A 144,179-nucleotide genomic window follows, 5' to 3' on the forward strand; every position below is an offset into this window, starting at 1 on the left:
TTGACATTGCCTTTCTTTGGAATTGGAATGAAAACTGACATTTTCCAGTCCTGTGGCCACTGCAGAGTTTTCCAAATTTGCTGGCATGTTGAGTGCAGCACTTTCACAGCATCATGTTTCAGGATTTGAAACAGCTCAACTGGAATTCCATGACCTCCACTAACTTTGTTCATAGTGATGCTTTCTAAGGCCCACTTGACTTCACATTCCAGGATGTCTGGCTCTAGATTAGTGATCACACCATCGTGATTATCTGGGTCGTGAAGATCTTTTTTGTACAATTCTTCTGTGTATTGTTGCCACCTCTTCTTAATATCTTCTGCTTCTGTTAGGTCCAGACCATTTCTGTCCTTTATTGAGCCCATCTTTGCATGAAATGTTCCCTTGGTATCTCTAATTTTCTTGAAGAGATCTCTAGTCTTTCCCTTTCTGTTGTTTTCTTCTATTTCTTTGCATTGAACTCTGAAGAAGGCTTTCTTATCTCTTCTTACTATTCTTTGGAAATCTGCATTCAGATGCTTATATCTTTCCTTTTCTCCTTTGTTTTTTACCTCTCTCCTTTTCACAGCTATTTGTAAGGCCTCCCCAGACAGCCATTTTGCTTTTTTGCATTTCTTTTCCATGGGGATGGTCTTGATCCCTGTCTCCTGTACAATGTCACGAACCTCATTCCATAGTTCATCAGGCACTCTATCTATCAGATCTAGGCCCTTAAATCTATTTCTCACTTCCACTATAAAATCATAAGGGATTTGATTTAGGCCATACCTGAATGGTCTAGCAGTTTTCCCTACTTTCTTCAATTTAAGTCTGAATTTGGTACCTAATAAATTTTAACTTTAAAATTTTATTTAGAAAATGTTCAATATATTCCCAAATGACACAGCAGTAAAAGAATTTGCCTGCTGATGCAGGAGACACAAGAGATGTGGGTTTGATCCCTGGGTGGCAAGATCCCCTGGAGGAGGAAATGTCAACCCACTCCAATATTCTTGCCTAGAAAATCCCATCGACAGAGGAAGTTGGCAGGCTATAGTTTGTGGGGTTGCAAAGAATTGGACATGATTGAGTGACTGAGTAGTTTGACATACATGCTCATGATATCCAATATCATCAGGAAATTTTTATAATTATTAACTATATAAACAAATACCATAGTATGCTACTAAAGATGATTTTTATAAATTAAAAAATTTACATACTAATGGATTAAATGGCTGACATTTGTTCCTCAAACTGGCAACTAAATGTAACCCCAAAATGAAAGTATTAGTTGCTTAGTTATGTCTGACTCTTTGTTGAACCCACAGACTGTAGCCCCAAGCTGCTCTGTCCATGAAATTCTCCAGGCAAGAATACTGGAGTAGGTAGCCATTGCCTTCTCTAGGGGGTCTTCCCAACCCAGGTATCTAACCTGGGTCTCTTGCTTTGCAGGCAGATTCTTTACCATCTGAGTCACCATGGAAGGCCAAATGCAACCCTGAGAATGTTTTTATTTTAAAAAGTAAAGATCTAAATAATGTAGGAAAAAAAGAAAAAGCATGATGATGGCTCACTCCACTAAATATTAGCACATGGTAAGAAGCTACAGAATATAAGTCAATGGTTCAGAACAGAAAAATGAGAGATAACATATGTTTGTATGTCAATCAGTAAAAGATAAATAGTTCATCACAATGTTTGTAAAAAGCAGAATTAGAACACAGTATTTAACATATATAAGCAATTCCTACAAATCAAAGAACAAAAATTTTAAAATGAACAAAAGATATCTACATGCAATACAAGATCTGGACACATATTCAAAGTATAGTTACCTATATTCATGAGAGGAAACATAAATATATTCTCCAGTTCTTTTCTAGTAGTAGAGAATTTGTTGCAAGCTCATATCAACCAGTATGAACACAGATATATTAAACATAAATACAATGTATAAAGAAACAAAATCTTAATGTAGTTATACTTACCTGTGTGTTTTAAAGAAAAATATTTTGAGTGAAACAAGTAACAAAATAAGTAACAAGCACAATAAGAAACAGAAATTGATATATTTTGGCCACTTTACAGTGATAGGCTGGATCCCTGTTCAACATTTTGTTATAGTCTCAAAACTGATGATGCCACACTCCCGAAACTTTCAGAAAAAAACAGGTGACTCTCAAGCTGGTAAAAACATGGCTTAAGAAAGCAGAAAAAGGAGACTGGTTGGAGATTTTATAGTAGTTTGAAAGTGAGCTGGGGTGAGTGTTACCATACATGGGAAGGGGCTTCATGATTTGAACTTCTCATCTGCACCAAAGGAGAGAACACTCATGCTTCCTTATTGGCTTATTCAGCTGTGCGGCAAAGAAAAATGGGGAAGTGGCAGCATCAGAGCTGTCAATAAACATCAAAAAATAGACCCGGAGTCTGTTATAAGATCTAAAGCAGAGTAGCACATGTATACCTGTAAACAGACAGACACACACGTACCATTATGAGTCTCCCAAGAAGAGCTACACATTCAACACCTTCAAGTATGCTAGAACTGAAGTCTGTATAGGTGATGGGGAAAAAAGACTAGCAATCTCAAAGTTGCATGTTAAGCATGGAAGTAGTAATAGATATCGTAATAAAAAGAGCAACCATTGATTAAGCATATGCTGTACTTTAAGAGCATTAAATGTATTTTCTTACTGAATCAACCTTTTGAATAATTCAAAGGAAACTGAGCCATAGGAGAAACTACAGGATGTTATACTCGAATTTAGATTATTATCTTTGCCCATTCCAGGATCTCTGTTTCCAGTGACTCAATTATGACAGACATATTATGTCTTTCCCTTAGAGAATGTTTTACTAAACCTGACACAATTTTATCCATATCTCTTTATTTAAATGTTCACAATCTGTCACTGAAAAATGGTATGATATGTAATAAGACTAAAGATGTGCCTAAGAAGTGCTAGAAGCAATGATTATAATATAGAAAGAAATCTTGTTTAATAAAAATATATATCCAGATGTAGCCATTATTTTTCCCTTGTCTAGAATATCTTTGGTGAAACAGAATAGGAACTTAACTGAACATTTCAATACATAGTGAAAAATTTTGTATGTTATTCCATGCTTCTACAACTAGGTCTTGACTATAAAAAATTAAAGAAAAAGTAAAAATAAGATTTGAAAAGTGAACAATTCTATCATTCTGGCACTTTTTCTTATCTAGAAAATGTCTAATTCTTTTCACTTCTCTCTCTCTGATTTGTAAATTGCCCTGATACCTGTATGAGTCCTTCCCTCACTCTCTATAGTCTCTGATCAAATGTAATTTTCTAAGGGCAGCCTTAACCAATCACCATCTGTAAAATAATAACACCTTATCCTAACCTGGCACTCCATAAGTCCTTCTCCAGGCTTTTCCCCTCTCATTAGTACTTATAGATATTTAATTCATTACATATTTATTTAATGTATATTCATAGTTACTGCTTCTAAATTATCAGCTCTGCTGTTTTGTCAAAATTCAAATGTATTTTCAGTGGTAAAAAGAGCAGGATTAACCTCACAGAACAAGTTCAAACCAAATATTGATCTCTTCAATGTTCTAATTTTCCTGTCTTATGGAAATAAATATTTTTGTTCAGTACTTGGCTTGTGGAGAAGACATATTTAAGCTCTATCTCTGTTTATATTTCGCAACATTAATGTTAATAATCCGTGTGTACATGCATGCTAAGTCACTTCAGTCATGTCTGACTCTTTGCAACACTATGAACTGTAGCCCACCAGGCTCCTCTGTCCATGGGATTCTCCAGGCAAGAATACTGGAGTGGGTTGCCATTCCCTTCTCCAGGGGATCTTCCCAAACCAGGGATCGAACCCTTATCTCTTATATTTGCTGTATTGGCAGGCGGATTCTTTACCACTAGCACTACCTGGATGTGATTTATATATTTTATATATTAGTGGTCAAATAATTTTGTATTTTAAAAACACCCTACTACTCTGTAAATGAAATTTCTGTGTCAGGAAATTCCGTGGATTCTATTCTCAGGTGTGTTTTTAGTTCTCTTTATAAATTGATATTATTGCAATATCATAATATTTTTCTATTTGAATACATTTTGTTTTAATTTGGGATACCTGCAAAAGGGAAAGTTATTTCCTGCATGACAGAATCTCTCATGAGCCTCCCACTCATTTCTCATGGCCATGCACCTCAAGAAAGTCCAGTTGTTTTCCTAGCCAAAGAAGCTGTTTCCTTTTGAGTAGAAATCAACCTTATATAATATAAAGTATTTCCTTTATAGTGACTAGTTTAAGCATTAGAATATTTTCACCAATATTTAGTGAGAAACTGTTGGGGGCAAAGAGTGACTTCTGGAAACTTTTTTTTCTTTTCTTCTTTTTCGCTCTTAACAAGCACATGAGGGATACATGAGCCTTTTAGGCCTCTGGACACTGTTGTATCTGGATGTGGGAACTGAAATGCTGCTGCTGATAAATGAGCAGAATGAGATCTAGCCTGAGGGCAAAGCAAACACGGGAAGTAGAGCAGAACCAAAGGGAATGCAGAGATGTGGAGTAGGAAATGGTCATACCATGTTCCGAGACATCATGTATTTGAAACTTGTCATTATGTGATATATTTCCTGTTATTTAACTGAATAGAGACAATGTTTACTACTTGCACCGAAAGGCATTTTAATCTATATAAAACATAAAATATATAAATTATATATGTATAAATATATATGTATAAGTATATATGTATTATATATATTATATATATGTATAGGCATATAGATATATAGGCAGAACACTCTTCGACATAAATCACAGCAATATTCCTTGGATCTGTCTCCTAAGACAAAACAAATGAAAGCAAAAATAAGCAAATGGGACCTAGTTAAATTTAAAAGTTTTTCACAGCAAAGGAAACCATCGACAAAAATGGAAAGATAATCTGTGGAACAGGAAAAAGTATTTGCAAATGATATGACTAATAATGGGTTAATATATAAACTAAACAAACAACTCATAAAACTCAATATTAAAAAAACACCCAAACTCAATAAAAAAATTGCAATTATATTGTAACAAATTTTAATGGAGTAGAAACTGTTAAAATACTGAATCACTCTGTTGTATACCTAAAACTAAAATGATACTGCAAATTGGCTTTCTTTCAATTAAATAATAAAATTCAAAATGTCTGAGCCTATGAGATACTATTAATATATGTTAATATTAAGCAATAATTATAGGTGTATATAGGAACATTAACATTTTTGTTTGTTTGCTAATGTTAGTTGTTGGTAAATATGTAAGGAAATTGATATCTTTGATGTTGCTCCTTAGACTATAGATTAGTATAGCTGCTTTGGAAGGCAATTTATCCATAGGAGTAAAAATTTTAAATGCACTAAAATCCTGAAATTCCATTACCCATTGTCTGCCTTAAAGAAACTATCACATGTACACAGAAGACATATACAGGGCTTTTCAGTCCAACCTAGGTTTAATAGGAAAAAGTGGAAATAGTCAAGATTTTTCATGATTAAGTGAATGGGTAGATAAAAGTGAATGCTATTTTGAAAAGCTATGTTATTTATTTACTGGCCCTCTTTACTCTAGTTCACCCAAATCTTCTATCCGTTTGAAATGAGTTAAAAAATGATACAAGCAGAAAATATAAATGTAATAATAGTTGCTGTAATGCAAGAAAAAGATTGTCTATGAGGAACAGAGTTTTTGAAAGAAAAATAATCCAAATACCTGTTTGTTTTCTCTTCTTTCTGAGTTAAGGGTTTTGAAACTTAGTTTAGAGTTCTATAGTATGGAAAATAACTCATTTCATATATGTCATCCAGCTCACTCTCAGACACTATCAGTGTTATGTGTTGGGCCAAGTAAAGGAATAATGGCTTCTTTTCTGGATAATAAAGATCTGGGGAAAAGTGAGAGAGATAGAAAAGTAAAATGATGAGGTGAGTATGAACAGAACTTCTCTCAGGATATTTACCTAAGAAGGAAAAGTAAGTGAAAGATGAAGGATTGCTGAGACTTTTCCATCAGTATACCCTTCATTCACCCCTCACTTCGATTACAAAAAGTCTCTCTGGTCTGTGGAGTATAGTCTTTCAGAGAGGGGAACCTTGGGTTTGTTCTATTATGTCACCCTCAGTTTTTCTCTTTGCTTTGTGACATTAAATTGAAAATAAATGGACAGGCCATGGTGCCTGCTTTAGCTGGAAGGTATGAATCTATGAAAAGAGAAACACTGAATCCCTGGCCCAGTGGGCTAGATGGATGATGTGGCTATACTCAAGGGTTGCACTGAGGTGGGAAATAGCAGACAGTGTACCGATGGCCTCTAAGGTGAGAGAAGACAGCTAAAAATTAACTTTTTTTTTCAAGCTTCATTTATGAGTGTTTCCAAGGCTAACAACACCCAGGTAGACAAGTAGCATTGCTTTAGAGACCAAAGAAGGAAGCACAGAAACAAAAGCCCAGGGACCAGTTTTTCCCTAGCTCTTGAGTTTATGAGAATTCACTCTACTTCCGTCTCCTCAATCCCCTGACTTGATCTGTATATCAGGATGGACTGCAAGGAGATCAAACCAGTAAATCCTGAAGGAAATAAATCCTGAATAGCCATTGGAAAAACTGATGCTGAACTTGAAGTTCCAATACTTTGGCCACCTGATGCGAAGAGCTGATTCATTGGAAAAGACCCTGGTGCTGGGAAAGACTGAAGGCAAAAGGAAAACAGAGCATCAGAGGATGATAAGATTGGATAGCATCACCAACTCAGAGGCCATGAATCTGAGCAAACTGCAGGAGAGAGTGGAGGACAGGTATGCCTCGCATCCTGCAGTCCATGGATTGCTAAGAGTTGGATGTAACTTAGTGACTGAACAATAGTCAGGACCCACAAAAGGGATGCTGCTCCAGTGGCCCTGCTCTGTGTCACTAATCTAAACCTGTCAGTTTTCACTTATGGGGAATACCTCACTGTCATGGAAAGCTGCCATACACTTATCACAATCTTCCAGTCCAGTTTTACTTAGTTTACCTTAGAAAATAGAACCTGTAACCTTATGAGAGAAGCTGATCTCCTAGCCAATCATGCTGTTTCCTCATTGCCTCTTCTAATTCTCTATAAAATTTGATTTTTTCCCAAATTTCTCAGAAAGAATGCTCCACTGCTTGTGAGGAACTGTTTTCTCCAACTCCATGGCAGAAATGAAGTACAGATTAATCAGGTGTTCTATTTTATGGGCTTCCCAGGTGTGCCCAGTGTGTGCTCAGATGCTCAGTCATGTCCGACTCTTCGCGACCCATGGACTGTAGTCCACCAGGCTCCTCTGTACATGGAATTTTCCAGGCAAGAATACTGGAGTGGGTTGCCACTTCCTACTCCACTTCCTAGGTGACTCAGTGGTAAAGAATGTGCCTGCCAACACAGGAGACACAAGTTCTATCCCTAGGTCAGGAAGATCCTCTGGAGAAGGCAATGGCAACCCACTCCAGAATTCTTGCCTGGAAATCCTATGGACACAGGAGTCTGGAAGACTGCAGTCCATGGGGCTGCAAAGTCAGACAGGCTTAATGACTAAACAACAACCTATTATATTTTATAGTCTATGTCATTTATTTCCAAGGTAAAGAGCTACCTTGAGTCTATAACTTGATTACTGAAAAGTCTCAGAGGCTGAGTTCATTTTCTTATGCCTTACTTTCTTATGATTGATATTTGTGCTTTATTAGATGACAAGTCTCCAGAAGAGGTGATTTTCCCGAATGGCCCTGCAGTTCTCTTTGCCACCTTCTTCCTTACTTATCTTCTTGCATCTGTCCATCCGTGAAGGGGTTTTAGACAGTCTCTAAACCTTCAGTATTCAAGATAAAGAATTGTACACTCAGTTAGCTAGACATATTATGTAAAATCTCTGAGCATATTTCCTTCTTTGAATGTTAAAATTCGAAAGATCTTACAGGGCTCCTGTGCAGTAGTGTTATACCTAGTTCCTACTCTCCCGTTATGGCCCTGTCATGATCTATTTGCAATTTCTATAAGTCAGTCTATTATAGAAAAAAAAAAACCCTCTTAAAGGAGCTTTTAATATAATTTGAATATATTAATAGCATTTAAACACAAGCTTTGCAAAATGTAATTTCCCTGTCATCAAAGAGTATGCTGTCCCCTTCACTGACTTGCAAATTTTCTTTTTAGACAATATAAACTGCAAAAATACAATGTATTAAATAGTGAAAAGGCCAAGATATCACAAAAAAATAGAGAATCCATTAACATATAGATTAACCCCATCAAAGGGTGATATTTGATGGGATATTCAATGTGATTCATATATCATAAACTAAAAGAGCAGAAGCTTTAGTTTTGAAAAGCCTTTAATTCGGCAGTCAGCCTTACTTTCTGACATGAAAAGTTTAATACGAATGCAATGTGCATAAATGCCAATTACCAGGATAAAAGAGAAGCTCATGGCGATTAAGAGATTATGGTCCTTTGAAAGATGTAATTAAATGGCAGAAGTTTAATTTCAGTAATTCCTAAAGCAAAAATGTATGGTTTTATTTTTATTTTTATTTTTATTATTCCAATAATTTAAAACAAGATAATGAGCCCAGTAAATTTTACAGCTCAATAACTGCATTACAGAAAGTATATATTTTACATCATTTATTGTATCATTGCACCTGATTATCATTGGAAATTTTGCCTTTTATCAACAGATATAGTAATATGCAATTCCACTCCTCATACCATTTTAAAGATCCTTTCCAAGACTGGTTGCAGTGTTGTAGTATGAACAAACTACAAAATACATGTAAAAATGAAACAAATTTTTCTTAACAAATTTTATTCAAACACTTGATATTTAGCCAGTAGGTTAAGAGCTTGTTTAAATAACTCACTTTAAAATTAAATTCATTTCAAATGACTGAATTCTCTTTACCTGGAGTTCCAAAATTTAATATGTATGTGTGTGTGTATATATATATATATTTATATATATATATATATATATAGTCTCAACTATTCTTTCCTACTTCAGATTATGATAGAATTTAACTCGGAGATTTGATACCAAATAGTTAATGATCAATTTTAATATAAAGACTATATTTTGGGTTTGTATTTCTCTCTCACCCATGAGTTATTTATGTTTTAAAATCTGTAAGTAGAATCAGTTCAGTTCAGTCCCTCAGTCACGCCCAACCCTTTGTGATCCATGGACTGTAGCACGCCAGGATTCCCTGTCCATCACCAACTCTTGGAGTTTGCCCAAACTCATGTCCATCTAGTCAATGATGCCATCCAGCCATCTCATCCTCTGTCATCCCCTTCACCTCCTGCCTTCAATTCTTCCCAGCATCAGGTCTTTTTCAGTGAGTCAGTTCTTTGCAACAGGTGGCCAAAGAACTGGTTTCAGCTTCAGCATCAGTCCTTCCAATGAATATTCAGGACTGATTTCCTTCACAACTGACTTGTTTAATCTCCTTTCAATCCAAGGAACTCTCAAGAGTCTTCTCCAACACCACAGTTCAAAATCGTCAATTCTTTGGTGCTCAGTTTTCTTTATATCCCAACTCACACATCCATACATGACTACTGGAAAAACCATAGCTTTGACTAGATGGACCTTTGTTGGTAAAGTAATGTCTCTGATTTTTTTTTTTTTTTTTGAATTTTTTATTTTTTATTTTTTTTTTTTAATTTTAAAATCTTTAATTCTTACATGTGTTCCCAAACATGAACCCCCCTCCCACCTCCCTCCCCATAACATCTCTGTGGGTCATCCCCATGCACCAGCCCCAAGCATGCTGTATCCTGCGTCAGACATAGACTAGCGATTCAATTCTTACATGATAGTATACATGATAGAATGCCATTCTCCCATATCATCCCACCCTCTCCCTCTCCCTCTGAGTCCAAAAGTCCGTTATAGACAGCTGCGTCTTTTTTCCTGTCTTGCATACAGGGTCGTCATTGCCATCTTTCTAAATTCCATATATATGTGTTAGTATACTGTATTGGTGTTTTTCTTTCTGGCTTACTTCACTCTGTATAATCGGCTCCAGTTTCGTCCATCTCATCAGAACTGATTCAAATGAATTCTTTTTAATGGCTGAGTAATACTCCATTGTGTATATGTACCACAGCTTTCTTATCCATTCATCTGCTGATGGACATCTAGGTTGTTTCCATGTCCTGGCTATTATAATCAGTGCTGCGAAGGAAAATATCAGCAAGGTGAAAAGACAGCCTTCTGAATGGGAGAAAATAATAGCAAATGAAGCAACTGACAAACAACTAATCTCAAAAATATACAAGCAACTTATGCAGCTCAATTCCAGAAAAATAAACGACCCAATCAAAAAATGGGCCAAAGAACTAAATAGACATTTCTCCAAAGAAGACATACGGATGGCTAACAAACACATGAAAAGATGCTCAACATCACTCATTATCAGAGAAATGCAAATCAAAACCACAATGAGGTACCACTTCACACCAGTCAGAATGGCTGCGATCCAAAAATCTGCAAGCAATAAATGCTGGAGAGGGTGTGGAGAAAAGGGAACCCTCCTACACTGTTGGTGGGAATGCAAACTAGTACAGCCACTATGGAGAACAGTGTGGAGATTCCTTAAAAAATTGCAAATAGAACTCCCTTATGACCCAGCAATCCCACTGCTGGGCATACACACCGAGGAAACCAGAATTGAAAGAGACACATGTCTCTGATTTTTAATATGCTGTCTAGGTTTGTTATAGCTTTTCTTCCAAGGAGCAAGCATCTTTTATTTTCATGGCTGCAGTCACCATCTGCAGTGATTTTGGAGCCCCAGAAAATAGTCTCTCACTGTTTCCATTGTTTCCCCATCTTGCCATGAATTGATGGGACCAGATGCCATGATCTTACTTTTCTGAATGTTGCATTTTAAGCCATCTTTTTCTCTTTCACCAAGTGAAAATCACTTTCACCTCTTTCACTTTCATCAAGAGGCTCTTTAGTTCTTCGCTTTCTGCCATAAGGATGGTGTCATCTGGATATCTGATGTTATTAATATTTCTCCCAGCAATCTTGATTTCAGCTTGCGCTTCATCCAGCCTGGCATTTCGCATGATGTACTTTGCATATAAGTCAAATTAGTAGGGTTACAGTATACAGCCTTGACGTATATTGGAACCAGTCTGTTGTTCCATGTCCTGTTCTATTGCTTTTTGACCTGCATACAGATTTCTCAGGAGACAGGTAAGGTAGACTGTTATTCCCATCTCTTTAAGTATTTTCAACAGTTTGTTGTGATCCACACAATCAAATACTTTGGCATAGTCATTAGAGCAGAAGTAGATGTTTTTTTCTGGAATTCTCTTGATTTTTCTATGATCCAACAGATGTTGGCAATTTGATCTCTGGTTTCCCTGCCTTCTCTAAATCCAGCTTGAACATCTGGAAGTTCTCGGTTCGTATACTCTTGAAGCCTGGCTTGGACAATTTTGAGCATTTCTTTGCTAACATGTGACATGAATGCAACTGTGTGGTAGTTTGAGCATTCTTTGGCACTGCCTTTCCTTGGGATTGGAATGAAAACTGACCTTTTCCAGTTTTTCTAAGAAGAATATTTGATATTAAATTCTAGTGTTTTATGCTGTGACCAGAATATATTTGTAATACATCTGTATTTTGGAAATTGAAACTTTTTAAATTTTTTCACTTAAGATGTATGTGATCAAGTTTCTAGGATGCTTCACATGATCTTGAGATGTATATTCTCTATTACCACCTTGGAAATTTTGGTATTATATATATATATCCATCTATTTTGAGTTGTAGTAGTTTTACTTATTTTATGCTCACTTAACCTGTCTTTAACTAGTGGTGTGTTAGTCTTCTAACATAAGTGTATTCCTGCTATTCCTTCTTTGATTTTTTGTGTTTTCAGCTTTAATTAGGTGTTGCCTTGATAGTCTATTTGGATAGTAAATGCCTGACTTGCATTTTCTCCTCTGAACTTCTTGAACAATTGTTGCTCAACCTGTCCTTTCTCACATTGCTATAAAGGATTCTGTTTACAGCCAAAATCTTTTCCATGAAAGTGATTTCTCTAATGGAAAGTTCAGAAGACTCTTTCCCTTTACTGCTAAAGTCTATTAATTTAACAGGGTAAATCCTAGAAATTGATGCTTGTGAATCAGTTCACCTAGGTGCATATGGTTACTGTTAACATATAAATAGAGTTAGGCTCTCTTATTTAGGAAAATTTTTCTTGAATTATAGTCTTAAAAATTAGTTCTATTTTATATTTCTTAGGCTTCACAAACTTTTATTTACATGCATGTTGGATCTTCTTTATCTCAGAATTTCTCTGTTAATTATCTTGTCTCTTTTTCATTTTGTTTTCCTTTTTATATTAATTTTGTTTTATCAATGCATATTTGTCAATGTGTACTTTATTGCACTTTATTGTTTTAATAATGTACTTTAAATTTTAATCAAAATTATTCTCCTTTGAAAATTTTGAAATTTAGTAATTTCCTCAATAATTTTATTTGTATTTTTACAGATTCCATAAGCCCTTATTTGATATATTTCTAATTTTATCATTTCTTATTTCTTATGTTTGATTTCAGATATAGTGGATTTATACTCTTTTCTACAGATACTTCTTTAAAGATATGTTTGAGGCATCATATTATACTTTTCCATTCCTTCATGTTTGCTTTCTGTATTGTGGAGGGGGCAAGGGAGTCAGGATTTTAATCATGAAAATTTATTGTTTTCTCTTTTCTTTTAAATTTTTGTAAATATTTTTTTCTCCCTTCTGTTCATTTGGAAACTCTGACTAGCAATCAGAAGCAATTCTACATAGGAAGGAGTAACAGTTCTGGTTGACTGACTTGATTTCTTATCTTAAGAGTGACTTTGTTTCTTAGTACAGCATGGTGCAATTTTATCCATCATTTTCACCTTTTCTAGTGAAGAGGGCTTGTTTTTCTGGTTTTGTGAAATTTTGTTAATTCAATAGACCAGTTTCCATTTCTTTGTTCATTGTTTTTTCACTTCACCACCCATCCACTAATATTTCACCCCACAAGTCACGTCCCTCTCCACTATAAGTGGTCCTCTTGAAGACTCCCTCTTCGGGTTCAGCACCATCTCAAACTCTTTCCGTTCAATTCTCTAGATTCCATTGTTCAAATATAGCCTACCTCAGGACTTACCTAGTATTTATTTAGCCATGGAAGATGGGACTCTTATTCCCAATGTGATTTTACCTGTGCATCAAGACATTTAGTGTCCTGAGAATGTTCTTTCACCTTCAGTTTCTACCTGATTATTCATGGGCTCTAGAAATGAACCCAATATATAGAATGTTTCCATACTTACACAAAAATAGCTTGTAGCACATACTATCACTGAATTTTGCTCTAGAACTATGTTGTGATACAGTTTTCTTTTCTTGATGATCTGATATTTGGACTCTAATTTAGGCAGCAGCCACTATCCTAGAATATCCTGAAAGTCTGCATTTAATTTTTCCAAATCACCATCTACTTAGAAATAGAATTTACCTCTGTAAGCCTAAAGCATATCTGTCACATGACATATAACTATAGATTTACACACATGGTTACATCAGTGGGTAAGAAAATTGCAGTAAATGTGAAGTTTTTAGAGAATCATAAATGCAACATTTAGAAAAAAAAAAATCTTGAAAAATTGTATTTCCAAAGACCAACTCTACCATCTTCCTCAAATTAGTAAGCAAAAATTATTGTCAATATATTAACATGGCTGTACTAATTTTAAACTTTCCCATTTCGTCCCTCAAGTATTAATATTTTGCCTAAAAGAGCTCTCTAGCTAAGTAATATAAACAATTATTATATTTGTGTTTCACTCCTATCATTCTTATAGTTAAATTTTCTATAATTTCTTAAAAATCTATACAGTTCTACATTAAAGAAAAATGGTAAACACATTTACTGTATATGATTCCAATTTAATACAGGAGATTTTACAAGTGAGAATACTACATAACCAAATATAATATTCACAGACAATAAAATATCCTGAATTCAACAGCATATAAAGAGTAAAAATGAATAAATGCATTAACAAATAAAAATGTTCAAGGACAGTCCAAAAATTATTCAGGCAATACATTTCTCCACCAACTCAATAAATTTGTTTTATTTAAAGTCAGCCTGGAACACTCAGCCAACCTCAGAGGATCTCATAAAGACTTGAGGCTAATGGACTATATCATACATTAATGCTGAATGCACGGGCACCTGGCATTCCTACAGACAATGTAGCCAAAGGCCAGTCCTCCAGTGGTTTGTAAGACTAATGCTAGATTTCTAACAATAGAGTACTATCAGCAGGAAGTACAACAACTGGCAGTTCAGGGTAAAAAGCTACAGCTAGCTACAATGAAATGCGTCAGTAAAGGTCAAGCAAATAGAAAATGCTAGTAATGCAAAACCCAAGAAACGTAAAAACAAAAGCCATCTCAAATTACAACCTGTTGTTACTGCTATGCTATAGCGCAAACATCAAAATAAAATGTTGCACTCAAATATACACATTCATAATTAAAATTAGTTGAGAACTTCTACATGTTCAACTTTTTTTTTTGCAGAGTGACCAAGACACTTCTTATGTTCCATAATTAAACCATTATTCAAAATACTTGATGCTGGTTATGAAACAATGGATATTCATGCTCAGAAATATTTTATGTTCTATTTTCTGTTTTAGAAAACCAAATTTAACCCTAGGAAAAAAATAACACTAGAGTAAGAAAGTGTGGTTCAGGAGCTATATAAAAGAAACAAACAGTGATAGAGTCCTAAGGCAACTCTTGGCTATCAGGAACTAGTTTGAGCATTTGTTTGGAAGAGAGAGTCCCAGCAGTGGGAAATGGGTAGAGGTCCATGTTTTAACTCTGTCTCTGTCTCTCCTTCTCATTCTTCCAGGAGAGTCAGTCTCTGTTCATATGATCACTATGATGTAAAAACAGCATCAATATTATAGCCCAAGTGTCCACAGGATGATATCACTGCAGTTATAAATCCTGTTGGGCCAACAAAAATGATGAAAGGAGAAGTAGGTTGAATAGCTGTTCTGGTCATCCTCCCCTCCAAATTCTCTCTTTAAACCCACAGGGCTTAAAGAGAGTGGATTACATTCGAAAAGTCATTTTCTCATTCCATGCTGCTCCTTTTTAAGAGTTTAAAAATCATCTCTAAAGAAAGAATTTGCTAGTGGAGACAACATACCAGGATGCTCAGTAGGTAATTCTGGGAAGCTTGTGTTTCTCCTTGTGAAGATTTATCCTCACCAACAGGACACAAGCAGAGTCTAGAGCTTGGTCCTCATTAGATACGCATTAACAACATGATCAATAAAGCAGAAATAGATGTTTTTCTGGAACTCTCTTGCTTTTCCCATGATCCAGCGGATGTTGGCAATTTGATCTCTGATTCCTCTGCCTTTTCTATAACCAGCTTGAACATCAGGGAGTTCATGGTTCACGTATTACTGAAGCCTGGCTTGGAGAATTTTGAGCATTGCTTTACTAGCATGTGAGATGAGTGCAATTGTGTGGTAGTTTGAGCATTCTTTGGCATTGCCTTTCTTTGGAATAGGAATGAAAACTGACCTTTTCCAGTCCTGTGGCCAATGCTGAGTTTTCCCAATTTGCTGGCATATTGAGTGCAGCACTTTCATAGCATCATGTTTCAGGATTTGAAACAGCTCAACTGGAATTCCATCACCTCCACTAGCTTTGTTCCTAGTGATGCTTTCTAAGGCCCACTTGACTTCACATTCCAGGATGTCTGGCTCTAGATTAATGATCACACCATCATGATTACTATTTCTGCCTTATTGACTATGCCAAAGCCTTTGACTGTGTGGACCACAATAAACCGTGGAAAATTCTAAGAGAGATGGGAATATCAGACCACCTGACCTGCCTCTTGAGAAATCTGTATGCAGGTCAGGAAGCAACAGTTAGAACTGGACATGGAATAACAGACTGGTTCCAAATAGGAAAAGGAGTACACCAAGGCTGTATATTGTCACCCTGCTTATTTAACTTCTATGCAGAGTACATCATGAGAAATGCTGGACTGGAAGAAACAGAAGCTGGAATCAAGATTGCTGGGAGAAATATCAATAACCTCAGATATGCAGATAACACCACCCTTATGGCAGAAAGTGAAGAGGAGCTAAAAAGCCTCTTGATGAAAGTGAAAGAGGAGAGTGAAAAAATTGGCTTAAAGCTCAACATTCAGAAAACAAAGATCATGGCATCTGGTCCCATCACTTCCTGGGAAATAGATGGGGAAACAGTGGAAACAGTGTCAGACTTTATTTTGGGGGGCTCCAAAATCACTGCAGAGGATGATTGTAGCCATGAAATTAAAAGACGCTTACTCCTTGGAAGAAAAGTTATGACCAACCTAGATAGTATATTCAAAAGCAGAGACATTACTTTGCCGACTAAGGTCCTTCTAGTCAAGGCTATGGTTTTTCCTGTGGTCATGTATGGATGTGAGAGTTGCACTGTGAAGAAGGCAGAGCGCCGAAGATTTGATGGTTTTGAACTGTGGTGTTGGAGAAGACTCTTGAGAGTTCCTTGGACTTCAAGGAGATCCAACCAGTCCATTCTGAAGGAGAGCAACCCTGGGATTTCTTTGGAAGGAATGATGATAAAGCTGAAACTCCAGTACTTTGGCCACCTCATGCAAAGAGTTGACTCATTGGAAAAGACTCTGATGCTGGGAGGGATTGGGGGCAGGAGGAGAAGGGGACGACAGAGGATGAGATGGCTGGATGGCATCACTGACTCAACGGCCGTGAGTCTGAGTGAAGTCCGAGAGTTGGTGAGAGACAGGGAGGCCTGGCCTGCTGCAATTCATGGGGTCGCAAGGAGTCGGACACGACTGAGCGACTGAACTGAACTGAACTGAACGGACATGGTAACTCCTTACTCGAGCTGAGTCAATAAACCAATTATCTATAGAGAATACAATCACAGTAAAAGGAAGGTACAGACAACATACACAAGATAAAGCACAACTTGCCTGGTGGCTCAGAGATTAAAGCATCTGCCCGCGATGTGGGAGACCTGGGTTCGATCCCTGGGTCAGGAAGATCCCCTGGATAAGGAAACGGCAACCTACTCCAGTATTCTTGCCTGGAGAATCCTATGGGCGGAGGAGCCTGGTGGGCATCAGTCCACAACTGAGCGACTTCACTCACTCACTCAAAGGGCTTCCCAGGTGGCACTTGGGCTTGCTTGATAAGTTGCTTCAGTCGTGTCCGACTCTGTGTGACTCCATAGACGGCAGCCCACCAGGCTCCTCTGTCGATGGGATTCTCCAGGCAAGAACACTAGAGTGGGTTGCCATTTTCTTCTCCAAGGGGGCACTAGTAGGGTAAAGAACTTGCCTGCCAATGAAGGAGACATGAGATGCGGGTTGGATCCTTGGTTTGGGTAGATCCCCTGGAGAAGGAAAGGACAACCCACTCCAGTATTCTTGCCTGGAGAATCCCATCGACAGAGGAGCCTGGTGGGCTGCAGTCCATAGCGTGGCACAGAGTAGGATATGACTGAAGCAACTTAGCATGGCAGCATGCATAGGAAGAGACAGATTAAACATACAAAATAAATATAATACATAATATCAGAAAGTTTAAGAGAGAGTGTTGATAATAAAAAGTAAAAAAGTCTCTGTACTTTTCTTAAATAATTTTCTTAAAATTATTAAATTGAAAATACACATTGTTCCACATTCATCTATGAATGTGATTATTCATAAGCCAATTTTTATAGGAGAGCAGCATACTTTTTGTTACTTACGTCTTTTGTCTGCTTTCTCTTTCTTCAAAAATACATTTGTATGTATTCCCATATCCACATCTACACTCAGACCCACCCACAACACCCCCCTCATACATTCAGTCATACTCTTTTAAACAGTAGGGCAGGGAGAGAGATTTAGTAACTTTTAAAAAATATAATAGATTATTCAAAAACCTTTGCATATTTTTTTTCCTAATCTACACTAGTTAGTAAATATCCCACCAAGACAATAACGTAGCCCCAGTTTAAACCTCAAAATATCTGGAATTTGTTTTTTTAATATTTGTAAAATGTACATCCAATTCTGTTTTCTTCCCAGTGAATTGTAAAATATGCACATATCTTATATTAAATACTTCCAATGAATTGAAGTAATAACTATCATGTATTATTATGAAAATAATGATGATCTATTTTGCTTCTCTGTTTAATTCCACTATCTGGTATCTGTAAGGGAAGTTTCACCATACATTTTTTTCATAGTTCTGTTAGAATTTTTGTGTGCATGTTTAAATTTTTAGGTTTATTTCAAGAAATTAAACACATTGTATTACATTTATAAACTTATTTTAGTACACTTAATATTTTCCTATGTTGCATTTTTGATCAAGAAAGATAAAAACATATTATGCCTCCTTATTGGCAAAGATTATATTTTAAGATATTCAAAGATACTTTATAAGGATGTATTTCTTTCATATAAGAATTATGCCTTTTTAAAAAGATTATTCTCAGGTAATACACATGCAAAATATTTTCCCTGATTTTCATTGGAACTTTTTCTTTTGTTTGTATTTCTAGGTATTTATTGCTATTAATATATGGAGAGTAGACAATAGATCTACATAGAACACCATTATTATAGTATTTTTAAAGTAGCATTTTTGAAATTTTAAGGTATAAAATCATATGATCAGCAGAGAAAGATAGTTTTATCTTGTCTTATCCAATATTTGCTCCAGTAATATCTTTTTCTACTTGTAACATTTGCTAGAACTTCAAAAATATATACCTATAAACATAATATATATATATATATATATATAACAATATCCTCAGTTCAATTTTGTTTACAAATCTATTACATTTAAACAATTTGGCATCTGTTTTTTACTGTCTAAGAGTTGTTATCAGAATTGATATTAAGTTTTATTACATGTTTTTTTATCCTCAGTTTATATAAACTGATATAACCATGTTATGTTGAATTCAGATAATGGATTGGGAGATTTCCATCTTCTTATGTATATTCAATAATTTATATAGTTAAAATATATTTTGAAAAGAATAGATCAAATTCAACCGTGGACATATTTGCTATGGTTTTACTGTCAATGTTAATCACTTTATCCATATGGTCCATGACATTTCAAATTTTGGTAGTTTATATTTAGGTAAACAATTTATTTAGATTTTTTTCAATTATTTTTGTTTAGAATTGCATTATTTTTCTCTTATAATCCCTGGATTTCCATTTATTTTTAGCTTACCTTTACTTTCAATTTTGTAATTTTACCTACATTTTCTCATTTTACTACTGGTAGCCCATGAGGGCTTTACCTATTATAGTAATTGATTTTAAAGAACATTTACTTTTGCAATAGTTGTGTTTTCTTTCTGTTACTTTTTAATTTTCAATTTCAAGCTGTAGAACCTTCATCAAAATATTCAACAACTGAGCCCTTTCTCTTTATATTGAAATGGAAATAACAATGTTAAAACAAACAAATGTAGAAGCTAGAAAATACCTCTGCAATGTAGGATACAAAATAAGAACTCAACATTCGTTATTCCTTCCAACTCTTCTCATAAATATAAGGGATGTGATACAAATTTGGGAATATGTTATGTCACCAAAATTATCTCTATGTAAATTGAGCGAGAAGGAAGAATCACAGCAGATTAACAAACCATTTCAACAGTGTGATAAGTATAACTCTCCCTAGTTTAGTTGTCTCTTATGTAGCACTCTTTGTCAAAATCTGAAATTGATCATAGAGAATATCATTTCTGTAAATCCTCTACCTGACTATACGCATCTTTTTCTAGACTTTTGTTTTCAAAAAACTCCTTTACACACTATCTTCTGTATTTACATACTATAAAATTTTACCTTGCTTGTGAATTTCCTTGAATACATATTTTATTGAATTTATGTACGTGTCATATTTTCCCATTGCCCTCTTAAATTCTAAACACCCCAGCTACCATAGCCACAACTGTGGCATGACCTCTGTACAATCCTTGTAAATAACACAAATGTTACATGTGAATAGACCCAATCTTTTCTGAAGCAGATTGAGGCTGCAGTTTTGCCTTACCCTGCATAAGTGTAACTATCACTTTCATTACTTGTGTTAAGTAAGAAGTTAGGCACTGGACAAGGGGTGACCTAGCGAAAAAGATTCAAACTGATCTCTAAACTCCACCCCAGACACACCCCAAAGCCACCCAGGAGAGCTCAGGGATATGCTACAAAATAACCAGACATTTTTCCAACTCCAGTACATGTGCTCTTGATGTACAGCCCTGTCCTCAAGTGATATTAGGCAGCCAAGAGCCCATTAAAGGTTCATAAATATTCTATATATATATATATATACATATATCTGATTATAATAGACTGAATTATGGGAAAGACATGTGCAATAGAGCCTGTTGTTATGTAACTTGCAGCTGTCAATCAAAACTGTCAATCCTCGACCACCTAAATGGATATGTAAAAGCTTTGTCTTTAAAAACCCCCATTCCTCATCATTCTGGCGCCACTGCCTCTCTTGGCTCAGTCCACATCTCCCTTGAAGTATTCTTTCTGTTCTTGCCTCAATAAACTTATTTTTGCCACAGGTAAGACCTCAGATTCTTCTTTCTGTCCTTACCAAGAATCGAGGCCCACAAGGGAGGCTCCTCTTCCACCCTCCCCAATTTGGTAGCACTAGGACACAGTCATTTATAATAATTCATATAAGATATTTCAGTTGGTGGGGGAGATATTTATACTCTTTTTTAAAACTATTTCAAAAATCTTCATTTATTCCTTCTTTGACACTCTTTATTCTTTATGTAGATCCAAATTCCTGACCTATATAATTTTCCTTCTCACTGAACTTCAACATTTCTGATAGGGCAATAAATCTCTCTCAGTTTTTGTATGAAAAAGTCATTATTTCTCTTTCACTTTCAAAGGGGAACTTTACTGGATATAGAAGGCTCTACTGATTTTTGAAAATTTACACACTAATATTGATTCTCTTCTTGCTTGCATGGTTTCAAATGAGAAGTCTTTTGTAATTCTTATCCTTTTTCCTATATAATAAGGTTCTAGCCATCATTATGCATTCTTCCCCTTATTTCAGTAATTTCTCTTTTTACTGTTTTTCTACACTTGGACTATTATATGCTTAGGTGTATTTTTGATGGTGTTGTACTTCCTGGTGTTCCTAAATTTTCCTGGATATTTGGTTTGGTGTCTGTTACTTCTTTGGGGAAGTTCTCAGCCCTGGTGGCTCAGGTGGTAAAGAATCCACCTGCAAAGTGAGAGACCAGTGTTCAGTCCTTGGGTGGGGAAGATACTCTGGAGGAGGACATGGCAACCCACTCCAGCATTCTTGCCTAGAGAATCCCATGGACCGAGGAGCTTGGTGGGCTACAGTCTTGGGGTCGCAAAGAGCCGGACACAACAGAGCAACTAAGAACACACAGCCATTACTACATCAATACCTCTTCTTATCCATCCTTTCTTTCTTCTATTATTATATTCCATTAACATATGTGAATACTTTTTAAAATTTCCCTAATTTCTTGGGTGTTCTATTCTGGTTTTCTCTTCATTTTTTTTTTCTCTTTTCATTTCAGAAGTGTCTATTAACCTATGTTTAAGTTCACTGATTCATATTTTGGCTGTGTGCAATCTATTGTCAAACCCATCAAAAGCATTCTTCATTTCTATTACAGGAAAATAATCTCTAGCACTTCCTTTTTAATTTTTAGGGTTTCCCACACTCTGCTTGCATTATTTATCTGATCTTTCATATTGTCTACTATTTCCATTAGAGTCCTTAACATATTAATCAGAGTCATTTTAAGCCTGTGTGAAACTCCAAAATCTCTGCCATATCTGAGTCTAGTTCTCATGTACATTTTGTCTCTGCAGACTGTGTTTTGTTTTGCCTTTTAGCATACTTGGTAACTTTTATTAGAAGTCAGAAGTGTTGAGCAGGTATTAAAATTTTTAGTAAATGGGACTTTAATGTGAAAAGTTAATCTGGCAGAGAGTTAGATTGTTTTTAATATTGCTATAGTTATAGGTACCTGAGGTTTCTATTTCCTCTAATGTCTTTGTGTATGCCTCCCTTGGTGACTCTGAGTTTGCTCAAGTATTCCTCCTTCAGGAGAGTCTGTGTCTTGCAGTTCTCAGTAGTCATCTGCTATCATACTGGAAACCTGCTGGTGTGGTGCTAAAGATTGAGGAGCGAAAGTGTTTTATAGTCTTAAATGTCTCAGACTTGCAGTGGTTCTATCTCTTGGACTGCAAATTCACAAGTTTTTCTTAGCTTTCCTCTTCAGTGCTTCAAGTGAGGCCTGGAAAGGAAAAAATGCCCTTTCCCACATGGGATAGGCTCTAGTAAAGTCTTTACCACTCAAGAGTAAGTTATTGTTAGGGCAAATGTGCAAACATTACTTCTCTCCTCCACTTCTGGATTCAGGACAGGGTCTTTCTTTCATTAGGACTCTACTTGGTAGGGTACCTGGAGGTAAAAATCATAAAACTGTGCTGCTGCTGCTAAGTTGCTTCAGTCATGTCCAACTCTGTGTGACCCCATAGATGGCAGCCCACCAGGCTCCTCTGTCCTGGGATTCTCCAGTCAAGAACACTGGAGTGGGTTGCCATTTCTTCTCCAGTGCATGCATGCATGCTAAGTCGCTTCAACTGTGGGACTTGTATAAAGCAGTGGCCCCAGGAATTTCTCACTCTCACATTACTCTACATTCAGCCCACAGCAATTCTTCTAAATGACAATTTAATTATTCCTTCCTGTTTAATGGTACTGGTGTCCTCCTTACCAGGCTTCCCCAGGTAGTGCCAGTGGTTAAAAAAAAAAAACCAACCCACCTGCCAATGCAGGAGACATGAGAGATGAGGCTGCAATCCCTGAATCAGGAAGATCCCCTGGAGGAAGTCATGGCAATCCATTCCTGTATTCTTGCCTGGAGAATCCCATGGACAGAGGAGCCTGGCGGACTACACAGGCTGTGGGGTCACAAAGAGTTGGACACAGCTGAAGCACCCTAACACTTACTCACACATCTTCTTTACCAAATAAGCAGTTCTCAACAGTGACTCCCTGGATTTTTCTGTCTCCAGGATTCAGAGCCCTGATTTGTTCTGAAATCTTTATTTTTTGATGGATCCAAGACAAATCATCAATTTTCAGTTTGTTCAGATTTCTCTTGTGTGATTAGGAGTGACAATCTCCAAGCTCTTTTATGACAAGTTGAGCCTGGAGAGTCCCTATACACTTTTGAAAATTAGGATTTCTACATAAAAGAAAGGTTTTGAAATTAAATGCCTATGATAGTTTGATATTTTAATTTATAATTAAAGGACAGTACTGCTATTCCCTGGTTGTTCAGAGGTTAAAGCATCTGCCTGCAATGCGGGAGACCTAGGTTCGATCCCTGGGTCAGGAAGATTCCCTGGAGAAGGAAATGGCAACCCACTCCAGCACTCTTGCCTGGAGAATCCCATGGACGGAGGAGCCTGGTGGGCTACAGTCCACGGGATCGCAAAGAGTCGGACACGACTGAGCGACTTCACTTTCAATTTCACTGCTATTCTACAAAAGTAATAATTACTTGAATTTATATCTATAACTGAAATAGTGTTTGATAATTACATTTAAAAAAAACATGCAGTTATTTGTTCTCTTCATGAAACTTTTCAGAAGATTAAGACTTTGGGCTTTGGAATAGTATGTCTATATATGTGAAAAAATACATATTTTATGCAATGTTTGTAAATTAAAGTTATGTTATAATCAAATATCATTATTCACTAATTTATTTAGTCAACATTAATTTATGTGACAGGCAAGATCTCCTCCCTTCTTCCCTAGCTGGTTTCAACTTTACCTCTTCTATGCAGAGGATAAGTGTATGCATGTATACATGCATCTGTGTATGTGTTTGTATGTGTGCATGCTTTAGCATGATGTGGTATCTATTAGGCCATGAGTTGTGCTGTGCTTTGTTAGTCAGTCTGGTCCGATTCTGCAACCCCGTGGATTGTAGCCCACCAGGCTCTGTCCATGGGATTCTCCAGAAGTGGGTTGTTTTGCCCTCCTCCAGGGGATCTTTTCAACCCAAGGACTGAATCCAGGTCTCCTGAACTGCAGGAGGACTCTTTACTGACTGAGCCGGCAGGGAAGCCATGAGTTGTAATCAATATTATCATGAGAATGTCTTCTTTTTTGCCTAGTATAAAGTAAGAACTGTCCCTGACTTCCCAGGATAGAGCTGAGAACAGTTTTGGCACTTAGACACAAGAGGTTATTGGACCTCTTTGGCAAAAGCCAGAAAAGGGGCTATTCAGAGCCAGAACCTACAGGTAAGGCATCAAGGAAAGAGCGAGGGTAATAAGAAGAAACTCATCAGCATTCAAACAAGGAAACTAAAGCAAGGAAAAAAGATACATATTTTGTCCAGCATTGAATGCCCAGTGTACCTGTGATTAGGCAAGAGTCAGACATGACTGAAGTGACTTAGCAATGATGAGATTTTTAAAGAAAATATTTCCACTATAATGCCATTTGAATTTGTAGCATGCAACAGAAAAGTGAAATTTACAGTGTTTAATGGGTCTCAGAACTGGGAATATATGGTATATATTGACCAAGATGATTAAACATTCTCTCAGCTAGACTAAACTTTAGACAGTTTTCTTCATGACTTTAGGCCCCTTGACCTACCTTTTCTTAGTACTTAAAAAAAAAAAAAAAAGTACTTTAGTATTTTTTGGTACTTTTGGTGTTTTAGTGCTTTAGTACTTTTCTTAGTATTTTAGTACTTAGTACTTCAGACAACTTGCAATAGTAAATTCTCTCTCTCTGCTGTTTCAAAATGTAAGTCTTCTTCCAGCTTCTTGCTTGTTTTATAATCCAGAAATATCTTTCTTTATATAGGACCTTGTAGTCATTCCTTTAAATGTAATCACTGAGGAAGATAGCACCCATATCTCTTCCCCATCTCTGTGGAAGGGTAGAAGTCAACTCCTATAAACACCAAAGCAAATTTTAAAATGGCCTAATTACATTGACAAACCACCCCCTTAATGTACTCCAGTACTTTTTGACTAGTTCATCTCATTACTTTAAAATTTAGTCTCCTGTCTTTTCTTGTAGCTGAGCTAATTTCAGTCTTTCTGCAATAGTCTTGAATAAAGGTTTACTTGCCTGTTTAACTTCATCTGGTATAATTTTTCTTTGACACTTTTAACTAGTTTTATATATAACCATCTCTGAAGGAATAACATTTGAAAGAAAAAAAAAAATAGATGGAAATCTCATAATTATAAAACAATGAAATAAGCATAATCATAGTGACATATACTGTGTATTATGGGAACATAGAAGAGAATACCAATAATTGGTATGAATAACGAATGAGAGCTTTCTGGAAGTGAGATTAAAGTCAAGTTTTAAAAGGTAAATATTAGAGTATGACCATTCCAGCAGAGAAAAAAGCATAAGCAAAAACCTATGGGTGTTATGTGTAGTCAAGAAATTAGAAATTCATACTCATTTGAGATTAATATGCTAGCTTAAAATGGATGTTAAAAAGACCATATAGACGTATATAGGTAAGGTGGAGAATAAATTTAAGGAGGAAGCGTTAGAGACAAAAGATTACCCAAAAATTCCCAAGGAATAATGTAAGCCTGAATTAGAAAAATGTCATTTATATGGAAATTTGTGGGTAGATTCAAACAATATAACAGATGTAAATCAGTGTGTAGTGGATAAATTTAATGAATTTGGTCATTAACAAAATAATAGAAAACAACAAAAAAGGATATTTCACTTTCCTTTTCATGTTCTTTTATTACATGACTAGTCATGTTAAAGAATTCTGACATAGCCCATTTCTTTTTTCCTTTGTGCTCTCCCAATATTTCAGCGTTCTTAAATATCATCTATAAGTATTTAAAAGCATGATAGCTGAAATAAATGTGAGAAAAAAATGAGTCACTGACAGTAATTTTTAGATTAATGAGTGCCCAGATGAGGAATAATAAGCATTAGAATTATGACAGTGGAGTCTGGCTTTAACAGGTGCATAAAACTAAAAGCTGCTTTAAGAATAAAAACTGATAGCATTTGATGTTGGAGAAAAGACTAAAACATTTATTAGATAGTAAATTTGAGAGGTAAGTGTTAAGCATATACTGTCATAACCAAAATCAGGGAAGTTATTATCAAGGTGATATTAAAAGTGTGGCAATTGAGGGCCAATGAGTCACACACCGGACTATAAATCCCCAGTCGTCCACATAGTAATTGTGAAACTTTGGGTAGGCCCCTTTGTCTATTTCATGCCAAAGGCTTTTCCTTCGCTCTGTATTATATAATTTTCTTTTTCTGTATCTCCATAACTTCCTTTTCTGTTAATATGAGCTCTGGGCATTAAAAAAAAAAAAAAAGATGTGCACTTAGAAAATTTGACCTGGCAGCTTAAGTAATTTGCCCAAGGTCATTTAGTGAATCAGAATAGATATAAGGGTAAGAAGCTATAATTCCTACTCCAATTTCCTGCCTGAACCAGTAGATAGCTCCATCTGTTTTGATTCCATCATTAATATGAAGTCATATTATTTCTGTCTCTTAATAGAAATGAACTGATCAACTGGCTAAAAGAGGGGTGTGAAAAAGAATTCCCGTAGCACTAAATGTATTTTTATTCTTCATAAGTACAATTTCGAAGGTGGTCCTGTTAAATATTTAAGTAATTTTTAAAAGCCTTTATAAATGATACCTGTCTTTAATTATATCTGTAACAAAAGAAAGAAAAAAAAAACAAACTAAAGTTCTCATTAACATGAGTATCAAATGAACCTTTTTATGCTAGACATTAAGTTAAGCATTTGATATTTTGATAATATGTCATGACAACATTTTAAAATGATGAAATGTTCATTAAAGCCTTCTTCAGATAAAAGTAACACTACATTAATTTGATCCATTTAATGTTAGCACAATGCACACTGATACATTGATAATGACTGGCCACTTTTCTTAAGCGTTAACCACTAAATTATTATATAGTAAATGAATTGGATAGCTCCTGTAATGCCACTGATCATTATTAATTCAGTTAATTAAATGTGTGTTATACAAGCCATTAATAACTTAATAATTCACCTCTCTTGGATATTATAAAATACATACAATACAATAAAAGAGAAATTAAATTCACACATTTAAATGTTTCATGCCTGTGATACCTGTTTTCCATGACTAGGCAAAACAAAATTTCCTACTTTGTTTAGTGTATTGGGATAGGATGTATTTTAGATATTTGCAAAATTTTTAAATATTTTGAGCTTGCATTATTAACATATGATACTTTAATCATATTTACATAGTACTATTGTCAGACTTTTTCTGACAATTCTGATCAAATCTTATCTTTCAATTTTGTGTGATGTATAAAGGTCATCAAAACCAATTTTAATCCTGTTTCTCTAAATTGCTTAAATACACTGATAACATATTCCCCAAATCATTATTTAATCTACCAGTTGCCTGTAAATGTTATAAAAGCACCAGTGATATATGAGTAGAAACTTTCAGAAAACCAAAATATAAAGATTTGCATTGTTTTCCAAAAATGGACTTCAAAATAGGCCATTGGAATAGCATCCATATTCTAGTAAAACTTACTTTAATTTAACAAATATTTATTGAGTTGCCTGCGATGTTTCAGGCACTTTTCTAGTTTTTTGGTGTTAATAAATCAGTAAAGCCCTTATCCTCATCAAACTTAAAAACTGAGGTGAGGTGGGGGGTAAAAAGACTACAAACAACAAAGATTATAATCTCAAATACCCTTTCACTGATACAATGAATAAATAAGTTGTCATATGTTATACAATAAAAATTATACAACAGTGAAAAGTAAAACACTACCACTGCATCCAGAAACAGGGATGAGTTTCCCAAAAATACTACTGAGAAAAAGAGCACAGACACATTCACGTGCATGTGCACACCTGCATGCACACATGGACACACACTTCTGTATATAAAGTTCAAAACCCACAAAATTTAAAGCATGAGAAATCAAGGCAGTAATAACATTTTCAGAGGAAAGAGAGAAGAGCAGTTGGAGAGGGCATGAGAGTACTTCTGGACTGCTTGCAATGCTTATATCTTAACCTCGCTGGCAATTACACAGCTTGGGGTTTGTGACCATTCTTTGAGCTGTTCAGTTCAGTTCAGTTCAGTCGCTCAGTCGTGTCCGACTCTTTGCGACCCCGTGAATCGCAGCACGCCAGGCCTCCCTGTCTCACCACCTCCCGGAGTTCACTCAGACTCATGTCCATCCAGTCCATGATGCCATCCAGCCATCTCATCCTGGGTCGTCCCCTTGTCCTCCTGCCCCCAATCTCTCCCAGCATCAGAGTCTTTTCCAGTGAGTCAACTCTTCTCATGAGGTGGCCAAAGTACTGGAGCTTCAGCTTTAGCATCATTCCTTCCAAAGAAATCCCAGGGTTGATCTTCAGAATGACTGGTTGGATCTCCTTGCAGTCCAAGGGACTCTCAAGAGACTTCTCCAACACCACAGTTCAAAAGCATCAATTCTTTGGCGCTCAGCCTTCTTCACAGTCCAACTCTCACATCCATACATGACCACAGGAAAAACCATAGCCTTGACTAGAAAGACCTTAGTCGACAAAGTAATGTCTCTGCTTTTGAATATGCTATCCAGGTTGGTCATAACTTTTCTTCCAAGGAGTAAGCATCTTTTAATTTCATGGCTGCAGTCACCATCTGCAGTGATTTTTGAGCCAAAAAAAAATGAAGTCTGACACTGTTTTTACTGTTTCCCCATCTATTTCCCATGAAGTGATGGGGCCAGATGCCATGATCTTCATTTTCTGAATGTTGAGCTTTAAGCCAACTTTTTGACTCTCCTCTTTCACTTTCATCAAGAGGCTGTTTAGCTCCTCTTCACTTTCTGCCATAAGGGTGGTGTCATCTGCATATCTGAGGTCATTGATATTTCTCCCAGCAATCTTGATTCCAGCTTGTGTTTCTTCCAGTCCAGCGTTTCTCATGATGTACTCTGCATAGAAGTTAAATAAGCAGGGTGACAATATATAGCCTTGATGTACTCCTTTTCCTATTTGGAACCAGTCTGTTGTTCCGTCTCCAGTTCTAACTGTTGCTTCCAGACCTGCATACAGATTTCTCAAGAGGCAGGTCAGATGGTCTCGTAGTCCCATCTCTTTCAGAATTTTCCACAGTTTACTGTGATCCACATAGTCAAAGGCTTTGGCATAGTCAATAAAGCAGATATTGATGTTTTTCTGGAACTCTCTTGCTTTATCGATGATCCAGCAGATGTTGGCAATTTGATCTCTGGTTCCTCTGCCTTTTCTAAAACCAGCTTAAACATCAGGGAGTTCACGGTCCATGTATTGCTGAAGCCTGGCTTGGAAAATTTTGAGCATTACTTCACTAACATGTGAGATGAGTGCAATTGTGCGGTAGTTTGAGCATTCTTTGACATTGCCTTTCTTTGAGACTGGAATGAAAACTGACCTTTTCCAGTCCTGAGGCCACTGCTGAGTTTTCCCAATTTGCTGGCATATTGAGTGCAGCACTTTCACAGCATCATCTTTCAGGATTTGAAACAGCTCAACTGGAATTCCGTCACCTCCACTAGCTTTGTTTGTAGTGATGCTTTCAAAGGCCCACTTGACTTCACATTTCAAGATGTCTGGCTCTAGATTAGTGATCACATCATCATGATTATCTGGGTCGTGAAGATCTTTTTTTGTACAGTTCTTCTGTGTATTGTTGCCACCTCTTCTTAATATCTTCTGCTTCTGTTAGGTCCAGACCATTTCTGTCCTTTATCGAGCCCATCTTTGCATGAAATGTTCCCTTGGTATCTCTAATTTTCTTGAAGAGACCTCTCGTCTTTCCCATTCTGTTGTTTTCCTCTATTTCTTTGCATTGATCGCTGAAGTAGGCTTTCTTGTCTCTTCTTGATATTCTTTGGAGCTCTGCATTCAGATGCTTATATCTTTCCTTTTCTCCTTTGCTTTTCGCCTCTCTTCTTTTCACAGCGATTTGTAAGGCCTCCCCAGACAGCCATTTTGCTTTTTTGCATTTCTCTTCCATGGGTATGGTCTCGATCCCTGTCTCCTGTACAATGTCACAAACCTCATTCCATAGCTCATCAGGCACTCTGTCTATCAGATCTAGGCCCTTAAATCTATTTCTCACTTCCACTGTACAATCATAAGCAATTTGATTTAGGTCATACCTGAATGGTCTACTGGTTTTTCTTACTTTCTTCAATTTGAGTCTGAATTTGGTAATAAGGAGTTCATGATCTGAGCCACAGTCAGCTCCTGGTCTTGTTTTTGTTGACTGTATAGAGCTTCTCCATCTTTGGCTGCAGAGAATATAATCAATCTTATTTTGGTGTTGACCATCTGGTGATGTCCACGTGTAGAGTCTTCTCTTGTCTTGTTGGAACAGGGTGTTTGCTATGACCAGTGCATTTTCTTGGCAAAACTCTATTAGTCTTTGCCCTGCTTCATTCTGCATTCCAAGGCCAAATTTGCCTGTTACTCCAGGTGTTTCTTGACTTCCTACTTTTGCATTCCAGTCCCCTATAATGAAAAGGACATCTTTTTTGGGTGTTAGTTCTAAAAGGTCTTGTAGGTCTTCATAAAACCATTCAACTTCAGGTTCTTCAGGGTTACTGGTTGGGGCATAGACTTCGATTACTGTGATATTGAATGGTTTTCCTTGGAGACGAACAGAGATCATTCTGTCGTTTTTGAGAATGCATCCAAGTACTGCATTTCAGACTCATTTGTTGACCATAATGGCTACTCCATTTCTTCTGAGGGATTCCTGCCAGCAGTAGTAGATATAACAGTCATCTGAGTTTAATTCACCCATTCCAGTCCATTTTAGTTCACTGATTCCTAGACTGTTGACGTTCACCCTTGCCATCTCTTGTTTGACCACTTCCAATTTGCCTTGATTCATGGACCTGACATTCCAGGTTCCTATGCAATATTGCTCTTTACAGCATCGGATCTTGCTTCTATCACCAGTCACATCCACAACTGGGTATTGTTTTTGCTTTGGCTCCATCCCTTCATTCTTTCTGGAGTTATTTCTCCACTGATCTCCTGTAGCATACTTGTGTATTTATGTACTACTGTTTACAATAGTGCATTTCCATAAGGTGAATAAATAATTTAGACAATTGTATACTTTGTTTGATGGCCATAATGGCTATATAAAAAGAAAATGTAGAGTGCCAATGGAGCTCACAGTGTCTATGGTGGGTGATGATGAGAGTTTCAAAGCAGGTTGCATATAAAATGGGAAAAATGTGTTGTTGTTTGTTGTTTTAGTCGCTGTCATATCCAACTCTTTTGCAACCCCATGGACTGTGGCCTGCCAGGCTCCTCTGTCCCTGGGATTTCCTAGGCAAGAATACAGGTGTGGTGGCCATTTCCTTCTCCCAGGGATCTTCCTGACTCAGGGATGAAACCTGCATCTCCTGCATTGGCAGGCAGATTCCTTACCGCTGAACAACCAAGGAAGCCCTAAATGGGATAAATACAGTAGAACTAATTAAGGAGGTGAGATTTGAACAAAGACTGGGAAGGAGTGAGATGGCTAACCATGTGTACTTTGGAATACAAAACAGAGAAAAACAAGAGGGAATACCTAGAGCAAAGACCTTAAGACTGTGTTTGGCAAGTTCAGAGGAGGAGAGAAAACAACTGATATGGCTGAAGGGAAGTGGAGGAGGGGGATAGATTGCAGGGAAGACTTTGGAGACCTTAGTAGGGTCAGGTCACATATGGTCTTACAGGTCAACTTCAGTATTCTGAAACACCGTAAATGAAATAAGAATTCATTATAGAATTTAAGAAAAGGAATGATGTATTCTGTTATAGCTTCCTCCAGTTTCTGTGTTTAAGAGTAAAATACAATGGAACAGTGGTAGAAAATCATTTTCAGAGGCTATGGAAGCAAACTAGGGAAGTGATGAAGGCCTGGATCAGTTTAGTAGCTGTGAAGTAGTGAAATGAGATTGGAAATAGTATATATTTTGAAAGCAGAGTCAATAGGATTTCTTAGATTGTATGTAAACATGGGAAAGAGAGAAAAGTCCTCAAATACAAAAATATACTTTGGATTCTGGGCTTACGAAAGTGTTGGAAAATTTGTCACTTGATAAAGATAGGCACAATAAAGGACCTAACATTTTTTGGCAAGGACCTAACAGAAGCAGAAGGGATTAAGAAAAGTTGGCAAGAAGGCACAGAGAGAAAAGCTGTTAATGACCCAGATAATGATAATAGTGATAGCTTATGGTGAACAATGTCGGATTTGTGATCTCCAACGAAGAAAATTTAGCTTCAGGAACAGGGACCAGGCTTGATCACTCAAGAGCTTTTGTGTAGCAGAGTTTTATTAAAGTATAAAAAGGGACAGACAAAGCTTCTGACAGAGACATCAGAAGGGGGATGGAGAGTGCCCCACTCTCTAGTCTTAGCATGGCCTTATATACTTTTATTAGACCCACTCCCACAACATGCATCTTAAATTAACATGATTAGAACTAACACTAGAAAGGTCTTACCAGACGCACCCCCATAGTATACAAGTTTTAAGATAACAGTATTATACAGAAGGTTCTTGTTAAGCAGAAACATATCCTTAAGCAAAATACATTGTTATATTGACTAAAACAAAGCAATGTAGAAAACAAAGTTGTCCTTTACTCCTCCTTGAGAAACCCAGGCTCTTGTCTCCTCCTCAGTGACCCTGGACTTCTTATCAACCTGCCTAGGAATTGACTCTTTCAATAGTGTTGTCACTCACCTAGAGCCAGACATCTTGGAGTGTGAAGTCAAGAGTGGGCCTTAGGAAGCATTACTATGAACGAAGCTAGTGTAGGTGATAGAATTATAGCTGAGCTATTGCAAATCCTAAAAGATGATGCTGTGAAAGTGCTGCACTCATCATGCCAATACATTTGGAAAACTCAGCAGTGGCCACAGGACTGGAAAAGTTCTGTTTTTCATTCCAATCCCAAAGAAAGGCAATGCCAAAGAATGTTCAAGTTATCATAAAATTGTACTAATTTCACATGCCAGCAAGATTATGCTCAAAATCCTTCAAGCAAGGCTTCAACAGTATGTGAACCAAGAATTTCTAGTTGTAGAAGCTAGATTTAGAAAAGGCAGAGGAACCAGAAATCAAATTGCCAACATAAGCTGGATCATAGAAAAAGCAAGAGATTTCCAAAGAAAACATCTACTTCTGCTTCATTGACCATACTAAGGCCTTTGACTGTGTGGATCACAACAAACTGTGGAATATTCTTAATGATATGGGAATACCAGACCACATTACCTGCCTCCTGCGAAACCTGAATGCAGGACAAGAAGCAACAGTTAGAGCTGGACATGGAACAATGGACTGGTTAAAAATTGGGAAAGGAGTATGACAAGGCTGTATGTATATTGTCAACCTGCTTATTTAACTTATATGCAGAGTGCATCATGTGAAATGCCAGGCTGAATGAATCACAAGCTGGAATCAAGTTTTCCAGGAGAAATATCAACAACCTCAGATATCACTTTAATGGCAGAAAGTGAAGAGGAACTAAAGAGCCTCTTGATGATGGTGAAAGAGGAGAGAGAAAAAGTTGGTTTAAAACTCAGCATTCAAGAAACTAAGATCATGGATTCCAGGCCTATCACTTCATGGCAAATAAATGGGGAAAATGTGGCAATGGTGTCAGATTTCATTTTCTTGGGCTCCAGAATAGCTGCAGATGGTGATGGCAGCCATGATATGAGAGACACATGTTCCTTGGAATAATAGCTATCACAAGCGTAGACAGTGTATTCAAAAGCAGAGATATCACTTTGCCAACAAAGTCCGTATAGTCAAAGCTATAGTTTTTCCAGTAGCTAGGTATGCACTTAAGAGTTAGACTATAAAGGCGACTGAACGCTGAAGAATTGCTGTTTTCAAACTCTGGTGTTGAGAAGACTCTTGAGAATCCCTTGGACATCAAGGAGATCAAGGAGATCAAACCAGTCAACCCAAAAGGAAATCAACCCTGAATATTCATTGGAAGGACTGGTGCTGAAACTGAAACTCCAATACTTTCGCCACATGATGCGAAGAGCTGACTCATAGGAAAAGACTGTTATGCTGGGAAGGACTGAGGGCAAGAGGAGAATGGTGCAACAGAGGATGCGATGATTGGATGGCATCCCTGATTCAAGGGACATGACTTTGAGCAAACTCTGGGAGATGGTGAAGGACAGGGAAACCTGGCGTGCTGCTGTCCAAGGGATCACAATGTGTCAGACATGACTTAGTGACTGAACAACAGCATGGGGAAATCTGTTGAAAGAATATATTTGGTTGTGGGAAGATCAGGAATTTAGTTTGGTATAAGTTGAACTGAACTTGAGATGCCTAGTTAGACTTTCAAATGGGAAATCTACAGCAGGTGGATATATAAATCAGGAGCATGGTGAAGAAGTAAGTTCGAGCTGGATATTTAGATCTTGCCAGTATATACTTGGTGTGAGTGTGCTGCGTCACTTCAGTTGTGTCCAATTCTTTGAGACCCCTTGGACCCTGCCAGGCTCCTCTGTCCATGGGATTCTCCAGGCAAGAATACTGGAGTGGGTTGTCGTGACCTCTCCAGGGGCTCTTCCCAACCCAGGAATTGAACCCTCCTCTCTTACATCTTCTACGTTGGCAGGTGATTTCTTACCACTAGTGCCACCTGGAAAGCCCATATACTACAGACCATTCATGTTAGAATACACTGCACTCATGTTTCATTAACAATTGCGTCCTTCTCATATTCTTGGAAACTAATGTCAATTAGATGAACTCCAAGAAGGATGTATTGACAGACAGTATCACAATATGTAAGGTGAACTATAATACCTCTAGAGTTCACCACTCATAACTCTGTGTCCTCTTCAGAAGAGATAGCAGAACAAACTTCATGATTCCTCTAATGTATTTTTATCACCGTTGTAATTTTTTCTTTCTTTTTTCTTTTTTGCTAAAAATACATTTTCTTCCAAAATGCAATCCCAGTTTGTTTGCAAATATACCTCTTTGGATTACTAGATCCAAAATACTCACGTTACAGATTACTAAATAAATCATGAACTCACCACTTGAACATGCTTAAAATGTAGGCCCCCATCTTCATGCAATGTCAGTCCAAAGTATGCAACTTTTTAAAAATCAAATGATTTCATGTTTTTCTATGTAGTATGAAATTAGTATATATTTTACTGATGTATAATTAATAAAAACCAGTACTAAATAGAGGGGAGAAAAATAGCAGGTATACAAGACTCACCTTACACAGTAAAATCTGAGTAAAATCTCTGGAGCCTGAATTGAAATGATAATTGACTATACTCCTTAGAGTAATTATTAGATGATTGCTAAGTGATTGGGGGGGATTACTCCAAATCTACTACAGCAGAATTTTTATTGATATGTTTGAGGTTCTACACTTTTAACTATTTCATCAAGCATGATAAAATTTGAGAATGACCATTCTAGAGATATCTATGATAGTGTGATCACAAGCAATATGATTAATTAAATGATACTCACAAAAATTATACTTGAAATTAATCAGTCAGCTTTCTGCTTGTTCTAGTGTCATACTTGATGAGGCTCAACTGCTTCTTCATTAATGAATGGGTTAAACAAATTCTTATTCTATGCTTGTTATGGGCTTCCCTGGTGACTCAGATGTTAAAGAATCCTCTTGCAATTGGGAGGGCACCCTGAAGGAGGGCATGGCAACCCACTCCAGTATTGTTGCCTGGAGAATCCCCATGGACAGAGGAGCCTGGCAAGCTACAGTCCATGAGATTGCAAAGAGTCAGACATAACTGGATGACTAAGCACAGCACGGCACAGAGTATGGATAATAATTATATGCAAATATTACTAGATCTTCATAGACAGTGATGAGTTATTAAAAAATGTGAAAAAAATAGGAAGCCAGATCCTTTACTAGAAATGCTTACTACCAAAAAATAAATAAATAAATAAAATAGAAGGCAAAAAAAATACTCATTAGCTTGATCACATATATTCAGAATCCTACCTTGATCCTCAAAGTTATTCCTGGTCTCAAGGAAAAGAAGATAGCTTTATAAGAGTGTGGGTTAAGGGATAGTTTTACAGGGGGGGATAAAAAGAAAAAAATATTGTAAATATTGCACAGAGAACTAGATGACACAGTTCTTGTCCCAGCAGCAAACCTTACAAGTTTTGAAATTTGGGGTTGGCTTCACTTTCTTCATCTAAAACATGGAATCAATATTTCCTGTTTTGTTTAGTTTATAGATGTGGATAATATAATTTATTTTTAAGCCAAAGCTCAGTTAAGTAAATGTAATAATTGAATAAGAGTAAGTAAGACTACTTTTCTATAACTTAAGTTCTGACTCAAGTCATTATATAACTGTTAGCTAGTTAATATAAACAATATTTACACTGAATAGTTTTCATAGCCTTTTATAATTTTCTAACTCTCTGCTTCCTTGTCTATCTACTAGTATTGATGAAATGAAAATTCACCCTTTAAAGGCATGGAAAAGCTAAACATAAAAATCTTTCTCTACCCTTTGGCCTCCTCCTTTCCCTGTGTGAATGTGTTTATACATACATATATAGATATGTGTGTGGTGTGTGTGTGTGTGTGTGTGTGTGTGTGTGTGTGTGTGTGTGTATGGTAGTCAGTCATGTCCAACTCTTTATGACCACAGGAACTGTAGCCTGCCATGTTCCTTTGTCCATGGAATTCTCCAAGCAAGAATACTGAAGTGGGTTGCCATTCCCTTCTCCAGGGGATCTTCCCGACCCAGGGATCATACTGGAGTCTCCTGCATTGCAGGCAGATTCTTTACAGTCTGAGCCACCAGGCAAGTTTTGTTTTTGTTTAGGGAAAACGCTTTGTTTTGTTTGTTTTTTTTTTTTTTTGCTAAGTCACGTCCAACTCTTGTGCAAGCCCATGGACTATAGCTTGCCAGGCTCCTCTGTCCATGGGATTTCCCACTGGAGTCAGGGAGTGGGTTGCCATTTTCTCTGCAAAATATATGCATTTCCCTGTGCATTTGCATTATTGTTAACCATCCTCCCCAGAGGCAGAAATACCTGCTTAAAAATAAACATCAATGTTTCTTATTTTGATGCTAGCCATATAATTCCTTAGAAGGTAATATTCCTTTCCCAGTTCTCTAAGGGTTTTGGTTCTTGCTTTACCAAATATATGACTGATCCTCTGATAAAATTAATGATGACTTAAGTGACTTGAAACAATTGATCCAAAATATGGTTTTATAAGATGTCTGTTCCCTGTGACTAGCAGCAACCTTACACTGCCATGTGTGCTTGTTTGCATATATCTCCTTCAGCAAAATCACATATACACTGCCCTCCCCCTCAGAACAATTTTCAGAGCTCTCTGAAAGACTTTCCCTTGGGTTATAATACTCAGATTAGCTCAAATAAAATTTTTTGTTTCTTTCTTAGATTGACTATTAATTTTTTGTTGAGAAGATATAGGAACCTTTGGATCTGTGTAGTTATTTTCTGTCCAGTGGTGTTATATTTTAAGATGTCTATGCTCCCTCCATAAGCTTCGATTAAGAGTATCTGTTCCTTCTGACATCTAGTAAGATACTTTTGTGCCATCTGTGATTTCATCCTGCATCCTCTGGTTCTCTCCAGGAATACTTAGGCTCCTCTATAAAATGACTAAATGTTCTGTTTTTCCTGAACTGTATGGTTTACGCTGGCTTAATAATCATGCATGTTTGTTTTTTTTCTCAGATGTTTCCCAGTCTGAATAATAAATGCTATCTTCTCATTTGAGTATTCTCCATAATTTGAGCCATAGGGACTGGGAGTTTTTTCAGGACTTCCCTTAAATCTTTCCGGACACTGAGTCAACAACCCTACTATTAGGGGAAACATACTGACTGACACTGCCCACCATGGTCAGGTACCATAGTAAACATTTGCCTGAGTTATTTTATGACAGGAGGTCCTATTAAGGAAAATGGAGCTAATAAGCCATCACCAATCAGAAGAGTTCAGGAAAGGTTCAAAGGAGACACCACATGTCCTACCACCTCCTAGAATCCTCATCACTGGAATCCATTTTGGCTGAACAATGCCTGCACCACTAGGAAGGACGCTGAGTCAGAATGATTGGCCAGAGACAACCCAGAAACTAATCCCATTACCATAAAACCTGAGACTGCAATCCACATGGCAGAGCAGTTCTCCAGGATTCCCTTACCCTCCTGCCCTCTACCTGGGCACCCTTTCCTAATAAAGTCTCTGGCTTTGTCAGCACGTGTTTATTTAACTTATATGCAGAGTACATCATGAGAAACGCTGGACTAGAAGAAACACAAGCTGGAATCAAGATTGCTGGGAGAAATATCAATAACCTCAGATATGCAGATGACACCACCCTTACGGCAGAAAGTGAAGAGGAGCTAAAAAGCCTCTTGATGAAAGTGAAAGAGGAGAGTGAAAAAGTTGGCTTAAAGCTCAACATTCAGAAAATGAAGATCATGGCATCTGGTCCCATCACTTCATGGGAAATAGATGAGGAAACAGTAGAGACAGTGTCAGACTTCATTTTTTTTTAGCTCCAAAATCACTGCAGATGGTGACTGCAGCCATCAAATTAAAAGAGGCTTACTCCTTGGAAGAAAAGTTATGACCAACCTGGATAGCATATTCAAAAGCAGGGACATTACTTTGCCGACTAAGGTCCGTCTAGTCAAGGCTATAGTTTTTCCTGTGGTCATGTATGGATGTGAGAGTTGGACTGTGAAGAAGGCTGAGCGCCAAAGAATTGATGCTTTTGAACTGTGGTGTTGGAGAAGACTCTTGAGGGTCCCTTGGACTGCAAGGAGATCCAACCAGTCCATTCTGAAGGAGATCAACCCTGGGATTTCTTTGGAAGGACTGATGCTGAAGCTGAAGCTCCAGTACTTTGGACACCTCCTGCGAAGAGTTGACTCATTGGAAAAGACTCTGATGCTGGGAGGGATTGGGGGCAGGAGGAGAAGGGGACGACCCAGGATGAGATGGCTGGATGGCATCACTGACTCGATGGACGTGAGTCTGGGTGAACTCCGGGAGATGGTGATGGACAGGGAGGCCTGGCGCGCTGCGATTCATGGGGTCGCAAAGAGTCGGACATGACTGAGCGACTGAACTGAACTGTGTCTTCTCAGACAATTTATTTCCAAGTGTTAGACAAGAGTGCACTATTGGGCCTGGGAAGGGGTCCCTGTTGCTGCAACACTACCTCCACAGGATGTTGGCATGTGAGATTTTTCTATAAGGCTCCCCATTTCTCAGGCTATCAATGGCAAGTGAGATACAGTGCATTAGCAATTCTTTATTCAAACCAAATCCTATCTGCAGTTTTACTGTTTCCCACTGCCTAAGAAGGGAGTGTCTGATAGGTTTGAATCAATTTCTGAATTCATGTCACCCAATAACTAATTGCTTTCCCCTATCTTTCTAGTTTTGCTTAGTAAGGAAATGGGGAGATTTGCTTTAAAAAAAAAAAAAAGAAATTATAGTGGCAGAAGCCCTAAGCCTTGATTCCTTTAAGGCTTTGCTTTTGATATGCAAAAACAGGCTTTCTAAATTTCAAAACCTTTTCTCTCTCAAAAAGATTTGCCCTTGCAAATCAAAACCCTGCTATTCAAGGCTATTTAGATACTTATAAGTATGTAATTTGACACTATTCTTTGTATCTTGCTACAGAATTCTCCATCTGAGGCAATAAACCCAGACACCTTAGTCCAAAGGAATGTCTTATACGGACCAATGCAACAGATTAAAACACACACACACACACACACACACACACACACACACACACACCACACATCCTATATGTGCATGTACACGTATGTTTTTTCTTTTCTTAACACATCAGATGAAGATAAGTAAAATAATGTATCTGAAAAAGCAGTCTACATAAAACTAGTCATGAAAGGATTCAACAACAGATCCAGAGCCATCATTATTGATGAAGGGTTATTTAATTTATTAGAAAGGACATGCTGTGGAGCTGGGTAAGAACTGGGTAATTATTTTCAGCTCTTAAGCTAAATAAAGACTTGCTTCCAGCACAAAGGATTAAAAATATTGCTCACACATTCATAAAAAGCAGAAGGCAAGTTGTGGATGTAAGAATGCAGCTGGCAGATAAAATTCCATCCATCACTATGATTCAGAATGTGCAGGTTAGAGACAGGCTGAGATACAGCCTCAACATTGAATAGTCAAACAGGAAGCCAGCATTTTGTGGACTCTATTGGGAGGAAGCAAAGTTGTCCACAGAAGACAACTGAAAAAGATGTCTTTAAAGACCTTCCTTTGACCAGTGTGTAAGACAAGGACAGAGGTCCCTGAGGCAAACATTCAGCCTTGATAGCAAAGCACAAGAACTTTATTTGAATTTTCACAAAAGAATCCCCCAAACTTGAAAAAAAAGTTATCAAGAATAAATTAGAAAATAAATTATTCAGATAGTTACACCAGAATATTAGGGAGGAAAATTGGAGTAGGGTACCAGAACATAATGAATATTTTTTTAATAAAAAAAAAAAGATATTTAAAAATGTGTGCTTCACATTTCAAATAGTTCAGTCACTTCAATAAATTATTTTGCAGTTTTTCTGAAAATTAACAACATTCAGCTAATACTATGCATAGGTATTTGGGTGAAGGGATTTTTCCTAGCTCTAATAATAAAGACTTTTTTTTACCTAACATAGGCAGTGCCCACTAATTAGCAATTATCTATCTAAAGCAGATTATATATTTTCCGTGCTTAACTGCTGTAAGTATAAAGTACTAAGTAAAGAAATAATAATGTAAAAACATAAAATGATAATCACATTAAAATATCTCAATATGGCCCCGTTTAATGTATGCAACAAATTTTACTTCCAAATCCTACTTCACAGAGTCCCTTCCAGAACTGTTCAATGGCACAAACCTTATTAGAGCAAAATCCATGAAACTTATGCCAGCGGAGCATTCTTCTTTCTTCCATTCAGTCCCCCTGCATTATGAGTATCCTATGATGAAGCTCTAACTAGACTACCCTTCTTCTTGAACTCTCGACCTCATATCCTTTAAGTGGATACCATATTAGTGCATCAATATTTTATTGAAATCCTATAATAACCAACATACACATTACATTTCTAGGATAAGAAGAAGAAGATCATTTTAGTAACAGGAATTAGCACTCTATTGGATAGGAGATGACATTTGACTCCTTGGGTCATTCTTCATAAGTCAAAATTCATTTAGTAATAGTAAAGGAGAAGAATGTGGGTAAGAGATCAATAAATAATGTACTCTATTCTGGCTATAGGAGACACAAATAGGATTAAATCAATCACAATGAAGTTTATGTTTATAATATATTCTAATTTATTTTTAAAATGCAGTACCTGAAATGTTAATGGTGGTAGGGTGGCAGGAAAGCTCAAGAGGTGATGTGACTTCACTGGGTATAACTTTGCATATCTATGACTGCGGATGGCAGAGGTGATGTTACTTTTTAAAACCAGGGGATTTGCAATGCTTTAATAATTCTGTAGACATCATCCAGGAATACTATCCTCCTTGTGCTTTACAGAAAATATTCAGTTTTCAGGAAAAAGCTCAAGTCCTACTTCCTTCAAGACATTTAATTTGTTTTGTCTCTTCTGACCTCTAGTGATCACATTGTTCTTTAAGCTTCTATGTTTCAGGATCACACCATTTGTTCTTTGTTTCCACGTTTTTAATTTTTGGCCAAAATAGCATAATGTAAATTTTCAGTCTCATGTACATAACCATAGGATTTTGAAGTCAGTAAACAGGTCTTACATGCTCTTTTATCCTACAAAATAATGAATGCTCCAAAGAAGTTGCACAATAAAAATGTAATAGAAATAGCTCAGATGGTAAAGAATCCACGTGAACGAGGGATACCTGGGTTCGACCCCTGGCTTGGGGAGATCCCCTGGAAGAGGGCATGGCAACCCACTCCAGGATGCTTGCCCGGAGAATCCCCATGGACAGAGGGGCCTGGTGGGCTATAGTCCATGGTGTTGCAAAGAGTGGGGCATGACTGAGCAACTAAGCCTAGCACAGAAGTTATTAGACTGTATAGAACAAATTATATATGACTAGAAGTTAGGAGAACATTGAGTTAAAGTTCATAGTTTCACAGATAACCCTGGCAATACTTTTTACCTTTTTGAGAAAGATAATTGTCTCCTTGATTAGCATTAATATAAGAAAGCACTAGATCAACCTTGTCAATAATGTCATTTCTTTGATGACATAACTCAAACAGAGCTAGTGGTAAGATGCCTCCTGAAAGTGAAAGTGAAAGTTACCCAGTCGTGTCTGACTCTTTGCAACCCCATTGACTATACAGTCCATGGAATTCTCCAGGCCAGAATACTGGAATGGGTACCCGTTCCCTTATGCAGGGGACCTTCCCAACCCAGGGATTGAACACAGGTCTCCTGTATTGCAAGCAGATTCTTTACGAGCTGAACCACCAACCAGGGAAGCCCAAGAATACTGGAGTGAGTAGCCTATCCCTTCTCCAGGAGATCTTCCCAGTCCAGCAATTGAACAGGATCTCCTGCATTGCATGCAAAACCCAAGAAGCCTCTTGAAGTCTATTAATTCAAGAGCCCTGCAACTTCATAAATAACTCAAGAGGAACAACCACAAATGGGGAGCCATATTTTGTGTAAGGTTTTCAAAATGGTATCCAAAAAGGGTACATTTATGGCTATCACAGTTTACTGAGGACTAAATATATTAAATAATGGCTATGAGCAAAGTGTATATAATTCAGTGAAAAAATCAGTGGACCTATTTTTTTAATTTTTTGGTCCAAGAATATCTCCAGGAGAAAACAACATTTAAACCACAGCTTGAAGAAATAGATGGAGCTGGACAAAAAGGAGAAATGAAAAGTAATATGCAAAGAAAGGGAAATATTATGTATGTTTCAGAGTAAGTGAAAGGTAGAATGAAGATTAGTGTAAAGGAAGGTATAAGATAAGGTGAATATGTGTCTAGCTATTCCTTTCCCATGTTGTTTTTCGAAAGCCCACCATGTTTCAGGCACTCTGTAGGGTGTTGGGGAAAAAAACAACCAATCATTATATCTTATCTGATAGGGTTTTTGTTCTGAGTTTATACTCTAGTAGTAAAGACAAATATCAACCAAATGATTGACTGGAGAGTAATTGAGTTGGATTCTTTTCAAAATTGAAACTGAGATAAATGGTTTGATTCTTTAAGTATAGGTGAAAGATTATGTCTTATGCAAGGGTACAATAAAGGAGTTGTCTTAAATTGGAAGATCAGTAAAAGTTTCCCTAGGAGAAATTCTTAAACTGAGCTTGAAATTAAGAAGGAGAGCTAGTATGAAAAGGGAGATACAGAGGGAAAAGGGCTTGTAAGTATATGCAAGCGGTCAGGAAGACCCCCTGGTGAAGGGAATGGCTACCCCTTCCGGTATTCTGGCCTAGAGAATTCCATGGACAGAGAAGCCTGGCGGGCTACAGTTCTCGGGGTCACAAAGAGTCAGACATGACTGAGCGACTAATAGCATAACATTTCCAAGGAATCATTAGGTCAGTGTGGCTGAGTGTAGCAAATAAGGGAAAGGACGCCCCAGGAGCCAGACTATGCAAAAGATTTATATATGTGTGACATATATTCATATAATTTATATGTATTACGCGATCCTTGGAATACAGGGAAGTCATAGGAGTATTTTAAGCAGGAGCAATGACATGATCAAATGTGCATTTTGAAAAGAGCATTAGAAATTTCTATGACAAACAGATAGGAAAAAATGCTGAGACAATTGGGGCTTTACCACCAGGGTGGCACAGAAAGACAAGAGGGAAAAAATGTGACCAAAAAAACCATATTTTATGTGAAGTCTGCCTGAGGTAAAGAAGGATATGAGGGAGATTAGTTTTAGAAGTGGGGTTGATATCAGAGAGGAAACTCTGTCATTGGCTTCCTCCATCCCAAGAGTTCAATGAGCAAGGGATTGGTACTGCTTTTAAAATTCAGGACTAGAATGGGAACCCAGTCACCTTCAAAAATGGAAATAATTTTTAAGGTGATGGTACAGGGGTATGTCTTTACTATTGTGTATAGGAAAACAACACTTCAAGTATCAGTGAAATTTAAACAACATTGCCAGTTTAAGGAAATGAAGAGACTCACTTCTATGTGACAAGTTCTGGGGTGGGAGTGGGGGGAGGGGGCAGACAAAATTCACATAGGCTTGCAAGAAAACCAAATAAAGGGTATACATGCTTAGCTTCTTGAAAGATGAGAGAGAAGAGGTGGTCTGAGGGAACCCAAGATTTCAGTGTCCCAAGGTCCCAGGAAGTGTAGGAGGAAATAAAGAATGTGCTTAATTTGCATTCCTTCATGAAAGGAACAAAAGGGCTGAGAAAAAAAACTGATGCCTGAAATAATATGTAAAATGAGGATACTGTATATATGCATCAGTAACTGGATGCCACAGTGGAATCCCAGATAATCCAGTGCCACATGCAAGACATGCAAGAGCTTGTTGATGCCATGGACATCATCCCGGAGAGGACTTTGTCTAGAGAATAATCCCAGACCAGACGCCTTACCCGGACAATATGATGTGGCTGCTCCTAGAATCTAGTAGACATTCTTCAAAAAGGAAATCTGAATAAAGCAAAAGAAATTTGGAGAAAGTTTCTATTTTTTTTCACAATTAAAAACATGATTGAATGATTATAACTATTATCTGTAACAGCCTAAGAGGATGTATAACATTTTTATATGAACAAACATTTTTCCCAGTGACTTTCTATCATCATAACCCTTCACCTTTCAGGCAGCATGAGGACTTTCTTCAAATGGAAAAATGATATCACTCTTTGTTGTTGTCCAGTTGCTCAGTCACATCTGAATCTTTGTGATCCCGTGGAGTGCAGCATGCCAGACTTCCCTAACCTTCGCTTTCTCCCAAAGTTTGCTCAGACTCATTCCATTGAGTCAGTGATGTTCACCAACCCTCAGTCTTTCCAGTATCAGGGTCTTTTCCATAGAGTAGGCTCTGCACATCAGGTGGCCAAAGGGTTGGAGCTGCAGCTTCAGCATCAGTCCTTTCAGTGAATATTCAGGGTTGATTTCATTTAGGATTGACTGGTTTAATCTCCTTGTAGTCCAAGGGAATTTTGAGTCTTCTCCAACACCACAATTCGAAAGCATCAATTCTTCGGAGTTCAGCCTTCTCCATTGTCTGGCTCTCATATCTGTATATGACATTGGAAAAACCATAGCTTTGAATACAAACAGTCTCTCTCGAAGAATAAAAAATACAAGTGTATTTATTTTAAGAACTAAATATCTACAGAGGAGAAGGTATGCAGGTATTACCAAGAAGTAATAAAGTAACATGTAGTTTAGTTGCAGCTTTGCAAGTAAGCAGTTAGCACACTAAGTGAAAAGCAAGGAGGATGGGTGCACTTTCTGGGATCTGGAAGGGAGTTTGTGGAGACAGTTTGTGTCCTTGGGAGAGCAATGTCTTAGATCACAGCTAGCCTGAGACAACCCCACAGGGATAGAGCTAGAGGGAAATATCCTGATCTCTCATACCTGTTCCCTCCACCCTTCTGTTGCAGTTTTCTCTTAGGGAGTTCAACAGGAAACCAGAAGGCGTGGGAAATAGTACATATGTAACCCAGAGGTCATCCTTATGGACAAAGCTGGGTGAGGAAATTGGGGAAATTTTCTACAGGGGCAAACTCACAGGCATATTCCACTGTGTTCATCTCTTGATGGCCAAAGGGAAAGATTCAGCACAAACTGCCTGCAGTTGGTAGTTGACAGAGCATGTATACCAAGCATCTTAACTTTGAGATCTCTAAATAGGAATTTTTGAAGTTTGTGTGGAAACAACAAGTTGAGGGATAACAAAATCTGGCTTTGAATGCCAAAGTGACGTTTAAACCATAACCAATAGATATGGGAAGGATGTTTGACAATATGAAGTAATCTTCACATTCTAGACTTGATAAAGCATCTATGTACTAAGGATGATAAAGAGGATTTGACATCATTATGACAGACCCTGTGCCTTCCACATCTTAACAACCATTAAGCAGGAATATTGGAGTACCTTTTTAATCTTAGGGATCCATGAGTGCCCTTAACACTGCCCTTTAGAACTGGAAGTATCAGAGGGTAGCTACTGCCACAAGCAGCATTGTGTGGGGGCAAGAGAATAGTGAGAGATGCACCTGAAATCAGCCAGGGAGGGAATGATGTTGTTATTGTTCAGTCACTAGGGCTTGTCTGACTGTTTGCAATTCCATGGACTGCAGCACACCAGGCTTCCCTGTCCTTCACTCTCTCTCAGAGTTTTCTCTTATTCATGTCCATTGAATCAGTGATGACTCCTAAACATCTCATCCTCTACCGCCCCTTCTCCTTTTGGCTTCACTCTTTCCCAGCATCAGAGTCTTTTCCAATGAGTCAGCGCTTTGCATCAGGTAACCTAAATATTGGAATTTCATCTTTAATATCAGTCCTTCCAATGAATACTCAGGAGTGATTTCCTTTAGGATTGACTGGTCTGATCTCCCTGAAGTTCAGGGGACTCTCAAGAATCTTCTCCAGCACCACAATTCAAAAGCACCAATTCTTTGGCACTCAGCCTTCTTTATGGTCCTACATCCATACATGACTACAGGAAAAACTATAGTTTTGACTATGCGGACCTTTGTCAGCAAAGGGACGTCTCTCCTTTTTAATATGCTGTCTAAGTTTGCCATAGCTTTCCCTTGAAGCAGCAAGTGTCTTTTACTTTCATGGCTGCAGTCACTGTTTGCAGCAATTTTGGAATCCAAGAAAATGAAATCTGACACTGTTTCCACTTTTTGCCCCATCTATTTGCCATAAAGTGATGGGACCAGATGCCATAATCTTAGTGTTTTGAATGTGGAGTTTTAAGCCAGGTTTTCCACTTTCCTTTTTCACCTTCATCAAGAGGCTCTTTAGTTCTTCTTCATTTTCTGTCATAGAGTGGTATTATCTGCACTTCTGAGGTTGTTGATATTTCTCCCAGCAGTCTTGATTCCAGATTGTGATTCTTCCAGCATGGTATTTCGCATGACGTATTCTTCATATAAATTAAATAAGCAGGGTGACAACATACAACCTTGTTGCACTCCCTTCCCAATTTGGAAACAGTTTATTGTTCAATTTCCGGTTCTAACTATTGCTTCTTGACCTGCATACAGATTTCTCAGAAGACAAGGAAGGTGGTCTAGTAATCCTAAATCTTTAAGAATATTCCACAATTTGTTGTGATCCACACTGCCAAAGGTTTTCACATAGTCAATGAAGAAGTAGATGTTTTTTCTGGGATTCCCTTTTCTCCATGATCCAATGAATGTTGGCAATTTGATCTCTGGTTCTTCTGCCCTTTCTAAATCCAACTTGTACATCTGGAAGTTCTCAGTTCAGGTACTGCTGAAGCCTAGCTTGAAGGATTATGAACTTTACCTTGCTAGCATGTGAAATGAGCCCAACTGTACAGCAGTTTTGGAGAAGGAAATGGCAACCCACTCCAGTGTTCTTGCCTGGAGAATCCCAGCGACAGGGGAGCCTGGTGGGCTGCTGTCTACGGGGTTGCACAGAGTTGGACGTGACTGAAGTGACGCAGCAGCAGCAGCAGCAGTACAGTAGTTTGGACATTCTTTGGCATTGCTCTTCTTTAGGACTGGAGTGAAAACTAACCTTTTCTAGTCTTGTGGCCACTAGTGAGTTTTCCAAATTTATTGGCATAATGAGTGCAGCACTTTATCAGAATCATCTTTTAAGATTTGAAATAGCTCAGCTGGAATCCCAGCACTTCCATTAGCTTTGTTCATAGTAATGCTTCTTAAGGCCCACTTGATTTGACCTAAAAACTTTTGGAAAACTAAGAGTTTTGCCAACATACTAAATTTCAAAGCTGATCTAGAGAATTTTAGAGAAATTATATAGAAATACAAGAAAAGATAATAAAAAGAAAAAGAAACCTACAAATCACACAAAACTAAGAATATTTGATCTAACACACAAAAATTCTATCGAAGTGTAGGTACTCAGTGATTTTTAGGTGAAAAATACTTAAAAGCTGGTCATGAATAATATTAAGTTATATACTACCTTGGGCTTCTCAAGTGGCACTAGTGGTAAAGAACCTGCCTGCAAATGCAGGAGACATAAAAGACATGGGTTCAGTCCCTGGGTTGGGAGGATCTCCTGGAGGAGGGCATGGTAACCTACTCCAGTATTCGGGCCTAGAGAATCCCATGGACAGAGGAGCCTGGAAGTCTGCAGTCCATAGAGTCACAAAGAGTCAGACACAACTTAAGCAACTTAGCATGCACACAAGCATATACTGCCTTAGAACATAATGACTACAAATGTAAATTTGAAATCAATTTCAATGTAAAAAGGTAAATAAAATTTAGGAGAAAGCATTAAGATTAGAAGACTTGAATTTTCTCTTGAGAAGAAAGCAAAAGAATTATGTGGTTTCTTTAAGAAACAAACACCCTTGTCAATAAGAAAACAGGATTGTTGAAATGCCTGACATTAAGTATATGATAAAGGCAATCATCCACTATATAATACAGATGTATGGTGAAAATTAAAAGGACGAGATAAATGGAATTGGAGAGATACTTCTGGGTTCGTTTCTTTTCTCAACTTCTATGACTCAGTAGCTAAGCTTTTTTGTTGTAGCAAAACATTATTTGCCCTATTAATCATGGTCACCTCTTAAAATGAAGTAGTTCTGTTCATGTTGTTATTGTTAAAAATCTTAATTCTAACACTATTGGTGATGTGGAGGCAAAATAACTTTGAGAGAAACAAAAATATTTCTACATAAGTAAAAAATATTTGATGAGGTAGTAACTTAGGCATAGTCAAGCATGATCTTACACACCTTTACTTTAAACTTTTGACTGACTAGCAAGACAAAAGAAAAATTGAAATATCCTCACTGATGAGAAATTAGAAACTTTATAGCCACAAAATTCACAGATAATTGTAATTTAATACATTTTATACAATAAAATATGGATTTTATGTATTTACTTTATTCATTTAAGTATATTCATATACTTCTCACATTTTAAAGATTTTTTGCATATTCAGCATTATACTGAATATTAACACACTGTTGATAAGTATTGTTGAGACTACAGGTTGCTTTCTGATTAAGGAATTACAAAAACATAAGAATGGCAATGCCTCATTTTGTAAGAATTCCTTAAAAGATAAATTTTGAGAAAGGACTATTTTACATTAAAGAATTTAAGTATTTTTCTAATTATAATAATTTAATTACTTTTTAAATTTATAATTTAATTATAAAGTAGATAATCAAATAATTTCAGGGTATTTGAGTTCAATATGCATACATCAAAAAGATTTAACTGGCATTCAAGCAATTCATTTGCTTTGTTCTACATATTGTTGTGAGCCTGATAGTCCCTTCTTCCTTGAAGCTAGCACTCTAGTAAGAGAAGGTGAACAATAAACAAGCAAATGAAGATAATATGTAGGGAGTGATGAAACTATGGAAACATAATGAAAGAAGGCAACAGAGTAACAGGATATGAGTCATGGGTGGCATCTCTATGAAGGCATTTTGAGCACAGACCATCATAAAGAGGGAAAAATCTTGCACATATATGTGGTGGAAAATTCTAGGGATAAGGAAGAGTAAAACAAAAGATGTAGGTGCAGTCACATTCAGGGACTTACGCCAGAAAGTGTGAAGGTCATTATGGTGGGAGTGAGCTTTGAAATGAATAATAAAAATGATTCAAAAATATATACTCATATTCCATATGAATATTATATATATGAGCTGGAGAGGGGCATGGAAGGGTGTTGGTTTCAGGATTGAGGGGACACATGTATAGCTGTGGTCAATTCATGATGGTGTATGGCAAAAGCCATTAGAATACTGTAAAGCAACTATCCCCCAATTAAAATAAATAAATAGAATTTTAAAAAGATTACCTATAAATGCAATCTATATGTTTAATATCCAAATTTAGTTTGGCAACTAATCATATGACAAAGACAAAATTGTAATATGTGAACTTAAAAATCCAGAGAAATAAATGCTCTCAGTCTTAAGAAAAGAGAAAAAAAAAAAAAAAAGGAGAACCATTGCTTTGATGCCAAGAATTCAGCCCAACAGCAAAAAAGGAACTGAGCCACAATGACCAGTATTAAAATGTTCTTTACTATTACAGCCTTGGTGTGTCTCACATGGACTGTTCTTCTTACAGAGGGATTTGAAATATTTTCTTTTCCTTTTGGAAAGAGCAACTCATGATATATGAATTTCAGAAAATATTTCAGAGTCATTCAATTCCATTTATTTCAAATACTGCTGCCTCGAGAGTAATAAATATGCAACTGTCCATAGACACAATGAAGTATTTAATCTTGAGCAGAAGGTTGTTGAGTTGTTAAACATGAAAGCCACAGAATGTGTTTCTCTGCTCTGAGGAAAATAAAATTTTATTCTGGATATCTGTGTCCAAAAGTGAACAAGGAGATTAAGGCCGAATGTGGACATAGGAAGATTAAATGGATTTATTGTGTCCTGTAATTTTTTTTTTAGGCTGACCTTATAAAAAGAAATTCAATATTTTTCAGAAAGGAAATTGGTTATAGATACAGGGCAGTATAACTTTACAAATGCTCATATTCACATGAATCTTAAGATGAGAGGTTAAAAGTAGGATAAAATATGAATAATACAAATGTTAGGGGAACCGATAGTATTTTTCACTTCATTCCCTTGTGTCCTGCCCAAATGAAGACTGACAAATTCAATAAAGTCTAGAAGAAAAATTACCTACATTGAGTTTCATATATGAAACGCTCACAAAAATCAGCACATTTCTTAAAAAGCCTGCTTTCAAACTTTACTCTCAAGTGAATACTACATCTTTAAAACTACTTACAGGAAATATATTTTGTTTCTTTTGTTTAATTAGTGTTAAGTTGCTCAGTGTTAGTTGCTCAGTCATGTCTGACTCTTTGCAACCTCATGGACTATAGCCTGCCAGTCTCCTCTGTCCACGGGATTCTCCAAGCAAGAATGCTGGAGTGGATTGCCATTTCCTTCTCCAGGGGATCTTCCCAACCCAGGGAGTGAACCCTAGTCTCCTGCATTGCAGGCAAATGCATTACCATTTGAGCTATAGGGAAGACCTTTTCTTTTACTTGATTGACCTAAAAAAATTCAGTACAATGATGATGAACAATTAAGGTAAATTTCCTTCCCTCATTTTATTTTGCTTTGTAATCTCTAAGTCCCCAACTCTAGTCAATGACAAAGTCCACCTGACAAAAACAAGTACAAGACACCTATTAGAGAACGTTTACCTGGACAATGACAAATGAATATCATAAGAGAAACTTGTTCTGAGGAATAGCGTACGTTTTTTAATCATTCACTGTGAAAAATAAGACATTATTAGATTCCTTATATTCATTGGTAATGTGCATTTAAACATACAATATTGAAATATCATCAAATAGGGATGTGATGAAACTAAAGGCACATAAGACTAATGAAAAAAGAGCCTTTCCTATGCTAATGTAGGCTAGCTCCATACCATAAATATATTTTCTTTCAAATTATATTTTGAATATGCTGCTGCTGCTGCTAAGTCACTTCAGTCGTGTCCAACACTGTGCTACCCCATAGATGGCAGCCCACCAGGCTCCCCCGTCCCTGGGATTCTCCAGGCAAGAACACTGTAGTGGGTTGCCATTTCCTTCTCCAATGCATGAAAGTGAAAGGTGAAACTGAACTCATTCAGTCGTGTCCAACTCTTAGCCACCCCATGGACTGCACCCCACCAGGCTCCTCTGTCCATGGGATTTTCCAGGCAAGAGTGCTGGAGTGGGGTGCTATTGCCTTCTCCGCTGAATATGCTAATATACACATAATATTATGATAGTTGCAGGTATTAATAATTCTATTTTCTAAAAACTGGACATCACTATAGTAAAATCAAATAATGTGTGTGTATGTGAAGTTGCTTCAGTCGCGTCTGATTCTGTGTGATCATATAGACTGTAGCCCGCCAGGTTCTTCTGTCCAAGGGGCTCTCCAGACAAGAATACTGGAGTGGTTTGCCATGCCCTCCTTCAAGGGGATCTTCCTGACCCAGGGATCAAACCAGCATCTCTTTATGTCTCCTGCCCACTAGCTGACAGATTCTTTATCACTAGCACCACTCAGAAAGCCCAAATCGAATAATAATGATGATTAAATAAAACAATCTTATGATTTACAATTCAGTGGCTTAAGGAGGGACTAGTAAAGCTCAATAAGGTCTAACAGGATTGTTTTCTAACTAGAGAGAAGCCTTATCTGTTACCTGTATTCAAGCTGCACAGTTTGTACATGCTTGACTCCAAGCAAAAAATCATCCTGAGATGTTTATATCATGTTATAAATTTTGTTTAGTGAAACTTTCTATAAAGTTTGTAGAAAGAGTACTTTTTTGGCTACTTATAAATAGTAAGTATTTTACATTTTGCACTTCTATGGTCTCTGTCTTAGCTTCTCAACTCTGCTAATGCAAAGAGAAGGCACTCCTAGACAATATATAAATGAATGTGTTCAATAAGTAAATGAATAAATGCATTAAATTAACCTTTATTTACAAAAATAGGCAGTGAGCCAGATTTAATCTGAGAGCTGTTGGCCAATTCCTGTTCTGAATAAATCCATACAACACAGCCCAAAAAATTAATATAAGATACATAAATGGCAACTACCAACTGAATTGTATATAAAATAACTAGTCAGATAATAAAATTTATTTCTGTTTTGAAACTTGGTTGATTGTCAAACAATAAGTTTACAATGTGTATTCTGTCTCACTCAAAATACAACTAAACTTGCATAAACAATTAGACTATTGGTATAATGAGTCTTTTTGAAATAGTAAAAGTGGCAGGGGATCCACTAATGTTATGTTTAAGCTTTTACTAGACTTATTCTGGAGTGTGAAGAAATAAAACTGATTAAGGAGAGGAGTCAAGTATCAAAAGCAGAAAGGAAGTGACTTGGACTAGCTTAACTGTTGTTTACTGAGTTTTAAGCTTTAAGGAAGATCTCCCATGTTGATTTAAACCATGATCTAAAGTGCAGTATAGTACTATATATAAAATGGATAAACAACAAGAACTGCTGTATAGCACAGGGAACTATATTAAATATCTAGTAATAACCTATAATGGAAAAATAATTTGAAAAAGAATACACGTACATAGGGCTTCTCTGATGGTTCAGATGGTAAAGAATCTGCCTGCAACGTGGAAGACCTGTGTTTGATTCCTGGGTTGGGAAGATCTCTTTGAGAAGGGAACAGCTACCCACTCCAGTATTCTGGCCTGGAGAATTTAATGGACAGAGGAACCTGGCAGGCCACAGTCCATGGAGTTGCAAAGAGTCAAACAAGACTGAGCAACTTTCACTTTGCTTCTCTTATGGCTCAGCTGGTAAAGAATCTGCCTGCAATGCAGGAAACCTGGGTTCGATCCCTCTGTTGGGAAGATCCCCTGGAGAAGGGAAAGGCTACCCACTTCACTATTCTGGATTGGAGAAGTCCATAGACTCTGTAGTCCATGGGATCACAAAGAGTCAGACACAAATGAGCGACTTTCACTTTCAAACATATATATGTACATATAAATGAATCACTTTGCTATACACCTGAAATATTGTAAATTAACTGTAATTTCTTTTTAAATGCAGTACTTGCAGTCACAAAAAGAAAAGACAGAATTTGGGCTAATGACAGTGGTTATAAAATAAAATATGAATCTGAGAGGAGAGAAAACCAAAGGGAAGAAGCCCCAAATTCTATATATAAACACTTCTGAATCTCTGACTTACCTATGAACTGTGCATGCTGGAGACAGACTTCAGATAGAGAGTAAAGAACTAACCTAGGATTCATTAATTTCCTAAGAGAGAGTTTTCATTTGAATATGACAAAGTTAAATGCCTACTAAAACATACAAACCAAAATGTCAACAATATTTGGATGAATGTCACTTTCACAATGTTTGGGATGTAACCCAATTACTGTACATACAAAGAACTAAGAAGGCATGACATATCCCATAAAAATAATGATTGATTTATGAAACAAATAAACAAAAAATTGGTAAGATATAGAGATTTGAACAGCACCACTAATCACCTATTTGGTTTTTATACAAATCTACACTGACAACAACAAAAAAGTAAATCCCAAGACCATCAAGAAATGAAGTGCAGACATCAATAAAATAGAAAACAGATAACTACTAGAATATCTCTACAGAGAAAATTTCTTTTGTTAAAAGTTGCAAAGATTAACACATTTTATGAACTTCTAAGTTGATTGATCTAGAAAAGGGACACTAAGAACACAAATTACCACTATTAATAATTAAAGGTTGGTTATCAGTACAAGTAGTACAGTTTGGTTAAATTCCGTCTCTCATTCATGTCTGACTCTTTGCGACCCCATTGACTGCAGCATGTCAGACTTCCCTATCTATCACCAACACCTGGAGCTTGCAGAATCTCATGCCCATTGAGTCAGTGATGCCATCCAATCATCTGTTTTCCCTTTCTTATCCTGCCTTCAATCTTTCCCAGCATAAGAGTCTTTTCAAATGAGTCAGTTTTTCACATCAGGTGGCCAAAGTATTGGAGCTTAAGCATCAGTCCTTCCAATGAATATTCAGCAGTGATTTCTTTTATGATTGAGTAGTTTGATCTCCTTGCAGTCCAAGGGACTCTCAGGAGTCTTCTCCAACACCAAAGTTCGAAAGCATCAATCCTTCAGTGCTCAGCTTTCTTTGCAGTCCAACTCTCACATCCATACATGACTACTGGAAAAACCATACCTTTGACTAGATTGACCTTTGTTGGTAAAGTAATGTGTCTGCTTTTTAAAATGCTGTCTACGTTGGTCATAGTTTTTCTTCCAAAGAGCAAGCATCTTTTAAATTCCATGGTTGCAGTAACCATCTGCAGTGATTTGGGAGTCCAAGAAAATAAAGTCTGTCACTGTTTCCATTATTTACCCATCTATGTGTCATGAATTGATGGAACCAGATGCCATGATCTTAGTTTTTTCAATGTTGAGGTTTTAAGCCAGCTTTTTCACTCTCCTCTTTTACCTTCATCAAGAGGCTCCTTAGTTTCTCTCCGCTTTCTGCTGTAAGGGTAGGATCATATGTATATACGAGGTTATTGATATTTCTCCTGGCAATCTTGATTCCAGCTTGTGCTTCATCTAGCCTGGCATTTCTCATGATGTACTCTGCGTTTAAGTTAAATAAACAAGGTGACAACGTACAGCCTTGAAGTACTCCTTTCCCAATGTGGAACCAGTCCCTTGTTCTATGTTGTGTTCTAACTGTTGATTCTTGACCTGCATACATATTTCTCAAGAAGCAGGTAAGGTGATCTGGTATTCCCATCTCTTGAAATATTTTCCACAGTTTGTTGTCATCCACACAGTCAAAGACTTTAGCATAATCAACGAAGCAGAAGCAGTTATTTATTTTTATTTTTTTGAATTCTCTTGCACTTTCTATGATCCAACAGATGTTTTCAATTTGATCTCTGGTTCCTCTGCTTTTTCTAAGTCCAGCTTGAACATCTGGAAGTTCTCAGTTCATGTACTGTTAAAGCCTCGCTTGGAATTTTGAGTTTTATTTTGCTTGCATGTAAGATGAGTGCAATTCTCCAGTAGGGTGAACATTCTTTGGCATTGCCTTTCTTTGGGATTGGAATGAAAACTGACCTTTTCCAGTCCTATGGCCACTGCTGAGCTTCCCAAATTTGCTGGCATATTGAGTGCATCATCTTTTAGGATTTGAACTAGCTCAGCTGGAATTCCATCACCTCCACTAACTTTGTTCATAGTGATGCTTCCTAAGGACCACTTGACTTCACACTCCAGGTATCTAGCTCTAGGTGAGTGACTGCACCATCATGATTATCTGGTTCATTAAGATCTTTTATGTATAGTTCTTCATGTATTCTTGCCACTTCTTAGTATCTTCTGCCTCCATTAGGTCTATACAAGTAGTACAGGTACATACAAGTAACACTGGTACATACAAAATAAGAGAATATTATGAACAGTTTTCTGTCAACAACTACAATTTAAACCAAATAGACAATTTTCTTGTAAAACATAACTTACTGAAATGTACAGGAAAAAAAGGGCAAAATTTGAACAGCTATGTGTCTAGTATATAAATTGAACCCATTCTCATAAACTTGCCAACAAGAAAACTCTAGGACCAGATGATATTGGTCAATTCTCTTAAGCATTTAAGGAAGAAATAACACAGTCTTACACAAACTCTTTCACAATATAGAGGAGAAAGAGGGTAATTTCAAAATAAAAATATATATTAGAACAAAATAATAACTGGAGGCTGATACATGTCTATAAACCTACATCCAAACTTGACTAATAGTATTTTAGAAAATCAGATCCAGCAATATGTAAAATGGTAATGTGTTGCAGCCAATAAATTTTGTCACAGGAATGTAAGATTGATTGAAATTTACAAAATCAACTGATGTAGCCCATTTTGCAAAAAAGAAAAAGTACAAATTAAGTTTTAATAAATGATAAAAAGCATTTGATAAAATTTGACATTCCTTCAAAATTAAAACTTGCAGCAATTTAGTAATAAAAAGAAATTCCCTCTACCTGAAAAAGGACATTCATGAAAAACCTAAGGCTAACTTCATATTTAACACTGCAGATTTGAATGCCTTCTTTGTAGTAGGGAACAAGAAAAAAATATCCATTCTCACCACATCTACAGGGGTCTTGGCCACTGCAGAAAGTTAGAAATCAAGACATAAAGATAAGAGAGTACAAGAATACCTATTTGCAGAAGGCATGTTGTTTACATATAATATCATCAGAAATCTACAGTATAATTAACAGAGCTAATCAGTGAATTCAGTAAAAAATTAAAATTCATAATTATGAAATAGAAAGTAATGATCTTTTTTAGAGTATCAACAGTTTTTTTAAAAAAATTGTTGAGTGTTAAGAAACATAAAGAATTTAGAAATAAACTTAACAAAATACATGCCAAGACCTCTACACTTCATGAAGATTTGAATAAATAGTAAGAAAAGTCATTGTCATGGACTGAGAGACTCCATATTGCTAAGATGTCAGTTCCTCTCAAATTGATATACAGATTCCACACAAAATCAAATCAAATCTCAGCAAGTTTTCTGTAGTAACTGATAATTTGATTCTAAAATGTGTGGAAAAGCAAAGAACCTAGAATACTGAAAGCCATTTTGAAAAACAAAATTGGAGTATTTAGACTACCAGTTTTCAAATCTTATTTTAAAGATACAGTAATCAAGAGAATGCAGGTTTGACATAAGAATCAAACTACACTTTAATAAAACAAAATAGCCCAGAAATAAACCAACATTTATATTGTTTAATTGTCAACGTATGTTTCAGAGAAAAGTGGTGGAGCAAAAAAAGACTTTCAACAAATATTACTAGAATTTCTGGATATGTATATGAGCATTATAATAGTTACCCTGATGCCTACCTTGCATTCTATAAAACTTTTAAATTGAGATGGAACATAAACATGTATATAAAACTTAAAACTATAGAGGAAACATGAATATATTTCCTTGACTTGGATGGTCTGGTAAATATTTCCTTGATAACTCACAGAAATATTAATAAATGACATTAAAATGATAAATTATATTTAATTAAAATTTATAACCTATAGAATAAAATATTAAGAAAATAAATAGTCCAAATGAAAGTATTTACAAAAAACATTTTTTGACAAAATACTGGTATCTAAGTATCATGTTATCATTTAGTTGCTAATTCATGTCCAAATCCTTTGTGACTCCATGGACTGTAAACTGCCGGGCTCCTCTGTACATGGGAGTTCCCAGGCAAGAACATTGGAGTGGGTTGTCATTTCCTTTTCCAGGGGATCTTCATGACTCAGGGATTGAACCTGTTTCTCCTGCATCTCCTGCAGTGGCAGACAGATTCTTTACCATTGAGCCATCTGGGGAGCATAAAACTCAGTAGTAAAAATAACAAACAGTCCAGTAATAAAAATGGGCAAAATCTTTGAATGAACATTTTGCAAAAGAAGATATGAAAACAACCAATAACAAAAAGGAAAGGTGTCAACAGGTCAGTATCATGAGATATCAATAAAATGCAAATAAAAATCACAACAAGCTACTGCTACACACCCACTCAAAGTGACCAAAACAAAATAGACACACAACATCAAACAATGACAAATATGTAGAATAACCAGGAGTTCCATACATTCTTGGTGGAATTTCAAAATCCTGTACCATGAAATGGCAACCTACTCCAGTATTCTTGCCATGGACAGAGGAGCTTGGCACGCTACTGTCTATGAGGTCACAAGAGTCAGACACTACTGAGCAACTAAAACACCACAACCATGCTGCTACTCATAAATTCTAATCCTAGACATTTATCCAAAAGAAATGGAAGTGTCATAAAAATTCATATGAGAATTTTCATATTGGCTTTTTCATAATAATAAGGAACTGGAAACAGCTGCCACATCCACTAATAAGAAAACTAATAAACTATATTATATTCACAAATGATACATTTTTATTCAGCAATGAAAAGAGAATAAACTGCCTGTACACTCAACAATATGAATAAACTTTGAAAGTTTTATAATAAATGAAAAATGTCCAGTAACAATGTACATACTGCATGATCACTCTATTAACTTCTAGAAGAGGTTAACTGAATATACAGTGAAATACAACCATAGCAGTTTTTATCTGAGGATGTGACAGTGATTGATCAGGAAAGGACAAGAGGCAACTTCTGGGGGGTGGTGATGATGATATCCTATATTACTAGAGAGTTACGTTACCTAGAGGAATGGCAAGATTCAGAGAATGTGCAGTAAAAATGAGTGGATTCCATTTTATATATATTTTACATCATAACAAAAGTTAAACCAAGATTAAAGTCTAGTTAATAATACATAAGCTGACATCTTAAGGGGAAAGTATCTACAATTTATTTTCAAATGCACCAGGAAAAAATATAAATTTGGCCAATTGAGAGATACAGACATGAATAGGTGGATAAATATATGACAAATCAAATATAGTATAATGATAATGACAGAATTAAATGATGTATATATATACAGCATCTCTATAAAATTTTATGAATGAAAAATTTTATAATGAAATTATAAAATACAACAAAATGTTGAATTACTGAAACTTTATTTTATGATTTCAGTTTGTTTTAACAACCTAAGATTTTGTCCTGCTTCAAAAATTGTTAGACTGAGCATGTTGGGAGAAGGAGATGAATTAATAACAGAGTAGTAGAACCTGCTGTGCAATGGCTCCAGCAAGACATTTTGTAGATGTAACTTTTTTTTTGTTTTTATGGCAAGAAACACAGCATGAAGTCTCATTTGTACACATGCAAAGTCAGTAGATATTTACTGTCCGGTGTAACTGAATCATTCATGATTTGATGAAAGTTATATCACTCCTATCACCTATTGGTATGTATTGGTATATGGAAGATAGGATGCATTTGAATATGCGTTAGGAATTTCACTGAGACACACTGCAACTGTTCTCCTTTGACAACTCATTTTATCAGAACATTTGGAAAGGTAGAGATGACTTCCACCTGAAGTTTACCTCTGGCTTGAAGACACATGAAGGGTTCTAAAGGAAAAGGTTCCCTAAATGAAGGTGCAATCTGGGCTAGTAATATCACACCAAGAGCTTACAGTTTTGTGAGTATCCTAGTCTCATGCACAATACAGGGACAGGTCTAGAAATATCTCCAGATAAAATGCCCTACTTTAATGATAAAGTATATGAAGGTGAACTAAAATTGTTCAAACTTTAACTTTGACACGGTATCAACTTGCAAATTATGAAATGAAGTGGACATGTGAAGTTCATGTACGGATTCTTTAGGAAGGCTGTTCCATGGTGATCTACTAAGGCAGCAATGAAATGATAAGTACTAGAAGACAAAGTTTTTTTTGTTCTTTTAGTTTCTTTATTTTTTAATTGAAGGATAATTGCTTTACAGAATTTTGTTGTTTTCTGTCAAACTTCAACATGAATCAGCCATGCTGCTGCTGCTAAATCACTTCAGTCATGTCCGACTCTGTGCTACCCCATAGATGGCAGCCCACCAGGCTCTGCCGTTTTTGGGATTCTCCAGGCAAGGACACTGGAGTGGGTTGCCATTTCCTTCTCCAATGCATGAAATCAGCCATAGGTATACATATATCCCTTCCATTATGAACCTCCCTCCCATCTCCCTCCCCATCCCACCCCTCTAGGTTGATACAGCGTCCCTGTTTGAGTTTCCTGAGCCATACAGCAAATTCCCGTTGGCTAACTTTCGGAGAAGGCAATGGCACCCCACTCCAGGACTCTTGCCTGGAAAATCCCATGGGCGGAGGAGCCTGGTGGGCTGCAGTCCATGGGGTCGCTGAGGATCGGACACCACTGAGTGACTTCACTTTCACTTTTCACTTTCATGCATCGGAGAAGGAAATGGCAACCACTCCAGTGTTCTTGCCTGGAGAATCCCAGGGACCGGGGAGCCTGGTGGGCTGCCGTGTCTGCGGTCGCACAGAGTTGGACACGACTGAAGCGACTTAGCAGTAGCAGCAGCAACTATGTTTTACATATGGTAATAAGTTTCCATGTTTCTCTTTCTATACATCTCACTCTCTCCTTCTCTCTCCTCATGTCTGTAAGTCTATTCTCTATGGAAGTCAGATATTTTTAAAATAATTTACCTGCTTTATATCTGTTGTCAGAAAGATGCATCAATCGCTTTGATTTGACATCCAAATTGTTGATTCTCTGCTCCTTTAGAGTTGAGGTGGGAGGGCCAGGCACTTCACAAGAGAGATTATATCCCATGATCTATAAATAAGTTATGAAAAAATTCAGATCTTGTCATAGACAAACATTAAGTAATTCTGGGAACATTTCAGGGTCCTAGGAAATTTTTCCTCATAATCACAGGACTTCAAGCTATTTTCCAACCCAGAAATTTTGAAGCTTGAAGTTCTATCTGAGAAAGTGGGTGACACTTTTTCTTCCATATTCATAACGTTCATTTCAAGGAAATTGTAAGGGTACAAATAAGAGGTAACCACAGAAACTTCATGAATGACAGTAATTTTATTCCTCCTTATTTGTTGGCTAACCATATCTGCCTGGCTAATGAAGAGCTAAGAGCGTTATCTGGTTTAAGTTTGGGGGTATCATCCCATCTCTCTCCTACTTCTCCTGTTTTCTCCATATACAAGTCCACATTTGTTTCAAGTAATGATAGCCTCTTACTAAAATAAATATGAGTAATGTAATTTCCAAACTCAACTAATAATTATAAATCAATACTGTATTATACATCTAGAGAGTTCCCTACTTCTGTTGGTTACCTATTTTGCCATATAAATATTTACTTTCATTTTCTTTTCTAACACAGAGAATTTGAATTAAATAACATGAGTTAAAAATCACAGTTTGAGTATTGAAATGGAAAAGGATAAAAGAGACTTTTTTTTTAATACATTTTTCTTCTCTAAGAGAAGTCCCTCCTGAGGTTTCAGAAGCTCCATATTGTCTAGCATTTGTAAACAAATGGGAATTAAATGCCAGATCCATGCCACATTATATTAGCTAAAACTAAAGTCAGTTTAATTTTTTTCCAATTGAGTTCAGTCTTCGTGACCCTTTGTCCTTCAGTTTTAACAAGGAGACTAGAGTTCATTTAGAGCAAAGAAACTTCAGAGAAACTTAAGAGCATCAGAAAAATAACAGACCCCTGTATCCATTCAGCCAATATACTAAGTCAGACTGATCTAAGCCGATAGCTTTTAAATAGCTTGTTTGCTGAATTTCAATTGAATTAAAAAATCTATGCATAATATATCTTCACAGCTGAGATAGCTAATTTATGTGAAATAGAGTTGTAATGTGGCTTTCTTGGAGATTGTGAAAAAAAATTGTTAGATCAAGACCAAGTTCCAAGTCCAAAAATAGTAAATAGTGTTTCTATAATCACAATTAAGAGTACAAGACATAAAACATATCATGTTCCATTAAAAAGTTATACATTAACCATAAGAATATGGCAGTTTCATGACCTAGTTATCCTATGCTTACTTGCTAGGATTTTGATTGTTAAAATGAGTGATATTTAGTATATTAATATCCCAACTTGTATTATCATGAAGTTAGACCATATATATGTATGTGTGTGTATGTGTGTGCGTGTGTGCAACATATATTACCAATGTTAAATAAGCTCATTATTTAATTAACTGAGTTTAAGGAGTGGCTATATTGAAAGCCTGAGAGGTTAAGTGGAGATAAAGGAAGCTATAGTAGTAAGACTTACTAGAAATTCAAAAGTGATGAAATTGTTGAACACAAATCAAATAACTATTAAGATTAAGGAGCCTCTGAATCATGTATCTTGAAATGTTATCAACAACAGAATGAAGATAATTATTTTAGCCAAACCTCAACATAAAATATTTTTTTCCAGTAGACTGTAGGGAATAGTACCTTTTTTTCTAACATGCTTGACTGAAATTGGTGCTCTTTTGTAGAGGATTGTAGTTTTATGACCTTGATTTATGTGATTTTATGTTAAAAACAAGTTCAAGTCTTGTGTTACTACTATGATAAGTAGAACTCTGTTTAGTTGCTAAGTTGTGTCTGACTCTTTGTGACCCCATGGACTGTAGCCCACCAGGTTCTTCTGTCCATGGGATTCTCCAGGCAAGAATAATGGAGTGGGCTGCTATTTCCTTCTCCAAAGTAGAACTTTATATATGATAATTTATAAGATACTTGATTGCTCCAAGTCTTAGTATTTTCTGACCAGGTTGAATATGGACCAATTCTGCTAGCAGTGAATTGCTCTCTGGTAACATTCTGGATCCGCACACCCATCCCACTACCTGCTTCCCTTAATGTCTTTAAATTATATGAAATTTGTGCTAGATAATCTCACTTTTTCTGATACCCAGTTGCACACTCTTTCTTTGTAATGTAACCCTTCTACCCAGATGAAGGTAGTCATGTGACCATATTCTAGGTAGAGATATATAATCAGAACTGTTGACTATGAAATTTAGAAAGTGTTTTTAAAGGGAGGCACTTTTTTCTTCTTCTCCTTCTTATTTAATCTTTCTTTCATGTTTCTTTTTACTAAAGAGATGTGAAGACAAAAGTTCAAGAAGCTGTGTTGGATAGATCATAGAAGCCATCTACAATCTCACAGTTTCTGAGTCCAGAATTTGGGCATGGTTTATGTTCGCCCTCTGCTCAGGGTCTCAGAAGACTGTAATCAAGGTGTCAGCTGGGACTGTAGGCTCCTCTGATTCTTGAGATCCCCTCTGAAGCTTTTGTGGTTGTTGGCAGAATTCCGTTCCTGGCAGGTGCAGGACTGAGGCGCTCAGTCCCTAAAGGCTGCTGCCATTCCCTACTGTGTGAGCCCTTCTCTACAATATGCCAGCTTGCTCCTTTAAGGATAACAGGAGAATGTCTCTGCTCTTTAAGTGTATAACTTAGGGAAAGTTTGGGATCTCTTTTAAAGGGCTCACCTAATTGTCAGACCCAAAAAAGACGTTTCCTTTTGTTAATTCAAAGTCAACTGATAAAAACTTCAATTGCAAAATTCCCTTACCTTTCCCATATTCTAATGGTTAGAATAATGCCACGGTTTCTTGCCTATACAAAAAATTATATAGGATGTGTACTCTAATGGGCAAGATTCGAGGGATCATGATAGAATTCAGTCTACCATATTGACAATTTTGGAAAGCCACAAAGTAAATTATTAGAATAGTTCATTGCTGCTGAAACATGGCTTTCTCCTGCGCATGAAATTTTATATCATACTTATACTGCTGATCTTCATGTTTTGAACATTTACAGTCAAATCTAATTCTAGAAAATACAGTGATCGTTCTCCCTGTTCGTTACAGAGAGTAAACAGTAACCCCCACACAGCTGTTCACCTGTGGCTCTGTTTTCTCCTGGTCCCTCTTATTCTGTTCATCTTGAATTCTCCTCCCTATGACTCTGTTAGCTGTTTGTTGGATAACTCATCTAAGTTGGATAATTCATATCTTTTTCCTCTCTTAGCTGTGGAACTAATTGCTAGCTTGAATTGGCTTTACGAAAATATTCTATAATTTGTTTTGTCTTGGCTTTAAGTCATGGAAAATTGGCATTTGCCATAGATACTTAGGAAAAATAATACTTATATTATGCTTCCCCTATCCCACTTCAGTTTGCTTTTTCTCACTTTATCTCCTATTGGTAAAGAATAAGATTATTGGCCACAAAATATGTAAGACATGGATTTAGAATATCATTTGGGGAGAGAGAGTTCTGGCTTATCTTTCCTTTAGTACTTCTAGAACAACACACTATTTAATTCACAAAAAGTAAAGTAAAAATTAAGCATTATAGAAGATAAGATTAAGCTGAGAATTTAATTTCCTAGAAGATTGTTGCACACCTTTCTAAAAAGATGGAAAAAGATGGGCAGTCTCCCTATTTATACTTCCTCCATTGCCTCTGCTGGGGCCTTCTGATTATTCTTTTTTGAGTCCTTCAGTTTATCAGGGACCTTAACTGTGAACTCAATTTCCAGATATTTCAGAATGTATCATTATGAACACTGTCTCTAAGAAATTCTCATTCATGAGCTTGAATTTCTCTAAAAGTCATAGTACATAAGTGGACACCAGCTTTGAGTTTGAAAAGTATAAGTAAATATATGGTTAAAGCAGTCTCACAAACTGATATCATATCATTCAACTGTTTCTATTAGCTCCACAAGTCCCCAGACTTTGATAGTCAGCAATATTCTCAGGAAATTATGTATCACATTTCCTTATAAATGAATGATACATATACATTTGGCTGGTAAGAAGCAGGAAGTAAGATTTGGGAAAATTTGAATGATATCTCCTAACTTTTCCCCTCCCCCAAAAAATCATGAAACAATACTTTTGGGAAATGATATTAAAAATACTCAGTTTGTGCTTAGAAACCAAGAGAAATTTGAATTCCTCAGTGAATTCATGTCAGATGAGTTCTGATACTCTTTGAAGTACAGACACTGAGATACTAGTAAGTTTTCCTTAAATTTACTTTCATTCAAAATTTGTTTTTTCTTCAGTTAGCTTACATGAATATCAATTGCAAAGTTTCTTTTTATATATCTGATACTTAAATTTAAGTAAAATTTCAAAGATAAGGCAAAGTCCAGAAATTTATAATAATGCAAAATAAAGAATACATGAATCTAACACTACTTTCAAGATATAAAGATATTTGGGGATTCTGGATTATATCTAATAATTTTATGGGATCAATAAAATTGAAGATATATGGCCATTTTCTTTATTTTTAACTATTACATATGTATTATCCATGAAGCTTTTAAAATATGCTAGCGCTGATGTACAGCTTCACCAGTTATGTCTGTTAGGATTTCAACAAGAAAGCATGATCATTTAGAAAATGATATTAGATATTAGAAACTCAAGAAGTTGCTACTACAAAAGTTAGTTGCTACACAATTGTTGGAGGAACTGAAGAATTAAAAGGACTAGAAAGGAGAAGGAAAAAGTCACCAAATAGCCCTGATGTAGAAGAAATAGTCAGAGCTGGCAGGAGGCTGCTAGGGTAGAATCACAAAGCGGGCAAGGTAGATGACCATGGGAAGTTGTTGGCTCTGCATTGCGCTAGCTCAGCATCTAGTTCTTCAGTAGGGTCAGAATTTGATGATGAGAGCTGGTCCAGTAGCAAACTGAGAACAAGCTAGAATTCTGCATCTATCCCTTACTGCTTCAACCGATGACAACTTTCAAAGTACAATGGCTTTTATTTCACCTTCTTCCCCCAACTTCAAACAAATACCTCTTGTGACCAGTCTTTACCTGAGACCATTCAAGGAAGAAAATTCTGGAAAGTATCATGTATTTCCAGCTTAAATTGACACAATACAAGATTATCAACTGACCCCGTTTCATTTTTTTAGGGTGAAAACCTCCTTGATTTCATTTGCATGGTGAACATTTGGAAATCAACTTCTTTGACTCTGGTTGCACAAATGAGGAAATAAAGTGACTGAGAGGGTAAGTCAATTTCCCAAGGACACACAGAGAGTTAATGTGTTTTTAAAAAGTTCATTATTTTAACTCCCAGGGCAAGCTACTTCCTTTTCTAACATGACAATGATAGCTTTCTTCACTTAGGAAAGGGATTTTACATTGTGTCATTGCAAAAATGGTAGAGAAAAAAAAATAGTAGTAAATAAGGTAATTTGCAGACATATGGAGATAAATTCTATATAAATTTTCTTATTAACTACTCTGTCTTCTAGAAGAAAAAGTTAAATATCCTTTTTTCTTCCATCAAGTTTCCACTTATAACAGACCATTACTAAAACTTTCTTTTAAGTCATTTTAAGGTATCTCATCATTTTATATTATCCTTGTCCATATTGTACTCCATGAATTATTAAAGATTAATGCATCTATATTTTGAATGACCAACCATGCATGATGGTTTTTAAATATCAAGCCGTTCTTTTCTTCTGGTGTAATGATAAATTTACATTATAATTAACAGCCAAAGAATTCCTTTTTATGCCATATAATGATGCCTTTCTTCAGCTTTGCTTTTCAGACAGTACATCATAAATCACAGGGGAAATATCTTTATTTTTAATATTCACATTTATGCATTTAATGAACATTATTGAATTTTTCAAGTACTTATTGGGAATGGAGTTGAAATATTTGTGCACTATTATTTTATTTCAGTCTTAGAGAATGCAGCCTTTGGCTGATACTGGAATGTTAATAATTAGCACCTCTATTAGAAGTCAGCTCCTGGTTTTCAAGCAGCATTATGCTAGGAAGCTATGTTTCCCAAGTGAACGAAGAATTATACAGTTTTATTAAAGAGGAGCCTTTCCTTCGAATACAATTTTAAGAAAATCTTCAAAGGAACAAATTTAAAGCCTCAAATCAGAGCATAGCACTAATTAGTGTGTAACAATGATTTAGGCAGAGAGCACCAGGCCTTGTTAATTTTCCAGGCCCATTCTGTAGTCTCTTTGCTGTATATTTCTTTTGATGAGTCAATTTCATCTAGGTGCAGCTTTTTATAGTTTAACTACTGTCATAACACTTCTAAAGTTTTAGAAAATGGTACATACTGATGCTGAAATCTGGCAATTATCTTCTAATTCTGCATTCCAACAACTGATTTTATGGCTCAGCTTAAAATGCTTAATTCAAGTATTTTGCATTTATAATATTGCTTTAAGTGGCATGTCTCTGAATAAAACAATGTAACTACCTATTTATTTATGTAACTTTCACACTTAGAAATAAAAATGTGCATCAATCATCAATTATAAATCAAGTTATAGAAGATTCAAGGATGTCAGGTACATAAGTTCCCTTGATCACATATTATCTTGCAATGCCTATTAGGAGTTAGAAAGGCTAAAATATCAGCTTTGTAATTTTAAAATGTTATGTACTACAAATGTGTTCTCAGAATAAATTGTTTTCTTCATTTAGTAAATAGTGAGGTATTGATCTGAGAATGTCGTGGGAAATTAGAAAGCAGTAACACCAGAATGGCATATAACTGTGATTTATGACTTCAGGAATATGAAGTAGGAATTGATTACTATTAAGGTCAATATCAAGATTCATCGACTCAGATATTCATTGTGACTAAGGCCAAATTGAGAATCAATATTTGCATTAAAAAAACATATATCTTCCTATGGATAAAAATATGCCAATATATCCTGCCATCCTGTTATCAGCTATTATGAGAATTCAATCTCTGGAGCATGATAAACATTTTGCAATTTTAAAACCATCTACTGTTGCCTCTAACTCTTGGTGTCGGCACCATTAATGATGGAATATTAGATTATTTCAATCAAAAATTGGTATTTATATCAAATAAAAATGAATCATAACTACAGTCCACTTCAGAATTTTTGAGCGATCCAAACACCTTGCACAGTACCCCAAGGAAGACATTATCACAAAACCCATAGCACCAGTGCAAACAACTGTACATCTATTCCATTACAGCTTAGGAAATGGGTCCACATGAATGAATAAATTACTAAATAAATTTAAAAACTCTTATCTGAGTTAAACATTAAAGACATAAGGCAGACATGGTAGAAAACAAATATAATGTGTACCAATTTGAAGAACTGATTTAATTTATAGCCCAACTTACCTAACATGTTCAAGTAAAATTCTGAATAATTCCAGCCCTCTTCACAACTTGTCCCAACTTCTTTTTTGTCCCAAAGTCTTTTCCCACATTTCTTTGCTAGTTTTTTTTTTTTTTTTTTTTTCTGTTTGTGATTGTTTTCGTTTAAATTTACTCAGTATACTAGTCTTTTAAGGACTGGTCACATGACTTGCAGATAAAGCATATTATTTGAAACTCTAGCTAGACTTGAATAATTTATAAAATATTTATTGGGGCAGCTGTTATTAAGACACTTAAAACAGAGCATATGACGACATTGTATCTGGCATACTAAGAAAAACAAGCAGCAGCAGCTACAACATAGAAGGAAAAGAGGAACAGATAGAAATATTACTTAATGAATTATTTTTAAACTGTAGCAGTAGAATCAACAAGGATACCTGAGGATCTACCAGGGTTAGGAGCTAGGCAGTAAGGGTACAGCTCAGTGATAAGCGTTCACGGCACTCCCCTCTTGTATCAGCTGTGTACTGCATCAAACAGAAATGTGAAAACAAGTGACTGCAATAAATAGTGAAGTGAAGTGAAGTCACTCAGTCGTGTCCGACTCTTTGCGACCCCGTGGACTATAGCTCACTCAGGCTCCTCTGGCCATGAGATTCTCCAGGCAAGAATACTAGATTGGGTTGCCACTTCCTTCTCCAGGGGATCTTCCCAACTCAGGGATCGAACCTGGGTCTCCTGCATTGCAGCCAGACACTTTATCCTCTGAGCCACTAGTACCCTACTGTTTTACTCCTAAATACAGATCAGTAAGTTGTCACATGTAACTGATTTTTTAGTTTATATATTTAGTGTCTTCAAAAACCAACTTGGATTATTGCATTGACAACAAACTCAGTAAGACTGTGTGTGTGTGTGTGTGTGTGTGTTTTTCTGGTTCATATCAAAATACAAAGGAGGAAAAGAAGGAACAGGAAAAAAACAGAATAGACTCTAGTGCCTAACATAATATTGAACTATTGAACTGCCAGATAAGTCTGCTTAAAGGATAATATGAGTAAAACATGTTGTTATATCAACAAAATGTGTGTTTATACATACATACATACAGATGTACATACATATATATGGAGAGAGATAGAAAGATTTAGAGATTTTAAGGGATGGGATCAAGCAATTATGGAGGTGTGGGAAGAGAGCAAATTAGCCAAGAAGGTGTGTTCAGGCTCTCTCACCCCATGTTTTGTAAATAATGACTATGTAACAGCTGAGATCATTTATACCACTGAGCATGCATGTCACGAGGTACCTGCTTGGTCACAGGTTACTGTGCATGGGTACACTTGTGTGAGCTTCACCATGAAAGTCCTGGCTGCTGCTGTACTGGGGCTACATTGGAGTGACATCATGGTTATGTTATATGAAGTTATGTTATGGCTCTATTATAGCTATGTTATGGTTATGTTGTGGCTGTTTCTACAGCTGCTGCATGAGCTGGGAGAGAGGCTGTGTTATGGCTGCCTTACCAGCCAGGAGAGAATAAAGGTGTCTGCAGTTCCTATGGCTCCCAACATCTCCTTCCAGCCTTTTAGTTCACTTCTTGGCTACCTTGGGTTCAGCCAACAGTGTGCATAGTGAGATACAGCAAAACAATTGGTGTCATGAACAGGATCAGGGGATACAGAAGGCTTGGTTGGTTTTGATTTTAGACGTAAAGTTGTGTCTGACTTTTTTGTGACCCCATGGACCGTAGCCTGCCAGGCTCCTCTGTCCATTGGATTTCCCAGGCCAGAATACTGGAGTGGGTTGCCATTTCCTTCTCCAGGGGATCTTCCTGACCCACGGATTGAACCCACCTCTCCTTCATTGGCAGGGGGAGTTTTTTTTTTTAACCACTGAGCCACCTGTGAAGCCCTTATGCATTACAGGGCACACTATAATTCTTCTTAACAGTTCAACATAAGACTTGCAAAAACACTCATAATGATTTCATTGTTAAGCACTAAGAGAAATATATGGTATATATCAAAGGGAAAGAATGGAAGATAAAGAAAAACACGTGAAAGTGTTAGTCATGTCAACTCTTCATGGCCCCATGGATCCACCAGGCTCCTCTGTCTATGGAATTCTCCAGGCAAGAATACTGGAGTGGGTAGCCATTCTCTTCTCCAGGGGATATTCTAGACCAATAGATCAAACTTGGGTCTCCTGCATTGCAGGTGGATTATTTTCATTCTGGGCCAAAATCCCATATCTGTGAACATAGTGTTAAGTATAAAACTTATAAATTTCTTTCAAAATTAAAGTGTTTATCATGAAAATTATGGAATATTCTTAGACTATTATCTAAAACTCATATTTGGACATATAAATTTCAAAATATCTATCGAATTGGACTGTAGGTTGAAACAAGTTACCTATTTTAAAAATGGTAAATGAAACCTAAGAAACAATAATAATATAAAAGTATTTTTTCTTCAATTCAGTCTCTCAGTTGGGTCAGACTCTTTGCAACCCCATCAACTGCAGGATGCCAGGCTTCCCTGTCTATCACCAACTCCCCACAGCTTGCTCAAACTCATGTCCATTCACTCGGTGATGCCATCTGACCATCTCAACTTCTGTTGTACCTTTCTTATCCTGCCTTCAATCTTTCCCAGTACCAGGGTTTTTCCAATGAATCAGCTCTCCACATCAGGTGGCCAAAGTATTGGAGTTTCAGCTTCAACTGTCCTTCCAATGAACACCCAGGACTGATCTTCTTTAAGATGGACTGGTTGGATCTCCTTGCACTCCAAGGGACTCTCAAGAGTCTTCTCCAACACCACAGTTCAAAAGCATTCATTCAGTAAATTCTTTTATATATCAATTTTTTCATATGGCTAAATTATAATTTAAGTTAATTAGAATTAGCTTAATAGTAGGAAATATAGAGGTCTTCCCAAGGGTTCAGTGGTTAAAAAAATCCATCTGCTAAGGTAGGAGATGTGGGTTTGATCCTTGAGTTGAGAAGACCCCTCCTGAAGTAAGAAATGGCAACCCACTCCAGTATTCCTGCCTGAAAAATCCCATGGAACAGAGGAGCCTAGTGGGCTACAGTTCGCCAGAGTCATATAGGACTGAAAAACTAAGCCCATGCAGCATAAGACTCTATAGAAAGAAACATAAACTCTTGAAAACTTCTCAAATACATACAACTAATTCATTTTTTTGTACAGCAGAAACTATCACAACATTATAAAGCAATTATACTCCAGGAAAAAGAGAAAAGAAAAAAATTCACTATTACCAATCAATATAATACAAGACAATTTCCAAAGTATTTAGAAAGTAAAATAAACAAAGTATAGCAACACAAAACAATATAGTACAAAGACAGCTACTGCTAAGGATAAGTGGACAACTGGATAAGCAAGTGTATGTGAGTAGTTGAAAATGCTAATAATTTTCATTCCTTAGCAGTGACAGGTTGACATATCCTTTTCCCTTACATTTTACCTGACAGTCCCTAAAACTATTTCTATTGTTATTTCATAGCAAACTTATTGTCTTCCCTATTAGTCCCCAAAGCCCTGGTGCCTTCCTTCTCTCCTATCCTAATAGTGAATGGGGTCCCATTCATGTTCTTTTCTACTCTTAATAAAGGGCAATGGGAAATAGCAATAAAGTTATGCACTTGAGAAAATCATATTAGAATGGTCATGGCACAGAAGGTTGGAGAGGCTAATGTGAGCTCCTATTTGGAACTTTTCCGAGTATTCACTTATTTTTAACTCATTCTTACCCAGTCTTTGATGTAAAAAGTGCACCAATTACGTCCAAAGCTGCAATTTGCTTTTACAGTGGGCATACTACTGTGTCTTTGTTTTGTGCCCAAGTTTAGTGGCTCTTAGCCAAGGAACTCCATAAACACTTAAAGGGAATGTTGGTTAAAAAAAATCACAAAATAGGAAAGTATTATCATCTCATCCAGTGATTTTGCACTCAATGGAAATGTTCATAATTTCTATTTCAGTACCAGTATTCCAAAATAATACAATTTAATTTTGAGTGATTATTGCTAAATAAAACTTCTGGTAAAATAAATGTTATTACCCAGGGTGAAAAAAAAAGAACATTTTGTGTCTGAAATGTGAGAACAAATTAAGAAAAATTGGAACAAGTGCACTTACAATTACATTTCTAAAACTATACTGAACTTCATTACAAATACTATTAGCACCTCCTCAGAAGTGTGCAGCTTTGCTAATAAATGTGCTCTTGTTTTGGTTTGGATTGACAGTGTTTGAGAAATAGGAATAACGGATGGTGAATTTACACTAAAGAATGTCACAAAGATTTGTAGGACAATGATGTATCGATTGAACATTCAAATGTGGAAGCTATCAGCAGGTAACCTCAGTTCATTTCTTGGAGAATGCTTGACATGGCAGAGAAAAATTTCAATATCCTTTGACCACGGAGGCACAGGAATTGCATGCAGCAAGTGTCCCTCCCACTCAAGTTTTAGAGTTGCCAGAATCACCAGAGAACAACTCTCCAAAATCCAATACAAATTTAGACTTTAAACTGTACCACAAAATGTCATTGTAAATTATTTAAAACTTCCAGTGAATTCACTGCAGTGTGCATTCACATCTGTCTTTATAAATAACGTGCTTTTTCTTCATATACTGAATTATAAAAGCCATAACCAGTTCATCTTGTACAACCCCGTCCTTCTTTCTGACATATTATTCAGCCACATTATTTTGGAGAGATCAACTTACGTATCACCCAGAAATATTCAGGCCCTGGAGATAGTATTAGCAAGAAAACATTCCATTAGCAAATCCTGCCCACTCAGATACAGATATTCTACCTTCAACGTGTTAAAACTTGTTTACATCAGAATATAGTCTCACCTCTCAGAAAACAATACTTCTTCCACAGTTTTTCAAGGCATTTAGATTGTTGACCTGGAAATGCCTTTCAACGTAATAGTCACAGAAAATAATTTTATATTTATAACCTGGCCATCCTTAAAGGGCTTTAGATAATTAGTTTAGAAAATTAGTTTAGTTATAGCTTATGGGAGAAAAAAAGCTAAAATATTGTTTTGCTTTTGAGCTTTTCTCATTGGGCTCTATTTCTGAAAATTTTTGTTCTTATAGAGAAATACTTCAACTCACTGTCTGATGTGTGAACTTTGAATGTTAGCCAAGCACAAAGAAATATAATGAAACAGGTGACCTTTTCATTCTTCAGTGATAGCTGTATGTGATCCCAGGCCTCCGGGACACATGTTTAGTACACAGAGTTACAGCTAATCTTGCTTAGCATGTCTAGGCATGTGACTGGCTTAAGAAAAGCAGCAACTGTTTTTATTTACTTAACTAATCAGTGAAATACTGATTATGTTGAAAAGTAATACCGTATTGCTAATAAAGTAGAAATAAATTCAACAAAATGGAAAAACTATACTGATCTCAATTATATTGGTGCCTCACTTACATTGCTGCATATATATGAATCACCTATGTGACATAAATAATGCATATGACATGTGCATTTTCAGGCTTCATAATTATTTCCAGAAAATATCAACAGCATTAATGATCATACAATTGTCAGAGTTTTATACTTTAAGCAACTGAGAATATTTCCCAAAGCAGAATTACTAACCAGTAATTTGCTGTCACTTTTTAAGTCTTTATTTATTAAACTTTTAGTTGGTCCCTTCTCGAGGGGATCTTTCCAACCCAGGGTTCGAAAACAGGTCTCCCATATTGCAAGCAGATTATTTACCAGCTGAGTCACCGGGGAAGCCCTTAAACATTTAAAGCATGACATAAAATAAAATTTCACCTTTAAAAAACATTTTTATTTTAAAAAAATGTTTATGTTGATATATGTATAACTGAATCACTTTGCTATATAGCAGAAATTAACACATCATAAACCAACTATACTTCAATTAAAAAATCAAAATAATAAAAAACTTTTATAGTTCCCATCCACCAATTTTAAAACATAATAGTAATATATATTTAAGGTAATAATAAAATGTTATTGTGTATATACCATATATGGCTGGTTATGATTAGGTTTGATTGAATGATTCATTTTGATTGCTTTTCTGAGTTAAAAAATAAGATATGTAATCTAAGGTCAATAAATATAATTCAAATTTAATTTTCCTGTCACTGAATTACATTCAAACTTTGCCAATAGTGTAAAACAATGAAGTTATATAATTAAGTCTTCCAAATAGACATTAGTCCTATGAAAAATACATTGCATGTTTGGATCAGTTCTTTAGTAATGAAAATCCCAGTGTAAGTAGATAACTCTTATTATTGCTAAGAAATGAAAAGTTATATCACAACATGGCAAATGATTACTCAGGCTGTTTACTCCATGGGCTATTTACTAGTGACACATATTCCATATTTTCTTATGAAAATATGCTTATTTGTATGGTGTGTTGGAATCAATTGTTAACAATTATGTATTTGCTATAAAGTAAGCTTGCCCTGAAACATTATTATGAATTTATAGTGAATTTATAGGATCTAGAAAGAATTCTACTATAGAAAACTATAACCAAAGGAAAACCTCCTATGTATTATATAAAATCAAAAAATGATATACTAATATGCATATGTACAATATGTTCTCCCACACTTCGAGGCTGATTCTTTATATTTCTGTGGTACTAAGATGTCTGTACATGTTTTTAGAGTATAATATGCATTAGTACTCAGAGTAGCAGTAGGTGGCAACTAGGAGATATTTTTGTCCTTCCTTCCTGATTGGAGATAGTGAATTAAGATAATAAGGGGACATACATGCTCAAGGTCACAGAACTAAGAAGCTGTGAAGCTGGGGTAGAACATAGGCCATGAAACTCACATAGGAAAACTTTTCCAACCAAAATCTGCTGCCATCACAATATTCCTACAAAGAAAACTGCTAGAATTGATAAAATAGAATATTCCTTTACTTTGGCATTAACCATTGACAAACCACCCAATGATTCACCCATCTGAGGAGGTTATTTCCGGTTAAAGCTAACATTTACTGTGGGGATACATAGAGTATTTAAGACATTATGTCTCTACTGGAGACTCCACAAACCTCCAAATGCCAATTTGATGCTAATGACAGCCACACAAACCCAAGTACATGCACATCATTCTCTTAAACAAAATGTTTAAAATATGAGAGATGTATTTTCCTCTTTGATGAAATGAATTCACTAAGGGAGTTTATTCCGTGCACAAAGAAATTGCCAGAAATACACCCTAAGTGGAAGAAAAAAGAAACCAGGGTAGAAATGATCAGCTAGATAAAGACATTAAGTGTATGCAGAAATAGATTCAACTCTTATATTTTATATCCAGTGTTTCAAAGACCTCTGTTCCTCTTACATTTTGCGCTTTGCCTTTCTTTTAAGAAGGATTATACTAGCTCTCCTTTTATATTCTTTTCTTTTTTGTTTTCTCTTCTTACTAATCAGATTTTGTTTGCATTATTTCACTAGCATCTTAAATCTAAGACTCTCTTTGTGGTCTTGAATCTTGCACTAATGTACTTCTACTAACCACCCTCCTTAAACTATGAAGAAGAGAATGAGGACAGCCTGAGAGAAATGACCCAAGTTGTATCATGTACAACTAGGAAATTCTAATACCATCATATGCAGACTCATACTGTACGAAAAGCATGAGTAATAAATGAAGAGACAAGGTGGTTCTATCCCCAACAGGAAAATTCTGAAGTTAGAAAAATAGTAATAAAACTGAGCAGCCTCATAGACAGTAGATTTATGCTTTATAGCTATTAAAGCCCCACTCTTAACCAGCCAGTGGGGCAGAAGCATTCCCATGGATCATAAATCACAGGTTTTTCTACAGTACTCAGTGTTCACCTTCATCTTACTACTAAGACAAATACTACCTTGTCGTTCAACAAAATTTGCATTATGTGGTAGAATTATATGAATTGCCAATCCAGTTCTCTGGAGTGCCTGCAGATTGTCATAAAATAACAAAAGCAACACTATATTATGGAATTGCTGCTCACAGCACTATTCTTGATGGTAAGCCAAAGTACTGGAGAACTTTAGAGTTTAGTTAGAGCTTTAGAGTTCAGTCATAAAAACACATTTGAGCAAGATATGGCTATTTGAAAAGCTTGTGTTCATTTTTCTACAACCCAAATGTGGAAATAACATCAAACACAAAATCCCAGCAATTCCTAGTAGCCAGTCTCACAGAAAATCTCCAAAATTATAAGAAACAATGGACTTTAGAAAGTAAGCTACTACCAGATTTTTATCAATAGATAAAAGGCATAGAATTAGCCCCTTTATAGATATCAGCAACCAAAAATATACACGGTTAAAAAATTAAAGTGAACAATATAAGATTCAGTTTTCCACCTACATTTGTTCAAGGACCTGCCTTATAATAACCAATTACTACCCTCATGTCCCCATGAGAATCCATTGTATAATTAATATGGTTCCATAATCAATGAATGGGAATATTACACATGTTAAATAAATCATTTTACCTAGTATGAAACAGATTTTATGGTATGACATAAGGATTGCTTATAAAAATTGGCAATTAATGGGGCTATATCTTCACTGGAGTTAGAAATACTGAGTTCCTGTTTAAAATATTGAGAAATTGAAAAGAATATTGCTGCTGCTGCTGCTGCTAAGTCAAGTCAGTCGTGTCAGACTCTGTGCAACCCCATAGATGGCAGCCCACCAGGCTACCGTTCCTGGGATTCTCCAAGCAAGAATACTGGAGTGGGTTGCCATTTCCTTCTCCAGTGCATGAAACTGAAAAGTGAAAGTGAAGTCGCTCAGTTTTGTCCGACTCTTTGTGACCCCATGGACTGCAGCCTATCAGGCTCCTTCGTCCATGGGATTTTCCAGGCAAGAGTGCTGGAGTGGGTTGCCATTGCCGTCTCCAAAAGAATATTGACTGCTAAGTTAAGCATAAAATCTCATAAAATTTTTATATTCAAGAGAAACTAAATGGAAACAATATGTAGAGCATCTCTAAGGTTGAAGGAAAAATCTCACTTGTCATATATTCTTTGAGTAATATTTACATGATTGATACTTTGAAAATATACATTATTGATTTGAAGTGTTACTTGTTGGATGGAGCATATATTAAGATGAAATATTTGAAAGAGCTTCCCTGTTTTTTATTAAAGGTGATGCCTAGACACACATATCTTCATGTCTTCCTGCCAAATTTAATTGGAATTGGAGCAGCATGTTCAAAACTGAGTAGATATAACCCTGTTATAGCCAAAATAACCATGAGGTATAAGCATCTAAAGGAGCTGAGAATGGTTTGACAAAGAAGCAGGAGAGAGTAGGAGAGGAGAATATGACATTCATACTACTACTAAAGTTGCTGCAGTCTTGTTCGACTCTGTGCGACCCCATAGACGGCAGCCCACCTGGATCCCCCGTCCCTGGGATTCACCAGCCAAGAACACTGGAGTGGGTTGCCATTTCCTTCTCCAATACATGAAAGTGAAAAGCGAAAGTGAAGTCGCTCCATCATGTCTGATTCAGCGACCCCATGGACTGCAGCCTACCGGCACCTCCGTCCATGGGATTTTCCAGGCAAGAGTACTGGAGTGGGGTGCCATTGCCTTCTCCGTCATAATACTGAGAAGGACTGAACTGATTCGGAAAACTTTCTTCCCCATGAAGCTTCCAGAAAGTTCCAAACTTGGAGGGTCTTTTTGTAATGGCAATGAGATATAGGAAAATACTCACAGTAATTGCATTTGGAACAACTGGGCCAGCTTACTACCATGACCATCATCACCATAGAGAACAGCAAAAAAAAAAACAAAAAAAAAACAGATTTCGCATTTTAAAGAGTTGCCAGAATTTAACAGAGTCCTAGTGGGAATGTTAGGGTAAGAGAGAAAACCTTTCTGAGCACAGTGCATGTGTAGTGTAACAGGAGTTTGTGTGGTGAATCCTGCCTGCTAACACTGCTCACATAGGTACTGAGTGCTCAGCCCCATTCAGAGAAGGTGACAAAAATAAATCTACCCAAAAAGAGATTAACCAATCTTCTCATTCATTCACAAATATAAACCAATAACCAAGTATGGCCAAATTGAAGACGGGAAATAAAAGTACAAAGAAAATAAAAATTAGCTATGGAGAAAATGATGATCATTCAGGGAGTAAGTGAAGAAGATTCTACTCAGTACTTTCAGATTGATTAGAGAAAATATTTGCATCTAAAACTTAAGAAAATAGAGCTACCTAAAAATGAATACTCAAAAGACATACAAAAAAATTCTTGGTAATGAAAATGTAATGATAGAAAATGTAAGATGAATGTAACACCGAGGAAACTTTCCAGAACATAAAGCTGAAAGACAAAGATATAAAAAGAGGATGCAGTATAAATTCAGAAGGCTAAATTTTGCTCTGTGCTGTGCTGTGCTGTTGCTCAGTCATGTCCAACTGTTTGTGACTCCATGAACCATAGCACACCAGGCTCCTCTGTCCATGGGATTTTCCAGGCAAGAATACTGGAGTGGGTGCTATTTCCTTCTCCAAGGAATCTTCCCAACCCAGAGATCAAACCTGTGTCTTCTGCACTGGCAGGCAGATTCTTTACCACTGTGCCACCTGGGAAGCCCAAATTTTGCTCTACTGGGAAGTAAATAAATAGAAATAAAAGGAAATACAGAATGGGAAGGAGTAGTCATAGATATAGTGAAAGAAAAAGCCCCATGTCTCAAAAGGATTTCAAAGTGATACAACCTCTAACTGCCAGGCCAAAAAAAAAAAAGATGAAGGAAGCAAACATATCTAAACAAAACCTTTTCTTTTTAGAACAGGTAGCCACAGAACTCTGAAAAAAATTTTTAGAAATTTATAATGGTACATGATCTGATAGCTTAGCTGGTAAAGAATCTGCCTTCAATTCAGGAGACTCCAGTTCAATTCCTGGATTGGGAAGATCCACTAGAGAAGGGATCAGCTACCCACTCCAGTATTTTTGGGCTACCCTGATGGCTCAGCTGGTAAAGAATCCACCTGCAATGTGGGAGACCTAGGTTTCATCTCTGGGTTGGCAAGAGCCCCTGATGAAGGGAACAGCTACCCACTCCAGTATTCTGGCCTGGAGAATTCCATGAACTGTATAGTCCATAGGGTCACAAAGAGTACGACACGACTGAATGACTTTCACATGATAAAACAGGGTATGATGATATTTGTGACAGATGGAAGGCAAATGTTTCCTACATGAGCAGAAAAGGCCAAAAAAGCAACAAATATTTGAGTGTCTGCTATGAGTTAGGCATCATTTTAAGTGCTAGAGCTATACATAGGCATAGAAAGACAGACACTAGAATTTGCCAGATTTATCCTTGGAGCTGTAAGGAAGCCATGTAACTAGAGACCAATTGTGGGTAAAAGAGTTTAGTATCATTTGTTCATGGGATGCCACAAGTACAAGCCTTGAACCTGGCTCTTCAGACCAGAGTTCCTAGTGTGAAATCACTGCAGCAGCACCTCAGCTTGAGGACAATGTGCAGAAGAATTGAGCACAGCATTGAGCGTCCAATTGAGCATCCAATTCACGATGGCAGCACTGGGCTGCACACAGTGAAGGAGGAGGTGCAGACACAGCATCTGGCTGTGAGCAGCACAGTTGTGCCCCACCCCTCTCCCAGAACAGCGTCCCTTTCCCACTGAAAAGATCCCTATAAAACAACCTTAGTCACTGCCTCTCAGGGACAGCATCTGCTCTAGATCCCAGGTTCAAACATCTTCATTTTCTGAACAGAAAATGAAAGTTTCCTTTGATTCTGACTTGGGAAAAAAAAAAAAAAAAGACAAACATCGTCATGATGTTTATATTCTAAGTAAAGGAAAATAAATACTTAAACAAAAAATAACTTAAGGTGATAAATGCTATAAAGAAAATCTATGTGAGAGCATAAAAATTGATCAGGGTACACTATAGACGAGTTAGTAATTTCAGAACTGGGAAGCTTAGGGAAAAAATCTGCAGAAATAAATATGTTCCAAGTAGGAAGCAAGCTGAAACTTGGCATGGTGTTGAATCTTCACAGGCTGTAGTTTATATCCCACCAATAAATGTTCATTGTTCTGCATATGAAGCAAAAAGACATAGAAGTGATTCTAAGAATTTAAAAAATGCTTTTAATGGTGGTAGTAAAACTACTGTGATATCAGAAAACCAGAGTTCCTTTATCTATTAAGGAAGGTTTGGATTTTCCTATCTTAAATGTTGTCTGTGCAAAAATTCTGTGATATTGCAAAACACTCAAAAGTTTAAAAGGCACTTAAGCTAAACCATGCAAGATACATTTAAATATGGTTCAGTTCAGTTCAGTTCAGTCACTCAGTCGTGCCCAATTCTTTGCAGCCCCATGAATCGCAGCACACCAGGCCTCCTTGTCCATCACCAACTCCCAGAGTTTACCCAAACTCATGTCCATCGAGTCAGTGATGCCATCCAGCCATCTCATCCTCTGTTGTCCCCTTCTTCTCCTGCCCCCAATCCCTAACAATATCAGGGTCTTTTCCAATGAGTCAACTCTTCGCATCAGGTGGCCAAAGTATTGGATTCAGCTTCAACAACAGTCCTTCCAATGAATACCCAGGATTTATCTCCTTTATGATGGACTGGTTGGATCTCCTTGCAGTCCAAAGGACTCTCAAGAGTCTTCTCCAACACCACAGTTCAAAAGCATCAATTTTTCGGCACTCAGCCTTCTTCACAGTCCAACTCTCACATCCATATATGACCACTGGAAAAACCACAGCTTTGACTAGATGGACCTTTGTTGGCAAAGTAAAGTCTCTGCTTTTTAATATGCTATCTACGTTGGTCATAATTTTCCTTCCAAGGAATAAGCATCTTTTAATTTGATGGGTGCAATCACCATCAAGGTTGGTTATAGGTTCCTTCCAAGGATTAAGTGTCTTTTAATTTCATGGCTGCAATCACTATCTGCAGTGATTTTGGAACCCTTCTAAATAAAGTCTGACACTGTTTCCACTCTTTCCCCATCTATTTCCGATGAAGCAATGGGACCAGATGCCATGATCTTAGTTTTCTGAATGGAGCTTTAAGCCAACTTTTTCTCTCTCCTCTTTCACTTTCATCAAGAGGCTTTTTAGTTCCTCTTCACTTTCTGCCTTAAGGGTGGTGTCATCTGCACATCTGAGGTTATTGATTTTCTCCTGGCAATCTTGATTCCAGCTTGTGCTTCTTCCAGCCCAGCATTTCTCATGATGTACTCAGCATATAAGTTAAATAAGGTTCAGTTCAGTTCAGTTCAGTCGCTCAGTCATGTCCGACTCTTTCAGTTCAGTTCAGTCGCTCAGTCGTGTCCGACACTTTGTAACCCCATGAATCACAGCACGCCAGGCCTCCCTGTCCATCACCAACTCCCGGAGTTCACTCAGATTCCCATCCATCGAGTCAGTGATGACAGGTCTATATAAATTGGTCATTAAAATAGCACTGAATCACAGAAAATTTGAAACAATATATCCATCCATGGATAGTGGATTGTTTAAGAACTATGTTATTTCCTGTTAATGACATATGTAAGCAGTCTTTAAAGAAAATGAGAAGCATTCCACAGTATGCTGCTGCTGCTGTTAGTCGCTTCAGTCTTGTCCAACTCTGTGCGACCCCATAGACGGCAGCCCACCAGTCTCCCTCGTTCCTGGGATTCTCCAGGCAAGAACACTGGAGTGGGTTGCCATTTCCTTCTCCAATCCATGAAAGTGAAAGGTGAAAATGAAGTCGCTCAGTCGTGTCCAACTCTTAGTGACCACATAGACTGCAGCCTACCAGGTTCCTCCATCCATGAGATTTTCCAAACAAGAGTACTGGAGTGTGGTGCCATTTTTATCTGATATCAACTTAAAATGTAATATAATGTCATCTTATACTAGTAATACACAAAACAGTAGTGGTAAAAGAGAAGGTTGTTATATAATATCGGAGGAGGCAGTGGCACCCCACTCTAGTACTCTTGCCTGGAAAATCCCATGAACAGAGGAGCCTGGTAGGCTGCATTGTATAGGTCTTAACATAGCTTTCTTGTTTTTCTTTACCATATACAATTGCTATTTTTAAAATAATTTAAGCAACTAATTAAATGAAATTATCTGTACTAAAATAAAAGGTATCCTAGGAAGGCAGCTTCAAGTTTTAAAGGCCTTCATACAAGTATGAGTGTAATTTCAATTGTAAGAAATCATGAAAGAACACAAGAGCCATGTAGCTTATAAATATACAAACAAAAACATTTCTTTAAAGATAATAAATATAAAATACAAGTAGCATACACAAAACTGTTATTTGCAAAGATCTCTGAGAGAACTTTAGAAGCAAGGTTGAGGGAAGGAGAAAAAAAATGAAAAATAACTAGTCATTCAATCATTTCTGTATCTTTAATTATTTTAAAAGAACATATTACTTCTATAAGGGTAAATGGATAATATATATGTTTGTTTATACATGTATAAAGAACTAGAATACATATACAATTTTTTCAAAGCATTTAACTCTGCTTTAAGAAGTTAAGCAAATTGGAATTTTACTGATTAATTATAATAAGTCTGTGTTTGGTTGTTTATAAGGGAGATTTATTATAACATTTTAATGGAGATACCTATCTATGGGTAATATAAATATAGTCATTTACAAATACATTGCGTAGAAATTTTCAGATACAAATTTGATTTAAAAAAACTAACAGTAATTATTTGGGAAATTTTCACTTATTTATGTAGGTGAATGTTCTTCACTGTAATTTATAGCACAATAGATTATTTAGCTGAAGAATGCTAAATTTTTAATTTATCTTGGTACTGTTCTGTCCAGCCTACAATATTGTCTTTAAAATATATGGACAGATGGTGGAAATCAATTTAAATTTTTTAAAAAATGAAACGGATATGCAAACATATGCAAGACAGAAACAGGTACTGATTTCATTATTTCCCAAAACTAAAACCACATATTAAGAAAGGCTGTTGACTGCCTTCTGAACACTGAAAGATGATGAAATACATTATTGTGATACTTGGATTTACTGTATTTTGGACCACTTTCTTAGACTAGATCAGCCTGCACTTTAACCAATTAATCCAAGAACAAAGCTTAGTTGTCAGTTATCTGAAAAAAGAAAAGGAATTGCATATCCCCTAAATTTAGTCCTATACTTGGATAATTTAGAAATAAAGGGCATTTTATACTAAAATTTTAAGACACACTCTTAAGAGCACTGTCCATACCAATAGATTCATTGAATTTCTCCTTGTTCTTTGGTCTTCAGTAAAAACTTTTACCCCAATTTCATGCAATTCAGCAAGCATTTAATTCAATCTAATTGCTTTTGAAATCCAGAAAGCACAACTCTGACAAAATAAACTTGAAAAATTAGTTACTGGTCATGCATGGCCTCCAAAAAAAATGTGTATTTTCTGTTTCTTTAGTAATGATATTTTTAAATAATGTAATTTATTCATCTTTTATATAAAACTCAGTGAATTCTCCTGTTCACTTTAATGACAAATATGACATTAGCCCAAATTGTAAAATTTTATTAATCTAAAGTTCTTCATGATGTAGACTTATCCAAAGAAATCTCTTCATGATACGAACAGAAATCTCTTTAAATTGGTTGGATAATAGTAGTAAAATGTTTTATTTTAACGTATTTTATGCTGATTAATGTGCCATGCCATACACTGCTCCCTTTTATATTTTCTAACTTGTGTTTCTGAACAAAAATTGAATGAGAAAACTATCTAACTTTAAATTTTTCACTGCAATATTTTTTACTGTGTAAAATTCAGCCCAAATGTCTACAGGAATAGCCTATAAAAATTGGTAATATGCAAATGCAAACAAAAATAGAGTCTGTATAATCAAAATCATTAGTGTCACCTGATAATCAATTAAATTAGACTATCCAAAGAGTGGTGTATCTTCACAGACCTGCCCTCGAGCTGATAGGTGTTAGGGACAAAGGTGAGAATACCTAGACTTCAGGAAGTCATCTGCAAATGGCTCACAGGCACAGTTGTCTCCAGCCTTGTATATGCCAGCCACCGTTGACTTTTACCCAGACTCATTCAGCAGCCATCCTGCTGATTTCCTCTTCAGTTTGCTTCCTTAGAGTTTTTACAGCATCTCAACTCACCAGTGGAAGTGGTTCTTATGAAACAGAATGCAATCTTTTAAAAACATAAAACAAAAATCTTTCTAAGACTTCTCGTTACAACCCCAATAATTTTTTTTTTAGTTTCTTATTGAATTCTTCCATTTATTTAAGGAAGAAATGATAGAAATATTATATAAATTATTTCTGAGAATAGAGAGGGAAGAAACTTCCTAACTCATCTATAAGAAAAAACATTATACACAATTATTTCTCAAACACATATATGAAAAATCCTCTACAATTATTAACAAATCAAATCCAGACATATATGAGGGGTATAATAAGTACATCCAGAACAAGCCTGATTTATCCATAATTGCAAAGTTTGTTCAACATTTGACAACCCCAATAAAATTCTTCCTCTGTAGGACTGGACAAAGGTCCCACTTGATAAGGCCCTGCTTATCATTTCTGATTTCTTCCCATTCTGCAACACTCTGCCTTTCCCTGCCAACTATTTTTTATTCTCTTAAGTATGCCACCCTCATTCATTTTCCAGAGCTTCTTATACTTGCTGATCTAATATGCTCTGTTAGAGATTCCACAGGGCAACCCTCTTCCCATATTTATTTTTTGAAGCCAAGTGTCATTCATAATATTGACCATCTTAAATAACTCAGCAAATACTCATCTAAACCCCATGGTTCTCTATCACATTATGGTTTTTATCTTCTAATTTAGTATCTGAACATCCTTGAATTGTCTAATTTATTTTTTCAATGATGATTCACTGTCTGCTCCTTCTATGGAAGGGGTCTCCCTTGTCATCATTTTGTCACTAGTGTATAAATCACTGACTAGAAAAATGTAGGTGCTTAAATACCTGTGAGCTGGCAGATGAAATGCCATCTCTGGTTTCACTACATCTCCATCTAGAACTCCTATCTTAGCAATAAATATTTAAACTCCTAGATATTCCTACTATTCCTCTTAACTTGTTATTTTTGCTTCTTCATCTGTTCTTTAACTCTTTGTGCTAGGAAACATCCCTTATTTGACTTCAATTAGGGTCTATTTTCCTATTTTACATATTTTTTTTAAAGGGGAAGATTATATTTTAGGTTTAAAAGAACAGATACAATTTCTTTTTCAGAGCATTTATTTCTGTTTAATAGATGGATGCCATTTCCACTAGTTATAGTCATATTTTTCACATGAATATTAAAATTTTGCCTATTTGTTTTATTACTCCTATTTCTTTGAATACCAGATTCTGCTATTGCATTTAGTATCTCTGTAAACTTTGCTGATATTTTTGAACTCTATTGATTTGCTCAAATTTTTATTATAACTGTTATTAATATTATAAAGTTGTGTTAAGTGTATCAGCAACAGTTTAGAAATTGAAAATTCAGGCATATTTTGAGGAAGAATTTTATATTTTTAGTGAGATATTGAATAAATAACCTCTCTATCACATGGAGAGATGAGATATAAAAGAGTTGCAATAAATACTCAGTTTAAAATAATTTGCAGCTGTCCTAATTATGTCATATAATTGAGTCAAATGTTTTCTATATGAAGGTTATACAGTCTGATGTTCCATTATAAAAAAAAAGTTCAGTAAAGCAGATTAACTGATCTATCCATTATGTTTCTGTCCATGAAATTAGCATATATGAAAGTGAAAACTTTGTTTGTGATGTTCTCTATTCCAAGAACATTGTACAGTAAAAAAAAAAAATTAACTGTCATGTTCTTCTATTATTTTGCTTTACACTTCATTTGTTTCATTTGTTTCTGTTACATAGCTTTGTACTTCATTATTACTCATTGTTACTAACAGGCACATTTGATTTGGTTCCAATAGAAGCTTCTGTCATCTATTGAACTATGAAACTAATGAATGTAACATGTAACAGGTTTAATTACATATATTGATTCTAAAATGTTTATCTCCTTGTTTGTTTCCTAAAAATAATGTGGTTAGCTCAATTTATAATTTATTGATGAGTTAAGTTAATCTTGCAAAAGGAAATCTTTTAATGTCTACAGGTGATGTGTTTAACATAATTCATGTTATTTTGTACCTGGAAAGCACGTAACATTATTTCACAATCAAAACAAAATTCAACCTTTTCTTCTCCTGACATTCAGAGTTCTTTTGGCCTTCTGAGTCCTTTTAATAGTAACTAATAAAATACAAGTTAGATAACTTATTAAACCTTTTTAGCATTTATGTGACTATTTCTATGATAACTGATGAAAGGATTTTATCAATGACTGTGTCTCTCTCACACACACACACAAAACTCTAGGTATGAAGCTATAATTTTTGTTACTTTTCTGTTCTGCAGTTTATTTACTCTAACCATCTAGATATTCCAGCTGAGATGCCTATTCAGTTCTGTTAGATCTTTGGTCATACACCTGAAGAGGCAGTTTGTTCTTACTTTTATCTGTCTATCTATCTGTTTGTCTATCTATCTACCTATTCACCTATTAGTAAATTTTATAACTAGTAAGTTTTTACTTAAGAAATTGACAGCTTGAGAGCTCATAACCATATCTGTGACCCATCTAAAGCAAGTAAGCATCTTAGTATCATTCTCAAATCTACTTTAAAACCACAGTTGGTTTGTCTTTCTTTTACTTCTTTTTACCCTACACAGTTATGTCCTGCATTGGTAAGGAATATTGGCAAATGAATTAAATTATATGCACACATGCATAAACACACACACAGTCCTTTATCTACTGATTCCCTCTATGTTCAGTACCAATACTCTAATCCCATTCTCATCATATCTCTTAGGATTTTGCCATAGCCTCAAACTTCCTGAGTGGTCACTTCATTTGTATTTACTTATTTCTAATACCAGTGAAATTGCATCCCTACTTAAATTAACTTTACTGGATACTCCAACAATGGAGCATTTGCAGCTGCCAAATTTTGCATCCTTATGGCAGAAAACGAAGAAGAGCTGAAGAGGCTCTTGATGAAAGTGAAAGAAGAGAGTGAAAAAGTTGGTTTAAAGCTCAACATTCAGAAAACTAAGATCGTGGCATCTGTTCCCATCACTTCATGACACATAGATGGGGAAACAGTGGAAACAGTGACAGACTTTATTTTGGGGGGCTCCAAAATCACTGCAGATAGTGACTGCAGCCATGAAAGTAAAAGATGCTTACTCCTTGGAAGAAAAGTTATGACCAACCTAGATAGCATATTCAAAAGCAGAGACATTACTTTGCCAACAAAGGTTTGTCTAGTCAAGGCTATGGTTTTTCCAGTGGTCATGTATGGATGTGAGAGTTGGACTAGAAAGAAAGCTGAGCGCTAAAGAGTTGATGCTTTTGAAGTGTGGTGTTGGAGAAGACTCTTGAGAGTCCCTTGGACTTCAAGGAGATCCAACCAGTTCATCCTAAAGGAAATTAGTCTTGAATATTCATTGGAAGGACTGATGCTGAAGCTGAAACTCTAATACTTTGGCCACTTGATGCGGAGAGATGACTCATTTGAAAAGACCCTAATGCTGGGAAAGATTTAAGGCAGGAGGAGAAGGGGACGACAGAGGATGAGATGGTTGGATGGCATCACTGACTCAATGGACATGAATTTGAGTAAACTCCAGGAGTTGGTGATGGACAAGGAGGCGGGGCGTGCTGCAGTCAATGGGGCTGCAAAGAGTCGGAGAAGACTGAGCGACTGAACTGAACTGAAATTTTGCATCATTTGGCCTTTTTAACTTCTTCAGCTTCATTGATGTCATTCTTCCTGTTTATCTCAATGCTTAACTGCAGTCTCACTGACCTTCCTATCTTTTACCAAGACCTTTCTCTGTCTCAGCCTCCCCACCTTTGCCGCACTCAAAACTTTCATATATGCTTATCCCTACTAACCTCTCTGGTCCCCCATCCTGCCAAATTTTTAAATTAAATATTACTCCCTGGAAAATGGCTTTCCTGAATTGAGTAAAATTAGGTCTGCAATTGTAATGTCCTATAACAACCTTGGTTTATTTCATAGCAGACAATTCATAATCTTTGTGATCATGCATTGTTAAAGGTCATTTGTCTTTTCTTTTCCCCATTAATTCACAAGCTTCCTGCTTCAAAGGGCTTGCATGTTTGATTGAATCATTGACTATAGTGGCTCACCCTGATTTTATGTCATATAGACACAATAATCATGTGATTATAAATGAAAAAATTTTTCTCAAAGTTCTAAATGAAAAAAGGATAATATATAAATATTCTAAGGAGTAAAGTCTATAAGAATTTGGGCATATTTATAGATATAATATTTTGAATATGTATCATATTCTTATAACCCTTTCCATTTACTCTGAGTAAATAATCCAACAATGTGAATATTGACCCTATGTTTCTCTTGATGCTTCACACAATTCAAAATTTGAAACATACATTCCTTTTAGGAACAAGGCCGTATTGTGCTTTAATATGTTAACTCTAAATGCAATTAGGCAATTGACCCTGAACTGAATAGAATACAACTAGCGTGCACTCACATAGTTTAACAGTGTTTGTTAGTTTCAGGTGTACAGTAAAGTGATTCAGTTACACATCTACATATATTCACTCATTTTTTACATTCTTTTCTCATACAAGTAGAATACTGAGTAGAATTCTCTGTGCTATACAGTAGATCCTTGTTGTTTATATATCATATGTATAGTAGTGTGGTTATGTTCATTCCAAGTTCTTGATTTATCCTTCTGCCTCATTTTTAAACAACACTTTAAATGGTATCCACTGAATACACTGGTTAAACTGAAAATAGGAAGCATTTCCCTTTTATAAGAAAAAAGGAGTATTAGTTTTTTCCCACAAATTTTCTAATAAAAATAAAAACCCCTGGAAAATAATGCATTTTTAATTCTTGACGAGTCCCACAATTACTTCATGCAAGTGGCTGTAATATACATGTTAATCTTTATTATTCATGTGAATCTATTAAAATTGAGTGTGATGGTGAGATTTTTTGCAGTCAAAAGGCAAAGTCCCCTTATGTATGTTGCTTTATTGTCTAACTTGAAAAATCCAAATCTGTATAATCTGTAAAATTAGCATTGTACTATAATTCAGTAATTAGTAACTGGCAATGAATCAAATTTATCAAAAGGCCCTGATTCCATAGCTGGCAAATCATTAAGTAATCTCAAATAAATCTCTCCATCCTGGGACCTGTAGGAAATGGCTTCTTCAAACATGGTGGTGGAAAAGCGAAAGGCTAGGGAGCCTCCCAATCTGTCACTCTCATTAGCACAGTTATTTGAATAACTGATCTCAGATTCTGATTTAAAATAATTGCTATTTAGTCCCAGCACTGCCCACTTCAAACTTTAGAAGCAATGTATGTGATCACTAGGTTTGATACACTTTATATATGAAAATAAAATTCAATTAAAATTTTAAAATATAATCTAGATAAGATTTTTAAATTTATATCTATATTCTGAAGAGAAAGTAGAAAATATATAAAGAAAATATTAAATTGCCTTGAGAGTAGCTAACTTCTTCCTTTGATAACTCCCAATAATGTTTTGGAGAAGGAAATGGCAACCCACTCCAATACTCTTGCTTGGAAAATTTCACAGATGGAAGAACCTGGTAGGCTACAGTCATGGGGTCACAAAGAATTAGACATGACTGAATGACTTAACTTTCACTTTCAATAATGTTTAGAGTTCAGTAAGCATTCCATAAATGTAGTTGATGGCAATCAATTATTTATTTCTTGATTTTTAGTGTATAAGGTGTTCACAATGTTTGTAATATGTCAGAACTGTTGATCTTTTAAACCTGATGTTCAGAATAGATATGTCTTTGGGATCATTTTTGAACCAGCCAGTTACAGAGTATCAGTCAGTTCAGTTCAGTTCAGTTCAGTCGCTCAGTCGTGTCCGACTCTTTGCCACCCCATGAACTGCAGCACTCCAGGCCTCACTGTCCATCATTAACTCTCGGAGTTTACACAAACTCATGTCCATCAAGTCGGTGATGCCATCCAGCCATCTCATCCTCTGTCGTCCCCTTCTGCTCTTGCCCCCAATCCCTCCCAGCATCAGGGTCTTTTCCAATGAGTCAACTCTTCTCATGAGGTGGCCAAAGTACTGGAGTTTCAGCTTCAGCATCAGTCCTTCCAATGAACGCCCAGGACTGATCTCCTTTAGGATGGATTGGTTGGATCTCCTTGCTGTCCAAGGGACTCTCAAGAGTCTTCTCCAACACCACAGTTCAAAAGCATCAATTCTTCAGCGCCTAGCTTTCTTCACAGTCCAACTCTCACATCCATACATGACCACAGGAAAAATCATAGCCTTAGCTAGTTGGACCTTTGTTGGCAAAGTAATATCTCTGCTTTTGAATATGCTATCTAGGTTGGTCATAACTTTTCTTCCAAGGAGTAAGCGTCTTTTAATTTCATGGCTGCAGTCACCATCTGCAGTGATTTTGGTGACCAGAAAAATAAAGTCTGACACTGTTTCCCCATCTATTTCCCATGAAGTGATGAGACCAGATGCCATGATCTTCATTTTCTCAATGTTGAGCTTTAAGCCAACTGTTTCACTATCCTTTCACTTTCATCAAGAGGCTTTTTAGTTCCTCTTCACTTTTTGCCACAAGGGTGGTGTCATCTGCATATCTGAGGTTATTGATATTTCTCCTGGCAATCTTGATTCCAGCTTGTGCTTCTTCCAGGCCAGCATTTCTCTTGATGTACTCTGCATAGAAGTTAAATAAGCAAGGTGACAATATACAGCCTTGACGTACTCCTTTTCCTATTTGGAACCCCTCTGTTGTTTCATGTCCAGTTCTAACTGTTGCTTCCTGACCTGCATACAGGTTTCTCAAGAGGCAGGTCACGTAGTATGGTATTCCCATCTCTTTCAGAATTTTCCAGTTTATTGTGATCCACATAGTCACAGAGTGTAAAGCTATATAAAGCTACAGTTTCAATATTTGTTTAGTTGTGCATGCTAATTGGAGATTACAAATCACTCTCATCCCCAATTAAAAGAATAAGATCTGTGTTTGAAGTACTAAAGGAACATAAGTATTTAGATTTTTACAAAATTGTTTGGAAATTGTAGCTATATGCATAAAGTAAATATTCAAGCATTATCTTAAGTGTATCACTTAAAACAATGGAATACTAATTCTTTTTCAATGTAAAAAATGTTTTATGTATATTGAAAATGGTGTATAGCTATAAATTGAGTTTTCTTCTTCAAGTTTTTCAGGATATGTTGAATTTTTTATAAAAATGTAGAGAATTTTGAGGGTACTTTTGTCCAAAATATTTAATTCATAGTTGATAAGCATTTACTTTTATTTTTAATATTTAAATGAGTAGATTATTTAACAAAATCAACTAACAATTATATATGATAATATTATTTTGCACTTCTGCTTAATTTGCACTTTTAGTCACATTTTTAAGATAATTTTTTATTAAAATATTTATTTATACATTTAAAAATAAACCACACCGAATTCTGTCATTTATAAGACACTGGTGAGTAAATTTACTCTCTCATTGAATACCTACAAGAAACAACAAATAATTCTGAACAATGGATTTTAAGAATTAAACTAGTAAAATGCTAATGCTTCAAGTATAACAGAATAATGTTGAGTTCACCATGTTTACAAAATGTTGTAATCCATAGTCTTGTGAAAACACCTTTTTAATTTTGAATTTACACTGGCAATACAATACTGTGTTCAAATTTTGCATGAATAACAAGATTTTACCAAAATTGAAATTCTTATGCTTGATTATTACTGACATATTCTAAAACATCTCATCCTGAAATAATTCATAATATCAGTTGATATTTTTCCTTTATCAAGAGTCCTTGAACTCTTGATCATTCACACTGATTCAGTCCTCAACTTTTCATTTGTTTGCAGTGTGTGCCAGATAACGTTTGGGTGCTGGGGAAAGAGAAGAAAATAAAAATATTCCCATTGTCAAGGATGAGACAGACGATGTGTAGATAAATAAATACACATATAGAGGGATGTCATAAGCAGCTTTGAAAAAAACTAAACAAGTTAAAGGAATCAAAAGTAACAAGGATTGGTATCTTAGACAATAGGTTCAGGAACGACTTTAAAGAAAAATGTTTGAGTTGAAATCAGTATGAAGAAGGAAGCAGGCAAACGGGACAGGAGGTTTGAAGGTCTGGATGTAGGAATATACTTGATGTGTTTGTGAAACACAGAGGGAGCAGGTGTGTCCAGAAATCAAGAGAGTGAATAGGAAAATTGGTAAGAAGGAGGGTCTAAGATGAACCAGGATTCAGGTTACAGAATTTGTAGGGCATATTAAGCCTCTGAATCCTATTCTAAAAGTGCCCTTGGGCTTCCCTGGTGGCTCAGTGCTCAAGAATCTGCCTGCCAATGCAGTAGACACAGGTTTCATCCCTGACTGGGAAGATCCCACATGCCATGCCACAGAGCAGCTAAGCTGTGCACCACATCTAGAGTCAGAGAGCCCAAACTACTGAAGCCCATGCACCCTAGAGCTTGAAATTCACAACCAGAGAAGCCACCATAGTGAGAAGCCCTCACGCCGCAGCTACAGAGTCGTCCCTGTTAGCCACAACTACAGGAAACCCCAAGCAGCAACGAAGACCTAGCACTGCCAAAAATAAACATAAATAAATAAAATTATTGTTAAAAGTGCCCTTGTAGGAGGACATAATTCTGTTTCCATTTAAAGGGTGAGGATGGAAATAGAAAACCAGACCAGTTGGTGAGCACTGAGGTGGCTGTCCTGGCAAGAGCCTTTGACTTTTTGCTAACGGTAAAAGTGGCACTAAAATTTTGTCTAAGATATATTTGAAAAGTAAAACAGAATTAGCTGATGGATCAGCCATAAATAGCTTGAGAGAAAAAGAGGCATGAGGATTTTTTACATTCTGCTCATTCAAAATATTTATATTAAAAATACCCTATTGCTCCCTTCATATAAAAAACTGGAATTTTGGAGGGTACACAGAGAAATCACTTTGCCTGAAAGAAAACACCAGGATAAAGTCAGCCAGTAGCATGTCAATGCCAAGGCAGAGACTGAAATCATTAGCTCCCGTTTTTGTGATACATAAACAGGCATTTTTTTAGTTTGTGAAAATTTTCAGTCTCCTGCATGAAAAAAAAATATAAAAGATGGAACAAGGCTTGAGTAATTTCAATGGAAATTTCCAGCATCATTAAAATGTAAGTATTTTTTCTTATGTCAACATTTTTCTTTGAATGCTCACATAGGTTTACTCATTATTATAAACTGACAAAAATTTATGAGAATTCTCAGTTGATCTGGTCAAATCTAATTGCCTCCTGTCACTAATTCGACTGTCCTTATGCATAATTGGTCTTAATACTGCCAACTTCAATCATGGCAAGGAAAAAGGAATATATTAAAGTTGCAGAAAGGGTGAGCTATTTTAATAGTAAAATGCTATCTCAGCCTTTTCACTTTTTAATACCACTGCATGACAGAATTTCTATCATGATTATTAAAAGTGATATTTATTTTTTCTAGACAGCTTTTTTCAAAAGTTAAAATTATAGAAATAAGAAGGGTGCTGGCTGGATGGCATCACTGACTCGATGGACGTGAGGCTGAGTGAACTCCGGGAGTTGGTGATGGACAAGGAGGCCTGGCAAACTGCAAAGCCTTCATGGGGTCACAAAGAGTCGGACATGACTGAGCGACTGAACTGAACTGAACTGAATTAGTTCATGATTATGAAAGATACATTTTCAACTAAAGAAGCTCTCTAAAACTAACAAAGATTCAAATAAACTTGTACCAGGAGACTAAGCAAGCAGGCACTCCTACAAACAATTTATTTGATTTATTTTGTCATGAGAATGGAAAGGTAATCTTTGAGAAACTTAATTGAACAACATAGAACAGAATATTATATCCTTAATACATTTACAATTTTTGTAGAGCCAACTGATTTTACATATAACTCCTTTACATTAAATATGATATGAGAAGCATTTCAGTGACTGTTTCAGGTCACAAATTTGAAATGTCTTTCTATTATACAATTTCTAAGTCATTTCTCTACATGTCTGTGTTTGATTGGGTCCCATCATAATGTTTGGCCATAAAACTAAACCTAACTCCACTAGTGTCTTTCAGAGTAGCGTCATCAATCTTTTAAAAGGGTGACTATAACCTTATGATAATGTATCATGCAAAAGATAAGCATTTAAGCCTTACATGGTCAACTTTAATGAGAGATGACTTATTAACTGACACTGCAATTAAGATTATTCACCAGCATCTTTAATTCAAACAGTAGCTAGTTTTTCTCAAAGTTGAGTTGTTGGAAAAATTAGCCATAGACCATAGTTGACAAAATAAAACTAATTTAGGATTTTTTTTTTTTTTTTTTTTTTACAGAAAGTAACTTTTCCAAAGTTTCCAGTACTGGAAGTTAAATTTACTTCTAAACTTAATTTCTAAAACTAATAATTTTAGTAATCTAATAATTTATAAAATTATTTCAACTTTAGTATCTTTATACTACTAACCAAAAGAACAATAATTCTATGTCTTACAATGTAGAATGTTTTGTTGCTCAATTTGGTTATGAAGGAAATAAACTATTAGAAGATACATATATACTATTAGCATATTTTAATAGAAACATCTACTACTCTTATACGTAGAAAAATCATGAATTGAGCAAATTATACTATTTTAAGCAAAATTATTTTCCTACCAGATTATCTGCCAAGAATTTAAGATTATTTTGAGCTCAGATAGAAGTCTCAACCACTTCATTCATGGAATGAATCATTCTCTTCATCTTGATACTTCACCTTTATTCCAAAGGAAGCATGCATGCTGCTCTAGTATATTTCTGATGACAAAAATACTAATGTTCATATATTAAGATATAATGATATTTCCTATACTACTATTGGTGATATTGTGGGCCTTAGCTTCTATTATAATACAATGATAAGTCAAGTTGGCTACTATTTATGTTCAGTAAGAGTCATAATGCTTTTTTTAACAAACTGGAATTTAAGTGTTTCAGAGAGAGGTGGGGTCAATGCTACATGAGGAATTTCATTTCAGCTTATCTAAAATATATCTCCAATATAGTCAAATATCATTTGTCCTTTATCTTTTATTTGGAATTGTGCTATAATAAAATACCCAAATATCTATGACTTTTCAGATGGGGAAAAACTCAGATAAACATTTAAAGCGAATAAATGAAACTTTTTTTTGGCACCAAAAATTTGAAGTTTTAATTACTTTTATTGTCATCATTAGAAAATTGTTTATACTTATAATATCAAAATATGTTTAGGAATACAAAAAAATAGCAAAGATTTTATTTCTTTCTTTGATATTTATTTCTTCAATTATTTTAATATTAATCTTTTTCTTTCTGTGAAACTGGTGATGAGAAAGTAGACATAATTTTCTGAACAGTGCTCCTCTGCCAAATTGCAATGTAGAATATTAGCTTTAATACCTGCTTGATGTACTGACTTACTTCAAGAAAGTGAATATTCTGAAATATTACCTTATTGTTTTATTTCACAAAACAGAAGTTAATGTGGTTACTGAAAGATTGACTTCCCTCATTTAAAATCTGAGTGCACATTAAATAAAATCAAGCATTCTGAAGAGTTAATATTTACTGATATTCATCAGTTATCTATATTTATTCATGTGGTAATAATTCACAGGTTAACCCTGAAAAAAATAGCAGAACTAAAGTAAATATATTCAAATTTATAAACTTGATCAATTTTTATAATATTTTTCCTAATTTTGTTTTTTTTCTGCCCTCAAAAAATCATTTTAACATTTAATTTACCAACTAATGTATCAGTTCAGTTCAGTTGCTCAGTCGTGTCCGACTCTTCGCGACCCCATGAATCACAGCACGCCAGGCCTCCCTGTCCATCACCAACTCCCGGAGTTCACTCAGATTCATGTCCATCGAGTCAGTGATGCCATCCAGCCATCTCATCCTTGGTCGTCCCCTTCTCCTCCTGCCCCCAATCCCTTCCAGCATCAGAGTCTTTTCCAATGAGTCAACTCTTCGCATGAGGTGGACAAAGTACTGGAGCTTCAGCTTTAGCATCATTCCTTCCAAAGAAATCCCAGGGCTGATCTCCTTCAGAATGGACTGTTTGGATCTCCTTGCAGTCCAAGGGACTCTCAAGAGTCTTCTCCAAAACCACACTTCAAAAGCATCCATTCTTCAGAGCTCAGCTTTCTTCACAGTCCAACTCTCACATCCATACATGACCACAGGAAAAACCATAGCCTTGACTAGACGGACCTTAGTTGGCAAAGTAATGTCTCTGCTTTTGAATATGCTATCTAGGTTGGTTATAACTTTTCTTCCAAGGAGTAAGCATCTTTTAATTTCATGGCTGCAGTCACCATCTGCAGGGATTTTGGAGCCCCCCCAAAATAAAGTCTGACACTGTTTCCACTGTTTCCCCATCCATTTCCCGTGAAGTGATGGGACCTGATGCCATGATCGTTTTTCTGAATGTTGAGCTTTAGGCCAACTTTTTCTCTCTCCTCTTTCACTTTCATCAAGAGGCTTTTTAGTTCCTCTTCACTTTCTGCCATAAGGGTGGTGTCATCTGCATATCTGAGGTTATTGATATTTCTCCCGGCAATCTTGATTCCAGCTTGTGTTTCTTCCAGCCCAGCATTTCTCATGATGTACTCTGCATATAAGTTAAATAAGCAGGGTGACAATATACAGCTTTGATGTACTCCTTTTCCTATTTGGAACCAGTCTGTTGTTCCATGTCCACTTCTAACTGTTGCTTCCTGACCTGCATAAATCCACACTTTACATTTATTCTGCAGACTCCTAGACAAAATCTAGACTGGCTTACAAGGTCAAAAATATAAGATTCATAAATGTTACAATAGTAAATCTGATAGTTCACAGGAACGATATCAGACATCACACAGTGTGCTCTAGACAGGAAATGCCCCCTCCCTGAAAATAACGTCAGTGTTTTACTGCTTTGAAAATGGGATATAAACTAAATATTTGTTGGTATATCGAAGAAGTTATGAATTCAATCCTTATCTTTCCCTTAAAATTATTCTTAGTTTCTTTTTGATAGTGCCTGTTAGAGGTAATTATCATTCCAATTCCTTTCCATGAGAATATTTGTGTATTCTTTAAATAATTTTAAATAAGACACTCTTTTCAAAAATGGCAGTTTGCAATACATTAACAAGAAAGATGTTTTTTCATATAGAAATATAGATCCAAACCAATATTAAACTTTCTATATTCTATAATTATAAGATTTAGATTTTTAGCTTAGTTTTAGGTATTTTTCACTTCTTGTCCCAAAATTTAGGGGCATGGAAATTTTAGTCAGCAAAGGGGCACACTCTTTCCAAAGAAACTACAAGATTTTATCACACTAAAAATAATCCCTGCTGCAGAAACATTTGGATTTCTCATTTTCAGGGAAAAACAGGTAAGGAAAGAGTTATCTTTTCGGAAGGAGTAATTGGCCCTTATCAACAGGTTGGCCACACAGGTTTTGCACAATAAGAACTAGGAGAAATACAAAACATGAGTTATCTGTGTGGGTTCCTCTTGGTTTTCCATTTCCTGTTTATAATTGTGAATGGACATGTGGTCTGAGAAGGCAGTATGATGACCAAAGGCTTAGGTCACTTACGAGTGGGGATCAGGTCATGCCATCATGGAAGTCACAAAGATCTGCCAATGTGATAGATGAGGATGAGAAGAGATACAATATAGTGGGAAGAAGAAAATGAAATACCAGTATACCAGTTATGCTCCAAAACCAACTGCTGCAGGAGTCACAATGCATCCTACCAAGTTCACTCTGGTCCGTTTATCCTTAGGAAGGAGACTCACAGGATCCATGGAAAAGCTGCTTCCAGAATCTGCCTGGACAAACGTATATCTTTTGTGTAAGATATAGAATGTGGCATCCGTGGAAGTGTTCTGCTCAGATCCCCTTGGAGTGAAACAAATGTACAGAGTATAACTGACTGGTGGCCTTACTTCTATTGGCACTGACTTGGGAATCACTCTCAGTTAAAGATAAGGCAAGCCCAGGTACCAGTCCTGGCCCATTGTTACCTAACACAGGACTGCTCTAATTCAGAAACCCACTGTTATGGTCAAAACTTTCTCTAACTGTGCTTTGTCAGAAGATCTCACCTACTCCTTCCTTTCCTTTTTCTTTTCACATGTGTCAGAAATTATTGTTGTCTGGAGGTTTTCATAACTGACTTCTGCTCTCTCCTCATCTTTTATCCTTCATGGCCATTTCCACAGTACTTCTTTTACACAACAATTCCCATCTTGACATTTGTTTTTAGAAGTAACCAAATTGATACAATCGGTATAATTGATAAGTCTCTGGCCAAACTGCTCAAGAAAATACAAGGCACAAAAAACAAATATCAGGAATGAGAGTGGACATGGTCACAGATTTTAAAGACTTCAAAAGATAATAATGGAATATTATATGTATTTTTTCAAGAAAAGGGAAATTTAACAGTTTTTAAAAATCTGTTCTGACTTTTGAGTCAAGCAGTCCTACAGTGTTATGGCCTACATACAGTAATAATTCTGATGACCAAGGGACTAAATAATTGGATCTTAAGTAAAAATAACAAAACTTTTCTGTTTCCACATAAACAGATTTGAAATGATTTGTTTTTCTAAAGTAAAAAGTATGACAATATTCTACATCAAAAATGATTTTTGGAGAAAGAGCTATATTATCTTAATAACTTTACCTCTTCATTTCTAATGAAAATAGGAATCACTCACTAATGTGGTAAATAATGATCTATTAACCCTATATAATTGATAATGTTTCAAATTGCACTTGATTATCTCAAAACGCTCTACTCTGGCACCAGGTATGTTAAAAAAAAAAAAAAAGCAAACAATGCATAATATTGGAGATATCCATCCAACTAAGACCACCTCTTCATATTATGTTTGAAAATAAAATCTGAAAATATTCTTTAGTGATCTTTCTAAAAGTAGGGTAGATAGGTTTGGCCAAGTTTCTACCAACCAGACAATTTTTTTCCTTAATGTATAAAAGTCACCTAGACAGATGATTTAATGAAAAAAGGCATCTCTTCATGTGTGCTAGAAAAGTGATATGGACAGGAGGATGTCAATATCTTTAAGAAAGTTCATATATTTCCATAGTTACATAGAGAAAAATTGAGGAAAAATTTCTTCAGGGAACAATGAAAGTGATTATTATGGCCAAACAGAGACTTGAGTGTAGAGAAACATATCTAAAACATTTATAAAAGTTTAATTTTTGCAAATTTTAGTCCTCCAAATTTCCTGCCTAAATTTATCTTTAAGAAAAAAGGATAGTCCTTTAAATGTTAGATTAAGAAATGCATATTAAATTCCTGTGCTTTTAAAACACTACTATTCCTTCTCTAGTAGGTTCTTGCCCGAAGCAAAAACCAATGCCTAACGAAAATATTGAAGAGGAAGAAGAAAAAAGAAACCTCAAGAGGCACACCAAGATATATTAGGATTTTGAACAGTCAAAAAGGCAAAGGTCATATGGGTCTTTGAAAACTCCTTGGAGGGAAAAATTGATCCATTCCTTTAATGTTCTTCACAACAAGGATTAATTCTGTTTGAATACTTTAAATATTATAAGAAAAAAACCATTAAGGAGAGGAGACTCAATTCACTACTTTTTCTGCCTGATCCATATGAGAACTTTCAAAACCAATCTTAGACTGATATATTCCCTGTTGATTTTGATTTTTGTATTATCTTAAACCAGAGAGGATTTATTTCCTTCTAAAAATATAGTTTAAAATAATCAAATAATGCAATATCACCAAAGTTCCTATCAAGAAACTCTGCAAACACTTGCAAAAATTGTGAGTACAGGGAAAGACCAACAGTAAGAGCTATGAGGTATAAATTGGAATTTTATATCAATTTGCATGTTGTAATTGATTCTCTTTATCATTCCAAAATGATGTATATTAAACAAGTTAGACTTCACATTAATAAATAATAGTAAAATACTGTCATTTTGTTACATTATATATAACATCATTTGTAACATTATATTACTATTTATAATATAATGACATAACACTTTATAGATTGCAAATGTCCTTACAAAATTTAATCTACACAAAAATGATGTGAGATGGCTTTGCTATTAAACTGCTTTTAATAGTTTGCTCTAAAGTTACTTAATTCCTCTGGACCTTTGCTTCCTTATTATATAAGGAAGGAATTACAGTAAACAATTTTCAAGACCCTTTCTAGCTGAAAAAGTTCACTTAAGGACAAATGCTAAAGAAAAATACTCTCTCTGAATTTTCCTTTCTTGTCACAAATCTCCAAAGTGGTATGATATATTATAGCTTATTTTAAACATCTTTAAATGTCTATAAAGCTCATACAATAAAAATTCACAAATAAAAAGTATACAGTTCAAGGATTTTATTATATTCACAGTATTGTGTAACCACACCATTTAAGTTTAGAATGTTTTATCAGCCTCCAAAACCCCGTTGCTATTAGCAATCCCCTCCCACACTCTTATCTCAGCTATTAAGGTGAAAGCGTTCGTCACACAGTCGTGTCCAACTCTTTGCGACCCCATGGACTGTACCCACCAGGCTCCTCTGCCCATGATATTCTGCAGTCAAGAATACTTTGGTTTTACGGTTAGATCTGTAATTCATTTTGAGTTTATTTTTGTGTATGGTGTTAGAAAGTGTTCTAGTTTCATTCTTTTACAAGTGGTTGACAAGTTTTCCCAGCATCACTTGTTAAAGAGATTGTCTTTTCTGCATTGCATATTCTTGCCTCCTTTGTCAAAGATAAGGTGTCCATAGGTGTGTGGGTTTATCTCTGGGCTTTCTATTTTGTTCCATTGATATATATTTCTGTCTTTGTGCCAGTTCCGTACTGTCTTGATGACTGTGGCTTTGTAGCAGAGCCTGAAGTCAGACAGGTTGATTCCTCCAGTTCCATTCTTCTTTCTCAAGATTGCTTTGGCTATTTGAGGTTTTCTGTATTTCCATATAAATTGTGAAATTATTTGTTCTAGGTCTGTGAAAAATACTGTTGGTAGCTTGTTAGGGATTCCACTGAATCTATAGATTGCTTTGGGTAGTATCCTCATCTTCACTCTATTGACTCTTCCGATCCATGAACACGGTATATTTCTCCATCTATTAGTGTCCTCTTTGATTTCTTTCACCAGTGTTTTATAGTTTTCTATATATAGGTCTTTAGTTTCTTTAGGTAGATATATTCCTAAGTATTTTATTCTTTTCCTTGCAATGGTGAATGGAATTGTTTCCTTAATTTCTCTTTCTGTTTTCTCATTATTAGTGTATAGGAATGCAAGGGATTTCTGTGTGTTGATTATATATCCTGCAACTTTACCATATTGATTGATTAGCTCTAGTAATTTTCTGATGGAGTCTTTGGGGTTTTCTATGTAGAGGATCATGTCATCTGCAAACAGTGAGAATTTTACTTCTTCTTTTCCAATTTGGATTCCTTTTATTTCTTTTTCTGCTCTGATTGCTGTGGCCAAAACTTCCAAAACTATGTTAAATAGTAGTGGTGAAAGTGGGCACCTTTGTCTTGTTCCTGACTTTAGGGGAAATGCTTTCAATTTTTCACCATTGAGAATAATGTTTGCTGTGAGTTTGTCATATATAGATTTTATTATGTTGAGGTATGTTCCTTTTATTCCTGCTTTCTGGAGAGTTTTTATCATAAATGGATGTTGAATTTTGTCAAAGGCTTTCTCTGCATCTATTGAGATAAACATATGACTTTTATTTTTCAAATTGTTAATGTGGTGTATTACATTGACCTATTTGCGGATATTGAAGAATCCTTGCATCCCTGGGATAAAGCCCACTTGGTCATGGTGTATGATCTTTTTAATATGTTGTTGGATTCTGATTGCTAGAATTTTGTTGAGGATTTTTGCATCTATGTTCATCAGCGATATTGGCCTGTAGTTTTCTTTTTTTGTGGCATCATTGTCAGGTTTTGGTATTAGGGTGATGGTGGCCTCATAGAATGAGTTTGGAAGTTTACCTTCCTCTTCAATTTTCTGGAAGAGTTTGAGTAGGATAGGTGTTAGCTCATCTCTGAATTTTTAGTAGAATTCAGCTGTGAAGCCGTCTGGACCTCGGATTTTGTTTGCTGGAAGACTTCTGATTACAGTTTCAATTTCCGTGCTTGTGATGGGTCTGTTAAGATTTCTATTTCTTCCTGGTTCAGTTTTGGAAAGTTGTACTTTTCTAAGAATTTTTCCATTTCTTCCAAGTTGTCCATTTTATTGGCATATAATTGCTGATAGAAGTCTCTTATGATCTTTTGTATTTCTGTGTTGTCTGTTGTGATCTCTCCATTTTCATTTCTAATTTTATTGATTTGATTTTTCTCCCTTTGTTTCTTGATGAGTCTAGCTAATGGTTTTTCAATTTTACTTATCCTCCAAAAACCAGCTTTTGGCTTTGTTGATTTTTGCTATGGTCTCTTTTGTTTCTTTTGCATTTATTTCTGCCCTAATTTTTAAGATTTCTTTCCTTCTACTAACCCCGGGGTTCTTCATTTCTTCCTTTCCTAGTTGCTTTAGGTGTAGAGTTAGGTTATGTATTTGACTTTTTTCTTGTTTCTTGAGGTATGCCTGTATTGCTATGAACCTTCCCCTTAGCACTGCTTTTACATGTCCCACAGGTTTTGGGTTGTTGTGTTTTCATTTTCATTCATTTCTATGCATATTTTGATTTCTTTTTTGATTTCTTCTGTGATTTGTTGGTTATTCAGCCGCGTGTTATTCAGCCTCCATATGTTGGAATTTTTTATAGTTTTCTCCAGTAATTGACATCTAATCTTACTGCATTGTGGTCAGAAAAGATGCTTGGAATGATTTCAATTTTTTTTGAATTTATCAAGGTTAGATTTATGGCCCAGCATGTGATCTATCCTGGAGAAAGTTCTGTGTGCACTTGAGAAATAGGTGAAATGCATTATTTGGGGGTGAAATGTCCTATAGATATCAATTAGGTCTAACTTGTCTATTGTATCACTTAAAGTTTGTGTTTCCTTGTTAATTTTCTGTTTAGTTGATCTATCCACAGGTGTGAGTGGGGTATTGAAGTCTCCCACTATTATTGTGTTATTGTTAATTTCCCCTTTCATACTTGTTAGCATTTGTCTTACATACTGTGGTGCTCCTATGTTGGGAGCATATATGTTTATAATTGTTATATCTTCTTCTTGGATTGATCCTTTGATCATTATGTAGTGTCCTTCTTTGTCTCTTTTCACAGCCTTTGTTTTAAAGTCTATTTTATCGGATATGAGTATTGCCACTCCTGCTTTCCTTTGGTCTCTATTTTCATGGAATATCTTTTTCTAGCCCTTCACTTTCAGTCTGTATGTGTCCCCTGTTTTGAGGTGGGTCTCTTGTAGACAACATATATAGGGGTCTTGTTTTTGTATCCATTCAGCCAGTCTTTGTCTTTTGATTGGGACATTTGACCCATTTACATTTAAGGTAATTATTGATAAGTATGATCCTATTGCCATTTACTTTATTGTTTTAGGTTCAGGTTTATACACCCTTTTTGTGTTTCTTGTCTGGAGAAGATCCTTTAGCATTTGTTGGAGAGCTGGTTTGGTGGTGTTAAAGTCTCTCAGCTTTTGCTTGTCTGTAAAGCTTTTGATTTCTCCTTCATATTTGAATGAGATCCTTGCTCAGTACAGTAATCTGGGCTGTAGGTTATTTTATTTCATCACTTTAAGTATGTCCTGTCATTCCCTTCGGGCCTGAAAAGTTTCTTGAAAGATCAGCTGTTATCCTTATGGGAATCCCCTTGTGTGTTATTTGTTGTTTTTCCCTTGCTGCTTTTAATATTTGTTGTTTTGTTTGATCTTTGTTAGTTTGATTAATATGTGTCTTGGGGTGTTTCACCTTGGGTTTATCTTATTTGGGACTCTCTGGGTTTCTTGGACTTGGGTGATTATTTCCCTCCCCATTTTAGGGAAGTTTTCAACTATTATCTCCTCAAGGATTTTCTCATGGTCTTTCTTTTTGTCTTCTTCTTCTGGGACTCCTATGATTCGAATGTTGGGGCATTTAACATTGTCCCAGAGGTCTCTGAGATTGTCCTCATTTCTTTTAATTCGTTTCTCTTTTTTCCTCTCTGATTCATTTATTCCTACCATTTTATCTTATACCTCACTAATCTTATCTTCTGCCTCCATTATTCTATTTGTTCCTCCAGAGTGTTTTTGATCTCATTTATTTCATTACTCATTATATATTGACTCTTTTTTATTTCTTCTAGGTTCTTATTAAACCTTTCTTGCATCTTCTCAAACCTTGTCTCCAGGCTATTTATCTGTGATTCCATTTTGTTTTCAAGATTTTGGATCATTTTCACTATCATTATTTGGAATTCTTTATCAGGTAGATTCCCTATCTCTTCCTCTTTTGTTTGGTTTGGTGGGCATTTATCCTGTTCCTTTACCTGTTGGGTATTCCTCTGTCTCTTCATCTTGTTTATATTGCCATGTTTCGGGTGGCCTTTCTGTATTCTGGCAGTTTGTGGAGTTCTCTTTATTGTGGAGTTTCCTCACTGTGGGTGGGGTTGTAAGGATGGCTTATCAAGGTTTCCTAGTTAGGGAAGCTTGTGTTGGTGTTCTGGTGGGTGGAGCTGGATTTCTTCTGTCCTGAGTGCAGTGAAGTGTCCAGTAATGAGTTATGAGATGTCAATGGGTTTGGAGTGACTTTGGGCAGCCTGCATATTGAAACTCAGGGCTATGTTCCTGTGTTGCTGGAGAATTTTTATGGTATGTCTTTCTCTGGAATTTGTTGGCCCTTGGGTTGTGCTTGGTTTCAGTGTAGGTATGGAGGCATTTGATGAGCTCCTGTTGATTAATGTTCCCTGGAGTCCGGAGTTCTCTGGTGTTCTCAGGATTTGGATTTAAGCCTTCTGCTTCTGATTTTCAGTCTTATTTTTACAGTAGCCTCAAAATGACACCCCACTCCAGTACTCTTGCCTGGAAAATCCCATGGACGGAGGAGCCTGGTAGGCTGCAGTCCATGGGGTTGCTATGAGTCGGACACGATTGAGCGACTTCACTTTGACTTTTCACTTTCATCCACTGGAGAAGGAAATGGCAACCCACTCCAGTGTTCTTGCCTGCAGAATCCCAGGGACGGTGGGGCCTGGTGGGCTGCCGTCTATGGGGTCACACAGAGTCAGACACGACTGAAGCAACTTAGCAGCAGCAGCAGCCACAAGACTTCTCCATCTATACAGCACTGTTGATAAAACATCTAGGTTAAAGATGAAAATTTTCTCCACAGTGAGGGACACCCAGAGAGGTTCACAGAGTTACATGGAGAAGAGCAGAGGGAGGAGGGAGATAGAGGTGACCAGGATGAGATGAGGTGGAATCAAAACAGGAGAGAGCAAGCTAGCCAGTAATCACTTCCTTATGTGATTATGGTCCACAGTCTGGACTGCTCAGAAATGTTCACGGAGTTATACAGAGAAGAGAAGAGGGAGGAAGGAGACAGAAGTGGCCAGGAGGATAAAGGGGGGAAACAAAAGGAGAGAGACAGATCCAGCCAGCAATCAGTTCCCTGCGTTCTCCACTCTCCGGAACACACAAAGAGATTCACAGAGTTGAGTGGAGAAGAGAAGGGGGAGGGGAGAGATAGAGGTGACCTGGTGGAGAAAAAGGAGAGTCCAAAGGAGGAGAGAGCAGTCAAGCCAGTAATCTCACTCCCAAGTACTGAAGATTGGGTTCTTAAAGGTACAAAATTGATAATAAATACCAAAAAGCAAAGATGAAAAATCTAAAGTAGAGGTTGGATTTTCAAAAATACAATATTGAAGAAAAATAAAAAAAAAAAAGTCACAAAACTATAATATATATATATATATGAAGTTTGCTTTAAAAAATAGGGTCTCCCTCTTTTTTTTGCAAAGTAATAGTAGGTTATAAAAATGAAAATTAAAGGAGTAATAGAGGACTTAAAAATTAAAAAAAAGAATGATAGTAAAAATATATCTAGGACTTTCTCTGGTGGTGTTGTGGACAGTGTGGGGTCAGTTCATTGTCGGATAGTTCCTTGATCTGGCTTATATTTTTCAAGATCTATAGGCCCCTTCCTATGTAGTCGGTACTAACTACAGGGTTTTAATCTATTGCACCTGTCACTTCCAAGGAGGTTCCCTCTGTTTTAGCTTCTTCTGTTTGCTGATCTCTTCATTGTCTAATTTCCACCCTGACACAAGGGGGCAGTGGTGGACACTTTTTAGGCTCACTTCTTCAGTCGTGCCGAGGGGAGGGAGGGACGCTGCAAACAATTAACACTTGTGTGTGTTCGAAGTGTCTTGGCCACATTGAGTTTTCCCCCACCGACGGCGTGTGTGCTTTCCCTGTCTACACTGCTTAGGCTCTAGGTTGGTCTGCCGGGAACTGTCTGAGGCTGGCCCTGGGTTGTATGCACTCCTAGGTGTAAACTGCTCAGGTTCAAGTACTTGGGTAGTCCTCAGAGGAACAGACTCCGTTGGGCCTGCGTTTTGTGCCCTTCCCAGGTCCAAGCAGCTCAGGTGACCAGGTGTTTGGTTAGCATGGTCACTGTGATTTATCGCCTCCCCCATCCCTGCCACTCGGTTTTCTGGGTATACAACTGGCGCATCTTCTCAGGTGGATGTTGACCGTCCAGAAACCCAAGAAGTCTTGGTTAGCAACAAAGCCTGCTTGCAGTTTGGTAGATAATGCCTCTCTGGGGCTGTGATTACCTCTTCTGGCTCTGGCTGCCCTCATCTGCCTTTCACTGGAGAGGAATGGGCCGGCCTGCAGCCGGCTAGCTCTGCTCAGTCCTTTGTTCTGTGAGTGGGCCTGGAGGTGTCTTAGGTTAGGGCATTTTGCCTGGTAGTTATCCCACAGTCTGGTTTGCTATCCCTAGTTCCCTCAGATTGCCCTCGAGGCATTCAGGCCCATTCCTTACTTGAAGCAATGCAGCCCATGCCTCCTTGCCCAGCCCCCGCCTGCTAGTGGTGGGTGCAGTCGCCTGCGCTGCTTCTCCACTGCGAGAGTTATTGCTGGGGATGTAATCTGTGGGTTTAATTATTTATTTTTCCTTCTGGTTATATTGCCCTCTGTGGTTCCAAGGCCCACCACAGACTCAGCAGTGAGAGTGTTTCCTGGTGTTTGGAAATTTGTCTCTTTTTCAAGACTCCCTACCCAGGACAGAGCTCCGTCCCTACCTCTTTTCTCTCTTTTTATCTTTTATATTTTTCCTACCTCCTTTCAAAGACAATGGGCTGCTTTTCTGCGTGGCTGATGTCCTCTGCCAGCATTCAGAAGTTGTTTTGTGGAATTTTGTCAGTGTTCAAATGTTCTTTTGATGAATTTGTGGGGGAAAAAGTGGTCTCCCCGTCCTATTCCTCTGCCATCTTAGGACCGCCTCCTGTTTATGTAATTTTAAATTCTATATAGTCCAAATTATCTATTTGGCTTCTTTGAAAATTTTCTCTTTGTATAATTTTTCTGCAGTCTGAATATCATATGCATATATAGGATATGATAGATCTTTGTATTTATCTCATGATCTCTAAGCTTCCTATATCTCAGGTTTGATTTCTGTTACCGAATTTGGCAAATTCTAAGCTATGTTACCTCAAATATTTTGTTTATTTTTTCTCTTTCTGGTATTCCTATTATGCATATGTTACACTTTTTAAAATTGTTTAACCCTTCCTGGATATTCTGTTCCTTATTTTCTTTGCTTTGCATTTAGTTTGGAATGTTTCTATTGACATAACTTCAGGCTCACTCATTTCTTTTTACACTATTTCCAGACTCTTGATTTTCCTTCCAAGGCATTCTGTATTTCTTTCACAGTGTTTTTTTATTTTTCATTCTTTACAGCTGCTTATACTACCTTTCTTTTCTTGCATGCTATCCACTTTTTACATTGGAGTCCTTAGAATATTAACCATAGTTATTTCAAATTTCTGGTATGATAATCCCAAAATGTTTGCCATATTCTATTATGGTTCTGTTACTTGCTTTGTCTCTTTACACTGTGCTTTTTAATTTTAGCATGTATCGAAAATTTTTTTGAAAGCTGGACATGCTTTATCAGGTAATAGGAATGAGGTAAATGTCTTATCAATGAACTGTGGGGAGGAGGAGGGCACATTCTATAATTTTATGAGTGGGTCTCAATCTTTAAATGGGTCTGTAATCCTGGGCTGTGACCTTCATAAGTGCTTTTCAGGTTTTTTTTTTTTTTTCCTTTTAATTAAGAAAAAAAGCCTAGTTGTGGTGGGTTGGATGTTTCCCGTACTCTAGGTTGGTTAGGTTCTGCTCTGGCAGATAATTTCTCATTTGTTAGAAAGTTAAATTCTAGTGAGAAAGAGGTAATGTATACTTCATTCTTATATGCTCTCAAGTTAATACCTTCATATAGTTATATTGATTCACACTCATTTCAGTATTGTATTGGAACTAATTAGATATTTATAATGGTTTATTGGTTATATATTTTTCTAATAATTTAGAAATGCATATAAATTAGGCAACATATCTTCTTCTCTCACAAATACATGAAGTCCTTATGAATAGCATCTGGTTTCCAAATATTTTTTAATTGTTTTTAACCATACTACTTCCTTATCCTATAAATTATCTTTATTGAATAGACTCTCATTTAATTGAATTAAAATGTGCTTTGTTCTTTATTTTGAAAGTCTGCCCAAGTACAGCTTCCTGGTACGTGCTTAAGATTTCTTTTTGAATATTCAAAAGACTCATCTTGTTCCTACTGAGAAAAGGTTTGCTAAAATAAATATAATTCAAAAGAGGCATACTAACAGTCATTGATATTAATATAGCCTAGGCTCCAGCAATACTGCATAGAAATGAAGTTAAAATCATAAAAGCAGAAAAAGATACGCAGATGTATTAGAGAAGACATCATACAGGAAGCAGGGGAATTGACAATCAACTTTCATTACCTTCTCACTTTTCTCTTTATGCACAGTTAACATTGCTTTCCATTTCTTTTGTTTATTCTGCCATTTATGCCAGTTTTAACCAAAATCTCACCTTAGTACTTTTATTTATCTTTTATTAATATTTCAGATTCTCAATTTTTCTGAAGTTATTTGTAACTATGAAAGTGTAAAAAGCAGTCCTTCAGCAATCTAATTGTTTGTTTGAACTGTATAAAGGAAGAAAATAATTTATTAAAATAGCCTTTAATGTGGTTGTTTTTCTGTATATATGTGTTTTTACTTAAATGCATACCTTGAATCAGGCAACCAAATTAAAACTTTATGCAACTATTATCTTAATGGATATGAAGAGTTAGAACAGAGAGTTAATATATAAAAGAAAAATAAACTTGACTATGTATCCACAGCAGTGTCTGACAGGAAGAAGGTGATTTATTAATATTTGCATGAAGATAAGTTATAAATTGGTTCTTAAATAATTTTAATAAATAAAAATTAATAAATTTTAATAAATTTTTTAATTTTCTTTTTTTATTGTAGAGTTGATTTACAATGTTGCATTAGTTTAAGTGTACATCAAAGTGATTCAGTTATAAATATATATATACACATATAGTTTTAAAATTTAATAAATTTAATGAAATGTTAATATGTATTTAAATAAAATACTTAATAAAAAGTATATTTTAATTAATAGATATAAAATAATTATTACTATCCCTCTATTCCATTACCTTTTTTGAATTCTCCATGTGCATTTGGAAAGAAGTAGTTCAGTTTATCTAGATGCACAGTTCATTATATATTTATAGAATATACATTATGATGTGTTTATGTGCTTTAAGATTATAAATTCTTACATGTAGTTGAACCATTTATCTTAATCCAGAAGTGATATATTGAAGTCACCAAGTTTTATTGCCCTTCTATCAACAGAAGATGCCTTCTGCCAAAAAAGTTTTTTTTAAATGTGGATGGACCTACAATTTATCATATTAAGGGAAATAAATCAGAGACAGAGAAAAACAAATATCATATAACATCACTTACATGTGGAATCTAAAAAAATAATACCAATGAGCTTACTTATTATATAAAATAGAAATAGACTTGCAGACATAGAAAACTAATTTATGATTACCAAAGGGGAAAGGAGGAGGAGGAATAAATTAGGAGTTTGAAATTAACGTATACACACTACTATACATAAAATAAGATAAAAAAGGACCTACTGTATGGCACAGAGAACTGTATTCAATATCTTATAATAACCTGTAATGGAAAAGAATCTGAAAAGACTATATATATATATGTGTATATACACATATATATATATATATATATATATATACTGAATCACGTTAATGTACACTTAAAACTAATACAACATTGTAAATCAACAAATAAAAAATAAAATTAAAAAAAGTTTAAAACATGGCTATCTTATTTGGTTCATGGATTTTTATGAATGTTAAGCCAATGGCAACCCACTCCAGTACTCTTGCCTGGAAAATCCCATGGACAGAGGAGTCTGGTGGGCTGCAGTCCATGGGGTTGCTAGGAGTTGGACACGACTGAGCGACTTCACTTTCACTTTTCACTTTCATACATTGGAGAAGGAAATGGCAACCCACTCCAGTGTTCTTGCCTGGAGGATCCCAGGGATGCGGGAGCCTGGTGGGCTGCCATTTCTGCGGTTGCACAGAGTCGGACACGACTGAAGTGACTTAGCAGCATATCTTCATTATTGAAACTATATTAATATAACGTGCCTTTTTTCTTGTGATTTTTTTTTTTTTGCTGTAAAATTTACCTTTCCAACATTAATCTCAATTTTTCTCTGACTTGTCTTTGCCTAGTATACTTTTGTCTCTCTTTTATTTCACTATCTTTTTGATTTTAGGTATATATCTTCTACACACATATAGGAAGATTTTATTTGCAAGCCATTCTGAAAGTATTTGTCTTTTAAAAGAGGAATAAACCCAATTTACAGTTAGAGGTTAACACCTATACATTCAGTCTCATGTCTGCCATCATTTTATTTCCTATTACTTGTGTTATGTGTTATGCTTATGTAGTATTTTTCACATAACTGTTCCCTTTTATTGATATTTTATTTGTATTTTTTGTTGTTGTTGTTGTTATTTGCTTAGGCATTACGGAAACTTTATTGTTCTTTTCTAGTGGTTACCATTCCTGTAATTTTTGGAAGACTTTTCCATGATGATACAAAATACATGCCTGGAAAAGGCAGTCAAAGGGCTGTCTTTTGAGAACATTTTATTGAAAACACTTCTGCACTCTTGGAAGATGGGGAGTGGCTTTCTTCACAGAAAAGGGTGCATTTGTTTCCTGATCCAGATAATAAAGATAATGGCTCCCTCTGCGGTAAGGTTTGGGCAGGTCTTCTATGACCTGCTTTAAAAGATTGAAGTTGCCTAACCTTTGGGTTCTTCAGCTGTGACATGAACTGACTGCATATGTAGTATGCACCTGTGCTCTTTTCACCCCCTGGGTCTAGGGAGGAAGGAAGCTAAGGGAATGAGAAGCTCCTTCTTGCCAGATGCCATAGTCCTGTCTTTATCTCGCTCAGGAGTGCCTTGTCTTTTGTCAGCTTTTAGGAACTTGTGGGAGGCTAACCTGTGGCAGGCTAATTTGTTAGACTGCAAGTGGGATATCACTTCTTGTCTTTCACACTCCTTGATACTAACACGATCATTTCCTTTTATCCACCTTAATACTACTTCCATTTGGTTTCTCATTTCATAAATAACTTTTGCCTCCTGCCTGTTACCTATAGGCAATTGTTTAGCTTATTCTGTGCTCCCCATTCTTTTTTTCTTCTCCAATTTGTGTCATTGTTTTTATTTGTCAGGATATGTAACATTTTATAACAGTCTTCCATCTTTGTCCTCTCTTTGTATTAGTCTTAGATTTATGGTTCAGAATGTTCAGTCTCACCAACTGTAATATTTTTGTCCAAATAAGACAAAGTAAGCCCAAGTATGTGGGTGAGGAACAAATGAGGGCCATATAGAGAGAATGGCTTGTAGCCTGAGGGTAATTTGGGAGACTTTCTAAATGTGGATCCTGTGACTTCTTTAAATTTATGAGACCAAAGAAGTGAGTGAAGAGTAGGTTACAATAAACAGTAAATTTGGAATACAATAAATTAATATTTTTCTACTTAGACCAGTATCTTTCTCCCCCAAAACTTGCATTCTTTATTGTCTTTAGATCCAAAATCAGTTCAAGAAGCTGGCACAACAAATAATTGATTCAGATCCTTCATGCTATTGACTCTATTCTTTCTAAGCACCTACATTTTCACCTGAGTTATATTTGATGGAGTACTCATAATTTTAAACACAAACTAAAGCATTATTCGGAGAAGGCAATGGCACCCCACTCCAGTACTCTTGCCTGGAAAATCCCATGGATGGAGAAGCCTGGTAGGTTGCAGTCCATGGGGTCGCTGAGGGTCGGACACGACTGAGCGACTTCACTTTGACTTTTCACTTTCGTGCTTTGGAGAAGGAAATGGCAACCCACTCCAGTGTTCCAGGCTGGAGAATCCCAGGGACAAGGGAGCCTGGTGGGTTGCTGTCTATGGGGTCGCACAGAGTCAGACACGACTGAAGTGACTTAGCAAAGCATTATTATAAGAAATACCATCTAAAACTCTAAATAAATACTTAAATGATAAAATTTTCCAAGAAAAGAAAATTTATCCCATTTTTTGAAAAACTGTAAAAATTTTCAATTACTATCGCAACAATGCTTACTCAGTTCCCTTTACTCTTCTTTCCAACTACTCTGTACCCTTTCTGGATCGATTCAGTTCAGTACAGTTACTCACTCGTGTCCAACTCTTTGCGACCCCATGAATCACAGCACGCCAGGCCTCCCTGTCCATCACCATCTCCTGGAGTTCACTCAGACTCACGTCCATCGAGTCAGTGATGCCATCCAGCCATCTCATTCTCTGTCGTCCCCTTTTGCTCCTGCCTCCAATCCCTCCAAGCATCAGAGTCTTTTCCAATGAGTCAACTCTTTGCATGAGCTGGCCAAAGTACTGGAGCTTCAGCTTTAGTGTCATTCCTTCCAAAGAATTCCCAGGGCTGATCTTCTTCAGAATGGACTGATTGGATCTCCTTGTAGTCCAAGGGACTCTCAGGAGTCTTATCCAACACCACAGTTCAAAACGATCAATTCTTCATCACTTAGCTTTCTTCACAGTCCAACTCACATCCATACATGACTACTGGAAAAACCATAGCCTTGACTAAATGGACCTTAGTTGGCAAAGTAATGTCTCTGCTTTTCAATATGCTATCTAGGTTAGTCAAAACTTTTCTTCCAAGGAGTAAGAGTCTTTTAATTTCATGGCTGCAGTCACCATCTGCAGGGATTTTGGAGCCCCCAAAAATAAAGTCTGACACTGTTTCCACTGTTTCCCCATCTATTTCCCATGAAGCGATGGGACCAGATGCCATGATCTTCGTTTTCTGAATGTTGAGTTTTAAGCCAATTTTTCCACTCTCCTCTTTCACTTTCAGCAAGAGGCTTTTTAGTTCCTCCTCACTTTCTGCCATAAGGGTGGTGTCATCTGCATATCTGAGGTTATTGATATTTCTCTCAGCAATCTTGATTCCAGCTTGTGCTTCTTCCAACCCAGCGTTTCTCATGATGTACTCTGCATAGAAGTTAAATAAGTGGGGTGACAATATACAGCCTTGGTGTACTCCTTTTCCTATTTGGAACCAGTCTGTTGTTTCATGTCCAGTTCTAACTGTTGCTTCCTGACCTGCATTGAGGTTTCTCAAGAGGCAGGTCAGGTGGTCTGGTATTCCCATCTCTTGAAGAATTTCCCACAGTTGATTGTGATCCACACAGTCAAAGGCTTTCACATAATCAATAAAGCAGAAATAGATGTTTTTCTGGAACTCTCTTGCTTTTTCCATGATCCAGCGGATGTTGGCAATTTGATCTCTGGTTCCTCTGCCTTTTCTAAAACCAGCTTGAACATCTGGAAGTTCACGGTTCACGTATTGCTGAAGCCTGGTTTGGAGAATTTCGAGCATTGCTTTACTAGCATATGAGATGAATGTAATTGTGCAGTAGTTTGAGCATTCTTTGGCATTGCCTTTCTTTGGAATTGGAATGAAAACTGACCTTTTCCAGTCCTTTGGCCACTGCTGAGATTTCCAAATTTGCCTGCATAGTGAGTGCAGCACTTTCACAGCATCATCTTTCAGGATTTGAAATAGCTCCACTGGAATTCCATCACCTCCACTAGCTTTGTTCGTAGTGATGCTTTCTAAGGCCCACTTGACTTCAAATTCCAGGATGTCTGGCTCTAAGTGAGTGATCACACCATCGTGATTATCTGGGTCATGAAGCTCTCTTTTGTACAGTTCCTCTATATATTGCCACCTCTTCTTAATATCTTCTGCTTCTGTTAGGTCCATACCATATCTGTCCTTTATCAAGCCCATCTTTGAATGAAATGTTCCTTTAGTATCTCTCATTTTCTTGAAGAGATCTCTAGTCTTTCCCATTCTGTTGTTTTCCTCTATTTCTTTGCATTGGTCACTGAGGAAGGCTTTCTTATCTCTTCTTGCTATTCTTTGGAACTCTGCATTCAGATGCTTATATCTTTCCTTCTCTCCTCTTGTTTTCACCTCTCTTCTTTTCACAGCTATTTGTAAGTCCTCCCCAGACAGCCATTTTGCTTTTTTGCATTTCTTTTCCATTTCTTTTCTGGATATATTAGAAGAAATCAAAATAGAATAAAGAGGATTTTGTTCCTTGAAGGGATAGATATGGTTATCAAGAAAATTAACTGCAGTAAAATTTCATCCTTAATAATAGGACCATGAAGATGAACAAGGAATGTGCACATTTGTCCATGCTACACTTTAGCAAAAAGAAGAAAATATAAACTATGCCTCACAGAAATCAGAAACTCTATTTTCTTTCAACAGTCCATAATAAGCACCTCTAGAATTAGAATGTTTGAAATTCAACCATATCTGCTTCCATTTGATTAGCTATTTTAAGCTAAATTAAAGGGAATAAATTAATATATTTTATATACCCCCATTTGTTAATTTCAGTAACAAAAAAGTAAGTGAGAAACCTTATTACTCTGTCTGTTTTTGTTATTTCCACTGAATGAAACACTGTGACTTATAGTCACATCTCAGAGTGCCTGCTTTAGGCCCAAGCTTGCGGTTTCCCTCTATTAGAGAGATGTCGTTCATCATTATGTGAAGTGGAGTTGGAGTCAAAAGATTTCCAGATAAATCTGGAATGGCAGTCAATTAGTCATCACTTTCACAGCTTGTCCATACATCTCTTGTTAAGTGAATGTTTATACACTTACCCTCCCTAAAGGCCCACCAGTAACTTTGTGAAACACATTGACGTAGAGCCATGACATAGCCCTGTTGCAAAATCTGTCTCCAATGGCAGTTAATCAAAGGATGCCATGAGCTCAATAAAACCTGTACTAATAATACAATACAGTGAATATCTGCTGTGACTATTTCTGCTATAAATCTTGTGAGTGACTTACTTTAACAAAGAAGCTATTAATTAATTCAACTTGCAGTAAGGAAAACATACACAGAGTATCCTACTGCATGATGGTTTTCAGACCAGAGTTTGAAGCAACAACTATTATTTTTTAAATATTGTATTTGCCACTAAGATATCATGTTTACTCAATATTTGATGAGAAGCAGAGCATTACATAAAAGCAGCCATTTGATACTAGGAACAATGTTTATTTGAAGCCCCAAGGCATCAGTTCAAGAAATAAGCATATAACTTTCTTTAGCTTAAATAGCAATCACTAAACTTCTCCAAAATAGAGCAAAAATGCACTGCTGGCCTTGGCTAACAAAATGCAACCACATGTATTATTTAATTTCATTTTTTGTAATTCTATATGTTTTATTATACAGAAACATATATGTGTATTGTGTACATTGGAGAAGTTACTTCAAGGCATTTTATGATAAAGTTTTAAAAAGTACTTAGTCACTTTTTTAAAGTTATGCCTTATTTTAGAGTTAAGAAAACACAATAAAATTGATCCGTTTCTAAGAATTCTATAAGAGAACAACAATGCTAGTAGTTCTAATGCCAAATTCAAGAAAATCTCACTTTAAAATATCAATAAAATGTTGTTATAGCTCCCATAATAATGTATGCAGCACATCCTAAGATTAATAGTTTGTGGTTGGCAGCAAAAACATGATTGAACAATCAGATAATACTCATAAGAGACATGACCTAAAGAGCAAAAATTTCAAACAAATTGATTTGTTACTCTCTCTTTCTATTTTTCAGAAATATTTAGAAAAATATTCATTTTTATCTAGAAATATGAACCATTTGGATTTCCCATATCTGTGCTGAGTTTGAAACCTTCTTAATACACAAGCAGTTCATAAGTACATTCAAACCTAATGCATAATTCACGAAATAAATCTAATTAATAATTTAATGTCTTATGTTATTTCAGACTGGTAAGCTTTAGCTTTGCTTGTATAGAACATTAAGTATTCATATCATATTCTGACATTCTTCTCTGTCCTGAATGCCTTAATTATTTTTCATTATGAGCAGAATCACTGTTTATTAATCTGGTCTTTAAATAAAAGAACTTGCAGCAAGAAAAAAATGGCCACTGCATAGGTTAACTTCCTATGCACTTAAAATAAGTGCATAACTACATATAATAGTAAGCATGCCATACGTAATGTAATGGAAAGCATTGAAATGTAAGTTTGAAAAATACTTAACAACTCCTGGCATATGACAAGACCTGTGTCTGTATATTATAAATGAATTCCTACATTATTTAAAATGATATTAAAATAATCACATTAATGACTGCCAAACAGATGAGTCTATATAAATCTATATATAGATTGTTCATGGATACATTTTGCACTTAGATAAATTTGACTTTTTGCTAATAAATGAAAGGTCATTTTATGTAATTATTTCAAATAAATTGAAATTAAACCCAGGACAGCAGAGTAGATTAATAAATATCTAGTAATAGCAGAAAAATTATGTCTATATTAATTGTGCTTGTGTTGTTCAGGAAGGAAATATTTAAATAGTATAACTGGAAAAAGTCACTGTAGAAATTCTTCATTTAATTTAGTGTAATAAACATTGTTTTTATCATGCAGTGACTCCAGGACAATTTCCATCTGTGTATAAGCTTGTAAAAACATCATACTTATTTTTAAAGTTAAGTTTCTTTTGGAAGGAATTAAATCATGTAGAGAGAGAGTGGCACTCCCATGATGGGATTAGTGTTCCTGTAAGAAGAGACTCTCTGCTAAGAGAAGATACAGCAAGAAGGCAAGTGAGAAAGAAGCATCTCACCACAATCTGGCCATGCTGACACCCTGATCAGAGTTCTAAGCCCCCAGAACTGTGAAAAATGTCTGTTGTTCATAGGCTTCTGAGTTTAAATAAGAAAAAATTGTCAGGAACTGGTAGATATCCCTTAATCTCTGATATTTAACTAATAATAGTAACCTGCATGGAGAAGGCAATTGCAACCCACTCCAGTACACATGCCTGGAAAATCCCATGGATAGAGGAACCTGGTAGGCTGCAGTCCATGGGGTCACGAAGAGTCAGACACAACTGAGCAACTTCACTTTCACTTTTTACTTTCATGCATTAGAGAAGGAAATGGCAACCCACTCCAGTGTTCTTGCCTGGAGAATCCCAGGGACAGGCGGAGCCTGGCAGGCTATGGTCCATTGGGTCACAAAGAGTTGGACACAACTGAAGTGACTGAGCACAGCACAAGATCAAGGTATTTACAGGGTTGTTTCCTTCTGGAAACTCCAGGAAAGAACCCATGTCCTTATCTTTTTCTGCTTCTAGCTGCCATTCAGACTCCTTGACCTGTAATCCTTTCTCCATCTGCAAAGAACATGACTCCAATCTGTTTCTGCCATCACTCTGCATTTTCCATTGAAGTCAAATCTTCTGTCTTCCTCTCCCACCCTCACACCTCAACATTATCACTTTTCCCCTGACATAGAAATTGCAAATAAGTTGCAATAACTAAATATTAGTATCTGATTAAATATAAATCAGATTAAATTAAATCAGTCTGATTAAATGATTCTCAAAAAGACACTATAGAAATTAATGTAATCATATGCAATTGAAATCAATGATTCAGTAGTATTTTCATCTTTGTGCAGAAAATAAGAAGGAAAAGATAACTAAACTTTTATATCCAGTGCCTGGATCTTGAATTGGTACCCAAACTGAGTTTTTCAAATAAACTTGGTTAGATGTTTCAAGGATTAAAACAGACTTTTGTATTTTGTTTTGCGTTATTGGTTGGCATTTACTAACACAAAATGTTTTCCTCTATTTCTTTGCTTTGATTGCTGAAGAAGGCTTTCTTATCTTTTCTGGCTATTTTTTGGAACTCTGCATTCAGATACTTATATCTTTCCTTTTCTCCTTTGCATTTCACTTCTCTTCTTTTCACAGCCATTTGTAATGCCTCCCCAGACAGCCATTTTGCTTTTTTGCATTTCTTTTCCATGGGGATGGTCTTGATCCCTGTCTCCTGTACAAAGTCACTAACCTCTGTCCATAGTTCATCAGGCACTCTATCAGATCTAGTCGCTTAAAACTATTTCTCACTTCTTCTGTATAATCAAAAGGGATTTGATTTAGGTCATACCTGAATGGTCTAGTGGTTTTCCATACTTTCTTCAATTTAAGTCTGAATTTGGTAATAAGGAGTTCATGATCTGAGCCACAGTCAGCTCCTGGTCTTGTTTTTGTTGACTGTATAGAGCTTCTCCATCTTTGGCTGCAAAGAATATAATCAATCTGATTTCAGGTTTGACCATCTAGTGATGCCCATGTGTAGAGTCTTCTCTTATGTTGTTGGAAGAGGGTGTTTGCTATGACCAGTGCATTCTCTTTGCAAAACTTTATTAGCCTTTGCCCTGCTTCATGCTGTAATCCAAGGCCAATTTGCCTGTTACTCCAGGTGTTTCTTGACTCCCTAGTTGTGCATTCCAGTCCCCTATAATGAAAAGGACAACTTTTGGGGGTGTTAGTTCTAAAAGGTCTTGTAGGTCTTCACAGGACCGTTCAACTTCAGCTTCTTCAGCGTTACTGGTTGGGGCATAGGCTTGGATTACTGTGATATTGAATGGTTTGCCTTGGAAACGAACAGAGATCATTCTGTCATTTTTGAGACTGCATCAAGTGAAGACTCTTGAGAGTCCCTTGGACTGCAAGGAGATCCAACCAGTCCATTCTGAAGGAGATCAACCCTGGGATTTCTTTGGAGGGAATGATGCTAAAGCTAAAGCTCCAGTACTTTGGCCACCTCATGCAAAGAGTTGACTCATTGGAAAAGACTCTGATGCTGGGAGGGATTAGGGGCAGGAGGAGAAGGGGACGACAGAGGATGAGATGGCTGGATGGCATCACTGACTCGATGGACATGAGTCTGAGTGAACTCCGGGAGATGGTGATGGACAGGGAGGCCTGGCGTGCTGCAGTTCATGGGGTCACAAGGAGTCAGACACGACTGAGTAACTGAACTGAACTAAACTGAACTGAACTGCATTTTGAACTCTTTTGTAGACCATGATGGCTACTCCATTCCTTCTAAGGGATTCCTGCCCGCAGTAGTAGATATCATAGTCATCTGAGGTAAATTCACCCATTCCAGTCCATTTTAGTTCGCTGATTCCTAGAATGTCGACATTCACTCTTGCCATTTCCTGTTTGACCACTTCCAATTTGCCTTGATTTATGGACCTGACATTCCAGGTTCCTATGCAATATTGCTCTTTACAGCATCGGACCTTGCTTCTATCACCAGTCACATCCACAACTGGGTATTGTTTTTGCTTTGGCTCCATCCCTTCATTCTTTCTGGAGTTATTTGTCCACTGATCTCCAATAGCATATTGGGCACCTACCAACCCGGGCAGTTCCCCTTTCAGTTTCCTATCATTTTGCCTTTCATACTGTTCATGGGGTTCTCAAGGCAAGAATGCTGAAGTGGTTTGCCATTCCTTTCTCCAGTGGACCACATTCTGTCAGACTTCTCCACCATGACCCTCCCATCTTGGGTGGCCCCACAGGGTATGGCTTAGTTTCACTGAGTTAGACAATGCTGTGGTCCATGTGATCAGATTGACTAGTTTTCTGTGATTTTGGTTTCAGTGTGTCTGCCTTCTGATGCCCTCTCGCAACACCTACCATCTCACCTGGGATTTTCTTACCTTGGATGTGGGGTATCTCTTCATGGCTTCTCCAGCAAAGCACAGCTGCTGCTCCTTACCTTGGATGAAGAAATAGAGGGAAACAACAGAATGGGAAAGACAAGAGGTCTCTTCAAGAAAATTAGAGATACCAAGGGAACATTTCATGCAAAGATGGGCTCGATAAAGGACAGAAATGGTATGGACCTAACAAAAGCAGAAGATATTAAGAAGAGGTGGCAAGAATACACAGAAGAACTGTACAAAAAAGATTTTCATGACCAAGATAATCACGATGGTGTGATCACTCACCTAGAGCCAGACATCCTGCAATGTGAAGTCAAGTGGGCTTTAGAAAGCATCACTACGAAAAAAGCTAGTGGAGGTGATGGAATTCCAGTGGAGCTATTTCAAATCCTGAAAGATGATGCTGTGAAAGTGCTGCACTCAACATCCCAGCAAATTTGGAAAACTCAGCAGTGGCCACAGGACTGGAAAATATCAATTTTCATTCCAATCCCAAAGAAAGGCAATGCGAAAGAATGCTCAAATTACCACACAATTGCACTCATCTCACACGCTAGTAAAGTAATGCTCAAAATTCTCCAAGCCAGGCTTCAGCAATACGTGAACCATGAACTTCTTGATGTTCAAGCTGGCTTTAGAAAAGGCAGAGGAACCAGAGATCAAATTGCCAACATCTGCTGGATCATCAAAAAAGCAAGAAAGTTCCAGAAAAACATCCATTTCTGTTTTATTGACTATGCCAAAGCCTTTGACTGTGTGGATCACAATAAACTGTGGAAAATTCTGAGAGAGATGGGAATACCAGACCACCTGACCTGCCTCTTGAGAAATCTGTATGCAGGTCAGGAAGCAACAGTTAGAACTGGACATGGAACAACAGACTGATTCCAAATAGGAAAAGGACTACGTCAAGGCTTTATATTGTCACCCTGCTTATTTAACTTCTATGCAGAGTACATCATGAGAAATGCTGGGCTTGAAGAAGCACAAGCTGGAATCAAGATTGCTGAGAGAAATATCAGTAACCTCAGATATGCAAATGACACCACCCTTATGGCAGAAAGTGAAGAGGAACTAAAAAGCCTCTTGATGAAAGTGAAAGAGGAGAGTGGAAAAGTTGGCTTAAAGCTCAACATTCAGAAAACGAAGATCATGGCATCTGGTCCCATCACTTCATGTCAAATAGATGGGGAAACAGTGGACCAGTGTCAGACTTTGTTTTTCTCGGCTCCAAAATCACTGCAGATGGTGACTGCAGCCATGAAATTAAAAGACACTTACTCCTTGGAAGGAAAGTTTTGATCAACCTAGATAGCATATTCAAAAGCAGAGACATTAGTTTTGAACAAAGGTCCATCTAGTCAAGGCTGTGGTTTTTCCAGTGGTCATGTATGGATGTGAGAGTTGGACTGTGAAGAAAGCTGAGCACCAAAGAATTGATGCTTCTGAACTGTGGTGTTGGAGAAGACTCTTGAGAGTCCCTTGGATGTCAAGGAGATCTAACCAGTCCATTCTAAAGGAGATCAGTCCTGGGTTTTCATTGGAAGGACTGATGCTAAAGCTGAAACTCCAATACTTTGACCACCTCATGCAAAGAGTTGAGTCATTGGAAAAGACTCTGATACTGGGAGGTTTTGAGGGCAGGAGGAGAAGGGGACGACAGAGGATGAGATGGCTGAATGGCATCACCGACTCAATGGACATGAGTTGAGTGAACTCTGGGAGCTGGTGATGGACAAGGAGCCCTGGCGTGCTGCAGTTCATGGGGTCACAAAGAGTTGGACATGCCTGAGCGACTGAACTGAACACAAAATGAGTATTGAGTTAAAAGGTATGTGAATATTGCCTGAAGCCATGAAATCTGCTTGTTCTTTCACAGACTAATCCTTTTTCTCTTGTGCTCAGTAACATAATAGGCCATAGTCAGAGGTATGCAATGCTATCCAGCATTGTATAGATGGAATCAATAGTACAATCCTATTAAATTCTGCAAAACAGTTTACTTTATGATATAAAGTGGAATTGTGATTGATTTTAAAGTAAAGAATATTTCTACATTCAACTCAAACAAGAATAACTTTGAAAGCAGTTACTTTCTGTTTGTTCAAACCCTGTTTTTTCTTTCTTTTTTATTTTTTTATCTTAAAAAATAAAATTTGCCTATGTGGCCTAATTAAATGACATTGAATTCTGGCTTGTCGTTTCACTTAAAATCCCTTGGCTTTGTACCAGCTTCTGAATAAAGGACTAAATGTCTGCTTTTAAGGTAGCCACTGACTCTAGAATACTTCTGGTTAGAAACAGTAGCTCTTACTCAATGGCAGTGTTTCATAACATGTGCAACACTTGAGACCAGAATTATTGTAAATGCTTATAAATAGTCAAAATTAATGCATACCAATATTTGTGTTCAGGGTTTTGTTTTTCTTTTTTCTGATTAGTGTATCTCCCTCATTGAATAGTTAATTCCAACACCATAATGAATGCCAAATATTTTTATTATCCCTCCTACAAGCACATTTATAATGATTGCCAAGTTTTCAACATTTATAGTGCTTCCCCATATGATTAAAATCTCAAGCTGATTTTAAGACATCAGTCTTAAGGAAATGATAGTATTTATTTAAACATATTTTAAATAACATGAAACTCTTTGGAAACATAAAATATGAGTTTCTCTCAGGAGAATTACATGGGGAGAACAAAGTTCATTCACTCTGAGAAAGAATGCAATGGTGTCTGCTGCAAAAAAAAAAAGTTAAAATCTTGATAAACAAATGAAATATCTATACCATGAAAATTGTTTTAACTTAATAAAATCAGAAATATTAAAACTAATGAAAATTTATTTTGCTATATACTTTTGTTTCAAAAAGACACAGAATTGTATGTATAGAATGTTAGCTTTTTAATATATGAATAAAATGAAGAGAAAAATATATATATAATTCTTTTCTTATACTTTATTTTTATGTATATATATTTATATATACACACAGATATAAATATACAGAGCAATATATGTAAAATATTTTATATATATATATATAAATTGTGTGTACTGTCTTGTATATTCTTTAAAATGACTTGTAAATTCTCTGAATGTAATATTATATATTGTCTGGTATATTCTTAAAATAATTACAATTATTAAAGGGCAACAATGGGAAGACTTGAGTAGGTGAAGGAAAAAATGGAAGAAATTTCTTCTACAAAATATCACTTTTGCCAGGTATATGTATAAAAATAAATGAAATATTTAAAACAAATTATTTCCCTTTTATATCTATATCTGTTTTGCATAGAAATAGAATGACATAATATTATAGATAAAAATATAGATACATCACAATAATAATTACTCTTGTATCAAACTGCTAAAATATTACCTACATACAAGCAAGAGGAAAATGCTCCTTGCTGTCTACTGAAAGTGAAGTTTCTCAGTCATGTCCAACTCTGCGACACCATGGACTGTAGCCTATTAGCCTTCTCCATTCATGGGATTTTCCAGGCAAGAGTACTGGAGTGGGTTGCCATTTCCTTCTCCTGCTGTCTAATGAGCCCAGGTTAAAAAAAAAAAAAAAAAGTGAGTCAATACTAATGGATGAAATATATAAATAATAAATGTGATGGATTTTCCAGAATGAATATCCCATTACATATGAAATAAATACTAAGCAATTTTTATACAATCAAGTATATTTGGTTTTGTTTAGTATTTTGCATAATTAAGGGTATTTTTCAGAGTCAAATCTTAATATATGGTTATTTAAAAGGTTTCACTGCTGAAGAGGAGACCAAGTTTTAATTTTTATAAATAAAACAAGAGAAATGAGAGCAGACTACTATTTTAGATTCCTTATCATGTGTGGACTTAAGGTTAATATAGCAGCTTCTAAGGTGGCTCAGTGGTAAAGAATCCACCTGCCAAGCAGGAGATGCAGGTTCAATCCCTGGGTTGGGAAGATCCTCTGGGGAAGGAAAGGGCAACCCATCCCAGTATTCTTGCCTGGGAAACCCCATGAACAGAGGAGCCTGGTGGGCTATAGTCCGTTGGGTCACAAAAGAGTTGGACACTTAACACCTTGTTCAGTCAGTCTTGTCTGACTCTTTGCAACCCCGTGGACTGCAGCACACCAGGCTTCCCTGTCCCATTTCCCAGAGTTTTCTCAAATCTATGTCCATTGAGTCAGCTATCCAACCATCTCATCCTCTGTCACCCCCTTCTCCTCCTTCCCTCAATTTTTCCCAGCATGAGGGTTTTTCCAGTGAGTCAGCTCTTCGCATAGGTGACCAAAGCATTGGAGCTTCAGCTTCAGCATCAGTCCTTCCAATGAATATTCAGGGTTGATTTCTTTTAGGAATGACTGGTTGGATCTCCTTTCAGTCCACGGGACTCTCAATAGTCTTCTCTAGCAGCATAGATCAAAAGCATCAATCCTTTGTCACTAAGCCGTCTTTACGGTCCACCTCTCAGATCTGTACATGACTACTGGAAAAGTCATAGCTTTAACAATATGGACCTTTCTGGGCAAAGTGATGTCTCTCCTTATTAATACACTGTCTAGGTTTGTCATAGCTGTTCTTCCAAGGAACAAGTGTCTTTTAATATCATGGATACAGTCACTATCAGCAATGATTTTGGAGCCCAAGAAAATAAAACCTTCCACTATTTTCATTTTTTCTCCATCTATTTGCCATGAAGTTATGTGACTGTACACCAAGATCTTAGCTTGTTGATGTTGAGTTTGTTCACTCTACTCGTTCATCCTCATCAAGAGACTCTTTAGTTCCTCTTCAGTTTCTAACATTAGAATGATATCATCTGCATATTTGAGATTGTCGATATTTCTCCTGGAAATCTTGATTCCAGCTAATGATTCATCTAGCCCAGCATTTCACATGATGTACTCTGCATATAAGTTAAATTAGGGGGTGACAATATACTAAACAACAATATGTATTATAGATGATATATTTACCTTGTTTTTGTATTCTTCAGGCAAGGATACTGTTGTGCGTATCCATTCCCTCTCCAGGGGATCTTCCAGACCTCGAGATTGAACCTACATCTCCTGCATTGTCATGCAGTTTCTTTACCATCTGAGCCTCTAAGGAAGCCTCGTTTCACTTTCACTTTCCATAGTATTATATAGAATTAATGGATACGTAACCATTATTCTTCGTACCTCAAGTACACGACCCCATATGACTTCAAGATTATCCTGGTGTAGGGGAATATCTGAAATAGATTCATTATTTTTTACTTAATCTTTATCTCTAATGACACAATTTGAAGTATACTTTCCTCCATATCCAGTGTTGGATTATCACTAAAATAGTAATATTATCACATAAACACTGTTATCAAAATGTGATTATAGTTTCAGATGTAGATTTATTTTACTCATAGTTACTTATTTGCTTGTATTATATGTAGTTTTCCACTTTGTTTTTTGTTGTTGCTGTTTCTTTGTTTCCGTTTTTTTCCCCTAGAAAAAGAAAAATGGCGGTTTAGTCGCTAAGTTGTGTCCAACTCTTGCGACCCCATGGACTGTAGTCCACCAGATCCTCTGTCCATGGAATTCTCCAGGCAAAAATACTAAAATGAGTTTCCATTTCCTCCTCCAGGGCATCCTCCCGACCCAGGGAATTTATCATCTCTGTGTTTACCCTGATCTTATTTTTCTCAAGTTTCATATAACAATCAAAAAAAAATTACATTGACAGCTTCCCTGGTGACTCAGTGATAAAGTAAGAGACATGGATTCAATCTATGATCCAGAAGATCCCACACGCCTCAGAGCAACTAAGCCTGTGCACCGCAACCATTGAGCCTGTGCTCTAAAGTTGGAGAGTTGCAATTATTCAGCCCATGTGCTGCAACTTCTGAAGCCTGAATGCTCTAGATCCTATGTTCTGCAATAAGAGAAGCTACTGCAATGAGAAATCTTCACATTGCAAGGAAGAGTAGCTCCTGCTTGCTGTAACTAGAGAAAAGCCCACACAGCAATGAAGACCCAGCACAGCCTAAAATAAATAAACAATCTTTTTTTAATCAACTACACTCCAATATAAAAAAATTTTCTCACTGAAGGGTCCATTATATATTATGTGTTGTATCTCAATAGAGTGCTCAAATAAGTAGATAAATGTATTAAGAGTTTTTAAAATTGCACTTTAAAAAATGTACATGTCTCTATGTTATTAATTATAATATCTGAAAATATTTTAGCATTTCTTTTTACTATCCTATAAAAATAAGCTGTTTTTCTCTTGATTTCCTTTTTTTTTTTTTTTTCCACCTGATTTTCATTCTTAAATTCGGCTTGTACCTATTTCCAGGCTCTATCCTTAAATTTTGGAAGTTCCAGAAATCAGTGCCCTCTTCTCTGCTCTGTCTATGCCCCTCCCTATAGACCCTTATCCAGTCACATGGATTTATATAACCTCTATTTGCTGCAGCTTTAATTTATATATTTATAAATGTAGGAGATGTAAGAGACATGGGTTCGATTCCTGGGTTGGGAAGATCCCATGGAGGAGGGAATGACAACCCACTACAGTATTCTTGCCTAAAAAATTCCATGGATAGAGGAGCCTGGTGGGTGTATGTAGTCCACAGGATCACAGATTTGGACACACTGAAGTGATTTAGCACGCATATACACAATATGTCTTCACTCCCACTTGCACATATTTCTGAATGGCTTTCTCTAAAATTTCAGGTTCTTCCTAATGGGCTTCACCATTAAATACAAATCATCAGTATCCACACTGCCTCTCAAGCCAAATATCTAAGTTGTGGTCTTAGTCATTAAAAAAGAAAAACTGCACTAGGCCAATGTGACAAGCAGGGAAGATTTTATTCAATAATATTGTAAAAGGGAAAAGAGACTGAATTCAACACTTTTTCTTTTATCTTGAAGTATAGTTGATTACCAGTGTTGTGGTAGTTTCAGGTATACAGCAAGGTGTTTCAGTGATACATATACATGTATATCAACTCTATTGAAACAAATGGCCAGAAAGTTTTCAAGCCCTGAGATCAGCTAGTAAAGAAGTATTCAAAGTGGACCGGAAGTTGGTCAATATGATTAAGCCATCTGAGTTTGCTAATTAGTGCTTTTCTGAGTTAGACTCCTATGTTCCCACAAATACTAGGAGATTAGGGACACAGTTCTTGATGTTTACATTTCAAAGGCATGACTCCTAGATCCTTGGAAAAGACATTCCTAGATAACAGAAAACATGCATATCAAAGATGGAGAAAGAGAGAATTTACAATTGCATGTTTTCTAAACTAAATTCTCTAAGGAAAGGGATGTTAGAAATCCTTAGTTAGGAAGAAACCACTTTAAGGACTAGACAAGCCGAGAGGAACGCTAAGGCCTTCTTGGTCATTATCTTCTTTCACTTCCGCCTTTAATCCATTATTATATTCTGTTTACTCTATTTCAAAAGGTCACAGATTGTTAAAATTTCTAAATCTCTCCTTAAAATGTTTAGTCCAAACTATTATAATTCTACATTGAGGCAATAACCTCCAACTCTTCTTGTCCCCATTGCCCTGTGTGTGTGTGTGTGTTAGTCATTCAGTTGCATCCAACTTTTTGTGACCCCATGGACTATAGCCCACCAGGTTCCTCTGTCCATGGGGTTTTCCAGGCAAGAATATTGGAGTAGGTATCCATTCCTTTCTCCAGGAGATCCCAACCCAGGGATCAAACCCAGGTCTCCTGCATTGCAGACAGATTCCTTATTGTCTGAGCCACCAGGGAAACCTCTTACAATTTGTATTCAGTTCAGCATCATTAAACAGCATAAAGGGGATTCCCTGGTGGCTCAGCTGGCAAAGAATCTTCCTGCAATAAAGGATACCTGGGTTCAATCCCTGGGTCGGGAAGATCCCGTGGAGAAGGAAATGGCAACCCACTCTGATATCTTTGCCTGAAGAATCCCATGGACAGAGGAGTCTGGCGGCTATAGTCTGTGGGGTCACAAGAGTTGGACACAACTTAGCGGCTAAACCACAACAATGATCAAGTTGTGGGAATTTCCTTCTGGTCCAGTGGCTCCCAATGAAAGGGGACTGAGTTCCATCCATGGTCAAGGAACTAGATCCCACCTGCCATAACTAAAGATCTCCCATGTGACAATGATGACCTTGCATGGGGCAATTAAGACCCATAGCAACTAAATAAAAACAAATAATAATGATGATGATCATGTTATTCCCCTAAGTAAAAATGTATACTTCAGTCCCATTGATCACAAAATAGAAACCATTCACTTTGCTGTAGTCTACAAAGTTTTAACACACCGACTTTATCTCTTTCCTCACCCTTCTATAGGACATTCAAGCTTTCCAAGTCTTAAACACAAAAATTCACAGTCTTAAGATCTTGGCTCTAGATGTTTCTACTTCCTAGAATGTTCTTTCCACTGATCTTGGTGTGCATGGATCTTACTATTCAAAATTTAATAGTCAATTAGTAGCTTGGATTGTTTATATTATATCAATTCATCTCAGTTTAGTAGCTCAGTTGTGTCCAACTCTTTGCGACCTTATGGACTGCTGCACACCAGGCCTCCCTGTCCATCGATAACTCCCGGGAGTTTACTCAAGCACATGTCCATTGAGTCAGTGATGCCATCCAACCATTTCATCCTCTGTTGTCCCCTTCACCTCCTGCCTTCAGTCTTTCCCAGCATCAGGGTCTTTTCAAATGAATCTGTTCTTCACATCAATTGGCCAAAGTATTAAGAGTTTCAGCTTCAGCATCAGTCCTTCCAATGAACACCCAGGACTGATTTTCTTTAGGATGGACTGGTCGGATTTCCTTGCAGTCCAAGGGACTCTCAAGAGTCTTCTCCAGCACCACAGTTCAAAAGCATCAATTCTTCCATGCTCAGCTTTCTTTATAGTCCAACTCTCACATCTATACATGACTACTGGAAAAACCATTGCTTGACTAGACGGACCCTTGTCGGCAAAGTAATGTCTCTGCTTTTTAATATGCTGTCTAGGTTGGTCATAACTTTTCTCCCAAGCAGCAAGCGTCTTTTAATTTCATGGCTGCAGTCACCATCTGCAGTGATTTTTGGAGCCCCCCAAAATAAAGTCTGTCACTATTTCCACTATTTCCTGATCTATTTGCCATGAAGTGATGGGACCAGATTCCATGATTTTAAGTTTTCTGAATGTTGAGTTTTAGGCCAACTTTTTCACTATGATCTTCTCAGCATTGTTTTCTTTTAAGCCGATGTTGTTTTTTTAAAAAATAACATTTTAAATCATATATAATTTTCTTTTAAAGAAATATTCTGTTTTTCATCACAAGAATGGATTCTGAACAAGAGGAGGGATCTTATCTATTTTGTTCATCGCCGAATCTGCATCACAAAAGAAGGAAGGAAACAAACGTACCCTGCCATGGTAGCTACTGTTAAACACTTTTTAATATAAATAAAAGACAAATATGTAAACTATTTTAGCAATATAATTACTCAAATTTAACTTTTAACAGAAAAGAAATTGGAAGGGGAGAGATTAAGTATTATATTCAAGGTCAACTACATGGCAGAGGCTGTATAGAGGAGGGTTTTTTGATTCCCAGACCAGAATTATCGGTTTATAGACAGTATTATTATGTAACCTATTTTGATGATTTAAACCCACTGAATTAAAATGGTTTGTCTTCTTAGAACATCCTCAAAACTAAAACTCTCCTTTTGGGAATGACTTCTTCCATTATCAGATATTCTTTTCTCAGTAGGGACAATATTAGTGTAAGGATAATGACTTACATCCTTAACACATTAGCAGGAACCGATTTATCTGGTTAACACACAGCAAGGATCCTCAAGGAAAAAGTGCCAGAGAATTTTTATTGATGTAACATTTCCTAGGAGGTAAAATGCTGCAGTGGGGGTCACAAGCCTCTCAGGAAATCTGAGTTTTTAAACCTAAAAAGGAACATCTCCATGTAAATATTGACAGAAAGACTAAAAGCAAATTTCTCCCTCCTTATTTTTAACCCACTCTTGGATACTGTTGTGGTATTTGATAGTTAAATGTTCAATATAATAATAAATAGTAGTACTTTTAATAACTGCCATTTTCAAGAATCTATTAGCTAGTCATTATTTAATTAGTGTAGTTTCTTAAATGTGTGCCTTCAACCACATAGGAATAAATCTAATGTTATTTTAAGTATAAGAAATATGAGAATGAGTTCAAAGAGAGTAAACAACTGTGCAAAATAATGCCATTACTGAGTGGTGGATTTAGGTTTGAATCTAAATCTTTCTTACCTCATACAGCTTTATATAAACATACATATTAGTTTGATGTTTAAAAATAGTATTTCCCATAATTTTAATAGAATATCTGCTTTAATTTTTGGTGTCTGGATGATCTAAGGAGTGAAACTTAGTGTCAAGATACCTATGTGCAACAGGCAACAAGGTAAGCTTCAAAATAACACATTCCTAGAGTCATATGGAGGAGATCAGCCCTTGGATTTCTTTGGAAGGAATGATGCTAAAGATGAAACTCCAGTACTTTGGCCACCTCATATGAAGAGTTGACTCATTGGAAAAGACTCTGATGCTGGGAGGGATTGGGGGCAGGAGGAGAAGGGGACGACAGAGGATGAGATGGCTGGATGGCATCACTGACTCATAGACGTGAGCCTGAGTGAACTCTGGGAGTTGGTGATGGACATGGAGGCCTGGCGTGCTGCAATTCACGGGGTTGCAGAGAGTCGGACATGACTGAGTGACTGAACTGAACTGAACTGAGAGTCATATGGATATCTAAAATATGCTTAACAGCTATAGGTTGAATTTATTTAAATTCCCTTTACTTCATTTACAATACTAACACTATAAAATTTGGCTATTATTCTGTACACAAAAGGATGTTTTCAAACACTGGATGAAAATTACTTAGCTAGAGTCAACATGTGTTTGATAATTGGTAGTGTGATTGCAACTATTGCTTATAATAGAAAGAAAAACCCTGATGATGTGATATAATATATCAGAAAGTTATAAAACATACCAGGCATTGCTGCTGCTAAGTTGCTTCAGTCGTGTCTGACTCTGTGCGACCCCATAGACGGCAGCCCACCAGGCTCCTCTGTCCATGGGATTCTCCAGGTAAGAGTACTGGAGTGGGTTGCCATTTCCTTCTCCGATACCAGGCATTACTGGACTTTAAAACATAGTACATCATTTCTTTCACAAACTCTTTTAATAGTTTATACAAATACTGAAAACTTTATGAAATAATGAACCTTGGAAGTCAGAAGGCTTTTCAAGGGTTTCAAGCTAAGGAATCCACTTGCCAATGTGGGAGACACAGACGACATGGGTTCGCTCCCTCCCTGGATTGGGAAGATCCCTAGAAGAGGAAAAGGCAACCCACTCCAGTATTCTTGCCTGAAAAAATATCCCATGGACAGAGGATCCTGGTGGGCTACAGTCCATGGGGTCGCAAAGAGTTGTACACAACTGAGCACACATGCAGATAAGTCAGAAAAGTATAAAGAAAGACTCCTTTGTTCAACCACAATTTCTTATGTTTTGACTCAATAAATAATTATTAATTGGTGCTATTCAGTTTTCATGCAACCATAGGATCTTATTTGTTCTATGTAGGGAAAGGCTATCTTTTAGGGACAATACAAAACTTTTAATATCATTCCTCTTAAAATTACAAGCTTCATTTTTTATAAGGCACTTATTTTTCACTTGCCTATACAAAGGGTGAAATAAACTGGAAGCAGTAAAATGTAGTAGTCAGTTAATTAAAATCAAAGTGTTTAGTTTCCAACCCTAGTTTTTCCAGGTTTCAAAACCTAACTTTAACCATGCTAACCGTCAAATTTGGGAATATTACTAAACTACTCATTTCCTTCAACTGTGTATTCACAGAAAGTGCAAGTGAAGCGTTGGTCACTCAGTTGTGTTCCACTCTTTGCAACCCCATGGACTGTTCCTCTGTCCATGAAATTCTCCAGGCAAGAATACTGGAATGGGTTGCCGCTTCTTTCTCCAGGGTATCTTTGTGACCCAAGGGTTGAACTCAAGTCTCCCACATTGTGGGCAGATTTTTTACCATCTGAGCCGCCAGGCAATCCCATTCACATAAAAGGTTCTAGGAATTAAATGAGAAAAGGGATGTAAAAATCCTTGCATATTGACTGGCAGTAAGCTAAGTACAATAACTATGAATTATTACTAAATAACTATTAAATGGCTATTAAGTATTACATTCTCAAAATTCTGTTTCCTTAGCTGCCTTTTTTGAGAACAAGTTGCATTGATTTCTTTCAAACTTCATCTTCCAAGTAAAATGTAAGTAATTAGTGCTTATGCTCACAAAAATACTCATTTTATTGGACAATAAATATAAATTAGATCTTATTCACTTTTAATATAACAATTTCTATTAGTTTTCCTAATCATACCAAAGATATTGGATATCAAAAGAAAGATAACTAATTTCAAAACCACTTAACTTCTATGAAATTTAATCATAACTGATTTTTGAAATCTTAGAATTATATTTTCATATAAATCAACTGAGGTTATAGGACTATTTTAAATATATGATCTTATAGAAGCATGAAATTTTATCATACTTATATGTCTAAATATATATACTTATGTATATGTACATACATACATATATATCAACATATATACATGCTTATATCTATCTTCTGCAGATTTGGACATGACAATTTAAAATGAATAAATGATGTTGACATCAAAATAGTTGTACCTTCCTATCAAAGCAGCAGGTACTGAGTCAATTACAATTTCTTCATAAATATAACATTAACAAAAAATAAGCTTCTAAATATAACACATTTGTCATAGAAGAAAGATTGAAAAATCATGTTAATATAAGCAAAAGAGCATGAAAAAACATATCATATTAAAAATAATTTACTTGACTCACGTATTTTGAGTGTGAGAAAAAATTTTAGTGTACACTAAAAGGTACGAAACTTTCCACCAAAATTTGTGCAAAAGTAACTGCAGCAAATCAGACTTTAATGTTTATGAACAAAGAAACATTCTGTTTGATAAATCAACTAATTCTATTTTCAAATAAACTTTCTTCATAAGTTTGAAATACCTACGTCCATTTATGTGTACTTAGTATCATCACAAGTATGTACTGACACTATCAGATGCACCTGGATTCTTATCTCTTAGTTTTAGAAGATTTAATTACAACAATGGCTGACTGTTATCCTCTTCTAATCACAATTTCACACAATTGAATGAAGGTACCAAACCACGTCAGGTTGTCTGTTAATATAAAGAAGTGGAGATCCCATGGACAACTAAGTCAAAGGAATTCACTAGCTTATTAATCAAAATCTGGATTATTTTCTTACTAACAAAGAACAAAGCTACATTTGGGGTTGTTTTTTGTCCCATAAAAATATATTTCAAAATAATGTTTATTTAATGTAGTAGGTTTAACTTTCAGATCTCCTACTTACTTTCTGTGTAATCAGTAAATTAATTTTATTGCTGTTGGTATTCAATAAATAAATGGTTTATGACAGATTAATTAAAAAAGAAGACTGAGCACATGTTTGTAATCTAAAATGATGCAGTCTTGGCAGGATTTATGCCCCACCCACTCCCCAGATACAAATATACGTTGCTTTCTACATGTATTTTCTCAATGAAATATATTCAAAGTAATACTTCAGTTATTATATAAAGGTGCTGCTGCTACTGCTGCTAAATCACGTCAGTCATGTCCAACTCTGTGCAACCCCATAGTTGGAAGTCCACCAGGCTCCTCTGTCCCTGGGATTCTCCAGGCAAGAACACTGGAGTGGGTTGCCATTTCCCTCTCCAATGCATGAAAGTGAAAGTGAAATTGAAGTCACTCAGTCATGTCCGACCCTTAGCGACCCCATGGACTGTAGCCTACCAGGACCCTCTGTCCATGGGATTTCCCAGGCAAGAGTATTGGAGTGGGGTGCCATTGCCTTCTCCGATAAAGGTGCTACCTATTTTAATTTTACTTTCTATAATACATTTCTAATGTACCTTTGAATAGTAATTGGTGAGAGCAACCAACTAAGTTTTGGCATCTGAATCATGTATTGTTTCATTTCCAATGAGAAATCTCACATTATTGAAATGTGAATATAGTCTCAGAAAAAAGAGACAGGGATGGTTTAATTACTACTAAATTGTAAAATTATTCTTTGAAAGTGAAGTCACTCAGTCGTGTCCAACTCTTTGCAACCCCGTGGACTGTAGCCCACCAAGCTCCTCCATCCATGAGATTCTCCAGGCAAGAATACTGGAGTGGGTTGCCATTTCCTTCTCCTTGGTAAGTCATTATTTTTTCATAGGCCTGTTTAACATAGTCTTTATCCATGTTAGTTGCAAATATAATCTCTCTCAGTTAATGGAACTGATAGGTTTTCAGTTGTTTTACCAAGTTCTATTGAAAATTATTATTATTTTTATGTCAGGAAGGAAAAAAAAATCCCTAGAGAGGTAAAGGTAGTTAATTTTATGCCTTATAGGTGGTAAACTGAGAATCTTTCACATTATATATATAGATAGATAGATAGATATAATATATGTGCATGTATGTCTATATATATGTGTATATATATATATATATATATATGTCAGACAAGTTTTGAATGATATTTGTCCACTTTGAAGTTTTTTTTATATCAAAAGTTTGATTTCTGTGTAAGAACAAGTGATTTTAAGAATAATAGTGTGAAACATCATAGGTCATTTGAAAGGAAAGCCCAGGGTTAGAAATGAGTTGTCTGAGGCTAATTACTCAGGAAGTAGGTCTGAAAGAGTCAGACTTTTTCAAATACAGTGCCACCAGAAAGATGAAGTTGTCTGCCAGTTTCCCATTTTTAAAAATATTTATTTATTTGGCTGCCTCAGGTCTTAGTTGCAACACGTGGTTCAGAATCTTTAGTTGCCACATGTGAACCCTTAGTTGTGGCATGTGGATGTAGTTCCCTGACCAGGGATCAAATCCCAGGCCCTCAGCACTGGGAGTGTGGAGTCAGCCACTGGACCACTAAGGAAGTCCCTAGTTTCCCATCTTTATCTGAAGTAGACTCACTCAGTGTTCAGTTCAGTTCAGTTCAGTCGCTCAGTTGTGTCCGACTCTTTGCGACCCCATGACTCGCAGCACGCCAGGCCTCCCTGTCCATCACCAACTCCCAGAGTTCACTCAGACTCACGTCCATCGAGTCAGTGATGCCATCCAGCCATCTCATCCTTGGTCATCCCCTTCTCCTTCTGCCCCCAATCCCTCCCAGCATCAGAGTCTTTTCCAATGAGTCAACTCTTTGCATGAGGTGTCCAAAGTACTGGAGCTTCAGCTTTAGCATCATTCCTTCCAAAGAAATCCCAGGGCTGATCTCCTTCAGAATGGACTGGTTGGATCTCCTTGAAATCCAAGGGACTCTCAAAAGTCTTCTCCAACACCATTGCTTCATTTTACCATCCAATAATAAAACATTGTTTTGGAAAAATGCCCTTCAGCTTCTTGAAAAGATTATTTGTCTTTTTAAGTACAGCATTTGAAAGGAATAGAAGAGAGTTTATCCTGTAGAAATCATTAAGCTGACAAAAGTCTTTAAAGCCAGAACCTGGAAAAATGAGAGTTTGAAGTATTATTCTAGTCCTATCAAGGTAACTTCATTGCTAGTTAACTAAGATAGACATCTAGTTCAAAAGTCACATACCATTCCAGAGCGATTAAAAGAAATATGCACAGATTAAAAGAAATATGACAGAAATATGCATGTCAATAACTGTGATGGGCACAAATGGTCACTAAATCTATTTTATATAGCTCTAAATTAGTCAGTATGCCAGAGAAGGAAATGGCAATGCACTACAGTGTTCCTGCCTGGAGAATCCCATGGACAGAGAAGCCTGGTGGGCTACAGCCTGAGGGATCACAAAGAGTCCCATGGGACTGAAGCGACTTAGCACGCACACCTGCAGTCAGTATGCCAAAGGAACTCATGAAATCTATGATTCCAGTTCACTGGGGCTGATTAAAAGAATGCTTGTTATTTGCTTATAACAAAAAAATGAAAAAGAATAAAAAATGTTCATGCCATAAAATTGTTACTAAATCTAGAATTCCAAACAATTCTAAATAATTCGATATTGTAAAGATCAAATGTGTTTGCAAAATCAGCTTTGTGTTTCTTGATCAAAGTTAAAACAAACTCCAGTAACATTTGATAAATATTTTTGAACATCTACAATGCTCCTGGGAAATAAGATAAGCAAACAAGAAAACAAACATGCCCTGGACATCCTTATGAAGCTAACTGACAAATGGAGAGTATTAGGGGTAAATTGTATCCCCACAAATGTGTTGAAATCTTAATCACTCAGTACCTTAGAATGTGTTAAGGGTCTTCACAGGTATTCAAGTTACAGTAAGGTTATTAGTAAGGTGGACCCTAAGCCTATATGATTGATGTCCCTATAAAAACATATCATTTAAAGATAGGCATACCAGAAAATGATATGAACATAAAGACAATGAGAGAGATCTACAAGAAATTCTTTCCCATATAGCCCTCAGAAAGAAGCAATCCTATAAACACCTTGATGTTGGAATTCTAGTCTCCAGAAATATGGGACAAAATGAATTTCTGTTTTTTAAACCAATATAAGTTGTTTTTGTAAGTTGTTTTTGTTAGTTTGCTACTTCATTACTAACAGGTGAGGGGAAATTAAAATATATTTTGTATGTAAGATGCTATTAATTTAATTACAGATTATATCACTTAATATATCTTGATCCCCATCCTATAAATTTCTGTCCATTTTTTGAAGGATAGATCAAATATCAGAGATCTCCTCAAATTATTTTAAATATTTTGATTATTCTTTTCTCCTCTACTATTTATCCCTCTCCAGTAGACCTCACTGTTATCTGCAACAGTCATTTTTCTACATTATTATTTTTTCATCAGAAACTTTTGAATAGCTGAAGGCATATACCATGTGTAATGGCATTTTTTAATATTTCATTGAGTTTAGTAGGCATTGCCATAACAGACACTTTAATATTTGTGTAATAGATTTCTTTGCTCCTATCACACCATCAGACCTCTTTTTTTTTCAGTTATACCCCCATATCACCATAAGAAAACACATCTCTATTCATATAGTTTGTTTTTCACTATATTCTTAAAATATAAAGCTATTTTAAATGCTATTTAATGTCTTCAAATTGCTAATGTATGATTTCAACAAAATGTGAAAGTTCTGACTTTCACTTATAAGAGCTATAAATTATCCTCCAGATGCTTTAGTTTACTTCTATGAACTGTTATACCATGGTTTCCACGTGTTTAAATTTTAAGTAGATAATACAAAGTCACTCTTTAGGTATTCTAATCAGCATGTGCATGGCAGGCACTATTGGCTGCTTAAATGTACCAGTTCATGCTCCTTTTTTTTGAAACCAGACCTGAATTTGGTCAAGAATCAGGCAATATCTCTGTAATCCACAATAGAAAATATAATTTATCTGAGTTAACCATATTCCACTACCTTTACAGAAACACTGGATTTATTCAGCAATTCACTCAACAAGCATTTATTGTAAACTTCACTGTGTTCTTGGCACAAGGAAAGAGAAGACAATACTGTCCTTCTGGGGCTTACATTTTACCATCACCGATAAATATCCTATATCTTTCTCTAGGATTTTCCTTTTTTGGTATATGAATGAGAAAAAAGTAGAAAGCAGATAAAAACTATCTTTTAAAAAGTTAATATTCATATTAATACTCTGTCTTGTTCAGATTTATGATCAGGACTATAACTAGTTGCATATCTTTATGGATATAAATTGTTGATTAATAATGTGTACTTAGTTAGAACACTAAGAACTAAACATTATTGTGCATATTATTTCTAACCCAGGAATTGTCAATATTAGTTTTAAAGCACAGGAAAGTTCAGAAGCTATGAGTGAAAAAAATATTTCAGTCAATGCCTACTTTAAAATATGCAAATTCTATGTAATTTGGGTGAAGTTTTGGTGGCTTTCTTTTTATTTTTGAAAGTCTAACTTAAAATGGTCAAATAATGTATCTTTAAATATATTAACTTAAGATCTACTTACACTATTACATACTTATTAACTACCTAAATGATTTTTATGTCTTTCAGATTGTCTCCTAAATCATTCAGTACTCCTTGTTTGTGGGCAACTAACACTATTGAATTATACAAGGGAAAAAAATTGTATAAAACAAGCAGCTGAGATAATCTTATTTTAAAAGGATATTGTATTTATTCAGGACAGACTAGGCTTTGAAGCTCTGAGTTTTATCAATTACTGTGTCTGAAATTTGTGCAGATCATATTATATGAAAACCAGTAGCAATAATTTTTATATAAGTACTGTACATTTAAAATTGCTTCATAAAAGTGAATGCTAGCGAACACAACTCAAAGTAAATTCCAATCGTCTTTTTATATGTATTTGTGTGCTTAGTCACTCAGTTGTGTCTGACCCTTTGTGACCCCATGGACTGTAGCCCGCCAGTCTCCTCTGTCCATGGGGATTCTCCAGGCTAGAATACTGGAGTGAGTTACCATGCCCTCCTCCAGGTCTTATATGTATTTAAAACTCTTTATATTGTACATATTATTTGGCTGTATCCCAAGTGCACAGACTAAATAACAAAAAGTTTTTGTGAATTTTACAATAATTGTGACATAAAATATATGGAACTGGGTTTAAATCTTAAGTAATAATAATGAATTAAAGACTAATGAAAAAAGCAAGCTATAAAATGCAAATTTTTTTAAAAAAATTTTATGTACCCACATATGTACCCTGTTCAAAATTATTTAAATAAACTATACAAATCTTACTAGAAAATGACATTATCTCTCCCCATTAAATTATTTAATTATTTAGTAATTAAATAATTAATTTTTAATGATATCCTTATTTTCAAATGAAATTAACAGTTATTTGACTTATTTATAGTATACTTCAGTATTGGCTATTTCAATTTTTTGAGTTTTATTTATTTATTTTTTTTTACTTTTGGGATACCATTCTCACTAGCTCTTCTCTCATTTTCTAATAATTATTTTGAGCCACTTCACTATTTTGTTTCCTTCATCACCCAGAATCACATAGTCAGTATATAAGAACACAGGAATACAAATTGTATATCATAAATTCCAAACCTAGAATCTTGCCACTAGGTTACATTACCATAATAAACAGCTATCACATCTGTCTCCTCTCTATCACAGTTCCCATCACATTAAAGCACGTCATTCATTCATTATTTGACAAAGTAGACAGCAAGGACCTCTTATATACCAGACACCTTCTTGGTGTTATAGATATATCAATGAACCATGCAGACAAAAATGCTGACACACCTGAAATTTATATCCCAGCAGGAGGAAAGACCATGAATAATAAGCATAGTAAGAGGTAAAGGACATTACACGCTAGAGATGTTTCGTATGTATGACAAGGAGAAACAGGAATGATTGGAAAAGAATTAGAATCTAAGTTTAATGGTCAGGATAGACCTCAGCGAGATGATTGACACTTGAGAAAATACTTAAAGAATGTGAGAAAGTTAATATGAATTTATCTGATAGAGGAACATTCCAAACATCAGGAAAAGGTGTAGAAAAGCCCTAAAACTTAAAGGTCTCTGATTTGCTGAAGAAAGAAAATAAAGGTCAGTGTGCTGAGAATGGAGTGAGCAGAAACAGTTCATGGAGTTTGAGGATTAATTATGCAGAATCTAGGAGGCCACTGCAAAACTGAATTTCATGCCCAATGAAATGGAAAGTCTTTGAAGAATGTAAATAACATTTTTAATAAATCCTTTGACTACTATTTTGTGAGAAAATGATCTAAAAGGGCAAGGATGGAGACAAGTAAGCCACTAAGGTGGCTCTCTTTTTTTTTAATGAAACATAGTTTATATACAACATTGCATTAGTATCTGCTGTACAGCAAAGTGAATCAGTTATACATACAGACACGTTTCTACTCTTTTTCAGATTCTCTTTCCCTATAGACCGTTACACTGAGTGTAGTCCCTTGTGCTATACACTTAAGTCCTTATTAGTTACCTATTATATACATAGTAGTACATATATGTTAAGGAGAATTCCCCTGGAGGCTAAAATGGTAAAGCGTCTGCCTACAATGCAGGAGACCTGGGTTCGATCCCTGGGTCAGGAAAATCCCCTGGAGAAGGAAAGAGCGACCCACTCCAGTACTGTTGCGTGGAGAATCCCATGGATGGAGGAGCTTGGGCTACAGTCCATGGGGTCGCAAAGAGTCAGACACGGCTGAGCGACTTCACTTTCACTTTTCAATATATGTTAAACCCAGTCTCCTAATTTATCCCTCCCCTTTTATCCCCCTGGAAACCATAAGTTTGTTTTCTACATCTGTGACTCTATTTCAGTTTTATAAATAAATTCCTTTGTACCATTTTTTTATATTCCACATATAAGCAATATCACATGATTTTTGTGTTTCTCTGTCTGACTTACTTCATTCAGCATAACAATCTGTAAGTTCATCCATATTGCTGCCAATGGCATCATTTCATTCTCTTCTATGGCTGAGCAGTACTTCATTGTACCGCTATTCTTTATCCATTCCTCTGTCTTTAATCAAAATGAGGTGTTGCTTCTGAGAAGAGTGTAGTAGCAGTTGTATACAAGATGTCATCAGATTCTGAATGTGAAATGTAAACAGGAAAAAAAAGATGACTTCAAATTATTTCTTGCTGAGCAACCAAGATGGGTTCAGCCTCAAAGGAGATGGAAAAACTGCTTCATCTGAAGACTTCAGATAGAGTATGGTAGATGGTACCAGAGTTCAGTTTTTTGCATGTTAACAGTGTGAAATGGCAGTTCTACAACTCTGAGGAAATGAAGATTATATAGTAAGATACAGAAATCTGAAGCTGAGGACAAATATCTAGAAAGTTGTGATGTAATGCTCTAAGTTGAAATGAGATCGGTTTGTAAATGACAGGAGAAAAAAGAGAAAAGAACCAAGTCCTAAATCCAGGTAATTTCCTGATGACTCTCACTCAGACTACTGGAAAAACTCCTAACTCTATGGTTTTAAGCTCCATCATATCTAATTTAATGTATCTAATTTAATCTCTCTACTATTCTTATAATTACTTTCCTACAAGTATTATTTCACATCTCCCACTGTAAGAGAAATAAAAGGGTGAAAAACTTTTACCTTGGTGTACACAATGCTTAAGAGTTTAAGCCATACCAATTTTTTTTCTTATCTCTTTTTCCATATCATGCACTATATCTCAGTCATATTACACTTCCAATCAACTGAAAGTCACCCCAAACTTTCCCATTCTTGTTTTTCACATGATATTACATTTTAGAATGTTTTTATTAACTGTTCATTCAATGAAATGTTTTCTTCTTATAATTCATAATTCAAAATTTTTAAGTAGATTTCCCTGATCTCATGAAAATGAGATCAGGACAAAATTGTAAGTCTATATTGCCATTACCCTGAGGAGTTCTTAAAGACAGATTCCATATCTCTCCTAAATTTGTATTCTGAGCACTTGAAACAGTATACATAATATAGTAGATATTGACTGAACTAACAGAATAAAATGTTTCAATAAGGAAATGTTATTTGAGTGTGTATTTGTAGTCAGCATTTACACATAAAATGGTTACAAGTATATCTGCTTGGGGGGTACATAATGTAATAGAAAATATCATAAATACTTACTACTACATATGTGTTCATTTTATGAAGCACTCATTCTAAACACAGAAAAGACAATGGCACCCCACTCCAGTACTCTTGCCTGGAAAATCCTATGGATGGAGGAGCCTGGTAGGGTGCAGTCCAACGGGTCGGTAAGAGTTAGACACGACTGAGCAACTTCACTTTCACTTTTCACTTTCATGCACTGTAGAAGGAAATGGCAATACACTCCAGTGTTCTTACCTGGAGAATCCCAGGGACGGGGGTGCCTGGTGGGCTGCCGTCTGTGTGACTGCACAGAGTCGGACACGACTGAAGTGACTTGCCAGCAGCAGCAGCAGCATTCTAAACAAAAACATTTTATCATCCCTTTGTTTAGTGAGTCAGCCAAAAGCAACCTGGGAATGAGCTTATTTTGAAAGAATTCTTTGATAACAGATGTAATATATAAGGAAAGACTGATAGAGTGAAGAACATTTTTTAAATATCAAGAATTAAAAGAACATAAACTCAAATGAATAGACTGATTGAATACAGAAGACAAAATAACATCAGTCTATGTCAATGAAAGTCTCTAATATAAAGCTGTTTTCATCTAGGCCAGTTCCTAAATTGACAACCTGAAATTTATCATTTGAAAAATAATGACATAAACAATAGTTCCATTCTAACTGAGGATATTGTTTTCAAATTGTTTCTTGATTAACCATGGTGAGATCATTTAAAGAAACCAAAACAATCAATTCATTTGACAAGATCTATGGGTACTATAAATTATTTGACAATGCATTCTAATATTTTTTAAATTGTAGAAGGATACAAGTAGTGTTACAAGGACCTGAGTTGCATTATTTTTTAACCAATTTTATGTGCTATGTCCTACAAATGCATAAAATACTTTACCAAGAGA

This window comes from Budorcas taxicolor, chromosome 17 (assembly GCF_023091745.1).
Source record: "Budorcas taxicolor isolate Tak-1 chromosome 17, Takin1.1, whole genome shotgun sequence".
NCBI lineage: Eukaryota > Metazoa > Chordata > Mammalia > Artiodactyla > Bovidae > Budorcas > Budorcas taxicolor.